The sequence below is a fragment of the Balearica regulorum genome, chromosome 2 (assembly GCF_011004875.1).
Source record: "Balearica regulorum gibbericeps isolate bBalReg1 chromosome 2, bBalReg1.pri, whole genome shotgun sequence".
NCBI lineage: Eukaryota > Metazoa > Chordata > Aves > Gruiformes > Gruidae > Balearica > Balearica regulorum.
The window spans coordinates 145,801,468-145,925,169 of NC_046185.1; the positions used below are offsets into that span (position 1 = coordinate 145,801,468).

The window sequence follows — 123,702 nt, forward strand, 5'->3', positions numbered from 1 at the left end:
GTGCATTTTTGGTTTTGGTTTGTTTTGATGCTCCCTTTGATGTTGGCATATGTATATATTTAGATATACTGCACTGTTGTACAAGAATTGTTTTAGTAAATAACACTATTTGTAAAAACTGTTAATTGTTTTTGGTATGAATGCAAAATATTAAAGTTGGAGTATTTAGTTCATTATGTTGCAAAGTCAATTTATAAATTTCATGGAAGAATAGTCAGAGAAGGACATCCTTTGCTGGAAGGACTTGGAGATGCAGTAGGCAAGGTCTGTTAGAAGTACTTGGCTCAGATTTTCTGATTTCAGGTGGTGTGGAAGTGGGTTTTTGGTTGTTCTGGGGTTTTGAGGGTTTTTTGTTTCTTTTTTGGTTTTTTTTTGTGGTTCTTTTTGTGTGATGCTTGCATATAGATTATATCATTTTTACTTTTAAAGTTTTTTCATCTGTTATTAACTTCCTTCAGCTAAAATCAAAGTAATACATTGTGCATGTTATTTCAAGTATGCTGCATGTCCTCTTTTGTTAAAAGATATAGGATGAATATTTTAAAGGGGTGGTAAAGAACAAATGAAAACAACTGTATCTGTACAGTCTAATGTATATATTTGTTTACAGATCAATGGGCAAATACCACTGGCAGCCTGACAGTTAATTTACACAGTTACTTGACAGTTAATTGCATTTCTGATGACACTGACACAGAGTAGTGTAAAACTTGGTTGTATGATCTGTGTGAAGTGAATTGAAGATCAGGCTAAAGCCCAGTTCGTGAATCTGCATTACTGCTTAAAATACTGTCACACCTGAAACTTGATAGTCTTGGCAGATTTATGCTATGTTCTTAAAACAATGGTAAACTTTACAGGTTTCTTGCTTAAACCAATGTAAGTATCTGAGATCGCCATGGGACTTGGGGAGCGAAGAGCAGCAGATGATCGGTTTGGCCTGTTCTGAGGTCTCTTCCTAAAAATGTGAGCTAAACGCCTTAGGATAAGTGGTTATGTGGCCTGTGGGCTAATTCAGTATGGTAATTTCTGTGTTTCAAGAGAATATCAAAGCTGACAGAATTAAAAGTCCTACAGATTGTGTAGAAATGAAACATGCTTCTGATTTGGAACAGGGAGGGGGAATTAATGTTGAGGTTGCTTTACTGCCCCTCTCTTTTGGACAGAAAGCGTGCTTCTGTTGAGATGCCTACAATGGAAATGCAGTTTGAGAATTTGTTCCATAGTATTTAAAGCTTATTTTAAAATCTGCTGCCATGAATCTGGGCAACAGGTAAAATAAGCATCAGTCTATGTTTAAGGGGATCAAATCGACTATCTCCACTTAAAAGTTCGATGAACTGCTTCATATGTATGTAATCTCTCTTCATAGCAGTCACTTCGTACTGCATTATGAAGCTGGGAACCGTCACGCGTTGTCTTACTGCTGTAGCTGTTTTTCAAAACCTTATGCTACTCTGTGGCCACATAAAGACTTATCCCTCACAATATTTGCCAATTTAAATGATCTGGATTATTTTAAGTCAAGGCTGTTTTCGTCGATGCTGATCATGATCTGTATTTTAAGCGAGAAATGAGAAATAAGCCACTGTGAAAGAACTTGTGGAGAAACTTCCACTCGTTAAGGCTGATTTTCACTTTTTAAAATTCACACCAGTGTCGGGAATATACACGGGCAATATGCAATGATACAGAAAATCATAGGGGGGGGGAAAAAAGGCAAGTATGTATTTCCAGTTGTAGATTGAGAGCATCTTTAGAGTACAATCTCTTGAGCTGATAAAAGGAATGAAGTGATTGTGGAACCTAATATTTTGCTTTGCATTTGCTTAACATTGCTAAGCATGAGTTTTGAGTCCTTATGCAGGTGCCTTTGATTTCTGAATCAATGCAGGTTGGTGTTTATGCCCCGTGTTCCCAAGCCTGGTGACATGCACTACCTTAGCAGTTGTACTTCGGACGCCGCTCGTGGAGGTGCTGGATCCAGCAGGAACCAGTTGTGTGGTTGGTAAAGCCCGTCACCAGTGTGACACTGCTCACTACTGGAAACTCACTGGACTGGTCAGTGTCTCTGTTTACCACTCTGGCTATACAAAGCACACGTATCAAGAAATGGAACCCTTCAATATATGCATGCCTGGGCCACTTAATTTTATATGGTATATTCTATAGCGGTTTTTTTAAGCTTGATTTACTAATAAGCAAACAAATCTGCCCTGACTGCTACTGAAATCACACTGGAATCTATTTCTAGCCAGTTGTGATGGCTCGCCCCTGTTGACTCATACATCCTTAGGTATTTGTGGATTATGCAGATGTGTTTACTTTCACAAACTATGTGTCAGACTGTCCCGATTTACTGTGCTTCACAAAGGAGTGCGAACATTTCGATCCCTTGGTTTTAATGTCTTTTTGACTTGTGAAAATTTCCCCAAATTAGTTTTTTTTGTTGTTCCTGTGGTGACGTGCTCTTGCAGCTGCTGCTGAAGAATTTTGGCAGAGTTCATTCAGGCAAACCCTGCTGCAAAAAAAACATGTGGCCTGAGGAATATAGGTAATAGGATGTTTTACGTAAAAAATATGGTGTTTTACATAAGAACAAAGGGAAGTCTCAGCTCAGCTGAGGACAGAGAAGTCATGGTTCTCTGGAACTGTGTAAGAACACAGGGTCAGTACCAACCACCTCGCTGAAACGTGCTGCTCAAACATTCACACAGGTGTTTTTCAGAGAAACCATAGGTGTTGCATGAAAGACTGTTGTTAGGGCTGTGTTTGTTCAGAGGGCTTGCTTTCCTGCTGGTGTGGTGAGGAAAAACAACTAGTGAAGAACTTTTTGCTTTAACAGAGTCCACAATCTCATTTTGTAACAAATTTCTTGCAGCTTCCTTAGAAAAGCAATTTTTGTTATCTGATTGTGTGGATAATGACACTCAAGTAGGATTCAGCATTAGTAATTTTTAAAACTCCTCCTGCTCACTTAACTATAAAGTAGATAATTTTCATTTAGTAATTTATCTTAGTAAGCTTGTTCTCTCTCAAAACAGACATGCTTTCTACTCTTAAGCACTTCTTATCTTCCGGATAATCAAGGCTTCCTGTAAATGTTGGCTGTTCCTTCCAAGGCTGCAGAGTCCCACTGATCACTTCAGAGAGCAGCTATTTGCCAAACCAGTCCCTAATTTTGCCTCTTCCAAGAACTAGGCTCCCTTGAATTTGTCTATCCATGAGGCTCAAATGGACACCAGATTTGTTGCTCAGGTTTCTTTATTCAGGACAGATAGAGGGTAGCAAGCCATTAATTGTGTATTTGTGAACAGCACTGAGCTGAGCAGCGTTCAGGGGGATCCTGTAGTTCAGCAGCAGCAGTGCAAAGAATCCAAATCTCAGCTCTTCTCTGTGTATTTCCTAATGGTTATCTCCTTCTTTCATACACTTTCTCATACTTGATCCTTATAGTAAGCATGCCCACAACTACTAATGGTTAGTAAATCATAATTAATTAATTATCTCTATATATATTTCTATATTTGGACATTTCCACTCTGCGGTTTGTCCTTCCACAATAATATAGGTGTCTTGTGGAGCCTTTAAGTTGTTTTCTAAAATGCAGACAGTGCTGCTCTTTACCTCTGATGTACTCTCTCTTTCCCTCACCGCTGGTTCAGTCACCCAACTGCTGTAACTGAGCTTTGCACTTTCCAAGCCTCTGTAATGTCGCTGTGGCCTACAGTGTATTCTTCACATAGCACCTTGCCGTTAACTTTGGATTATCATTTTCTAATTTGCTTTATTCCTTGTTCATCAGTGGTACAGTTTCACAAGGGAATTGGCCAGATTTCAACCCAGGAAAACAGCAGCTCTGTTCTTGGGGACTGAAGTTTAATTCCAAAGGGTTTAATGATACAAGCTGATAGTTGCATCCTGTTTGCTAGTTTTATTCATTACATGATTCAGAAAGGCCATTACTTTAGTATGCGTGGCATAAACTTTTATGAGTGGTTCACCATACGTTGTGTGTTGCCTTTAAGAATATGATTAGGCTTATACAGTCGCAGAGATGATTTCAGCTTTCATTCCTACTAGATCATGTACTTAACAGCTTTTGCAGTCCTGTTTGTCTCTACTGGAGACTTTCTACATTCTTTGAACTCTAGTTTGTCACTGAGGACTCCATATGATGGATGGATGGGGAGGAATGTAGGAGAAAGTTGATTCTTAATAGTGTAAGAGCAGTCTATTCCAACCCGGCATTTATCAAAGTTTGTGTTGAGATTTTTCAGGTGTTAATTTATATCTTCCAAAGTGAAAGAATGTCCTTCAAGAGCATAGGTTGTGTCTGCAACTTCCTGTAAAAAAAAGTTTCTAAATCTGTGACAAATAGGGACGTACTTTCAGAACACCATGGATTGCTTTGAAAATAAAGTATTTTCTTTATTTTACAGTGAATTAATGTGAGCACGCAAATTCCAAGTAGTTAGAAATGATAACTTTTTAAGCATTATTGAATGGCTGCAATTTTTACCACACAGGTAGATGAAGAGTCTAAGCTTTTCCAAGAGTAAGTCAGTCAGTCAGTGCTGCTGGGACTAATCCCTTTGACGTGTCCTGGCCTCATCTTTGAAAATAAACTGCCAGAAAAATATTCTGTTATGGAACAGTTCTAAAGAGAACAACGAAAATCTCATCATCAGCTCTTCCTTTCGTTCTCCTACTTTACTCAGGAGGAGGCTGCTCTAATTATTTTAATTGTACCATTTAGGTAGAGCAAATAGAATAGATTGAAGTGTTTAAAAGTAAATGCTTTCCTTTGGAAGTCATTGTTTTTAAAGTGTCGTACTGTGCTGAACACAATATTCTGATGGAAATGTCTGTCTGCCTAATTAGCCGACCCTATTAAGAAGTGGAATTTCTAATAGACCTTCTAAGAGTTTCCACTTAAGCATAATCCGGTATGTTTCTGTATTGTTATCATGGTATTTGTGTTATTAATCTGTTCCATGCTCATATTTTTCTATTATTATTTTGGGTAATTTTAATTATTTTTTTTGTAGTAGAGTTTACATAAAAGCTACTCCCAGCTAAAAGAGAAAATCACATTCATAAAATATGGAGTCAGCAATGAATCCTAGTGCAGTACATCTGTAATCATGTTGGGGTGCCCATCTTGGTCTTCAAAATACTCTATTTAACAAGCCTCTTTCACCAACCTCCCCCCCTTTTTTTCTTTTTAAAATTTATGTTAGTATTAGGTGGAAAAATTGAGTCTTTTCTGTCTCCCATTTTTATTGGCTCTTTTTCAAATAAATCAATAACTCTGTTGCACAGAAAAAGCATTGTGATCTTGACATTTTTCTCCTATTTTCTCTCTTACCTCCTACTCCTTCCTATGCTTGCATTTTTCTTTTATTTTTATCATAAGAAACCTCAACTGGTCTCAGTTCCCAGCAAGTCTTTCAGGCTGCAGCCAGTTGTGTGATGCACAGCTCTCCTCAGTATTTGGAAATAACAGTTCACTATTGAAGATTTGCTGCAAAATCCTCCTGTGTTCTGCCAGGGATCCTGTTGCCATCCTTGCAGTTTATGGTCACTTGATTTGTTTCTGGCTGTTTTCTTTACTGAGTTTGATTTTTAAAATGCTTCAGAAAACTAATAGATACTTTGCAGTTCCCCCTCCTCCAAGGTCAAAGAGAATTGTCTTGCTTAAACAGTTTGAGCATGTGCTGAATCACAGTGTGTCTTACTGGAATTTTGTATAATAATGTTAATTTAGCCTCTTATATAGGTAAGACAAGAAGCTATAATGCTGGTGCTGACTATATTCAGTTTATGATCTTGGAACTCCTCCCTCCTTTTATTCTGGAAGAAGTTTGAGTCAGAGATTTAACGAGATAAGTAGCAGCTCTGATCAGAACTACTTTGGGTTCATGTTTTTGATTAAAGGCAGGCTAAGTGCCACATATTCCCTGGATGTGTTCCAACAAATCCAGATCCAAATACCCGTGCTCACGGGGACCTCCCTACCCTGGGCTGCTGGCGTGCAAAGGGATGACACCAGAAGCATGACTCCACATCAGTATTTTGAAAGAGTGCTCCAGACTGACTGTGGTACTGCACATTGCCTTGTCCTAAACGGGGGACTGGGAAGTCTTAGATGCTAGCAAGTGGATGCCTGCAGAGTTAATTTTCTCTATCCTTACTAATAGTAAAACTGTTATTATTACAGCTGCAGTACAGTTGCACATATAGGCAGCAGTCAGGGAAAATAGTGTTGACGTCCTACATAGGCAATTTTCTTTTTTGAATGTTCCACTGCGGTATTAAGGAGTACGACCTCCTGGTTGATTGCCGCCAGGCTGGTTTTTATCACCAGCCCTACTGCATGTTCCACAACAGTAAATCCTGTAGGCTTAAGAATCTTTCTTATCAACAAAGTCTGCAAAAAATCTCTCTTTCCTGATTCCCTTCTAAGCCCTGGGATCCTACAGGACAGCTGTAGTATTGTCTACATATTCATGGACTATTTAAGCCCACCTTGTGCACTGAGTTTACCAGAACATCAAGATTGCCTGTTTTTTCTATTTCCAGTGGGGGCACAAAGCTTTAAATTGTGCGGGGGGGGGGGGCGGGGAGGACTTGGCCACTGAGGTACAATAGTCTTGGGTTAATTTATTTTCAGAATACAAATCAGTCCTGCGTTAGATCCATATCAGCAGTGCAAGCCTAAAGAGTTTGCGTTTCATTTGAGAAGTTTGGTAAGGGAGGATCTCTGGCTTCTTTGCTAGGAGGATGCTGTATTCAGGTATTGATAAAGTTGTCACTTCTAGCATATCCTTTGCATGGATTGTTACGTTTGCTTCACTGATCTTTCATTGATTGTGATTCTCTGTAGAAAACTGTAAAGGATGTTGTGCCATAAAATGGATCTTGACTTGTAGATCTGGCTTGTCATAATTACACAGAAATATTTGGGGTTTTGTCTGAATTTCTCAGCTAAACCAGACTTGTTATCCTTAGCTCACTGCAGGTATTTGGGCTAATTTATTTTTTATTTTTAATACCTGTTTGTCTCACAGAACAGAAGAGAAGGGGCAGCTGTTGAAGGTATCTGTAGTAAAACACGGAATATAGTAGTCAATCTTTTTGGGTAACGTTGTACTTACTTACAATAGCAATGACAAGCAAGAGACCACAATGAAATGGGTTTAATCTCTTTTCTTAGTACTTCACTGCCAAATACATCAAGTGTTGGCTTCACTTGAATTGGGCGTGACATACGGGGTAGAGTCTCAAGGACTTAAGAGTGGTGGAGAGAATGAAGGAAAACAGCAAATTAGCGCTTGAGGTGGATGATGCAATCAGGGGAGATGAAGAAGGAAGAAGACTTTGTGCAAATAAATGAATCTTTATTATTAAAGCTTTGTTTCTAGAAGAACATGCATGCTTCATATAGAGAGGATTCATCCATCAAAACCCTCAATTGTCTGTAAATCAAGCAGGATTTTAAGTCTGTGTAAAAAGTAACCTCTTTGTGTGATAAAAGATGTGAAGTAAGCCAGGGCTGTGAGTGACATCAGAATTATGGCATGTTCTGTAGTGTCAAGAGACTTACAGAAGTTTCCTGCTCTGGGTCCAGTAGTTAAGTACCTCACCTAGGAGAATTAGTAAAACGAGCATAAATTAAGGATATATAGGCAAGTCGTTTTGGACAGTATTCTGACTCCTATGGCACGTGATGTTCTGAGCACTTCAGTGTTCGTCTTCAATTGCTTACATTTGCACTGACTGGTTTGTAGGGAAAATCAGGTTTTATGTCTTATGAAGCACTTAGGCTTTCTTCCCCCCTATACCTACATTTGCTGTTGACCACTTGGCTCTCGGCTTTAAGAGCATAAAGGAAGCATGGGATGTATATACGGAGCATGGTTTACTATATCCTGCTTCGCTGCCTGTGTGACATTTGCTGATTTGGTTTCCTGTAAAAACTGATACATCAGCTCACTTCTGGTCATAGATAACAGGCAGGAAGAGCTGCCAGAACTCCCAAGAAGAATAGTCTGTATAAATCCTCCATGCAGCACAGAGCTGAGGTGAGTGTTTTTATTTTAGGAAGAAAAAGCAAATGGCATGTTTTGATACTGCAGACGGAAGCCATTCTCAGAAAATACAGATATTTTAAGTTGTTCATGATTTCAAATCCATTGCTCTACAGAATGCTGAGATAAGATGACAATGTCGGTGTGAAATGAAATAAGAGAGAAACGAAGTGGTCGTGTCGTTGCTGTCTTGATTGCTTGGCAGGCTGCCACAATGGGCCTGCCGGAGCGCGGTTACACACTGTACTGGCTGAAATAACAAACGGCACAGTTGCTGTTGTACCTTCAGAAGCAGCCTGTGAGGATCTCTTGTACTGAACAGAATGCTGCAGATATCTAATCTCTGGGATTCCTAGTGGAGGTAATCTAATCTGGGTTTAAACGCAGATAGCACAGCCAACTATTAGTCAATGAAAAATCTATGCTTTATCTACAGACTCTCACTGTACTTGAAATGACAAAAGTGCTTTGAAATACTAAGGAGTTTCTTTTTGAAACCTCTATGCTTGAACATCTTCTGTGGAATGGTGGAGATGATAGCAAATTATAGAAAAGACATCAGTCTTCACAAAAAGGGCATACAAAAAAAGGAAAAACCTACCCTATCACAAAACTATTCTTAACCTATCAGAGTAATCGTTTCCACTTGAATTTTTCTGATTTAACTGCCACTTAATCAGTTTTGAGACTTCAGGTTTAGGATTAAACTAACAGCAGCTACGTTTCACATTTTCAAAGTCATTTTGATGCCTCTGAAATGAGGCAACTCCCACTGAAATGAGGCATCAAAATAATCCAGCCACAACTGTGGCCGATCTCTTGCTTCTAGCCAAGGCACCAGGAAAGGTAAATAACTAATCCCAAACTCTGCCTGGTTAGGGATTATTCTGCCTTTCCTCTTGGCACTTTTTGCCTTTTACTAGATGTTCTTTCCCATGTGTGGTTTGAGGTTTTTGTTTTGTTTTGTTTTTCACTTTGACTTATGTAAGAAATGTCTTGTCCTTCTATGGAAATATCTACAAAAGTTGGGGTCCAGGTCACCTGCAAACAACCTCTATCTGTATGCAAACAGGAGATGAAGGTTTTCCTGGTAACAGGACCATTGCTGTTTGGCTGGGGAGGAGGTACAGGACTATTTTGTAGAAGAGAAAGGGAGAGTGTACCTGGCTCCTCAGCCCTACAGTGCTGTTCATGTCCACATGTGTGAAGGCTGCAACCCACTGCTGGTGCAAAAAATGGAGATAGTAGTCACAGAAAACAGTATGGTACTCTGAGGTGTTTTGTGGAGCAGGATATTTTTGGGCTAGGGCCCAGATTGGGTGCTGTTGCCCAGCGTTTTTGTCTTTTACGTTGTTTTCAGAACCAGGTTTGGATTTGGCTCCCTGCTGTTCTGAGGAAAGCTTTCATGATTGCACTTTACTGCTCACTCTGCAAACAAGTTCTATCATGAGGAACATTACAATCTCACCTAAGAGTGGTCATCATTTTACAAGCATCGACTGACCTACACAGTACATGATGTCAGCATGCCTTAAACTGGTGAAATGCGGCACGCAGTGACTGCGCCGTGTGCCACAAACACGTAGAAAACCGGTAGCTGAGGTTAAATTCCAGGAGCTCTGCACACGAGAGTGCTGTTTCCCTGGATTCAAAATCTCTTGGCATAGCTCCCGGGAATCTGGACTACTTCCCTTTCAGATTTTACAAAGTCAATATTCATAAATATTCCAAGGAAATGCCTGTTGAGTCTGTTACACAGTGGTACAAGACATTTCACTTAAATCTCAACATTTTAAAATATTTCTTTTAATGGGAAACCAGTTGGACAAGAAACATTGAAATTGGATGTTTTCCTTACATATACAACAGGTACAGCTTGGCTTTGAGGCAGCGTGAGATTTTCTGACTCCTCGTAACGCTTCCCAGTAGGAGAGAAAAAGGTGATTCAGTCTCTCTGCTCTTTCATGCCAGGGCATTTCTGCTGAAAATGCTGCCCGGGGAAGAGCTGAAGAGATGGCTTACATTAGGATGCTTCTGGCCTGAGTCAATCATTTCACTAGCGGTTCACTGAGCAGTTTTCAGATGGCAGGTTCTTTGGGGCAGCGCAGTGCTGTTCGCATGTTTAACATGTTGCTACATTTCTTCCTAACTTTGGGGCTCTTGCCAAACTTCTCAAAATTCAAGGCAAGGCTGTAGAATTTCCCAGAAATGATGATTTACAGACCTAGACTCATCCCTCATATGTCATTAAAACTTTGTAAGAGGAAGAGAGCAGTTTAAACTTCTCTCTTTATATTTCTTCCATGAAGACCTAGCACAGGAGACACTGCATCGAGAGAAGGTGGTAAGGTGTTTGTCTCTTGGAGCAGAGGAAAAAGTAAAAAGGCTCGTTACTGCAACTCCAGCAACCTCCTGAGATCCGGGTGAGGATTAAGCCCCAAGGTGCCTTGTATACCAGTCCCAGCCTCCTCTTTCAATATATGCCTTCTCACAGCAGCACTCGGCGTCATCCCAGCCCTCCTCACCCCCCGGCCGGTCTGCTCCCTCCATCAGAGCTACTCCCACACACCAGGTAGTACCAGCCTCCCTCCCTCTACCCCAGTCTCGCAGGTCATCCTCCTTCACGCATACCTCTTCAGACAACAATTTACAAAATTGTTACACCGCTTTTATTTCATTTGAATTAGGCTGGAGGGTAGAATAGCTTTGAGACTGTTTCAGCCACTTTTTGGCTCATAAATTTCACTATATTCAATACTCAATATATACACACTACTACATTTCCTCTTCTAGTAAGTCGAGTGAGGTAGTAACTGTCTCATTTTACGAGTAAGGAAATGAGGGCAGGAATAAAGTGAAACACAGGATCACTAAGTTAGGTACTTAGGTCTGGCTTTATGGAGAACTGCGTGTTCCTCAGGACTGGCGATGTTCCTGGGTGATGCTGCAGCGACAGGACATGTGCTGTGCAGATCTGAAACCCGCTGTGGGAGGCATCCGTCGCCGTACACGTGCCCAGATCTAATGCACCCTGCTGTGGTCTGATGAGTCACCCCGTCTTGTGAATGCAGCACGACAATCACTTTTCAAACAAACTTGATGAACTGCGCCTGAATGCATAAACAGTTTTGGACATTATTTGTTGATTAAACAATTATTTCAAGTAAAAACATCATTATCAATTTGGTCATTCTCAGGAGAGACCAACCTAGCGCGTTTATGAGCCAGACCCAGGGTGAGCTGTAGCTGGGCAGAGGGCTACCTCGTGGTTCTGGTGCTGGCCTAAAGGGAAGTCACCGGGAGGGACACAGTCTGTTGTGGCACAGGGACAACTGAGGCATGGAAATTTTATTCTGTTCTGTAAGAAATATTAAAAAAAAATTAATCCTGTTGCTGAAATTATAATGAAATGTAACAATGTTCTGTGAAATAAAATTTCATTTTCGCCCCTACTATACTGAAAATGCAGTAATATGTACTGACTAATTTACATAATACTTCATAATATTTCAGTTTTATTGCATTCATTTTCTGTTGAAAAAAAGATTTTTAAATTCTGCAAAAAAATGGTGAAAAAAAAAATTCCAGGCAGCACAGGCTTAAGGAGTTCATTGAATAGGACAGGAGCTTTGAACATTAAATCATAGATGTAACTGCAATTCTCAGTGCTTTAGTGAAATTAGGTATGTTTCCCTTCCAAAAATTGAACATTCTGCCCATGGACAAACCCTATACTATGGGTAACACTCATAAGCTTGAGGTTAGCACATGTTTAAACTTCTGCAACAATAATCTGAGTAATATTAGGGTTAGCATACTTTAAAAAAAAAAAAATATGCTTTTTTAAACTCATTGTTTAATTTCATAGTTCTTTGTGAAATTGCACTGAAACCTGTTTCCTTTTTTCAAATAAAACTCCTCTGTCACGTGTGCGCAGTACTTTGCTACTGTAGCCATCATGAATTAGTATTCATGATGTCATAGACTCACTGGCATAATGATCATGGATGTACACTTTTATTTATAATAAAGAATATTGCAATTTTGCTCAACTACTACCCAACAGAATAGTTCCCAAAAGAATGATTTAAAGATTTCTCAGGTATTCTCTTAATACTTCTAGGAATGCCATAATACTCCTATTCCAGTGAGACAGGATCAAATCTGTGGTTAAGGAGTGTGGCCTATGATTTCACCCAAAATTAGATTATTTGAAGTAAAGCTGAAACAAACAAAGAAACCCCCAAATAACCCTTCTTTCTGCAAACAAAGCCAACCCAGACTCTCTACCTGACAGTTACCTATTGATCCCATAACCTGCTCAGAAGAAGTTTCTTCTTAAATACTATCTCCTACTGATTTATTTCTGTCCTAAAGAATGATAGTTTTTGAAGGACCTCTGACAGCTCATGTATATTGTTATATTTTGAGTTGATAGTGACAATGGATATGAAGACTGTTGTTTTTGAATTAAACTGGAGTTTTTTGTGCTTGTACTGTGATATGGCAAATAGAAAGGACTGACAAACCAGCTCTGGACTGTTTATCCTTTTAACTTTCTCTATCATGTCTCAATTTTTGCCTTTCATTTCTAAAAAAGCCTATTTCCTTGTAAGAAAATCTCTTCATCCTTTACTAAACACTGTTTCATCTGTGAACTGCCACATTTCTGCTGTGTCTCTTTTTAGCCATGATAAATAACTAGAACTGAGTGTACAGCTCAAAGGTCATAACTGTTATCAGCATCTTATGGCATTACATTAATTTCACGGTATGCTCTGCTCAACTCCCACTGAGTTCCAAATTTTGCTGACCTTTGACTCTGCAATAATATCCACATAGTTGGATATTATCATGCATGAAGAAAACTTAGAGACAGCTGCTGTACTTGCAAAGTTATGAGGAGGATTAAAGATGTGCGTTCATTTTGTTAATTGAGAAGCAGTCTTATCAAAAGACTTACAGCACCCAGATAAATGAAAGATGGCAGTCCAGAGCTTTATAATTGTCTCTTGCGCAGATAACAGCATCGTGGGTCGCACTGCTCTGGTTGCACACAGATCTTTACCATGCAGAGCGCTGTAATTAAAAAAGTCCCACAGTTCTCACTTAGGAGTGCTTTATTATTGGGAGAGAAAACTGAATAGACTGTGAAGAGCCACCAATGCTTACTACAGTGGCATTCCCTTTCTGCCTCCTGGCTGGAGGGGATTTGTTGCATGGATTTCATCTTTGAGAACAATTCTGTTCTGGGAATGAACTAAGGTACTTTACTTCCCAAATCAGTGTGAGCCATTTTCTTCCTGTACAACAGATATCTACCACAGCTTGTAGGCAGATGACAGAGAAAAAGAGGTTAATCCCATTTGCTTTATACTAGACAGCTAAAAGGTAAAAAAGGTAATTAAAGGGTTTTTTTAAAAAAATAAAAGCACGTAGGGCTTCACAATAAAGGCTTGAGGTGTTGCCTTGAGGAAAAAAAAAAAAAAAGTTATTGCTCTACTTAGCACAAGGATGTATGTATCCTGTTCAGGACTGCAGACCCAGGCTCAAGATAGGTAAGAGTGGACATCTGAGGTGTTCATGGAAGGGTATGAGATCCAAATTGCTCCTCTCTTTCTGTCCACTGACAGCACAGGAAGGTTAGGATGATTGTACTGCTCTCTTAGGAGTTGTGTAGGTGGGCTGAACACATTTGGGTATTTAGAGGAGATTTTTTGGTGGTATTTAAATTAATTGCAAAACAATGAATCTACTTTCTTGGCAGTGCTTTAATTTTTATTTTTTTTTCCTCACTGGTGGTCAAAATTTCTTGTTGAGATAATGGTATTGTAAAACCAGTGCTGAATTGGATCCTGCTTATGCTGTTTTGTTCACTGTTCCTATCAGCTGTCTCATTTCTACACGCTTGCAGAAGTCAACAGGATGAGCTTAAGCCTTGCAAAGCAAGAGATCACATGAAAAAGTGCTGAAAATTTTCATAACCCTTCTTTCTGCTGGCTCCTGTATGGAGGAAAGGTGCCCGATTCAGCCTTAACTACATTTGGAATCAGTTCTGGTGACTGTTGGTCAGAATTCATAGGTTTGTGTTTTGGCTTTTTTAGTTCATATACAACACTATATTTTTTCCTCAGTTTGATAGTTACATTAGTTTGTCTGTCATCAAAAATTCTTAGAGAACATTCAAGATTTCTGCCCATTTTCTGTGATTTTCCTCTTACCTCATCATTCACAGAATAAGAGTCTGTATCAAGAGAGAAAGCATTTACAACTTGGTATCTCACAAGCAAGTTGTAATGTCAAGCATTTAAGAAAATACACTGAGAAGAATTTAGCTAGGGAGAAGTCATCAACATCTTCCACTGCAGAACTTTCAAACATTGATGTCCTAATGCTGGAAGGCTTCATGGAAGAAATCTTTCAATACAAAAATCTTTGGATTCTGTTTAAACTAGGTGGTTTTTCTCGGTGGGTGGATAGAAAGGGGCCCAGTTTATGGCTACATTCCTCCCTGTCCCTGAGCAGAATATCTTTACTTTCCAGGCTATTCTCTGAAATGTATATAACTTATAAAGTTTCTGGTTTTGATATAAAAAAATCATGTATGTGCTAAACTGGTGGCTTGTTTAAGGAGAAGTCCTTTCATTAAAAGAAAGTCTTGGCTGTGTTCACCAAGTAGCCCCTAACATAATATGCTAATTTTAAGAAGTGGACACCTTATAACTAAGGACCTGTATTTTATACAAACCAGTCTCCACCCCACAATCCAATATCTAGCTGTATTTCTGAAACATGACATAGTAGAATACCATGGAAAAATCAAATTAGACCTGATAAAAGGCACATGGCAGGATATATGTAGGCACACAGGGTGTTCTACAGCCATGGTTCTTCTCTCCTTGGCCACTTGAGACTCCTCCATGATGACAGAAACCTTCAAGGATTTCCTTACTTAGCCTGAGCAGCTGAAAAATTTAGGCTGTATTTACTGTGGCTTTTAACTATGCAGGCGACACTCATTTGTAGCTGTAAGCAACCAGAAACCTAAGGGCATGAACATTTCTCTTTATTTTCGTAGCGTGGGTCAAGCATAAACTGACCTTGAAGTCTTAGAAATCATGAGTGTATACATACATTCCCAATAGCCACGTATATTTATGAAGCAATTAAAGTACACGCAAGGAACAATGACATTCTTGCTTTGCAGTAAAGGCAGAATGTTGGAATATTTAATGTTTTTAAAATTTAAAGCACAGATAGAAGATTGCATTAGTTGCATTTAAAGTGAGTATTCTACATGATATTAGTGGTATCCTCAAGGGACTTTAACTAGGTATGGTTCTCTGGTGGCAGATATTAAAGCCTTGATTGTTCTCCTTCCTAAAACAATTTATTATATTTTGTTTTTAGAAATCAGAAACTTCAAAATCAATTTTTGAATAATATTTCAGAGGAATCTAATTTGCATAAAAAGGAAATATTAACTTTGCCAATTCCTGTTTGTTTCATCTGCTCAATGTCTTGTTTATATAACTTCTTAGTATAGTACAGGCATTGTGATAATAGTGAGGATACAAATGATGCACATTTTGTTCTTGAGTATGTGTTTATTATATATGACCATGCAAACATTAGAAATGTGTAGAAAACTATGGCATGCCATCTTGGATGCAAATGTGAACGAATGGGTAATAATCCGGTTGGTTTGCTTCCACACCAACAAAATAGGCATATTATGTTTCAGGTCTGGATATGATTTCATTTAGACTGAACTTTCCATCTTCCTGTTGACTATCAAAGTCAAAGGCCACTGGGACTTCAGGATTTCAAGGTATTTTGCCAGGAAGAGTCACCAGTTGCAAGTACTGGATGTGCCAGAAGCAGAGAGGGTCCGACCTGTTTCAGAGGAATTTAGGCCTTTCTGTTCCAAATGTAAATGGCAGCTGGCTTGCTACCCACAGAGAGAGATGGAAACATATGTCTATCTAGGGCACGTATCCTGTCATTAGTTATTCAGCAGATTGGACTTCTGATAACTATTTGCCTACAAATCACTATAGCCTGAGACTTTGCTGAATACTTTTGTCTCAAAAGAGAGAAAATCTTTCCCCTGGACTATGTCAGATCAGAATATATGATTCATTTGTTTGCGTGATGATTCCCAAAGAGCAAGCCAGATCCAGACATAATTGTTGAGGAGTATGCTGCAGACAAGACATGGAGGCTACATGAATAAGCTCATTGAGACCTGTGCTGCTCTAGACAGGGTGTATGTATATATTTGTATATATGTACACACACCCCCACACTCAAAATGGCTTTGAAGTGGCAGTATCTCCAGTGTGTGCAAGGGTCAATGAGAAAAAGGCAGGTTTCAGATCACGAAGGCACAGATCCCAAGAAAGGCTGGAATGTTTGTCTTGGAAGTAGCTCTTCCACATTTTGGTTGGAAGGGACCTCTGGGAGTCATCTAGTATGACCGCCTCCCCAAAGCAGGGCTAACGAAATGTAGATCAGGTTGCTCAGCTCCTTGTCCAGTTTAGTTTTGAGAATCTTCATGAATGGCCTAATACAGTTCCTTCTGTCACTTCAGAGTATAGCTCAGTCCTGGTACAGCCACTGACTGCCAAATAGGTGTAACTACTCATCTACTTCCATTTTACTGCCTATTTGTGCGACACATAGGTGCACTTAAGTTACGTGCAGCCTCCTTTGCTATTTTAATCACCTGGGTTTAATCTAAAGACTTCTGTGGCAGTTGTGCTTACACTGAGATAGAACTTCTTACAGTGCCTCCCTTCTCTCTGTGTCTTGGGCCAAAAGAATACCACAAATTCCAAAACTTTCAGTGACAGTCTTACAAATAACAGTATTCTGTTGGGGCAGCAGCATTATTCTCCATCTTCTGACTTATTCCTTCTAGCACTAGATGCTTTCCTGGGCTTCCAGGTGTTGCTAACTGCTAGTAAAATAAATACATAAACAAATAGTAAGGTGACTTAGGAAAATGTGTTTTTTTCCACCTCTAAAAACACTTTTCATACATGCTTTGAATGCCTGAATCTTTTGAAGGTGGTAGTGCTAGAATATGGAGGAATTCTTCATTTCTGAATTGTACTACGATTGTTTGAGTTAGCCATAATCTCCTCAGTGCAAGAACTTGGTTCAGCATAAAGGCCATTGCAAATAGTTAGCAAATAACAAATATCTGCCATATACTGCAGCAAGAGGTGAAGTTTCCCAGATAAGAATTCATCAATATAACGATACAGAACATCGCCGATTATGGCTGAAATACTTCCCACCTCCTGTCCCTGGGCCAGCCTGTTCCTAACCTTTATGTGGGTCCACAGATGTCCAGAGAAATTACAAAGCACTTCTTCTTCATTCCTTGCACATAGTCCACAGGAGGACCCAGCACAGCTGAAGTGCCTGGCTGGAATCCCTTCCGATGCTAACGGAAATTTAATCATTGACTTCAAATGAGCTTGGACTTCATCTCCATTGTTTCTTCTCCTGTAATAATATTGTCAAAATACTTTCTCACTCTGCCCTGTCTCCTCACATGGGTATTTCCCTGGATGTACTCTACTTTTCCACTCATAACTTCCAGCAAGGAGGCTTTTGAAGATTTTCAATACTTACCAGAGATTTCTGGGTGCATGACAGTACAGGGAGAGCTGCTGTACAACATGCTTCACACACAGTAGGGTTGATGCTTCACAAATTTGTGTATGCTGTATCATGAAGCTCAGTCAGTCTGATATGTTACAAAAGAGTCTATGTGAAAAACAGCAGTATGAATGTTGTTTTCTATCCATTTGGGATCCTTCAGACAATATATTAACCATGACCTCTAAGGAATAACATGCTGCTCCCCACAAAAAAAGCACACAGGGAAGTCTCCTGCCTGGCACAGCAAGAAGCCGTAAGAACCTCAAGGCAGGTTGTGCTCTAAAGGCACTTTTTCAGAACGATTATTTAATTCCAGGTAGGTGCTTCAGCTTGTGAAAACCCAGCTAGCAAGCAAGGTTCTGATTTTCTCACACTGGTTCATGCGCATGATTTGAATCCTGTAAACAGCAGATACAGCCACCACAGTCAGAAGAACAGGTAGACGGACAGATCGGTTGAATTTAATTTATTGGAGTTCAGAAAATGCCTCGTGAGAGTTTTTAAGCCCGTGCGTCCCCTCCGGCTCTTCCTTTCCACCCCGAGCACAGACAGGCTGCGCCTCCCGCCGCGCCCCGGCCCCGGCCGCCTCCCCGCGTTCCGCTCCCCGGCGGTTGTTGGAGCAACCTGCTCGCACTTGGGGGAGGAGTGATGGGGGGGGGGGGGGGGCAACCCAAATCCCGGTTCCCAAAAGTAGGTCTCTGCTACTTCTGCAGTCCCTGCTCTCGGGAGAAACCCGGTCGTTTGAGCGGGGGTTTTGTTTGAGCTTTGGGTTCGCCTCCGAAACAGAGGAGGGGGATGTCCTGCTCCCTCGGTGCGGGTTTGGCTCATTTTCTTCAAAAACCAACCGCTGACCCACATGCAAAGCTGACAGGGACTCAAAGTGGATAAAAATAAGAACCACCACAACAACAATAAAAAAAAAAAACCCTCAGCCAGCCCTCTTCTCAGCTATCATCACTTTATCACCTGCATGTGCCTGGAAGGAGGCTCTTCCCTCCGCTGAGGGAAAAAAAAAAATCAGCTTAGGAAAGCAAAGTTTGAACAGCGAATTCCTGTTATTTCAAAACGCCCCATGTGACAGGATATTTCCTTATCATTTCGAGCCCAGAGCTTTCCCCTGATCCACCAGCCCTTCACAAGTGCGGAGGACCTGCCCGGCGGGAAGCCCTCTCCTCACAGCGGCGGGGCGCCAGGGGCGAAGCCGCGGCGATGGCTCCCTCTCTGTTCCTGCTTCTCCTCGCACTTCTTCCCCGGGTTTTTCCGCTGCTGGGTAAGTGCCCGCAGGGACCGTGCGGGATGGGACGTGCCGGGAAAAGAGCGGGGTGACAGCGGACACCAAGCCCAGCCTGACCTGGACTTGAGCTGGGGAGGGAACACCGGCGCAGGTGGAGAAGCCCTCGGCCAGTTTAATCCTTTCGGTGCTGCCTGAGGGGAACCTCCAATGCGGCAGGGCGGCCGGCCGAGGGAGAGTAGCCTCCCCTCGGGCCCTCCCTTGGCCGGCTGCCCCAACACCCTCCTCCTCCTCGCCGGCACCCTGAGGTGCCCAGTGAGCGAAGCTGCCTGATGAGGCAGCCTTTTGGGTGCCCATGGCATTGTGGGCACCAAACAGGGCTGTCACCGGCAGCGCCTCAGTTTCCCCCACTGCGTCGGGGGTTCAGATGGATTTAATGCTGTCACTCAGCTTTCCCTCAGCTGTCCCCTCACTGCCAAGGTCTGCAGAAGGACCTGGTGTTGGGACTCTGCCTTTCCACCAGTCTCTGGTCTTCAATGGGCCTGGGGACCTGCTTTTGGCAGATGGCTTCGGGTGGGGGCAGGGGGTGTGTGTGTGTTAAGGTAGCTGAGGTATTGGCATGGAATAGAGCTGTGAAAACAGAGGAAAGCTGTGTTTCTTGGTGAAACCTGGAGCTTGCACTGTCTTGTGCTGAGAATTACTGTGACTTCCAGTGCACTGCTATCTTTCAGTGAAAGTTTTGCATCTGCCCTTCCTGAAAGTCTCGCAGCATTCTCGGCTCTCCAGTTTGAGGTCTACTGAAGCGCGACTTCATAACACTGCCATGTAACCTTTCTTGCTTTGTGTAATTAGCAGCAATCATTGTAGGCTATTTGGTAAGTGAGAGTGCGCATGGAGAAGTCCTCCTACCTGCTTCCTGCCTTATTGCTTCCCCATCTCTCACTTCTGGCTTTGATGTGCTCTCCTGGTGCTCTCTGTTACTGTTTAACACTGGTAGCACTTCACCGGCTTCATGAGTTACTTCTTGATTTACACTTGCACAATCTGTGAGAGTTTGCAAATGCTGCAGAGTGTGAAGCTACGTTGGCATACTGGAGATCTCTACCGTGGAAAAGATACGGGGCCAGCCGTATTGGCCGAAGTTGGTTCCTATGCCTGGCACGTTCCTATGCGTTTTAAAGAACCTCCTTCCAGGAGTAATTTTCAAAATATGGATTAGTCTGTTAGAAATTGATGTAATTCAAAGTACCAAGACTGTGGTACTCATGATCATGCTGTGGTGGACCTTTAAGTGTACCACCTACAGCTCATCTATAGTGAAGAATGGCACCCTGTTATGGCAGCTCTATAACAAATGCTGCTACCTACAGAACAGTGAAACACAGTTTTATATGAGTAATTCTGCTCAGCCCATTTTACAGATACAACTCATCATGTTGACAGGAGCGGTATCAAGAATTTACAGAGAAGAGTTGGCAGGGCATAGAAAACATTGCACAAATATCTGGCTTGTTTCATGTATCCTGTCATGAAAGTGTTGTGTGGGAATCCTCTTTGGTGTCCAAGTGGGCAGAACAAACACAGAGATAAAACTATAAACTAAAGCAACACAGGACCATGCTACAAGTCTGATGTATGGCCATGGATGAGACAGGAGCAACTCTGAGGGGAAGGAAATCCTGCAACTACAGTCTCTGCCACAGTTGCTCCTGTGTCCTGCTACCTCCTATTCTGTCCTCCTGTTTGGTGTCAACTTATTTTCAGTGCCTGCTTGGCATGGCGGCTCTTTAGCTGCTTACCTATGTATTATTCCCTGTCAGAACCCTGCATGTACTGGGGCTCGTGTTGTATTTACACACTGCTAATGCTTTGTAAAGATGCAGTCAGAAAAGCAGGACCAGATTTTTTTTTTTTTTTTCCCCCTCCCCCTTGGCCAGACCTCTTTGTTCAGCTTTCTAACCTTGTTTCTGAAGCCCAAACTCTGCACCCTTTCAGGCTTGGATGTAGCAATCCAGGCTTTTGATTCTGGGGTACCTTTTACACTTGTATAGCATCCTCTCTTTAATACCATAAGCTGCATAAAATAAGGAATGTTATTTTAGGCCACAAATACAATTTTAGCAGTTTGAAAGATCAGGCAGTGTTTTCCACACATGTGAAAATGTCTGACATCTCTTACCCAGAAACTTTAACTAAGATTTCAGGAAAAGGAGAGTTGCAAGCATTGCATGTATCAGTTTACAATAACATTGTGCTAAATGCTAGTAGAAAAGCAGAATAAAAAGAAGTTATCACCATCAGTGATAATTATACATTTCCTTGTATTGTCTGTGAGTAAAACAGATTGGCAAAAGGCAACAATTTCTAACTCCAGTGCTCATCAGTTTTACACTACTTCCCAGTGAGTTGGAAGCCAAAGGACAGGAGAAGGAAACTGAACCATGGATGAGATAAGTCTAGGTCAGCTCTTTCTCTGAGAGAGAGGTTATTTGTTCCCAGGTTGTTCTTCTGCAGAAAAGTATGATCACTTCCATATTAGAGCCTCAGCAGAGAACGGAATATTTTCTGTGGTTAAACTGTTTTCCCCTTAAATATTTCTCCATTATAGAATTTGTTTAATTTGGTAATCATTCACTAAAATAAATAATGTTTTAATTAGCTTCAATGCCCAGGGTCACATAAATTAGTATTTCTCTTTCCTAGCTTGTAGCCCAGTTAAAATACAGTTTTAAGACCTTGTGCATCCTGTTACATTATGCGATCCAATATCAGAGAAAACTCTTAAGTTACCATGCTAAAATGTATCTCAAGGGGATCAGAGAAGAGAAATTCTCAGTCTTTGGGCAAGACCAACTCAGAAATTCTGCACTCCATAGTACATGCAAGTGTAAGAGATGCTAAAAACTTTCTAGTGGTTACAGTTTTGAAATAAGCCTTGAATATATGAAAATGCATGCTGTGAAGCACTATTTACTTAGAGGGAGAAATAACTTTGGGAGCTATGAAGAACCTCGTAGATTTTCATAAGTTGTTAAGAGGCATACCTGATAATGGCTAATGCCACTGTGGTCAGTATTTCATTCATAATGGAGAAATATAAGAAAGGAGAAAAAAAATCACTGATTACTGCAGTTGAGTGAAAAATGAATATTCTGTTTTAGCTCTACAAGTAGCTTGTGTATAAAGCCTAAAAAAATATCTTTCAGTTAAGACTTTAAGGATTTTAGCAGACCTTATGGGAACAGAACTCCCCACTGTGGGGAAACAGAGCCTGAAGAGCTTAATGGCTCTTGTCATCTCCTCACGCCTGGGAGCCAGGATCAAGAAGTGCTGCTGGAGTGCTCAGTGTCAGGATCTGCAGTGTACCGTGTGCGTGCCCCCTTGTTTCAGTAACTCCCAGGGGTGCAGCTTGGAATAATACCATGAACGTGTTTTTTCTCTTCTGTTTAACTCATGCTTTAAAGCTACAGGAGACACTAGATCTGCATCTCTGCCGCCTTGCGCTTTTGAGTGTAGATGCTTTCACTGATGCAAAACCGTTGAAATGTCCTCACATCTGAACTAGTTGCATTCTACAGTCACTTTAGCGGGTGTATGCCACTGGAGTACTGCATCTTCTTTTGCTGAACAGATGATGAGATTTTAGTGTCCAGAGTGTCCAAGAGTAGAGTCCAGATTCATATTTCATTTAGATAGTAAGTAAGATACTTCAAACCAAATGATTCCAGTGGTTTTTTATCTTACAGATACTAGCATCTTCTTAATATATAATGAAGATCACAAGCGCTGTGTACTGGCCAAAAGTTCTAATTCAGTGACTACTGCTCCTTGCGTTCAAGAAAATGAGTCACAAAAATTCAGGTGGGTCTCAGATCACCAGCTTATGAGCATAGCATTCAAATTGTGCTTGGGAGTGCCTTCGAAGAAAGACTGGGTTCCGATCACTCTGTATCCTTGTGACAAGGCTAGTGAACTTCAGCGATGGGAATGCAGAAATGAGACTCTCTTTGCAATCCAAGGGGAAGATTTGTTTTTCAACTATGGAAACAGACAGGAAAAGAATATTATGCTGTACAAGGGATCTGGTTTATGGAGTAGGTGGAAAGTCTACGGAACCACAGACGATCTGTGTTCTCGAGGCTATGAAGGTAAAGTTCTGTAAATTAATTTCTATATTTCAAATTCATTTCTATGTGTATGTAATTAAAATATTTAGAAGTATAGGAGAAATTCCTTCATCTCATTAATGATCAGTGAGTGTGACTTCCGGTGAAATCAGCAATACTTTAGTGTGTGGTTTATGTTTTTTGAGGGGTTAATTTTGCTTTTTTGTCAAGTTGTCAGTGTTCTGAGAGATAAATAACCATACATGGTAGTGATTCATTTGGAGAGAGGGAAAAAAGTCTATGGTTATTTAGAACAGTATTACACAACAGTTAATGATAGCTTTTACTATTTACATGTGTACAGAAAGATGTAGCATATGTGTATAGTCTGTTGATTTTTTTTTTCTTTCTTTTTTTTCCTTTGGAAAGCAAATATGAATTACACTGTAAAGGATTTAATTAACTCTTTATATCTTCAGCTCCAGCGTATTGAAGATGCCTTCCTAGGTGTTTGAAGTGAGTCTCTGAGTTGGTGTAGAAGTGTTAGACAAAGAAATAGGATAATTTAAATAGTTAAATTTGAAAAAGTTATGTATGATACATACATACATATATACATATATTTATGCTAAGTATCTGGGAAAACATTTGGCTTCCCATTTAGTATTTTTTGATAAACAGAAATGGGCACGGGGGGAGGTAAGGACGCATTTTCTAGGGTTTACACAAAGGCTGATTACAGTACTAGTCCTTGGTCTAGAGCCAGAATAAAAGAACTGTAGCTGAGCAAATTATGTGAAAGGAGGCAGTGGGGAAGATGGAGTGATGGCCTGCCATTCCTTCCTCCTTTGTTTTCTAGCAGCTCTGTGATACAGTGGCCTTGGTATGTCATCTCTCTAGCAGTTCCTGTGAAGTAGTGTTCCTCTGTATGTCCTCCCATCAATGCAAGTACATGACGTGCACATACAGAAAACTGCTTTAGTTACTTTGATAATTTTTATTGACTCAGGTTTCTGGTGAAACAAAAATTATCTTTAGATGCCAATGGAAATTTTATTTGGGCATAATATATTGGAGTCACTTGGTGGTATATATCTTTCATGCTCTTCCCTGTCTAAACCAGTTGGCAACGGAGTGGGTTATTGACAGAAGAATCAGCAGTTGTTTGTGCTTAAAAAGAAATTTTCTTAACTGTGTGGATTTTATACTTTTGATTGTTATGCATGTAAAATTTAGCATGGGAATGTACTTTTCTTGGCTCAGTCAGTTCTGGTCATTATCCTTAAGCAATAAAAATTTGTCTCATTGTGGACATGAGTATCAGCTTAGACCTAGAGAGTAAAATTATCAGTGTCCCATTTCTATCACAGTTTGTATACTAAGCTGTCAAGCTCTGCTTGCTATAATGTGATCACAAAGCTGAACTGATATACCTATTACTGCTTATACATTTTTAAATTGTTGTGTCTCCTTAGATACCTACACAGTGAAAGGAAATGCCAATGGAGCACCTTGTGTATTCCCTTTTAAGTTTGATGATAAATGGTATGCTGACTGCACAGATGCTGGCAGATCGGATGGCTGGTTCTGGTGTGGAACCACTTCAAACTATGATGTTGACAAGATGTATGGATTTTGTCCATTGAAATGTAAGTTTTGTATGTTCAAGATTCAGCTGTACTGTTATTCAGCTGCCTGAAAATATTGGTGCTCTTATCATGTGCTTTACTGTACAAAATACAGTTTGAAATGTCTCCATTGCAACCTGCTATCCTTTTAGGAACTATTTAAATATGCAAATGTTGGGCTCAGTATAAAATATTGACCAACTCTCTCCAGGTGAAAACATGTTAATCATATGCTAGAATCTGTAATTACTCCATTTACTTAAATAGAATGTTTATTAGCTGTAAAGATGTTACATTAGTCTATGCAAAAGTTCATGTAGAAGTTTATGCAGTAGAACTGGAAGCTAGATTATAGCTTAAGTGAAAATTAAGACTACTTTGTAGAATGAGTTGCTTTTTAGAAGTGTGACCAGCAGGCCAAGGGAGGTGATTCTCTTCCCCCTACTCTGCTCTCGTGAGACCCCACCTGGAGTACTGCTCCCAGCTCTGGGGTCCACAGGACAAGAAAGAGATGGAGCTGTTGGAGCAAGTCCAGAGGAGGGCCATGAAGATGTTCAGAGGGCTGGAGCACCTCTCCTATGAAGGCAGGCTGAGAGGGTTGGGGCTGTTCAGCCTGGAGAAGAGAAGGCTCTGGGGAGACCTTAGAGCAGCCTTCCAGTACCTGAAGGGGCCCACAGGAAAGCTGGAGAGGGACTGGTTACAAGGGCATGGAGTGACAGGATGAGAGGTAATGGTTTTAAACTGAAAGAGGGTAGATTTAGATTAGATATTAGGAAGAAATTCTTCACTGTGAGGGTGGTGAGACACTGGAACAGGTTGCCCAGAGAAGTTGTGGATGCCCCATCCCTGGAAGTGTTCAAGGCAAGGTTGAATGGGGCTTTGGGCAACCTCGTCTAGTGGAGGGTGTCCCTGCCCATGGCAGGGGGTTGGAACTAGATGATCTTTGAGGTCCCTTCCAACTCAAACCATTCTATGATTCTATGAAACATGAAGGAGCTTACATGAACTTTTTTGTAAATCACAGTATTTCCCAGATCTGTGTGCTACGCTGTAGTTCTGTGTCTAAAATCTATGAGAAGTATTTATATTCTAAATTCCTTGGTTTGCCTATAGTTAGAGTTTCAACTGTAGTATTATGAATATACAGAACTTTATTTAGAAATGTTGATATTACTTAAAGCAAATTGGAGAAATATGCCTGTCTGTTTTTGAATTCTTTGAAATTTGAATAAAGTTTCTCTTAACTTCTATAAAATATATATGAAGAATTTTGTCTGCAAGCTGCTGCTTCTGTAACACTGAAAGATGTAGGTAGCACTTCTCCCTCCCTTTGTTATTACTGTGTTTTGCTGTAAAGCTCCAGCTGAATGCAGTCAGAGCTAAGGAGAAAAACATGTCTTTCCTCTGATGTGAAGAAAACAGCATGGCTTGATCTTAACTGGTTTGATGATGAAGTATTAGTGTCCTTATCTGATTTCCATGAATGTTGCATTCTTCATTTCAAACAAACCAAAATTACATGGTTTTCTTTTCTATGCCAGTATTATTTTTCAGATAGTAAAAACATGTTGAGAATATCAATCCCATTAATAGACCACATGCAAGACCAACTTAAGAATGCTACCTGTTTAGCATTCTTTGAGTATAGCAAATAGGAGGCATCATTAAAATTTTGTTTAATTCTTTGGCATAATTCAAGGAAATCCATTCAGATGGCTGTGATGATTGTTTTTTTTGGAAAAGCTGCTTTATGCTGATTGCCCGCATGTTTCCTTCCTGATTCTTCAGTACTGGCTATAAAATATTCAAGTTTGGGTCATATATTTTAATGAGAGACAGGCTATGGTAGCAGAAGTTTTAATCAGCCCTATGAAGAGGAATGCACTGCATGAGAGAGTGATAAGCTAATAAACTCCAACAGCACCTTTAAATACAGAATGTGTAAGTCTTTGTATTTTAAACTTTATTTAATAAGACTAAAGTGTTTGCTGTTTCTTAAACTGTCTGGGGGAGCAAAGCTGCCGATATGAAAGTATATGATGCAAACTATTACAGCTGTTCCTACTGGGGCCTGCATGGACATATAGTGAAATTATCATGATTGAACCAGTCACTTTTTTCACTGTGAGCAAAACTGTCTCAAATGTTCTCCAAAATGAAGAGGGTATAAGACTGTATTTATAACAGTTACTATACTCAGTAAAGGTGTAGAAATTTGACCAGTGGAGGTAACGTAACTGTGAGTGTGACCCTTTATTTGGTGCTTTAAAAAGAGGTGCTGATACAGTGACAACAGAATAAATCACACAGGAAGAAACTGAGAAGTGTTGCTACATCAGACAATTTTTAGTAGCCTAGGAAATACTGGTTCTTTACAGGTTACACTGTGCCTTTATGAGCTGTATGATGCACTGCAATAGAAAAGGAGGTGTTGGGGAAGAAAACAGGTTGCACAGTGTAAGACCATCAGGAGAGTGAGTCATGAGGTGTGCCTATAGCTGTATTTTAGTGGGCATAAGTCCATTGAGGTGCCCTTCCTGACAGATGAAAGAGCTAGAATTTCTGTGAAGAATTTAGAAAGTCTTAGAAGCGATGCATAAAACTTGCAGCTGACTAGGAAGGAAACAAAAAGTGCAGAGAATAAGGAAATATTTAAACAGTCTTAGCCTGGTATTTTAATTATTTGACAAATCTGCATCTTTTTATTAATTTACAAATACTGAATTTATTTCTGATGATGGGCTTTTCCCCCATGTTGGTGTTTCCAAATGTTTTGAAGGGTTTTTCCTTGTAGTTTTATGTCTAGTTCAAAATGCCCGGTGAATTGGTCAACTAAGTTGTATGGGATGATTTGTGGTGTTACTTCTAATTTATCTGGAACTCATAAACTGGCTTTGGACCTCACAAATTTATCTAGGAAAAAGAAAGAGAGGAGCACTTTAGGAAAAGATATGTAAGTGAAGATAAGCATGTGAAGGAAGTTTTATAATTTAGACTTTTTTACTATTGACAGCATTTTATCTTTAAAGACTATATTATAAATTCACATAAATTTTAATGTCTTTATTATGAGATTCCTTCCCTACTGTATGCTCAGAGAGGAAGCAATGACAGTTATTTTATAGACTAACAAGATTTATATTCAGTTTTTGTTTGCCATCATTCTATTCATGAAGTTTCTGAGGATATTGGACTGAGATTCCAACTTGCTTTGGATGGATAACTAAACAAACAAGAATGCTTTTTTTTTTTTTTTTTTTTTTTAATTGCTAGTCAAAGGTCAGATTTCAGCTTGCAATTTTGAAACCAAAATCTCTCAAGATTCTTCCATTTCCTAATTCAGGAGAAATATTGTATTTTGGTATGATACTCATGGTGACATTTCTTTAATTATAAATGCCATAACTGTCTGCATTGGTCAGGACTTTATGCCTTTCCTGTGAGTTTGAACTTGTCTGTCAAGGGCTATACCTGAAGTTCAATGCATTTTTGGTCTGCTTTTCTTTAAAGGTTGAGAACTTGCAAAGACGTGAGTGAAATCTTCTGACTTACTATATTGTACTTCTGGGATTTTGATAGTAATTGTAGTGGAAATAGATAGTTCTCACTAATTTCAGTGTATACAAAAAATGCATGTTGAATTCATCTGTGTAGGGATAAAGTTCAGCTTTTTAATTCTTTTTCAATTTAGGTACTAAGGTCAGGTGTGGTTTAACATTAATTTAGTTTAGATGCTAAAATATATCATTCCAGAAAAGTGATTCATCTTCTGGTTTCTCTGGGGATACTAAGCTTTAAACAATAGCATATAGCTTTTCCAAAATCCTGCTCTGTGAAAGCATTTGACCTCATAAAACTCAAATATCTTAAAATTTTTTTTCCAAAGTTCAGAAATTAACTTTATTTTTATGAAAGACCAAAGTTCTAGAGGAGAGCACCATGTGCAAATCAGCTGTAAATGATGAGACTGGGGGAGTGAGGTGGAAGTTTGGATGACGGCCTAATACTTGTTTATCTCTTCCTCTGTAATAATTGTACAAGATTTAGAAAACCCTTTCTATCAAGTTGGAGTCAGTTTTCTTTACTGAATTACAGATTTTACTAATTTTGCAGTCTCCATTTTATTCCAGGTTTGTGCACAGGAATTTGTGGTTTTGTAGAACATACTGTAGCAAAGAAATTTTGCCTTCTGACAGTCAAAAAATATTTTTGGATAGAAGTTGGTTTATGGATGATAATGTGATGAAAGTTCCCATTTTTTTATAAGGGTAATTTGAAAATAAGCACTTCATATTATCTATAGACTATCAGATTTAATACAGGAAAAAGTGGAACTGGTTACTGACCTGCTGACATTTAACATGTATCATCCTTTGTCTTGAGTTTTGTTTATTGTACTGCTTTCCTCTTATTTGCACACTTAAGTTTTCTGAGCTCTCTGAATTCGGAAAAGGAAAAGACCTCTTTCTCTCAAATTTTTCACAGCTTGCAACTTCAGAAACTGTGATACAGGCTGCAGGCATTTCAGTTGTTTTCCCATTGTCAGCAGACATACAGTGACCTCTGCTATATTCTGCTTTTGTCATGAAACTTTAATCTCTTTATGTGATATTTAGCTCAGTGTTGGGGCCTCCTGTAGGTTGCATTTTTGGCAGAGTAAGATCACACAGTTTTCTGTTTCTTGTTGTGAGGATTTAGTTGAGATGAGCCAGCAGAAGCTGCAGCAGTGTAAGGGGTGTGGTACCTTCTGGGGCCACTTCCAACGCTGGGGCCTGCTGGATGACATTTTCACTGGCTTGGCATTGCCTAAACGTGCCAAGCTCAGGTATGCGAGGAGATGACAGTCAAGTGGCAGAGAAGAAAGTGTGATGGTATGTCAGATACATGCATAAGACAAATCAGGAATTGCAGAAAAGTGTGAGATGGATGCTGATAACCTAGGTTTTGCATTCAGTGCTTGGATCTGATTACCTCTATCACAGTAATAAAATCCATAGCCACTTTATATAGTCCCCAGAATTAGTAAAAAAATTAGGGTTTCTTATCTCAGAAAAATGGTCGGCTTGATATACACCTTAGCTAGCATGATTCTGGACATTTTTAGTCTTTTTCTCCACAGTGACAAATGAACTCTTTTAGTGTGACTTTAGCCATTCATATCTTGAACAGCAGCTTTGTTTGTTATACCAGAGAAAATGGTGACCTCGTTTGTTTACCTCTGCACTGTTGAACACGGCTGTCATGATTTAGCTCTGACCTGGATTTACTATCACATTAGAGAGCCTCAGGACTCCTTTCAAATTAGAGGTCTATAGCAGTGTTTAGGTTTTGTGTATTTTTGCTATGCAATTCATTCTATATTTTATTTTATCTGACTTTATCTTCATGATCAGTTACAGCATTTGTTTTTCTCCCTACAGTTAATGGTATTGATTCGTTGTGGAATACAGATCCTTTAACAAAGGTCCAGTACCAGATAAACACTGAGGCAGCTCTGAAATGGCACCAGGCAAGAAAAAGCTGTCAGCAACAGAAGGCAGAGTTATTAAGCATCACAGAGTTGCATGAACAAACATACCTGACAGGTAGTGTAATATTATCCATCTTTTTTTTTTGTTGTTTTTGTGTGGGTTGTGGGGTTTGGTGTTTTTTTTTTTTTTAAGTGCATTGTTGTAACAGTGAACCTTATATTGCATGTACCATCTTGAAAACTGATGTTTGTTCAGTTCTGGTAATTAGTAGATTTAAATCGTTATCTTGTATGATTCAGCTGGAAAAATCAGACAGATAATGATTATTTTATTCTGATTAAATATTGCCAGAAACTTACAGTAACATAAAAAATATAGCAGATGTCACCTGCAAACTTGCTGAGGGTGCACTTAATCCCACTGTCTATGTCACTGATGAAGATATTTAATATTATCTGTCCCATACAGACCCTAGAGGGTCACCACTTGTTACTGATTTCCATTTGGACGTTGAATCATTGACTGTAACTCTTTGGATGCAGACATCAAGCCAATTCCTTATTCATCAAATCTATATTTCTCCAATTTAGAGGAATGATAAATGTATTTTTAATTTTCATTTATCATTTAAATTAAACTTTTGTTTAAATTAAACTTTTGTTTTCAATTTAAAGATTTGGTCAAAACATGGGTCTTTTTTTTACGGAGTGTGATGAAATTGTTGTTGAAATTAATGCTCAAGGGAGCAATCTGTCACTAACATGTAGGAGTGAGTTATTAGTAGGTGTGTTTTAATTGCAAACTAGTAGATATGGCTGCCAAATGTATGTGAAAATCAGTTTTTCATTTTACAGTTACCCTGGCAGTACTGGGATTTCCTGTCATACTCAGTTCTTGATTGTCTTAACCACAACTTGTTTATATAGAAGAAGTACTGGAACACATTAACGTATTGGTGCCAAATCAGGCTTTGGTATGACATTCTGGTCCTTTCCAGTGCTTGGCTACCCTTCCTTTTAACCTTGCTAAGCTTCACGTGCTGCCCATAATCATGGTGTCAAAGACAACTAAATATATAGAGCAAAATTACATACTGGCATGATGCCATCAGCAGAAGCAGAAATAAATAATATATACTGCACAACAATTTTCTGTGAGCTATGCGGAAATATATTTAATTCAAAAAAATCAGGAGCCATCCAGCTGGACTTCCAAGTCTTATATGAAAGGCAGAGATAGACAATTGATTAATAATGACTATAAATAATGCTACAGAATTCACCAGGACCATAGATAAGCATGATATTTCTAGGTGCTTTTCAGAACTAGAGCGAGAAGTTGGAACTGGTTTTGGAAGCCTGATTTAACATTAGCTAAAGAAGTGAAATCAGATGAGTTTGAAAAATGTACAAGATGATGTGCTTTTAAAAAGATGATGTTTGGAATGATTGCATTTTAATGCAGTTTGATAAAATGCAGAGTTTTTTTACTTTACAATATTTCATAAGTTTGAAAGTCACACTTTTTCAATTTATTGCAAGAGAAAATATGCAACAGGAAACTATTCATGTTTCATTTTTGAAAACTGATTTTTGGTTTTGTGACCTTTTGTGCAACTTTTTCAATTTAATATTTTATAATTATGAAAAAACCATTATTTGTTTCATAGTTATGATCATTGGTTTACAATGAGCATGCAGAAGTGTAATTTTGTTTTCTATTATTTTAATAAAATTCTTCACACCTAAAAATGTGAAAACTTTAAAAGCAAAGTGATCCATGTAAGATGGCAGGTTTTGCAGGTTTAGCACAGCCAGCTCTACTAAAAGGTTAAAAGTTGTTAAACGTGCACTTGGAAAAAGGAGAAGCAGACGGTTTAGTAAGAATTCAGCTCTCAAGTTCTGAGAACATGTTTGCTCTTGCTGTGTACTTCCAGTGTCTCTTTTTGTCTCTGTTACCTAGGTGTGACTGGTGGACTCAGTTCTGCTCTCTGGTTTGGGCTTAACAGTTTGAATTTCAACAGTGGATGGCAATGGGTTGGTGGTGCTCCTTTTCGATACTTAAATTGGGTTCCAGGTAAGGTTAAATATGTTGCTACTCAGTTTAAAAGGCAAACATTTGGTCATCATGTAACATATTAATTTTCTAGTACTGTGTTCTCCTGCAATTATTGAGCTTGTTTTGATGTTGAAAGATTCTGACTGTGGCTATAAACACTGTGAGTAATGACCCTTATGCTAGGGATACACACTGGGCTTAATTTATTATTCACAATGGAAATGTTAGCCTCAAAATCCAAGGAGAGTTTTAAAAGTAATCTATTTACACTTCATTTGTATATCTTCTTAATTTACTTTATTTCTATATGAATACAGAATAAATCTGATGCTATAGGTGTCCTCATTTGTGAGATTAGACTGGTCAGTGAATGTTAGGGGTTTTTTTAAATTCCTTTCCCTTCCAATTTGTTTTGGTTATTTGCTTAAAGATTGGACTTTCATTTTCATTTAGGATTAACCTACCCATGACAGTAACACATATCAAACTGAACATGTTAAATTAGTCTACTTTGAAGCAAACCAAGATACTTCACACCTGTAGTTGCAATGTTGAGCTCTGATGCCGTTATTAAAAAGCTAGTCTCCTATGCCATACATGGTGAAGAAGAGGTGCTTTTCTGGTTTACTATTCAGAGTGCCTATGTCAAGATATCTTTTTGCAGGACCCTTTTTCCCTTGCACTGGCTATTCAGGAAGCCTTTGGAGACTAATTTAATTTAGATGTCTGAAGTTATGCAGAGTAAATACTTTATCTTCACTGAGCATGTCACATGTAACTATATCTACAGTAACTATAAATGCACTGCATCGTATCATCCATTGGCTTCCTTGTTTTATGTGGACAAACTTTATAAAGAGCTCTCCAATGGAGTGAGCACAGAAGGCAAACAGATGGGCTGAACTGCAAGTTGCTGTGGAGGTATTTATAGGTCCATCATCCAAGTGCACTGATGAGGATCTGCCTGTAATGAAGAGTGGGGGAAAACGGATTGTGAGGTGGAGCCAAAGTAGCAAGGGGAGCTGTTCATGGTTGTTAAAACTGCAGACAGCTCTCAGTTGTCTTGTATGAACTATGTGGATTTTAGTGTAACCAAAATGAGCTCCATTTATCTTTATCTCCTTATATTCTTTAATTTCATTCAGAGATAATACTCTTAAGTCCATAGCACTAATATAAAATAGGTTTTGTCTCCTTCAGAAGTTTACTTTGGTCAGCCTACCTCTATCTCATCCCCATTACCCTGGATGTTGAAGAGCTGATTGTTCTTCAACTAATATAGTTTAAAAGAATTTGTGGAAGGTTCATATTTTTCCATCTCACTAGCCTTAAATAAATAACAGAAAAACATGGGAGCTAAGTTATCAATACTTAAACTAGAATTACGCTGATTAGGCTTTTGGGAGAACTACCTGCCAACAGCTGAACTATTTTTGTGCATTAAAACGATTTAAATTTGTATTTTTGAATTAAGATCTTTTTCTCCTATGGGAAGAAGATATAACATGACTGCAAATATAAGACTAACTGTAATCTAAGGTAATGAAATCATAATGATATAGGAAAATTTTCAGTGAACCGTCTTGCACACTAAAAAATATTGTTTTGCTGTGTTTATGGCTGAGTAAGCAAGCACTTGCTTGCTATGTATTATAGTGGCATGTGTTCAGAAATGAAAGAAAATCCATGTTAAGTTTAATCATGTTAGACTAGATCTCGAAAAGTTAATCCAGTTTATTGCAGAAATTTGTTCTGTACTCTAGGTGCTACTTCTCTTCTAGATGTTTCTGTTAGTGCTAATGCTAATCTTCAACTGAAAATATCCAAATATCCTGCTATTGTTGTATTGTTTAGACAAGTGGACAAAAAGCTCACATTAGCAAAATAATTACTTATAATTTTTCTGTCTTTATTATTATACTCAGAACAGAATTTGACTTAGTATACTGAATGTTTTTTTCACCTAAAGATCAGTGAAATTAATGAAATTAGACTAAACAAATTCTTTGTTTAGAAAGGGAAAAAACCCAAACAAATAAATAACTGCACTGTAATACCTTCCATCAAGACTTTGAACTTGTGAAGAGGCTGTTAAATTGTGAACTGGATAAATATCTCAACTTGTGGTTGCTGTGAAAAAATATGTCGTAAGGGAATGAAATGCCCCATTCAGTCTAAAGGACTGTGGAGAATAGCAATTGTCTACATGTTAATGTTATCTTATAATGAAAGTATGGAACAGATTAGAATGTGAGAATAATTAAGAGGGTAACCATGTTGTGCTTATACTTTGCTGAGGTTTTGTTTTTATTTTTTTTTTTTTTTTAAAGGACATCCTTCTCCAGAACCTGGAAAAATCTGTGCAGCATTAAATCCTGGCAAAGGTGCTAAGTGGGAGAATCGGGAATGCGATCAGAAACTTGGCTATATTTGTAAACGAGGAAATGCTACTTTAGAATCTTTCATTATTCCTACAGGTAGGTTTGGTAATAAATCCTCAACAAATTATTAATGGCCAGTGTTTTTTATCTGTAATACTAATAGGTGTTTGTTATTGCACATTGTAAAACCAAGCAAAGGTCTCTTGCAGGCTGTGCCTTGACCAAGATTCCCTGTAAAAGTGAACAGTGTGTACTTCCTTTTTGTTCTGGCCTCCCTACTTCCTGCACAGTAATCTTTCTTCAGTAGTTTTCAGTTCTAAATTGCAGAAATGGTGGAGTTCTCTTTTCCAAAACCAAGCAGACTTGTCAGATTTTGTTCATAAAATAAAAAGAGAAATAATGTAATGTTTAAAAAACAGATGTAATTATCCAAAGCCCCATGTACTCAGTGAAACTAATCTGTTTCTTCTTGCTGTTATTTTTACTACTTATTGCCAGTGCAAGTTTGTAGTGGACTAGAGGAATGTGTTAAACTTGTTTTGAGAGAGTTAAATAATTTTTATATATCTATTTTATAAATATGTATTTACGTATAGATATAAAAATTTATTTATATAAGAAAGTATTTAACTTATTTATGAAATTATATAAATTATGTATATACAGACACTTTTTCTGAAGAAATGTAATTCTAGCAGTTGTCTAGTGTACATGGGAAAGACAAAACAGGGATAAATTTTCATAGCTTTATTTAAACCTCTTTTCTTATTATCTCTCTGTGTATTATAAAAACCTTGTAACTTATACCTTTGTTTCATCACTCCTTTCTGTTCTTTCTGAGTTTCTTTCTCTTTCCAGGACATAATACCTCCACTGACATTATTTTGTACAGGTTTTAGAAGCAGAAAGCTAAACCATTACTTGCTTTCCAGTCCATTTATTAATAAGCATTATTGGAAAACCAGATGTTTTGGAAACTCAGTGTTTGATGTTTGGCTTAAAAAATATGGTTTTGCCACTATATAATCAGTTCAGTCAAAAACACTTAGGATAGAGACTTCTGCCTAATTTGTTTTGCTTTATTGCTAAGAGAAAAAAAACCCACAAGAATGAGCTAGTGTCTCGTTAATTAAATATTGAAATCAATATTTAATACTTTAATTAAAATAATAATTCAGTATTGAAATCAAGCATATTTATTGCCTTATCTAAGAAGGACTTCAGTGCATTTTTAATTATTTCCTAAATTAAGATGTAAAGTTTTGCTAGTGTTTGTATACAGTCAATAACCCAATAGTTTAATTTATATAGGTTGTCTTAGATTGTTCAGTTGGCTACTGCTCATCTTTTCAGGTTTCATACATCAGTTCTTAAACACTGATGACTATAAATATACTATCAATTCAATAGTAGCTGCTATTTTATTTAGATTTAAACTCAGTTTTAGGAGCCATTTCTTTCTTATGCATTAGGCTTTTCATTCTCCCCTCACCCCCTCAGTTTACCAGTAATTTGGTGGAAGAACAGAAATGAGACGAAAGTTTTCAATTGTACAGAAATTGCTGAGTAAACACGGTGACAGATTAACCAGAGATTGGCAGTGATTAATTTCATAAAATATTTTCCAAAATGTCCCATGGGGGGAAGTCATAAAAGGAATAAGCATGAGATCATGCAAGGTGTTAAGTGCCCTCAGCTTCTAATGATGTAAAGGAAAACTCATGGCAGATGATGTTTTCCTCACTAGGGCTCCTGAGTCAAGAAATAAATTAATCACAAATTTATATATATACTTAGTTGTGCACTTAACATTACACACTGAGACAATCCTTTCAAATTTTAACCCTAGAAGTTACAATTGAAAATAGCAAAGCAGTATGCGACGACTGTGGGACAGAAGAACACTTTACAACAGAAGAATATAATCATGCTTATGTCCAAAACAAAGTAGAGAAAAATCTTTACAGAATATTTATTCTTGTTGCAGATGAAGATTTTAACGAAGCCAACAGCTGTCAGGTTTTTTTTTTATAGCAGAAGTGTTTTTTCCAGCAGAGGGCCACATCATTGTATACATCTAAGTGATGTAGAATCTTAAGGCTTCAAGGCATTTGCCCTGTAATACAACAAAGTGGATTAATAGGAACCTGTTAATTTCACCTGCAAAACTTGCTTGTTTTTAAACTTAATTTTCTAAGAAAAGGCTGGCTGTCTACTTCCACCAAGTGACTGCCAAAATAAATTTCATCCCAATCCAACAAGGTGAATCTTAAAGTATGGTTTCCAAATGTTTCATAAAACATTCAATTATAGGAAATAAATGCTCTTAGTGTCACTGTTGTGACTGCTGTGTGAGCTTTCTTATCACACCATAAAGGATAGGTGAGAGAGAGAAATCTGAATACCTGAGTCACGAGACAAAATTCAGCTAGTGCTTTCACCCTTTTAGACATCCAGGTCAATCACTGTGAGATCTTCAGACTTCAGGAAGCCAAGCTTATAATAAGTTTACAAAAGTATTTGCTCTCTATTTGAGGAATAACCATTCCATGCCTACAAACTTCATTTCTGTATCTTGATCTTTACACAGTAAATTCATCAGCTTGACAATTTTTTACACATAAATGCGATTTCCATTATAACATCTTATTTGTTGTAATTTGCACTGCTGCTTTTGCCTAAGTCGCGTGAAATTCAGGGAGTAGTACTTGTTTCCATTAGGATGAAAAAATAGATTGTATGGCTTTGTGTTGTCATGTATTTTTAAAAAAAGGAGAATAGGGAGGCACAGAGTTCATTTTTGAATACTGGAAATTAAGATCTGAAGACTTTCTCTTACTCAGAAATCTCCAGCTTTGTCATTCAATAAGATTTGCATCAAACAAACTAGACTGTCAACTGCTTTTCTTGTTTTGTGGCAACAAATTCCCTGGTGTTACTGGATTTACAAGCAAAAAGAGACTCTCACGGACTCATTGGGGAATAAATACCTTTGCAACTGTCTTTGTAGCCGTGTCTGAACTGCTGATGTCTGTTCTATTCAGTGCTTGCAGTTTGCAGAAGGGTGCACCGTGTTGGAGGTGCATATATGCCTAGCTTTTTTTTTTCAAAGCAATTCTCTGACTGTTAGAGCAAAGCACTGTAAAATGCATATGCTGCCTGACTGGTCATGACTTTGGATGTCTACTTAAATATTTCTATGGAATGTACCCCTCTGTTATATATAAACACTTTGCTTCTCCTTCCCTGACATACAGAATTTCTCCAAACCTGCTGTCCTTGTTCTACTCTATATATTGGTGTTTGCTAAACCCATCTGCTGATTATAAATGAAGTGCTGCAAGAATGATAATTTGTTTCTACAATGGCAATATTCTGTTTGTTATATGTTTGAGTGGCACTCCTCCCAAAGCTGAATTGTTTGCTGAACAATGATGGGGTTGTTGGCAGTACTCTGGTGCTGTTCTGTTGAACTTTTAATAGAAAGTTTTAAGCATAAATCATTTCCTTTGACAGTATAATCTTCTCAATGAAGCTTTCAAAAAGGATTCCTAAACCCAGTATTATTTGGGTTCTTTCATGATCCTGTAAAAGCAGTTATTTTTTCTTTGCTAGTCTAGCAAATGGGGCTAATCCATAAAATGTTTAAGGTTTGAGGAAAATATACCCTTATAAATATGTTTTGTAAGCCCAGGTTCTTAACATATAAAGCTATATAACATAGAGGAGAAAGAGAAATGTTGACATGAATATAGAAAAAATGATAAAGCACAGCTATGCAAACCTTACCTTTCAGCATGTATGTATGCATATAAAAGTCAAAACTGCGTTTTATGGTAATTTTTAACTCTGCCTTTTCACAAGATGCAAGCACTTGTTTGCAACTGTAGTGTTCTTTAAAAACATCTGGAAGTTTCAACTTTTAATCATGCATGCAGATTATTATTCCTGTACATATTTTTCAGCTCTATTGTTCTTCATGAAGAAAATACATAATTAATTAATTTGTTTGTTAAAGCTTTCCTTATGTGATTTTTCAGTCTTTACTTAAGAATAGAATTCTGAAACTCTTCATGATAATTTTTCTTTTCAGAGACTAATGTACCTATTAGATGTCCTGATCAATGGATGTCATATGCTGGTCACTGTTACATAATTCACAGGGACCCCAAAATATGGAAAGATGCCTTAACATCTTGCAGGAAAGAGGATGGGGATCTGGCGAGCATCCATAATGTTGAAGAGTACAGCTTTGTTATTTCCCAGCTTGGGTACCGTGAGTATTATTTTACAATAACATATATATGTTTACACTAAGAATAAAGAGTTTTGAATATATCTTATCTAGTAATAAAAGGAGGAGCCTGTTTAAAAAAAAAAAAAAAAAAAAGTCCTGATCACAGGGTGTAAAAGGACTTAAATTTTAAATTTAAAAAAGTCTTTGAAAGAAAAATACCCACACAATAAGAACATGAACACCAAAAAAACTGTACCATCACAGAAAAGCTGTGGTCAGTGCTGTGAACTGCATCAACCTCAAATCCCTATTCCTTCGGGTCTGCTTGTACCTCCTTTTGTACAGATTAAAACAATTTTCAACCTTTTCAGAAGCTGGAAGGAGTTTTATTACTGGTTTGCAAAGACAGATGAGGGGAAGCAAAGTCCATTGGTCCATGACAGTTTGGGAAGATCTGGGTTCTATTACCAGCACTGCCATGTCCTTATTTTTCAAGCCACGCTGCTGGTGTTTCTTCTGAAAAAGGAAGCTGTCTGTCCCAGTATGTGTATTCAGATGTGCCCCAAATTAAATATGGTACTTAGGTGCTTGGTTTCTGAACGCACATTCGAGTTGGTGCAAGGCAAGTTATGCTACAGATGCTGTGTGTTCATTAGGGGAGATGCATCATCCTGATGCTGAGGCAATTTTGTGGTTGCTATTGCTTTACATGAACCTGATTTTGCATGCAGGATCAGTTACTGCTTTTTGATAGGAGGAGCATGTTCGCACCTATGTATGCTTCTTTGTAGTAACTGATCCTATGTGTGCTTTTAGTGCCAGGTAAGTGTGAGTTAGTTTATCCTTCACTGAAAGTGCAGTAAGCTGCTTTGAGCTGCAGTGTAACGGCAGTCTTGGAGTGGCAATCATAAAACAGCTGATATGCTTTAGTTTTGTATCCTAGCGAACTCCATGTCAACTCGTGCTTGTCCTCACATTCCTGAAAGAGTGATTTGTTGTTCTTTCATGAACAACATGAAACTTTTTCAGAGGAGATTATTAGGAAAGGTGGGACCTCCTGATGAGACATTAGGACATTTGAAAGAAGTTAGGTTCTGAAGGAAATTAGTTGTATTTTCACCTTACTCCTTTGAAGCAGATTATTTTGTAGCCTAATGTCTTCTCCAGAGACCTTTCCTGAACTGACTGCACTGCACTGTTTTTGTAAAATTGAGTGTTTCTGAAAGGCAAATAGTCCTGAAGGAAACCAGGCTTCTCACATATGGCACAGTCACTGCAACAGACTATTTTGAAAGCATTCTTTTCAGAGGAGTAAAATTGGAACAACTGAAGAAGCCTTTTAAGGCAGCTTATGAGAGTATCAGATTACCCTTGTTCACCACTGAGATGACAACACCATGTATTGCAGTGCCTAGAAAATCTTGTCTGCATCAGAACTCTGCTGCAATAAGTGCTGTACAGAAAGAACAAAAGTCTGTCTTTGTGCCAAACAATTCCCAGTCCCATGATAAAACAAAGGAAGAAGGGGTACAATGAGATGAGTATTGTCATAGTAGCTGAGCTTTTGTTGGCATCACCCACAAAGGAGAACTTTAGAGAGGAACATGAAGAGGAATAAAGAAGTGTGTTCTGGATGTTTATGCAGAAGTCCAGCACAAATGTGGCCCAGTGCATGCCTGAGAGAGTGGGAAACAGCTTTTTTACAAGTGGCTGGGGAAGAAAAAAATCTTGATATTTAGTCACCCAGCTTTAGAGATGCTTGCAAAACTGTGACAGCATTTCTTCTTGAGAGGAGAAAATGTTTTGTAGGAAGAGGCTCCACAGAACTGTTTAAGAATGCTGTTTAGTGTTCGTATTACTATGGTATGAGCCCACCACAGTATGACCTCTGGCCATGGATGAGGCCTCTGCTCTGCTAGGTGCTCAATAAACACAGACACAAAGATTTTAACAGATAACTAAACAAAAAAGAAATTAGAGAGCATGGATGGTGGTACCTAAGGAGGGAATGAGAGCATGATTGGCAGTGGAATTGGAACAGGTTTCAATTTTGGTAGCAGAGGAGACTTTAAAGGAGAGTACAGAGATGCAGTCTTGGGGGACTTCTGAACATGAAGAGCAGTCTGGAAGAAGAGGTCAAGGTGCCTGTTTAAAATGGAGCCTGATGTCCTGTGAATCTGAGCCCTTCTTATTGGGGGAGAGATGGTAAGGACAGTATGGATGAGCTATGAGGGCTGATCATGCTTAGGTATAGTAAGGCTGGGAGAGACAAGGGAGGGAAAGAGAAAGGAGAGAGAGTTGACTCCATTAAAGCGACAGGCTGGGAGGGTGATTTCTGCAGCAGCTTGGTTGGTCAAAATGGGAAGCCTCCATGTTCCTGTAACTAGCTGATGGGGGAAATGTCACAGGAGAGTTTTAAATTGTTGGGGTATCTAGGAAAACCTTCATCTGAAATGTGTTAATCGAAAAAAAATGATTGCCTTGGAGGCAATGACTTTTAACTGTTTTACAGGCACTTCTGCTGCTAGTGACAGCAGCAACAGAAAAGAAACAGTTCCAGTTCCATTGAGAGACCCACTCCGGCAGTTGATGTCTTTTGGGGTGGGCTCACAATCCCATTTTTAATTTCCATGGGTGATTTCATTGTCAGGTTAACTGTGGTCAGTTTGGATAGAGGATGTTAGAGGAAGACTTACAGAAGAAGGCAAGAACTATAATAACAAACTGAAGAGAGAAACCTCTGAGTGCTGTAGATGAGTTGTAGAAATTCAAGGTCATAAGCGTTACAAAGTAGTCTCCCTATCATTCGTGAAAAATACTCATAATGAGTAAGGTCTAGCAACCAAGTAGTTCATACTCCACTTGGAAGGACTGCTATCTAAGGAAAGGACTGTACATGTATTTGGTCAGTGTGATCTGACAGTGTGAGCTGTGGTCAAAAGGAAATACCTGCTGGCTTTAGCATAGGCTGGATGACAGACTATAAATAAAATAATTTAAAAAATGCCACTTGCACTGAACAAAGTCATAAAATCAGTTCTAGAGAGGAATACCCTTTGATGATGATGGAGTTTAAATTTTAATCCTCCTTATCCAAATAGTTTATTCAGAACAAAACTAGGTATGAACATTATAGCAGCAATGTGTTAGAATGGAGGATTTTAAGCACAAACCAATAAACCTTTAAGAAACAGCTGCTGCAAAGTAACATCCTTGTTCAGTCCTGCACTTTCCTTCCAGCCAAAACCCAACAGTTAACTCCATTAACAGTAAAAAGGAAGAAAGTCCAACAACTGTATGAAATGCATTTTGCTCTGAAATGTAATAAAATATAGGAACACATATAATGGGAAAACTTGCAAGTAGTCTGGTTGTCAGCTCTAAAAGACAACACTGGGTGTCATTAGAAAATACACACTTCTTTCTTCACTAGACTAAAGGTAGGAGGAAAAGGGGAGGTAGCATTTCATTCAGGTGTTTATTCACATCTTGCTAAAAGAGTTTTGAGCTGGAAAAAAAAGAATTAACCTTGTTGTGTTGCAATGTAATTCAACAAAGAGAGTATTTTGGCTGTTTTATACAAAGTTAAACACTCTTATTGTATTGCCACTACAGTGAGTGGCCTTTCCTGATGACTGGAGTGGATATATGAGGAATGGTTTGCCCTCTTTATGAAACAGGGAGCCTTAATTTCCTGTGACTGCCTTTTAAACTTCCTGAGAATAAATCACTTTCTGTTCCATGAAAATAAAAGTTCACATCATACAAAAGGACTGTTACCAACCTTGTTAATGTACGTTTTAGAGCCAGCTGATGAGCTGTGGATTGGGTTGAATGACCTCAAGGTTCAGATGTATTTTGAATGGAGCGATGGGACACCTGTCACCTACACCAAGTGGCTTCGTGGAGAACCCACTCATGCAAACAACAGGCAAGAAGACTGTGTTGTTATGAAAGGAAAGGTAAAGTCATGTAGCTATTGACGTAGTTATCTTATAATTTAATTTATCCTTTGGCTTTGTTCTATGCAAGACCATAAAACTAGAGGATGTTACTGTTTGAAGCAGCCTATTTTAGAGTCTTATAGGTGTTATACATAGGTTCCTTTTTTGAGGAAGGATCCCTATTCAAAGTTGCCAGAAAGTTGGTTTTGTTGTCTTCCCTGAGACAGCAAGGCTTTTCTTGAAGGCAGCTTCCCCCCAAGATCCATATTTTTGGATTTCAGTTTGTGCATGTAGGCTTTTTTCAAGAAACTTAATTACACTGTGAAGCACATGAACATGTAAATGCTTTTCTTCAGGAAGCTACAAAGACATTTTGGATATGTGTGGATTTTTTTCTCTTTGAAAATGGGATATACACCTACCTTTAAAATTGTACTAGCCATTTTTAATGATGTTAGAGAGAAATACTATCTTTACAAGAAAATAGAAACCTTCATTTTCTTTTCCTAGGCAAAGTTATAAATTTTGGGTCTAGGTGGATTAGGTGTTATGCTTGTATCTGCACTGCACATGAAGAGCTGTGAGAAAAGTAGTTAGCAATGACATTAATGGAAGCCTTTGCTGAGTGACTGTATATCTACAATTAAAAGGCTGCTTTGAAAAGACTGCCTTTCGGAATATGGCAATGATCGATGACCTAGGTGTACTACAGGAACTGAGATAATACTTGCTATAAAAGTCAGTCTGTGTGTGATGTTGCAAAATGGTATTTTTTCTCTTTGTGATAATTAAAAATATTGAACTTACCACCTCCTTCAGGTTTTACCTATTTTATTAGGAGGAAAAAAAATATTTACCCGTACCAAAGGCATTTTCTTATTTTGCAGAATCAAAACTTGAGGGTTGTGCTTTTGGTGAATGCACTTATAAATTGAGGAAGAGAACCAATTTTCCCAATTGGCCTGAACACTATACAGAGCTTGCCTCATAGGGCAAGCCCCCATCCAAGCCCCAATAGGCCTAGTTTTCTGATGTGCTTCACTTAGGTGCAATCATCAACAGCAACAGTGGCATGTATGTTCATGTGTCTCCATCATTCCAGTGCACAAACGCTCAAGTTCAGAAATGGAGATTGAGTGCAGCAGGAGAAGGCTGAGCCAGCTCTGCAGCAGGAAGAAGCTGTAGTGGCCATAGAGGAGTTAGCAGGTGCAGCACTAGAAGAAAAATGGACCACATCATTAGTTCCAGGAAGGAACGAGGAAGAGAATTAGAACAGCATCCTTGGGAGAGCAAAACTGCAGTAGTATCCATGGAAGAGGCAAGCCTGTGTAGGTTATAGCATATTAATCTCCCAAAACTGAGCACAACTATATGTGTTTGTGGAGGTGTTCTCTGGCCTGGCCAGAGTTCACATCTGCAGTTTCATTGCTGTATGAACTCAGCAAGGGAGAAGGAACTTCCTGTGCAGTCAGATGTGTCCGGAAGATTAGAATTTAATGTGTATTTAAGTGAAGAATGTTGCGCTGGTCAGAAGCATAGGTAAAAATATAATCTATTAAATCTGATTGTCCATTGTATTAGTGGACATGCTCTGGTGAGAAGAGTGTAAATGCATATTTATTGCATGGCAACCAGGCCATGGTGCACATGGTAATTGAACAAAGAGATTTTTAAAGGTGCCGGGATTTTTGTGCTCCATTGTCTGTGCAGTGGCTATGCCTGTGCCGGTTGAGGGTGTAGTAGGTGCTTTGTTTAACAGAATTACAGAGTCAGACAGTGGAAGGAAGCTGAATGCTCAAATGTGAGGGTCAAACAATAGAGGTTGTAAATGGTGGTTGCTTCAAGGACTTTTATGCTGGTCAAGGCTGGAGAACGTGCTCAGGAATGGGAGGTTTGCAAGGTAGCTGGCCTTGGTGCATGTGGGTGGTGAGCTGCAAGGAATATATAGTTGAGCTTTTGTCTCATCTGTCATCCTTTGCCTGTTAGCTACCTTCATCTGTTGGTGTGAACTTTGGGGTTTTATGGTATTGTACATGGAAGTATCGATTCAGCAAGTATTAGAGGAGGTTAGAGGCTGACAAGCATTTCATAATTTGGCTAGTACTCTTAAAAAAGTACTGAGATTGCTCTTGATATTCACAGTTCCTCAATGAAATCTTTTTAAATTATGTATCTTTTTTTTACAGTCTTTTGGAACATATAGGGCAGCTTAAATCCATTGGTAAAGCCTTGATTTTTATCAGAACAACTTGACTGCCTTCAAATCAGGAGTTTCGACAAAAACCAGCAAGGGGCAAAATTTGTTTTGTGGCTCTCTGAGGATCTGGATGGCATTTTCTGGCCAAGTGTTACAGTATGTTGGGGGACTTGGATTCAGGTTAAAAATCTCAATTTGTGTACAGAAGCTGAGATCCACTAGATTCTATTTTTCTGCAAACCTAAGCAAATCACTTCTTGTGATAGTTTGAATTCAAGAACTTGTTGCATTTCTCTAGGAAAGAGACAGCTACCTCAGTCTCTGTTGCAAGATTAGAGGAATGACACATCTGGTTAATTCCATAAGACCTTAGGAGAAAGGTGAGGCATGGAGAGATTGCAACTAGCCCTACCAGTATCCTCTGGTGCAGGGCAGGAACAGCATGGTCTGGAGTAAATTCATGACACTCCGCAATGCCAAGCCCTGAAAGAACTGTTCTACCCAATGTTTTCCCCCCTCCATGTGGCCATTCATTGAAACCTACTGGATAAGGAAATGGATGGAAAAATAGGAGTCATAGAATCATAGAATCGTTTAGAGTGGAAAAGACCGTTAAGATCATCAAATCCAACTGTTAACCTAACACTGCCAAGTCCACCACTAAAGAGTGTCCCTAAGCACCACGTCTACATGTCTTTTAAATACCTACAGGGATGGTGACTCGACAACTTCCCTGGGCAACCTGTTACAATGACTGATAACCCTTTCTGTGAAGAAAGTTTTCCCAATATCCAATCTAAATTACTTCCTCTCTCATTTTGATGGATTGAGATAGCGGATGTTTTAAGGTCTCCCAACTAAATATTTCTTTGTTTCTCAGAGAGTATGAACTGTTACAGTACTATTCCATACCCATTGCTTTATGTGGCTGGTCTCTCTGCTGCTCATATATGTAGCAGCAGATAATTAGCCTTCAAGGATAATGAAAAAAAGGAAGCACCAGGGAGCAATAAGGATCAGCTCCTTCCTAACAGGTGAGGAGTCACAAGCCAAGCATAATAGCCTGACTTACAGGGACAGAGCCTGTCCAGCCAGAGCCTGTCTCACTGTCCCCAGCCAGGGTGCAGGGCAGGTGGGGTAGGCAGCTGGTGGCAGACCAGAGCCCATGTCTGGGATGATGAGGTGGGTCCAAGGTCAAGCCAAGTAGCTGAGTCAGGATCAGGCCTGGAGAGAATAACCAGGGTCAGACACAATCCAGAGATTGCTGGGCAAGTACATAGTGACAGGGCAAGTCAAGGATCAAGCTAGTAAGACAGTCCAAAGGTTAGGCTCTGGATCAACAAAGCCCATAGCCAGGTACAGATGTTGCTGGAGTGAGAGACAAGTACTTCTGTTTACAGCATGGACAGGAATTGAAGGCCCAGGTCTGAGCTTGAGTGGAGCCCCAGGGCCCATGGGCAGGCAGGTGGATGGAGGCCTCAAGTGACCATGATGGGGGCCATTTAGGTCTATTGGTACCCTCAAGCCACTAACTGAAATTTAGAAATGAATTGTAACAGTAAGGCATGCAACAATGCCATCAGAAAGGACTTCTATTTATAACATACTTGTTGATTGTGTTATGATTTTTGTCTATTTTTCGTTGAATTTGGTGGTCACAGATGTGGTTTTATTTGAACTCCTTTTTCATTACATTGTTTTTACTTTTCATTTTGATTTGACTCTGTACCTTTTGGACAGTGATGCAAATTAATGTGATACAAATTTGCTATGATGTGAAGAAGCTACCATTTGTCCAGTTTAACATTTTGAAAGGGTAGCTGTTGGCATATGCTATGTTTTAGTTTTTCTACCATCATTTTTGATGGGAAGACTCTTGCTTTCTATACCAAGTAGTAAGTCGGACTGGTAAATGTTTCTTTCAAGGCTAAATTTTAAGGCCTTGATGCCTGCTATCAGACCAGGTTTTCCCTTGGGTTCAAAAGTCAGTAATTTCTGTTGTGAGAGTTATAGATTAAAAAAACACAACACATTTTAGCTATATACAGACTTTTCATATACATGGTTTTGTGTGGAAAGCTAATTTTATTGTGGGTTCTTCTCAACTCTTTCAAAATCTGTATTTGTTAAATAGTTGAATAGTACTTAGTAGGATAAGTAACTTCAGATTCCATGGAAGTGGCACTAGCCCAGTATTTCTTGGGATCAGCTATCAGCTAACTAATCGAAGCATAATTGTAAGTTGATTTTCCCTGTTTTTTGTTGAAGTTTGTCTACCTAAGTATGTATATGGTTCCATTGCTGATTATTTTGGGTTGTTCTCTCCTTGGCTGAATTCATCTCGATCCATCATTTATTTTTGTGGAACAAAACCTGCCCCTGTCTGTGACAGCTCCTTCTTTTTAAAGGAAGTGTTTGGGTTTACTTAGTGAGGAAGTAGGAGAACAGAGAGATATTTGCAAAAGGCAGCTTATAAGACATGGTAAGAAGGCCCTAGAAGAACTGTGAAGACATGGTTATGGGAAGACAGCAAAGGATCTTCCTGCAGCTAAAGAGCCAAAGATTCAGAGTAATTTTTCCTATATTCAAGAAGTCTAAAGGTTGTGAAAGTTGTGCTGATTTCTTCCAGGCTGAGAAGGCCAGTTTTGGGTAGTTATTTGAAGTGCCTACCAGCCTATTGAGACTGAGAAAGAGAAGGTAGGAGATGATGACACAGCCACCAATGGACTTGCCTGCTTGTGGTCGTCATAAGACAGGGAAGACACAAGAACCAGCTGAACATCCTAGGGTTCTTCATTGTTGTAGGCAGTAGTGTTGAGCTTTGGGCAAGTTTTTGCTGGAAATGGGGTTCGTTGAGGCTCTTGAGGACTTTGCATATTGTGGCACAAAGGATTGTGTATTATCATGATGATCATTTTACATTTTGTCAGGGCGAGGGGGGAGAAAAAAAAGAAAAGAAAAAAAAAAAGAAAGAAATTGCTGCCCACCTGCTATGATTTTACCTTTACAAAAGTGGAGTCTTTAAGGCGCAGGTGAGAGCGCTTTGCACAGGGGTTTCTCTTCCTCTCCCCATTCCTTAGTTCATCTGTTGAAACAAAATTGTGTAAAATATACTGGGAACATGGTGTAAGGTTCTTTACTTTCAGTACAGTTCCTGCTGAATGTCATTGTTTCTTCTGATAATCTGTAGTATGAGGAATAACAATGTTAATTCTAGCTTCGACAAGGAACTTTTTGCATCTTCAAAGTTTTATGTAAGTATTAACCAAGGAATGTAGTCTTCTGGGTTTTTTTCTGTTGCAACTGGATTTCTGCTTTGAGAGATGACATCTCCCTTTCCTCCTGCATGCTTATTAAATCAGTAGTCTTTGTAAAGATGGTGTATTGCTGTCACCTCCAAGGGTTTGATTGTCAGAAGGATAAATAATCAAAGATGTAAGTCAATAGTGCATCAGCCCCAGCAGAAACGAGGTTGGAATAAAGTACCGAACTTAGATGTAGGTTTTGCTTCTTTGAAAGCTAGCGAAAAAGAATTACTTAAAAGCATAAAGCACCTTTGTTGAAGACTAAATCCCACTTGACTGTGATGTTCTGTTCTTATGTTCAGGATGGATTTTGGGCAGACCATTCTTGTGAGAAGAAAATTGGCTACATCTGTAAAAGGAAACCTATGTCAGAAGCTCCTACAGAAGAGGAAACTATTGACATGGGCTGCCAGAGAGTAAGTGAAGAAAAAGCTGTCTGATCTGAACAGGCTGCTAGGAATGATCAAGAGGAGAAAATGCCACCTAGGTGACAGACAAAACAGGAAAAATGAGTTCTGTGTTTTCATCAGAACAGTTCACCTTCTCATTTCTATGGCAGATGGGATAGGTGATACAAATGAATAAATCTAGGCTCTGACTGTCATTAGGCTATTGATGGTCCCTTTCTTTTTCCAGAACTTAAACCAAAATGCAAACCTGTAGTCCCTGCAGCAGGCCATTTTTCCTTGATTGGCATTCAAGTCTTCCTAAGGAATTTTCCTGTACCAGCAGTTGCTATTCAGCTCTGTCTACAATTTTCTTCGGAATTATTCACAGCAGGAAGGGTGTGCTTGTCTACATACTATTCTCAAGGCTTTGCTGTGATCTCTGGCAGTGCTCTCTACTTTGAAGAATTTGTTATGAGTGCCTGAGCAAAATGAATCCATTGTGCTCCTTCTGAACTGCCAGTGGATCTGTTATTTATTTGGTAATGCTCACCTTCTGGATAACATAACACTCAGTAATTCTGAAAAACGTACTGTAATTTGTTATGTCATAGGGAATCTTACTGGTTTTTTTGTTTTCCATGAAAAAAATTGCCTTTTCTCCCAAGTCTGCTTTACACAGCTGCAGAGGAAGTCTTTGATGTTTATTCCCAGTATTTGTAAAAGATTACCTGGGAACCTTACAAATATTCAACTGTTGGAGAAGATGAAGGGATCCTAATGCTTATGGATGTTATTCTTGCCTAGAGAACTAAGTACATACTTGTAGAAAAACCTCTCTTATAGGTGACAAATTGAAAACCATCAGAAGAAAATTTGTGTGAATTTTCTGTGGCTGGTCATAGCAAACTCTTCCTCTGTAAGCATATTCCTGAATGAATGACATTTGAATGACAAAACATTAGAAGAGAGTGTTAATGCTAAACAATAACAAACTTGTTTGAGGTGTCATTCCCTTTGTGAAAATCCAAACTGAAATTTGCTTCTCAAGACCGTTCTCATGATTGCACAATGCCTGTGTGCTAGTTATAATCCCATACTGAGCACTAAAGGTGCAAAGCCTCTCATGCCTTTATAAGGGGAGTGCACTGATTAAAAATTCATTATATATGAAAAATTGTTTTATGAAACAAAATTTTAAAAAGCTTTAATCCTGCCTATTTCCAGTCTGTTTTTTTCAGTTCAGTTGATCCTTTGTCTAATGGTTAGCTGGCAGTGGTATGAATCAGTTTTGTTTTGTTGGGGTTTTTTTGTTTGTTTGTTTGTGTTTCAAGAAGTTTACAAAAGCTGCAACATATGTGATCACTTAATGTTTATTTTGACAGGGTTGGAAAAGATATGGTTTTTATTGTTACTTCATTGGAAATACATTTGTATCATTTTCTCAAGCAAATCAAACCTGTGGAAGGCATCAGGCCTTTTTAGCAACTGTTGAAGACAGGTATGTAAGTCTACGTGCATGAGGGGATCACATGAGGATTCAACATCTAGTATCTTCTGAATATCAAATAAAGACTTTGATATGGACAAAAATCTTGCTTGAGAGGACAGCTATCTGTAGATACAGAACTTCTCACAGTTTTTGTATGTATTCCGTTTATAGTAAAAATAGGTGATGGCTGTGACATCAATATTGATATAGATGGTTATGTCAAGGAAAAAATAGAATTATCTTTTCTATTTCCTTAATTGTAGTGGCTTGAGGATGGGTTTTACTTGAATGAGGGATGCAGAATCCAGTTTTGATTATTAAATGAAGAAATATGGCTGTGAATTCCTTTCAAAAGGTATTTCAAGTGAGCAAGAGGATATAACTTTTACCTATCTGGTCTTCTCAGAATTGAGCTACTTTTAACAAAATTAAGTAAGAAACTAAATGATGATAGAAGTGCTTGGTATCTGAAAATTCGTCACAATCAGCCAGAGTTCAGTGTGTGCTAAATCTCTGAACAGCTGATGCACATTACTGAATGTGGAATATTGGGAAAATCAAAGTTAAGATTAAGAAACAAAGCTTATTTTGCTTGCAGGTGACTCGATGCTTTACAATTTCTCTTATTTGTTTCTACATAATCTAAATAGATATATTCTAGTGTGAAAGCTCCAGCTGTCATGAATGGTAGCTCTCTGAATGTAGGTAGCACTGCAGTGGTTATAAAAATGGTTTAACATTAATGTGGTCTTCAGACTAAATGTTGTTAAGGGGAGACTTCTTTTAGGGCTCTGATTTATTAAAAGCTGGTTGTTTAAACACCGTAGTGAACTATGACAGGCTTTACCTCTACATAGGTTTGTTTCCCAAACATAGCTCTTCCTGCATGATCATTGGATCTAATTTTCAGTGTTTGACAATTTAGTATCATACCACTCTAGCCTCTACTTTTGTATATTCCTTTAATAATGCTGAGATTCCTTTTCCAGTTTTGGATTTGCTTAAAACAAGAAGTCGTTAGAATACAAGGATACTAGAAACTCTCAAAAAATACATGGCATATAAGTCATGTTGAGTTTCTTCTTTCTCACCAATTTCATGTCAGTCTGTGATTATGTCACTTTCTGGACATCCAAAGAGAAGGCAGAATACTCTGGTATTCAAGCTTACAAAATATCTATTACATAATGTCTCATTATGTGCTTTGTTCAAGTAAATCTATCCAAGCTATGTTTTCAAGAAGGTACAGTGGTAATTCTGAGAAAATAATAAGCCTTTTACAACTTTTGAAAATAAATTTAACAGTATTAATTTAATGGTTGTGTTCTTTTGAACAGATATGAACAAGCCTATCTGACAAGCCTGGTTGGGCTAAGATCAGAAAGATACTTTTGGATTGGACTTTCAGATGTAGAAGACAAAGGAACATTCAAGTGGGCTAATGGTGAATCTGTCTTATTTACACACTGGAATTCTGAAATGCCTGGTAGGTATAGCTCTATACTGTTTAATGAGTCCAGTGCCCAGAATACATTGCTCATTACTTGAATATTTTTACTTCATTCCTTAAGCCTTCCTTGATGGTATATTGACTAATTGCTCTCACATATATCTGGCTGCTCTCTCAAGCATGCAGTGCTGTTGCTAATGTCCGGCTTAGTGCTGAAATGAGTTTTTAACATGTGCTTGGGAAGAAATGGAGATGAAGATTCTGATTTGTGCCTGTTCTGGGAGGGTTTGTGTCTGTACTACTCTGAAAGAGCAAGGCATACTGTGCCCTGCTTGCAAGTCCTGCCTCATACTCGTACTACACTTTCTCACTGCATGGTCTGAGGTGTGTGAGATCACAGTATGCTTGACGAATCTCTGCTCTTAGAGAAAATGGGATTGTAGGAAAGGACAAGAGGGCCAAGGAAGATTTGTGTTTAATCTTTTTTTAGTTAATAACTTAGCTAGACTAATTGTGTTTTCCTTATTTACTAAGTTTTGTTGATGAAAACATTGCTATTTTTTTCCTGTTCTTATAAAATTACAGGGGTGGGAGCTTGTTTTATCTCTGATGTCACATCAGAAAGGGGATGGTCGTCAGCCTTCAAGATTCTGGTGTCTTGCATTTGCCTTTCAAGAGATCCTCTGATTGTCTTTAATTTCAGTTCCTAAATGCTGATTTGAATGTGTCAGGTGAAGTGGTAAGGCTACGTAGCCCATGAAACCAATATATAGCAAGTTTATTTTTGAAAATCGCAGTCAAATTAGACAAATTTGAGAAACTAGCTCTAACCACATCTTCAGTTTTAGGGGAGAATTTGTTGGATTGAAGGTTATGATATTGCTAGAGTCAGTCATTGGAGGTGATTTGATGTAAGGCACAATTCAGTATCTCCAATATGGATGAACCACAGATTTTTTTGCTTCCTCTCCCCTCCCTCCCTTCTTTTCTCTTCATGAATTAGAATCATAGAATCATAACATGACAGATGGTTTGGGTTGGAAGGGACATTAAAGATCATCTAGTCATGTCCCCGCCCCTGCCATGGACAGGGACATCTTGAACTAGATCTAGTGGCTCAAAGCCCCATCCAACCTGACCTTGAACATTTCCAATGGTAAGGCGTCCACGACTTCTCTGGGCAACTTGTTCCAGTATTTCACCACCCCCATTGTAAAAATATTTCTTCCTTATGTCTAATCTAAACCTACTCTCTCTCATTCTGTTGCCCCTTGTTCTGTCACTACAGGCCATGGTAAAAAGTCTTTGTCTTCCTTATAAAGCCGCTGTTATAAATTGCTGTGAGGTCTCCCCAAAGCCTTCTCTTCTCCAGGCTGAACAACCCTAGCTCTCTCAGCCTGTCTTCACAGGAGAGGTGCTCCAGCCCTCTGATCATTTTTGTGGCCCTCCTCTGGACCCACTCTAATACTAGAAACATTTTTGACTCTGTGCAAAGCCTTAATTTCCATGAGGATAGAATGTGAAGTTTTCTAAATTCTCATGACCCCCTAACTGTCGCTTTTGTGCATTCCTGCTTACAACCAGGAAGAAAGCCAGGCTGTGTTGCCATGAGGACTGGAATTGCAGGTGGATTATGGGATGTAATAAAATGTGAAGAAAAGGCAAAGTTCCTGTGCAAAGTGCGGGCAGAGGGAGTAACGCTTCCACCTGTTCCTACAACAACTCCTGTTCCCCGGTGTCCAGAAGGTTGGGACTCAAACAGTCGTATTAGCTTCTGTTTCAAAGTAAGTATGTTGCTTATTTCTGCATTAAGGTAGTTTCTATTTGCTGCACATACATGCAAGAAAAATTGGTATACATATGTCTCATACGTTTCATAAGCTTAATGACAGATTATATGTAGAGCTCTTGTTGCTTGCTATTGAAATGCTCATGGTTTTGTTCCTAGTTGTTTTCTTGCAGCAGCTGCTCCTATCAGTAATGCAGTTTGCCCACTTAGATTAAAGACATTCATGCTAAGGCCGTGTTTCACAGAGGTGAACACTCATAAGCCCTATATTCAAAGTTTCTGTAAGCCCCACAGAACAAGTTAATTGTAAATTAATTGATTTTGAGTAGCTGATGTTTCTTGATCTTGCCATCTATATGGTCTATTTTGTCTGAATTGCAAAATGCTCTCTTTAGCCTTTTTCAAGAGGAGAGCAAAAGAAAACATGGCTTGAATCTCAAGAGTTTTGTCGAGCTGTAGGAGGAGATCTGGCCTCTATTAATGGTAAAGAAGAACAGTATGTGATATGGCGTTCTATTGCGTGAGTATCTGTAGTGTGGTCATCCATTCATTTTAATTAGCTTTTTTGATCTTTCTGAAATATTTCATTTTAGGTGTATGTTTTTACTTCGCTGTAAGCCAGTCTGGTCTGGATTAATTATCTGCATCTGTATCAAACACATAGCAAAAAAGTAGAGATGACGAAATAGCAGGAGTTGTAAAACTAGTGTCAATCACCCCAGAAGCTAATGCTAAAATGAGATTGGCAAGATATCTAGTTGAGGCAATGTTTATCATCTGATGTAAAAATATTTACTGTGGATGTGGGGATATAAAATTACCGCAGATGCCAGTTGTTTTCACATAAGCAAGTGTACAAATAGGGTAAAACTTATGATATAAATCTGGTCAATGTGTTGATTGTCATTTTTATGAACTAAACAGAAAGCAGAAGCAATTTCAGATTCATTTTTTCCTACACAGGGAATGTAAAGAAGGTTAGTAAGTCCCTGAACTGTAAAGAGCAGGTGTAAGATTTCTGAATGAGATCAAATACTCTTAAAAAGGTAACATGAGCTGAACAGACTGGGCTCAATGAACTTTTATATGCCTGTCTAACTAGGAAGCAAGACTGAAACATGGCAGACTTGCAAAATGCTACAGCCGTACTAGAATCCCAGCTGTGTATAGTGATAACAGCTAGCAGTGGTTGCATTTTAATTAATTTCCACCCTAGTTGTTATTGTTTCTAACAGCTTTAGGGATTATTTTTAGAGAAACTTATTAACTGTTGTGAATGATAGATTATTAAAAATACTGTAATGCCCTTATTGGTGTTGGTTTTATGTTTAAACTTCTTACAAATGGGACATTTATTATTATTTTATTTTATTTTTTTTTTTTTAAGGAACAATGGCTATTACCATCAGCATTTCTGGATGGGCTTATATTACTTGAATCCTGATGATGGCTTTGTTTGGAGTGATGGATCTCCAGTGAGTGATTTAATTTTCCACAGCTGTTGTTTTGCATTCCCTATGCTTCTCAAATATGTGTGGTGTATGTGTTTCTGTGTAATTTTATGCTTAATCATAACCCTCTACTGTGTCATGCTCACTTCAGGAAAGCTTATTAGTAGTAATTTCATGGCTTGATTTTTTTGGCTAAAACATACTGATTTTTGATAAGAAAATGTGCATTAAATCAACAAGAAAATTAAATTCATTTAGACTAAAAGGATGTTCTTATAAATGCAAGGATTTTTTGATTAAAATAGCCCATCTTTAGTATTTATCTTCTTTGCTAGTTAGATCTTTATCTGAAATGGCCTACACTCCATTGAGCTGAGGGGAGTTTTTTTATGCCAATGGGACTTGACTGTTATTTAGATTAAGATATAAAACTGTAGAAACATAAGTGGTTTTGGAGATGTGAATGTATCTCCTGCAAGGTTGGTCAAAATATATTGGTGGAAGTTTACCATACAGAAAACTGAAATTGGAATTTATACAGGAAAATTAGATTAGCAGTAATATTTTTCTGAGAAAAATACCAATATTTTTGTTGTGTCTTAATAATGTCCTACTCTTTTACTATTATGGGATATTTACTTAATTTAATATCAACATGTAACATGTCTCATCATTATTATTAGATGAATTTTACAGAATTTAGGTCCTATAAAAATGTCAGTATTCTTCCAAGTGTGATTGGAAACAATTGTTATCTAAGCTGCAGTCCAGTTGCAATCTCCAAAAAAGTTTGAAATGTCAGCATTTGCACAGACAGATTCTTGTTTCCTCTTATCTAAGTTTTTAAACTGACAGTAGAAACAAAATGATGTCTCCTTCCTCTCTCCATTAATTTCTTTCTCTATAATAAAATCTTCACAAAACCTTTTCTGTCATAGGTGAGGTATGAAAACTGGGGCTTTGGAGAACCCAACAATTACCAAGGAATTGAACTTTGTGCAGAGATCAGTGGTGATTCCAGCATGCTTTGGAATGACAGGCACTGTGATTATCTATATGGATGGATTTGCCAGATAAGAAAAGGTATCGCTTACTCCTGTATATTAGTATAATAAGAAAATATTCTCAGTTGATTTTTTTCCTTAACTTTAAGAAATAAAAAATTTCAAAACCTGTTTATCGGAATGGTTCCCTGAGGAACGTGAAATATCGAAGTGGTATAAGGATTTCCATGTCTTCGATGCATTTAAAGATACAGAGCCTTCGGTTCCCTGATGGGACTTCTCACTGGTATTTCTCTGTGATTTCAGAAGGGGAAATGTGATACTTGAAAAATGGGAAATGTTACTTTGAATATTCACATTAACTTTTGACTTCATTTAGAGAAGTTCATGCCTTCTCCAATGAATCCTATTTTGGAATTTTTTTTTCTGAGTTGAGCTTGAAGTTATTAGAAAATAGTTTGCAAATCAGTTCACATACTTGAATTTTTATGTGTGAAAACTCCTTCCTTTACTTGGCTCAGGTATTGTTTTGTCATCTAATCAAAACTGTAGTTGCAAAATGGAGCCAGTTTTCAAGATACTTTATTTTGCTTTGACTGGGTTTGATATTCACATATTGGTTTCTTGCTAAATTCTATTAAGTTCTGAGTTTGGATGTTTCTTATTTTCTGAAGATATCAAGACAAAATTTATAATTTAGGGTGATCTTGAGTTCTACAAACAGTGCATCTACCTAAGTTTGTGTATGTTAGAAAGTGGTCATTTAAACATTTTACCACATTTGTGTATTGGGAAGGAGGGGAGCAAAATAAAGATGCTGCGTTAGTTTATTGACAATAAAGTACCAGCTCTGCTTTATATTGGTAAAGAATTTCTTAAGCAGAGATTTTTTTATTAGATGCCAGTATCTGTGAGATTACATTTTAGCACCAAATAAATTGTTAAACCTATAAATACAAGATCTCCTGTATTAGAAATTGTTTTCCTGAGATACTAATGATGCCATCCAGCATGCCATCTCCATGATGCCATAGCAAAAAGAAACAGGGAAATTCTTTAGCCTGAAGTCTTCTTTTCAGAAAGAGCCAGTTAATTTCTTGGGTTCTTTTCCAGTGAGATTCTAGGGAAATTTTTAAGATCCAGATAGTTCTTCTCAACCAAAGAAAGATGGAAAGAATCTCACTCTGTAGGAGCTAGGGCACCATGGAAGAAGAGAACCCAGCCTGCATTTCTGCTGCCTCTGGTTTAAGCCAGAATTCATGTTTAAGTGACCTGGGGAAAGGAAGGAGAGGGGCATACAGGACTATCTTAATAGAGTTAATGCTTTGGGACATAAGGTTTTCTGCATCCAGTGAATAACAAAAATAATTACTTAATTCAGGTAAATTTCAAGGTATTTTATAATACCTTGCACGTTAGGAAGAGCTTATATTTACAGCCTCACAGAACAAGAGTATCTGTTTAGAATTGAACAGTGTAGAAAATAAGAGATTTAGGCTATTTAGTTCCTTCTAGTTTTTAGTTTTAAATCCATTGCTAACCATAAAAGTCAATGTCAATAGAAAAAGATGCCTATCAATCACAGTAAATATTTTATCTTACAGCAGAACGTGTGGAATCATAACGAATATCTTTTTCTTACAGGGGCAAGTGTAAAGCCTGAACCAACAGAATCTCCTGCACCCAGTAAGTGTTATTGCTATTACTATTTTTGTGTATGTATGTCTAAAAGCATTTTTAAAACTTTACTAATGAGAATGTCTTGCATCTCAGGAGCAATATAGTTAGTTTACCATTTATCTTACAGAATACAAGACTACTGAGGATGGATGGATTATACATGAAGACAAACAATATTATTTCAGCACAGAGAGTGTTCCTATGGAAAAAGGTCGGGAGTTCTGCAAAAAGAACTTTGGAGACCTTGCTGTCATTGAGAGTGAAAGTGAAAGAAAGTTCCTCTGGCGATATGTAAGAAAAATCATTAATACTATGGAATAAATCATCCAAAACAAGTGAGCACGGGCACAAATCCTTTTCACCCTGGTGTTCTCCCTACAGGTTTTGAGATAGTGAAATTGCAGTAGCATTAAGATTAATGTGAAGAACAAATTCAAGTCTTTTTTTTTTTAGATTGTTTCATAGCTGAGATGAGGACAAATTTGGTTTGGTATTTTGTATAGAAATAAGCACAGTAAGCATTAAACAGATCATTATCTGCTTTTCCTATTCAATGTAGTAGTAACACCACATTATATCTATCTGCAACTAGTAATGGGCTAAGATAAACCTTAATGCTTACTTTTAATTGATCTGTGGCTTCATTTTAGCAAGAAGTATTATACTTGTGAGCTACGATTCTGTAAGGCAGGTGAGTTAACTGTAAGTAAAGTTTATCAACAGATAAACTCAAGATATCTGAAGTAGTGGATCAAACCAGATATTGGCTTACATGCAGTGCTCAGACCATTGGCTTTTCATCTTGTCAGTCTATCGGGGATGTAGTCTACCTAGCAGCCTCTTTCTGGTGCTCAAGTTTGCCCTTTTGCCACCTCCTCCTTGTGGGGAGAATATAATTATGCAGGAAGAACAACTTGAGGCATGGATTATGCCACGAGAGAGAGCTTTTAAATGGTATTTCCTAGGTGGCTGGGGTTGATTGCCTGTTTATACTGTCTTGAGGCCAACTTCTTTTAATCAGGAATGTGCTTAAAAATCATATTTGAACTACAAAAAACTTTTCCTGAACTGGCTGAAGAGTGATAGTGAGATGACACAAGGGCCTATATCAATTTGTATCCAAATTGTAAGAAGGCTTGTCCCTTGCAAGAAATTTGTTAGATGATGTCTGCTGCAGAGATTGTGCAAGAGGTGCTGATTTTGGTGACTTTCAAGTAAGACTGTGAGAAGTGTTGATATAGTGACCACACCTCTTGGCCAGTGGTGAAGTTTGGCTGTGGACTGTCAGCTGGGAGCTGTTTTAACTTACATGTTGTAGCTAGAGAATATAGCAATTCATATCCTCTGTCAGTCAGACGTATATCACTCATTATTAACATAATAGATTTCTATGATAATAAAAGGACATTTATACAATTTTAATCTTTAAATTCTAGATCTTGAAAAATGGCAAAGAGGATTCATATTTCATTGGTTTACAACTGAGTGTTGACCAACGGACAAGGTAGGCCAACTAAAACCATCAAGCTTGTATCATGCTTTAAAATAAAGAAATCTACTGAGTGGAGCAAAATTAATGAAGTGCTTGAATGAAATTGTGGCCTGTCAAAGCAAATGAGAATGTTTTTCCTCTGAATTCTGTGGGACTTTCATGCTTCCTGTTTTTTGATTATGAAGGTTGTAAAAATATATTCTGTAGTAAATATACCACAATGTGCCATTATATTTAATCCATTTATTTTTAATCCCATTTCAGTTGTTAGGCATTCTCTCCCTACTAATAATACTGTTATTCTATATTTGATTATAGAAGGAAAAAACCTTGGTTTGAATCTTGTCCTCAGCTGTAGTCTGCCTTGTCCATACTCCAATATAATATAGCTAATATAAGGAATTTTTAAAAAGTATTTCCTGATTATACTGGTGAACTTTTTTCTTCATAGACCAGCTCCTCTTCAAGTAAATGGAATTTCTCCCTGACACCACTGGAGTAGATCCATAAACTCTAAAACGTAATTTATTCTTTAACAATATAAAAGCATTCACTTTGTTTTTATAAGTTTACATCAGACCTGTTAGATTTGGAAAGTTCTGCTTTACTATTTGTTTTAAGGTTTTGTAGTCTGTGGGACCAAACAAGTTAACTCAATAGGGCATAGATTTTCAAAGGACATACCTAGTTTTGAGTCTTAATTTAAACATGGTTGTATTCTCAAGTGGTTTAATTCCATGTTAATTTAGCTCCAGATAATCCAGGAGAAATACTACTTGTTTCCTAAATGGAATTCACTCAAACTAGCAGAAAAAATACACTGCAGATAATGTATTTTCTGCATGTCAGTATGCAGGACCATATTGATTTCTACATGTGATGTTAGTTTAGGCCTGGATTCAGTTCAGTCTGGGTCTTGAAGTGCCCAGATAGGTGCCAAGTTGTTTTTGGTTTTCCTTACAGTCCACAGTGACAAACAGGACCCTCCAGAGGATAATTAGGATGTTAGGTGGGCCACATCACCTTCTGAAAATGAGGTGTCTGCCCTTCCATTGTTTTTGTAGGGACTCTAAAATGAATATGCTTTTAATTGAAGTATCTTATGTACGTACCTGAAGGGCGAACCTGGGCACCTCTGTCACTTGCAGTCCAATAGGAATATGTCACCTAATAAGTGTTTGGCTCCTGGTTTTGATTTTGTTTATTGTTTAATCCACATGGATGTACAACTTTTTTGATGTTTGTATTTTACCTTATGGTAAGGCACATTGTCACAGGAATTTCCTTGCAGGTGGTTTGTCATGCCCTTTTTCTCTGCATGGAGGAAATATCAAGCATTTTACCAGTGTTACAAATAAAATCTCTAATCACTGTAATAGGCACAGGGAATGACTTGGGGGAAATGGTGAGCATCTAGGCTCTCTCATGCTGAAATGATGTCTAGCTTTCGTGTTGGCTTGAATGATTATTTTGAGTATTGTTCTATCAGTTGCAAAAGTATAAGCATATTGCTTGAAGTTGTGTTGACTGTATTTAACACATACCATGTGTCTTTGCTCAGAGAGTAAGTTTAGTGCAATTAGCAAAGAGGCAAATTGGTCAAAAACCCTTGTACACCCTATACTATGAGCAGCTATATTAAACATATTGCAAAATTACTTTTTGTAACATGAAAACAGTTCTGTTTGTATGTTAAAGAAGTTTTTTGTTGGATTGTTTTTCTTAAGCTGGATGGATGGCACTCCAGTGAATTATTTGGCATGGGCACCACACGAACCGAACTTTGCAAATAATGATGAAAACTGTGTAGTTATGTATAAGAATTTAGGTGAGTTTTGTATGTTTCTGAACTTCATTATTTGTGTGTTTGTGTCACACTTTTTTTTCTTCCGAGAGGCGCCCCTTCCGCCTCTTTTTTTTTTTTTTTTGTTCTTTTGCAAAATATTGTAGAAGTAGACCATAGTATTATATTCAGGATTTAATAGTTTTGAGCTCTTGTGTTTACCTTAAACCTGTCATGGGGAAGCTCTGATAGAGGTCTGTGGTTGTGATTGCTATGCAACTCTTTTATATGTTTTATTAAAATTGGCCTAATGTGCCACTATAAAATTGATATTTCTAGTGCCTAGTACTACACTGCTTTTAACATTCTGTAATTACAGTGTGTATAAAGTGACATATTTATCCTAGATGCTGACATAGAATGATAATAAACTGAGACACACTGAGGATTTGATCTTCTCTTTCAACTAGAAGCCCTTTGTGTAAGAATGAATGAAACTGATTTCCATTTAACCAGCTCTGGATGTGATGTCATACAGTTTTCCATTTATCTTACATTCAGGATTTTGGAATGATATAAACTGTGGTTATCCAAATCCCTACATATGTGAAAGGCACAACAGTTCCATTAATTCAACTATTCCTCCAACAACATTTTCAACTCCAAGAGGATGTCATCCAACTTGGCTTTCCTTTCATAATAAGGTACCATAACAAATAGAACGAGTGTTGGATGTTTGGCAAAACAAGGGAATTAATAATATTGTCTCTTATTAAAGTAAAAAACTATTCTTTTTTTCAGAGAACTGGTTGACACCTCCATGCTTTTCTTTGCCCATCCACTGTTTTGCAGGAAAGGTGCTTTTCTGATGCTTCTTATGAAGTGGCAGATGAGCATATTCAGTTGCAGTTCATGAAAGTCATTCTCTAGTCATCTCTTCTAACCTTTTGATATGCATTTCCTAAAGAGTTTAGACATAATTCCTGAAGTATTGATGCTTTGATCTTGATATTTTTTAACCAAATCATAATGCTTTCTCGGTACTGAATACATTTTGTCTTCCTTAACTTTACTAACATGTTATGCTTTGTAGAGTCAAATAAATAAACAGGCAGACTAATATCAGTCATGCATAACTTACCACTGTTAGCTGACCACCTATAAAATTGGTTTTTGCTTGTTTTCTAGTGATTTCAGATCAAATCTAGTATGCGTCTTGTTGAGCAAAACACTTTCTTGAGACCTTCAATTTTATATAGAACAAGGACCAGCACAAAAAGCTCATTTTAAGCTGAATGTGGTTTTGTTTTTCCAGATAAATGCATTATTTTACTGCCTTTTCTCCATCCTGCTTTGCTTAAAGCAGCGGTTTTCAATCTGTGAGGGATATTGGAGTAAAAATAATATATAGAGAATTTGTTCATGTTTTAGTGTTACAAAATATTTGGATCTGCAGAAGATGAACGTGTCACTTGGCATGCTGCACGAACAGCTTGCATGAATTTAGGAGGAAACCTGGCCACTATCCCTAATGAACAAGTGCAAGGTACTGTGTATGGTTTTGTAGCAACTAGATGAGATGACATTTAATCTTTACAGGATGGCTGTTGTATTTGTGTGAATATGGATAGGATTTGAATAATGACTACACATCTGATTTTTGTTCCAAAATGTACAACTTTTGGAAATTTACTATGAAATCTTCACCTGAATCTACTGAATTTTAATGTTGGCTTAGATATACATACACATATATATTGTCCTGGCAGCCAAGGTAGTGCTTTTTCTGCTTACACATGATGCCATCTGGACCCAGCAAGTTCCATTCTAAATGATGTATTTTCATTAGGTGGCATTAACTCGCTGCATGGCTTTCCTATTAACTCAAGCAGAACACCTTTAGGATCAGAACTTGCTGTCTCTGGGCAGCTTGGGGCAGAGGTTTGACTGCTCATACACCTACCCACAACTCACCACAGAGTTGTACCATTCTTTTCACTAGAGAAGCTTATTTTAATGAACCTAAGAGGTGCATCCATGACTGGGGGAGATGAGCAGAGGGAAATTACCTCATGCTTGAATAAACATGGCCCACATTCAGTTTAAAAATTGGGGAAGATTTTGATAGAAGTTAATAACACTTTTTTTTTACAAATACTGTTTTATACTACAGTGATGAGAAACAGATGTGGCACAACACATACTGTTTGTGAACTCAAAAGAGCATACTGAAAAATCAACCATTGTAAAACAAGTCTGTGTTGTAGTCTGAGCAATTAAATAATTTAAATTTAGACTGCTGACATGAACTTACTACTACTTATGTTTTCCACATGTGAAAAAATGAAGAATCAAACTTTCACTTTTCAAACATAGTTAAATTCTTATCCAACGTAATTTCTGCAGTACACATTTCAGGTGGTTCATGCATAGGGCTTGAATTTGAGGTAAAAGAGAAATAAGCAATAAATCTATTAGCACAAAACTATTGGTATTGCTGGCTATGTAGGCATAAAGGCTTGAGTTTCTGTTACAGTTTCTGACAGAACAGCAATGCTAACATTTGACAAAGAAATCTACAAGTTTCATTCCTGGAAGTGTGAGTTGCATTCATTTTAAAAGACTAAAGGAAGGTGAATGGTTGAGAGAGCAGACAGAAATTCATCTATTGTTTGCAGAGAAGAGTATGCTTATAACAATGACTGTAGCAGTTGGCAAAAGCCATATGTTCGTTTTATCACAGTGTGTGTTGTATTGTGGATTAGCGGGTTGATGAATGCCAGCTGACCTAGCCTGCTCTATTTGTGAGCTAGGCACGCTAGCTAAGACAGACAAGCACCTTCCTGGGCTGTGCAAAGCTATGGTAATTGATTTGCTTGTGATGAATTGTTCTGTTGAGACTCATTTTAAGCATGTCGCTTGTGCATTCTGCTCCCTGCTAAGACAGAGTGGGCTATTGCCTGGGTGTTCCAGGGAGAGAGGAAATAATCTCACAGTTTTGTAACAGCACTACTCTGATGCCACTGGGTGGTAAACCACTCTGATGGGATTATCAAAAATGTATGTGCTCTGCACAGCTGTATATTTCTGAGTCAACTGTGGGACTAGGATTCAAAAATATCTTGAGACATTATAAAAAGCATTTCTGTCATGCTTTTGGGATTTATCCCAGTATCAGGTTAGCTACTTAGCTGAAGGATTTTGCCCAAAGCCACAGTTATATATCTGGTTCCCTGTTCATTAAACTCAAAAGTCACCTCCTTTTCATCCTGCCTGCTTGTGTTGTTAACAGTGAAGAGTTCTGTATTTCAGAAAAAAATATTTAATATCACCAATCTTAGTGAGGCCAAATATTTCAATTGTCCTTCATTAAAAGTATTTCTCTTTTTCTTTGCCTTTTTTTACTCTAGCTTTCCTCACCTTCCATATGAAAGATTTTGTTACTGATACATGGATTGGATTAAATGATATAAATCATGAACTGAGGTTCCTCTGGACAGATGGAACAGGAGTTTACTTTACAAACTGGGCCAAAGGCTTTCCATCAGGACATGTAGATTTATACTCATATGATGGCCAGGTAAATAGCAGTCACAAATTGTTCACTGAAATTTGATTTTAGATTGCATTTACGCATTTGTTGGGATTTGAGACATGTTACTGCTTGACATTACTTTCATACTTTTATATGTGTCCAATATAAATCCAACTACAGTGAATGCTATTGAGCCCTTGGGCTGTTGCTGTATTAGCTGGTGACAGGATACGTGAAGCGCTCATACAAAGACTATTTTCCTATTTCAGTTCTCTGTGTCCATGAAGGCTTCTGTGTTCACCTCGCGTTCTTTCATAGGCTTTGGTAAAGACAGCAGTGGGATTCCTGCCTCATGGCATTTGCCCCAAAAGCACACTGAATGAGCACATCCTCCTAGTCCTCTGACCATGTTAGTGCCTGAACTTAGCAGGTTTCTCAGTTGGCATGTAGCTTGCAAGGGGCACTTACAAACATTCCCCTCAAACAGCCGTGTCTTATGTACCAGCAAATTCTGTCAGTCGCATTCGTGGAAAGGAGATGCTTCTATAAAAAGACAGCCATTCAGTTTTTGTGAAGGAAAAAAAGAGAAAAGCACTTCCCCTATTTCTCTGTCATACAAACTGGTCTGATTGATAGGTCACTCTACTCTTATGTGTTTCAATAGTTCTGTTCTATGGAACTACAGCGCATTATAGTACTAGCTCTGTTTCTCTGGTATGCTATTTTTAATATAGAAATCTTATTTTTATGTATAATGTCCTTTTTTCCTGTTTTTGAAAGTAGCACCTCTGAGCTTCTTATCTCCCTATGGAGGGAGAAAATTTGGGAGAATTTGAAGTTCAAAAGAGAAACCATGTTTAAAATATTACTTCTGGGAGGAACAATAGATATTTTTCTTTTTATGAAAAGTAGCAGGATTTCTATGAAGTCTTCTGTGAAAACTTATAAAGTCCCCATTTTATAAATTTCAGATTTCTTTTTAAGTTTACTTGACCTTAGCAAAAAATAAGTTATCAAAATTAATAAAAAATACTATGCAACTGTTCAGTTTGAAATATTTAAATCTTAATGCATTTCACTCACAAATGAAGTGTTTCTCTGTGCATCTCCTTCTGAACAGCAAAACCAAATAAATAAATAGAATAAAATAAATATGGATGCATCATTGCACGAAACCATTTGTACACATGCAGCCTTTTCCATTCATCACTCTGTTTAATATGTGGTAACATAGGTTCTAGCTATTGTGTCCATGTCAGAGAAGCTGAAATGTCACCGTAAGGGTGGTATTGACAGATCAATGGCTGCCTTTGGGCAGGAGCAGTTCTAATTTTGCTGTGTGTAGTATTACAGATTGCAACAATAAATTTGAAGAGACTGATATGTCAGAAATATTGCATTGCCTATTGAGACTCCAGGTTTTTCTTCTGGGGCAAAGTGAACTAGTCTTTTCTACAATAGTTGATTTCACTTCTCTTTAAATCTTCTGTGGCTTTCCTGCTCTCTATGCTGTATGTCTGAAGATATAAGAATATCAAAATTTCTTTGGTCTGCTTATCCACCCCAATGTTGCACAAGAGAGAGCAACATTAAGAATTTTGTGAAGTGCAAGAGAAAGAGGATCTCCACATCGTGAAACTTATACTATTAAATGTTAGAAGGATATGAGGGTAAAACTACAGCATTACTTGTGTCTGAAGATGTAAAAGGGGGACAAAAGTTTTGTGTTTGCTTCTTCTAGCTGTTTGTAACTGGTTTCATATCTTTTTGCCTCGAGGCTGATTGTGTTGTCATGAGAAACAATCCTGTTAAGGAAGCAGGGAAGTGGGCTGATGAGAGTTGTGATAACAACAGAGGATATATATGCCAAATTAATGCAGGTACTTGTCTTTTTAGTTGAAACACAATAACACCTTATGTTTTTTTTCAGGGAATTGCTTGGGTGTGTGGATTTCGACATTTCACTTCCAACATGCATCCACAAATTTTTTTTTCAAGCAGGAACACAAAGGTCGTGTGTCAGAGGTCCAGTTAGAGTCACTACTCTCAGCTGACTTGCCAGTAAATGCCATGTTACTACCTTCCTGAGCTGGAATTTGTATCTGCATCTTTGTGTTTAGTATGACCCTTGACATGATATTTGTTCCATGTTTTTGTCTGTCATTTTCTGAACACATTGGCTTTAAAAATATGTTCTGGAAAATACTGACTCGTACATGTACAAGCATGAACAGTCTGGAGTGTGACTGTAACTCACCCACACTGAACTTGAGCTAATTCACCTATGAAAAAAGAAATTAAAAAGCAGTGAAAACCTGGATTTAAATATCTGATTGATTTTTAAGGACTGGTCTGTTGTGGAGTTTTCCTTTTCTCTGGCAAAAACATCCCTGGAAAACACCACAGTCTCTGCAAAGCATTTCTTTTGATGAAAAAAAAAAAAAAATTAAAGAAATTGTGACGTAAGCTAATCCTAATTCATTTCAGTAATACTATTCTGGAGGATTATACAGAATACTCCTTTAATTCTTGTCAGGGGTTGCTTTAAGCAGCTCTTTTCCTTTCTACAGCTTTGTAATTGATTTTTACTACTGATCCTGGCTTAAAAAATAATGCCTCTAACCCATGCTGATCAAAAGTCAGGGAATATAAAATAAAGAAAAAAGGCTTTTTGTTTAAATCTATTTGCAACCACAGTGAAATCATAATCCCCTTTTGAACAAGTTTGAGTCTTTTTTTTATCCTTTATTTTACAGATGCTGAGTTTCTGCCTTCTACAAGTTCATCCCCATCCAGCATTATCCGTTATGGTAACAGTAGTTATTTGTTCATCCATACGAAGATGAAATGGGAGGATGCACGAAAAAACTGCAAACGTGATCAATTTGACCTTTCCAGTGTCTTAGACCCCTACAGTCATTCGTTCCTGTGGCTAAAGATATTAAAGTATGGGGTGCCTATGTGGATTGGTCTTAACAGTAATGTGGTAAGAACATCAAACTAATTGAACATAATGTTGCTTCTCTTGTGGACAAATCAGCAACCTAAAAGTCTTGTTATCTCTCTTTACTTTAGCATATTAGTTTGTATCTTGTCCTAAATACTTTTATGTGCTGCCAGATTTACGGGTAGGAATCCATTCCTTTCCATTTCTCTGATTAAATTGTATATATTACACGTTTTTCACACTTTTTCTGTGATATTGCACTCTGTGCATTTCCAAATAAGACATTTTAGGCTAGCAATTTGAAATATATCTCTGTGTATATGGTGTATTTGAGATAAAATCCACATATCTTAAGATTTACAATGGAAAGCATTTATTCTAAATAACAATACCTAATTTTCAGAAATAGAATAAGGTGCTGTTGCTATGACTCTTTCAACATTTTTGAGGATAGTTAGCCAAATTGGTTTACCTAATTTAATTTTATTTGTCTCTCCTCTCCCAGTTCTTTGATAGTTTGATACTTTCTGGATGTTAAAATACACCTCTCTTTCTTCTTGGCACAGACACTTGTCCCACGTTCACTCTGTTTGGCTGAGCACATGAAAAAAATACAAATGAGTGAACATAACACACCACTACCTAAAAACCAGGATTCCCCTAACCCAATGAACAGGGTGGTTCACTGAATTCACCAGCTTTGGTGGGAAATGATTAAGCTTTTAAATATAGTTTAAGTTAAAATAATCTACATTTCTTGAAATTTTGGGGGAAACAGATTGTACAAAAATTAGTCATCAAGCTTTCACTCCTACAAATTATTTTAAGTGAAATTTTTATTACTCCCAAATTAACAATTTTGCTAAGTTCAAAATTAATTCACTGTCACTTACTCTGCATTTCCTTTTGCTGAAAAGCATTTGTTGTGCTGCTCTATTTCTCAATAAATGGCTGGCTGTCACAACATAAATTTGTATTTGTTATTGACTTCTTAAGAAAACCCACCTTATAGCACAAGGTGCTGCATAGACAGACATTTGACTGACAAAGGAATGATTAATGCTTAGAGTTTAATCATTCCTGTTGATTTGTTTTGTTCTTAGACCAATGGGCGTTATGAATGGATTGATAACTGGAGAATGAAGTATACCAAATGGGCTGAAGGGGAGCCAAAGCAGAAAATAGGCTGTGTCTATCTAGATGTTGCTGGAGCCTGGAAGACAGGATCCTGCAATGAAAGTTACTTCTCTGTTTGCAAAAAACCTGATGGTAAGAACTGGAATCTAACCATTGCAATTACAATGGTTATCTCCTTAGAGTACATTGTGCTGGGTGATCTGCTGACATATACTTGGATGCTGTTTTTTATTTCAAGAGCTAAATAGATGAAATCATTAAAATTTACTTGGGTTGAATGGGGCTGCTTTGAAATGAGGGCCAATACATATTAAGAAACAGCTGGTGTGACTGTGAATAGCCATCACTTTACATTAATAATGTTAGATATATTTTGCAAAGCTTAGACTTACATTGCTCTGCTATTTACTCTGATATTGAGTAAGCATGCAAGACCAAAAATCTCACAAATCAAAAGGTAATGAATGTTAGGTAGTAGTCATACAGGTACAGTGTTGAAGGGGGAAGAGCTGAACAACCGAGCCATGACGTGTCACAAGGAATGTTTACTTATAACAGCTTTCCAGGTTTTCCTTCTATAACTGAATATTAAACTTCAGGATGTCTTCTTTCATGTTTTTAACCCGAAACTCTTGTTATGATCATCTGATAATGCCTTCTGCATTCCATGATATTAGGTCATAACCTGTATGATCATGTTCATGTGGGTCTTAATTCAGCAAAGCACCCAGGTGTGAAAATATGTTTGTGAGTAAAGATTTGAGCTGAATTTAAGAATGTGTTAAAAGACTTGGATTCTTTGCTAAATTAGATTTCTTGAGACTAGAGTTGCAGTACTTTTTGTTCATAGATTTAGGACTTTTCCCCATTGTTATGTTGTAGTAAGTAACACAGATGATCAAGATTACATTTTTTTAAAGACCTCAGTGAATTTTCTGACATTTAATTGGAGTAATATATGTATAAGAAGCTTTTCTTTAAATTTTGTGCTTTCTTTTTTAAAAAATTTTTTTAAACAGTTCAAGCTCCCACTGAGCCCCCTCAGCTCCCAGGAAAGTGCCCTGAATCAGAAGGACACAAGTCTTGGATCCCTTTCCGAGGTCATTGCTACTACTTTGAATCATCATCTACAAGAAACTGGGCCCAGGCATCTTTAGAATGTCTTCGACTAGGTAAGCATCCTCCTTAATCAAAGAGCACATCTTTCTGACTTGTTTTTCCACTCTGTGGAAAGCTGAACATGTGCTATGTATTTTTGTGATTTCAAGGATGGTCCCAGTGTTGGACAACACAGTTGCATCCAATTATTGGTTTAATTTGGGAGGAGATGGAAAATAGCTGTCTACCAGTGGCACACACTGTTTTTCATGTGTGTGGGACCAGGCATTAGAGAAGCTGTGTGGCCTGGAAACTTTGTCTTTTGACCCTGCTAAGAGGTAGTCAGCCTCATCCACAGCAGTCACTAAATCTTATTTTAATGACATTTTATATCTTTTTTATTCCTGACCTAATTTGCCCCTTCATTATTGCATTAGTGTAGTTTTATGCCACTGGAATGAAAGTTACAGCTCTCTAGGCTGGATAATATATTAGTAAACTAGGCTAGTTGTGTTGTTGCATTCTTGCAACTTCCTTCTCTGGGAAAGTGATGTAAAATTCGTTATATGTCAGACTACGTCTGTAGCATTGATGTCTATAGCATTGGTGGCAGTGCAACTTAGGTGTCTAACCTCCCGTTAGAGTATGCAGAGATCTTGTTGATGATGTCAGTGGAACTGAATACGGATTCATCTTCACTAGAAGTATATATTGACATTTCGTCAGGTGACCCTCAACTCCACTGACTGGGTCGATTAGGTCTCCACTGATAATAAACCCACCAGCAAAATCCATGTCAAATACAAACACCTAGAGCTGGGTAAGAAGAATCTCATTCTTTCTGCTGGTACTCAGGTTCATTCTTGGGTTCTCATGAACTACTATGTCACCAGCTCCAGTCTGAGAAACTAGGTTTTTTGAGGGAAATTTCAAGTTTTTAAAATCATGTTCTTTAAATCTTACTATATTCTCCACATCAACATTTGCATAATGTTCGAATGAAGATACTTTATAGTATACTTTTAAATACAGAAAAGTCTCCATAATACAATACTCTTGATGTAGGTCAGTCTTTAAGACTATGACAGTTGTTACAGGGTGACCCGTTACCATACAGCCTTTTAAGTTCTTTTCTTGACATGACAGATGCTCAGTCTTTGAAAGCTGCGATGTATGTTCTTTGTTATGCATAGTCAAAAGGACCTTGACAGTTGTGCAGATAATAGCTGTTATCTGTTATCTGCAGTTCTCTGCTTTAAGTGGAATGATTATAATTTTGAATAAGCTTGTGCAAGAAATTAAATAACATTTCTTTTCTTTGGAGAACTGAGTTTCTGAAACAGACTTTCAATAAGAAGAGTAGGGCAAATAAATGAAAGAGTTTTAAGGTAAAGTTTGAGAGGAATTGAATGATGATGTTGCATGTGATAGCAGGTACCTCCACTCACTGATTCAGCTTGTCTGCAACTGTCCCACATCTTTGCTGTTGGAATCTGCAGTTACATCAGAATTGCCTTTTTCTGTTGAACTAAGATTCCTGAAAAAAGGCACTGACCATTTGTTTCAATGTGTGTGGTAAAAGACTGGCATTATGTGGAATTTAAAATTTGAATGCTATTATACTTCAGACTTCATGTCACTGACATCCTCTTCTCTTCAATGCTACCCTTAATCTTTCATGGTAATTGTTAGGGCAGGCTGAATCCAGTAGCCCAGTAGAGGCAAAGTTGCCATGGCTCTGTGCTCCCAAGTCCAGACAGTGACAAGGCTGAGAATGTGTTCCCTGTAGGCACACACACACATATACAACACATCTATACATACATTCATGGCCAGCCACACAGATCAAGCCAGACACACAGACCACTCATACGAACACAATCTGCACCAACACCCTTATTGTATTCCCCTCTCCAGTTGATCAGGATGAAGGTCTGTTTGTGGGAATATATACAGAAATACAATGTGGATCCCTGCAGCAGCTGGGCTCAGATACTCAGTTTGCCCGGTAGCTGGCCCATGGATCTCAGTGTCCTCAGTTGCTGGGACCGTGAAATACGAGCCCCCATGGCCACCAGCGTGGCTTCTGTTGCTGGTACAGACCCTGTCCCTGCCACACACTCACTGGTCCCTCCAGTAGTCAATCCCCCATAGAATGATTTTGACCCATGAAAATAGTTAGAAGTAGAGTTTAATGAGACGATAGGACTGTCTGCCCACATCAGGCACAGGGCATGACCAGACAACTCTGCTGACCAGCAAACTGTTTACACATGACTAGTCTTTTTATCCCCTTATCCATCTGTTTTCCGATGCTTGTTCCTCCCAAATCATCTAGGTCCATCCCTTTCCCTGCCTTTGGTTCCGCCCCTGAACATCTCATAATAAGTCTTCTGCAATCTTGAAATGCTCTTCTGTATCCCATCATGTGTCCCATACCCCCAGGTGGTAACTCCCCTCAGTCTGAAAGGTACTCTGACATTGACTTGTCTTGATGGGTTTCATGCCTGGACACTAGAGCTCAGGCCGTCCTGTAACAGCCCTACGAGGGGCCTGAGCGGGATCTCCCATTCTCTGAGTCTATAATTTGAGTTCTTGCCCTGCCATTATGCCTCTTTGCTCCTCTGGGCTTGTGGAGATTGGCCTTCGATGGGCTGGTGGTTCCTGTGATGGGCCTGGGAGTAGCCAGGGAAGGGGTTCCCCATCTGCCATTGTCTTTCTGTGCTCCCACGTGGATGTGCAGTGCAGCTTTTTATCACGCAACCTAACAGTAACCAAACATCTGATACCATTCAGCAAAAGAGGAACAATTAGAAAAATATAAAGACTACAGTAAAAAAAGAGGAACGTTCTGTATTCTTTTATATTCTGCTGTCCCTGCTTGCACTCTGGGTTTTGTTTTCTGTTGGACATTTTGCAATTATATCTTACCCATAGTAGAATTCTACCACAGTAGAATTTATCAGTAGCTCAGCAGTGATTCAAATGACTTTTATATTTTCATTCTCTGTAACTGTGCCTTCCTTACCTGAGAAAAAATACCTTCAAAAATTCAACAGCCAAATCAACACAGTCAAGTGTCAAACACAGCTATTGCTCCATACCTATCGACTAGGTATGCTAAAGAAGAAGATACGCTTTCTCCAGTGTTTAATGCCACTCCATACAAAGTCGTGTAGCTCATTCTGTCTGCTGTGACTTCTTGACTTTGCTACAGCGTCATACAGAATGAATCATTATGGCAGATTGCCTAGTGTTGTATGTGGATGTCTAACATGGTACTACACTAACAAGGCAACAGATGACCAAGACAATCTATCTTTCTCTGGTGGCTACAAGGAGAATGTAGGAAAATAAACATGACCTGGTTGAAGAGTTACACCAAGGACTGTGCTTCAGAAAGTCCGCAAACTCTGTGTTATACATGAGCTATACAAAGGCTCAGAAAACATTTAATCATTAATATGCAAAGTTATATGGTGTACAGACTGAAGTTGTACATACTTCTTAAGTAAAACTTTTAATTTTTGGAGTGTTTTTTGTTTTTTTTTTAAACAGTAACACATCAGCAGAAGTTTATGCTTGATACCATATTGGCCTGTTGTGTTTTGCCTAGAGTTGTTATTCAGTAATGTTGCTATTTCCTAGTGGATGAGGAAACAAACAAAATGCTAGTGCATTGTCATGGTAATAAGAAATACATCAACAACAATGCCAGAGTCCTTCATGAGATATTATCCAAAGTTAGTTTCTGTTTTGAACTTTAAACTTTGTTTGGAATTTGGCACAGATAATCAGTACAAAAATAAGACTGACATTTGACAGAATGCTTTCCACGGTGAACTTATGTCTCTAAGAGATTTTCTGTTTTTCTTTGTGTCTTCCAGGTGCCTCTTTGGTATCAGTTGAAGACTCAGCTGAAGCCAACTTTCTGGCATACACCATTGAACCACTTGAAGGGAAAACATCAACTTTTTGGACAGGAATGTACAGAAATGTGGATGGTAATTTCTTTACTTTTGACATCTTTTTGTTTGGTGAATAATTGTCACAATCTGTTTGACATGGGTGTTGAAAATGTCTGTAATACATAAAAAGTTAAATCAGAAAAGATAATATATTATCATCATAGGGGAAGCTGGTCAATTGTAATCAAGCAATAACCAGTAATATTTAACGGAAAGATCAGGCACAGAAAGTTCACCGTAAAGCAAGAAAGGTAATTCACAACAAAATAAGGCACAAAGGTGCCCACAGCAGAGTACAGACAGGACTGTTGGAGTTGAGCCAAAGTCAAATCATTCTTCTCAAATGTGGAGAGGCCCTCTGTTGATGTGCTTATCTTTGAGATACTCCAATTTTTGAGCTAGAGAATAATGTGGCTAATATCACCTCTAATCTTTGGAATCACCATCCTGGAATTACCAGTCACCCATCTTTAGTTACAGAACAGCTTCACTTTGAAGCCGGAATCATTTGTGTCTTTGGAATTGTGTATCACAAGTTTTTCTATTTTCTGCCTCACTATAAGGAAGGTAAGGTAAGAGAGAACAGGCAACAGGCTGCTTTGATTAAATCTTAAATTTGCCGATTATTGCTTTTTATTAATATAGTATTCAATTAAATAGATATTTCTGTCTTTATGATGGACCTAAAAGCTACTTAAGTCTTGTGCTGTTCAGACTAAAAACTCTAGTGTAACAATGTCAGAGGCAGGACTGCAGAATGGTTTGAGTGACCTGGGGTGGGGTTTTCCTGAGTTTTGGAGAGTTTTTTGTACAACTGTGTGCTCAACCACTTCAATGACAAAATGATTGGGGAGAAGACACATATTCAATTACATTACTTGAATCTTAACCAGGAAAATTGAAAGTTTTGAGTAGAAGAGAAAGGAATTTGAAGAGAGTAATGATTTATAAGCATAATACATAAAGAAAAGCTGAAGTTTACCTTACAATGTTGTTAATCGACACATGAAATGTTTTTTAAAGTGGTTCTAGAGCAGGTGCAAAACAATACAGTTCTTACAGTGATCATAAACACAACACCTGCTTCAGCAAGTACATGTCATTGTATTACTAGGTAGTGATTACAGTGATTTCAGCATAACTGTATAACTAAATTTCACATCTTTGGAAAAGTGATTGTATCCAGATGCCATGCCCTGACACAGAGAGTGGAAAGTATTTAAAAAAAAAAAAACAACCAAAAAAACAACCAAAATACCCAAGGCAAAATATGAAGAATCTTACAAGAAAACAAAACATAGCTTTCATGCTGAGTCTAAGAATTTGCTTGCTTGAGTACAACTTGAGTCACAAGGAGCACATTTATTCTAAATAAATAACACTATTAAAAGAAAGAAAGAAAAAAAGGAACAGGAAGGAAGAGACAGAAAGTCCCAGCATAGTTGAACAACAGTGATCACAAGATTTTTGAAGCAGATCTTTAAAAAGGAAAATTGTGCATGTAAAGTCAGTGGGAAGCAGCAGAAACTGAAAAACAAATGGAAGAAAATTGGACTTAGAAAGACTTCAGTGGGGGCTTTGAAAAGAATAATACAAAACCTCCCTACAAATTACTGACATAAAGAGCTATCTGTTGAAGATAAATTATCTTTTCACATCAGTAATTTCTATAAACTGAATAAATGACACCGCACTGTTGCAATAAATTGTGAGACATAATTCTTTAAACTTTCTTGCCTTTGCAACATCATAACTCAGATTGACCTGCCATTTTCAAAAAACTGATGTATCATTTGCATAAAAACTTAAGGGCAACATGATGTGTCAGACCAAAAATCTAAATAGTCTAATGGCCTGTCTTCAAGAGTGGCCACAAGTAGATATGTCAGGAAGGCAGTAAATGTGGAGCAAGTGTGAAGATGGAAATGAATAGTATCTTGTTTTACCATATTCAATGTTTTCTTCTATTAGGAGAATGGCTGTGGCTAGACAACACTGCAGTGAATTTTGTCAACTGGAATGTAGGAGAACCTTCCCCTCAACAAAACGAGCACTGCGTTGAAATGTATGCAAACTCTGGGTACTGGAATAATATCTATTGCTCTTCCTACAAAGGCTATGTTTGTAAAAAGCCAAAAAGTAAGTGCTACATTTACGAATTTGTTTCATGTACGGAGTATGCTTTTTGTGTGCTAGTATTAGTATATGGCCATTACACACAGTTCATTTTACCTGGGTGTTTTGAGGTTTTATAAATGCGAAGGGACGCACATTTACATGCCAACAAAAAGAAAGAATAACTCTTGTCAGAAAGTAGAAGTGCTGACCAGTGCTCAAGTCCTTTCAGAACTGTTTGAAAAAGACTGTGTTCCTATCTTAACTGTACCTAGTGTATACACTTAACAAGTTTCCCTGTTCCATATCAATAATTGTTGAGTAACCACAAAGTTAGTACTGTGCCTTGCACACACAAATTTGTCTCACCTATTTGCAAATACGTTCCTAGAGTATCCCCTCTGCTCAGCCCGGGGAATACCCTTTGCTTATTTCCCTCTGGCAGTCTCACGTGCATGTGTTGTCTGAGTACGAAGTAGTGTTTCTATGAATTGAGTATTTATGAATTATGAATTAATGAACAGTTTTGGACCATTTGTCTCTGTGTTCTCCTGTTTTGAGAAGATGGAATGAATGAAAAAGCAAGGCAAATAGCATAGCCTGAATGTGCTAAACTGAAAGAGTCATGAAATAATTGAATATGCAAATTTGACAGTAAGGACATCTAGTGCATATGTGTTCCTAAAAGTCATCATAATTTCTGCCAGCATGTACTGCAATCTTCCAGCACGTACTGCAATATCAAAATCTCTTACTAATGTTTACTGAGAAGAGTGAAATACATGTAGTAGCTGAAATATGCCCACTTCCTCTACAAGACTGGAAATGAGAGAAATTCTGCTATCCTTTCTATAAATTTGCTCTCATGCAAAATTATTCTTACTTACTCAGATGCTTGTAATAATGACTGTATCTTCTACAGGAAATACTGCAGAACTGTCAGATATAGCCATCCGTTCAGAGTCTACTTACACATCTTTTTATATTGTGACTGGCAAACAAAAAGGAACTTTATTTTCATTCTCCGTCCAGAATAGTCATAGATGTAGGTAACAGGTATTAGAATCAGTGGTGACCCTTCCTTTTCCACCATTCAACTCACCTGCTTGTGCTGGTACTGGCATTCACCTGTTTTGATACTGAGCCATTTCAAGGAGCTGAACCAGGTGAAACGTAGTTACTTTTTTTTTCAGGATTAGCTTCAGGCAGTCTAGCATCCTGAGCTGGAATGACCTGGAGTCAGCCTAATGCCAGTGTCAAGGCAAGGACTATATAGTTACTCACTCAGGAACAGGACACAATTGAGTCCTACACTGTTGTAGAAATGTAGCTTTACTTGGCACAGTTTTGCAAAGCTGTGATAATGCTTCATTTGCAGAATTAAAAAAATGTATTAAATAGCTATAGGCTAATAAATGGGGCGTTAGAAGCATGACTTTATTTAGTTGCACTTTCTATGGCTTGTTATGTTTGCTATTTTCTAAAGAGATTGCAAATGCAAAACTGTGACTGAAGTCTTCCCATAGAATACATGCTATTTTCTGTTGCATTTATTGAGATAATTTTTTACCATAGTAATCTGAAATTCTGTAGTGGGTCTATTCCATAAATAACCTAAATTTATTTTGTAAGTAAGGAGGTACTCCAAAGATCTGTTCAGCAGTTCAATAGGTGCTAGTTAATTGTGCTACAAATAGTGACTGGGTGTATTATGTTCATGGCCTCTCAGTCTCACTTTTCATGAACAGCAGATTCATATCCCTAAATATACCGCTTGTTTAACATGTAGGTAGGTCTAGCATGCGGTCATCTCATACCAAAATCCAACAGTGATGTGTATAATATGCATGATCAATGCTATACCAAACTTGATCAGTCAACAATTTTGGGCGAGGAACAATTTGAGGAACAAATTGTCTAGGTTATTATATTCCAAAAAATTTCCAGTCAAATGAAGCAATGCAGTCAGAGGATTATTTTCCAAATGTACATAATGTAAATTATTTCCTTGTTACATTTCTGAGACTGATTTTTACACTGTGCTTACGGACATAAGGTAGCATTATCTTCACAGAATCACAGAATCAAAGAATGGTTGAGGTGGGAAGGGACCAATCCCTGCTCAAACAGGGCCACCTAGACCCAGTTGCCCAGGATCATGTCTAGATGGATTTTGAATATCTCCATGGACGGAGACTCCACAACCTCCCTGGGCAGCCTGTGCCAGTGCTCCGTCACCCTCACAGTGAAAAAGTGTTTCCTGAAGTTCAGAGGGAACCTCCTGTGTTTCAGTGTGTGACCATTGCCCCTGGCACCACTGAGGGCAACTGGTAAAACAATTTAATTTCCTGGGCTCACCTTTTTCAGAATGAAAGATGATGCATTGATTCAAGACTTAGTTGTAGACTGATTTTATGTCCACATGGCAAAATATGGATTTTCATCTTCAATGATAGCCTGGTTTTCCCAGCAAGCCAGATTTTGTGGTCCAGATATTAAATTTTAAATGAGCTACAAACATTTTAGTTTGGATGTGATATGTACTAAGACACTTTGGAGTTCATGAGTGATTTTGCTTGTCTGTGTAGGTAGGCCATTAAAGTCTCTTGGCAAACCAAATTTATTACACTTGCTATGTTTATATAGAATAACAAGTACTGCAAGAATTTGTCATTATATTGAGGATTACGTTTGAGCATCTCTGTCCTGAAGATACTGTGTAGATTTTCTTGTGGTTCTACACTGATGTCAGGATCTATCTCCATGGAGCTCTTTGATGTTTCTTCTTTTCTGCTAGTGTAAATACCTATGTTTCAGACCATAATATGATAGACCATTGTGCTATGCCTTTTGATAGGTATATATAGCTTTGTATGGATTAAACCAAGGTGTTTTCAGTATTTAGTGGTATGTATTACTGTATATTTCTCTGAATATGATTTTCAGTATGTTCCATATAATATAATTATAATACAGAAATAAATAACAGAATAGTATAATAACATAATTCTTTTTCAATGTTTTAAAATTCCAGTAACTGAAATGCCACCTGCAGCTGAAATGCCACCAGCTGAAATGCCTACAAAGGGTAAGAATATTTTCTTTCCATTAGAAAAAAATTAGTCCTATCATAAACAAAACAAATAATCTGTATTATGTCTCTTACATTTTCTGATATACCTGAGTACCATATCTGTTTCCTAGGAGCATTTTATTTCCTAGTAGAATACAGTACACTCCATTCAGTGTTCAAATGCAGATTTAAAAACATAATAATTTGTGATGTAGCATGCAATGTTAGCATTTTAAAGTCGATTAATTTTATGTTGCTAGCTTTGTCTCACATTATCTTGAAACAAATGGAACGCTTTTGCTTACAATATTATGCTTTCTAAAGATATTGTTTCCAGTAATCAGATAAAGAATATATAGCATCGTCTTGATTTCTTTGTGTTTGTTTTCAGCAATGACAAAGGATGAGAAGGCTCCTACTCTGAACCACGGTAAAACGGGAGTTGTAGTTATTGTTGTCATCCTCATCCTAGTTGGAAGTGGCCTTGCAGGCTATCTCTTCTACAAAAGAAGAAAGAATCGCTTGTCAACAAATGATAGCTTTGAGAACAATTTGTATTTTAATAGTGATGCAGTTCCTGGAACTAGTGACACAAAGGATCTTGTGACCAACATAGAACGGAATGAACATGCGACACTGTAATGTAACAAAATGAAATGTAATGTAATATGTAATGTAAAATGTAATGTAATAAAATAAAATGTGCCTTGTTTTAATAAAATTATGCAATTAGAATTAAGCCAAAGCTATTTTCTCATGTGCAAATACTGTAGTAGCCAGTTTCAGTGGATGAGTAATGTTATATACAGCAGTTACTTTATTTTGTAACCATTGTATAATAAGTAAGACTTCAGATCTCACGATCTGATGGCCCACACTGATGAGTGTGGGTCTTAAGAGATAATATTAACTAATTATCAAATGGAACAATAGAAATGGATGCAATAAAAGAAGTAAAATGTAGATAGATGCACTTGAGAAGGCTCCCCAGATTTCCGGTTTCTGCAGCAGGTTTATTTCAAACCATGCTAATGCATAGATCCTCCGAGCTCTTCAGGAAACATCTCTCTCATTCTACCATCTTTCAAGTATTCCTAGGGACTTAACTGCAGGGGCAGTCTGTATTTAGGCACATCTTATTTGAACCACGTGGGGAACAAATCCTTTTATGACAGAATTTCAGTTCCCACAATTTCACACAGCACAGAGAACCAAGTGTGTAGTTCTTGTAGTTTATGTATTCCAGGATTTAACCAGCTAAAATCCAGGGGCAGGCCTCTGGAATGGAGAAGTGCGATTGGTGATGACTGCCTGTGTTCTGGGTTTGTCTGGGAGAGGTGATGAAGGCCATGGCAAAATTTCCTTCTTAACAGGACAGGAGATAAAATTTTCTTCCTGAGGAGAGGGAGGAACACTACTTATACATGTTCTGAAGGTTTGTAGGAGCACTGGATAGCTGTTACGGTGATCACATGTTGGCACTGCTCTCCTGCAGCCTCTCAGTAAGTACCATAGGTTTGTGGGGTGTGTGCTGGAAGTGAAGAACAATTTAGCTTTACCGGTGTATTAGTTACTACTGATTTTATTTTCTTTCTAAAATGGCTAGATCAGTTACCATTTAGGGAAATCTTAGATTCCCAATGTGGAGTTTATATTCCTAATTTTTGTAAATCTTGTAAAATGTAAATCATGCATGATTCGTCACTTGCTTACAAAAGTTTGCAAGGTTTGGTTTTGTGGTTTCGGATTTTGTTCTGCGAAATAAACAGTAACTAGCTTTGATTTTTTTTTTTTTAAATAGTTTTTCATTTTATAGTCTCATCTATATAAGTATCTGTAATAGGGTAAAGTTAAAAAGGAAATGATACAACCATTCCTTCCAAACTTGTGATCGAGTGATATATTGACCATATTTTCCTGAATCTGTCCAGGGATTGTCTGCTTAAAACTAAGACAAAAATGCCAGCTGAGTAATTTAGTAAAAATCTTGAATTACATACGTGTGTAGATAAGGTGGGGAAATTTGTCCAGGAACTTTTTTTCTCCTCTGGCTCTGCTCCTTTTCTCCCAGTTATTTCCTGCCTCTGTTCCTATTGCTATTTCCATTTTTAATGCACAGTTGTTTGAGCATGTCTTTTCAAGGAGTAGTGCTTCTGATGGTTCTTCATGCCACCTGATGTGGCTTATGTGTCAGAAACCTCCTGAATGACTGATTTATGATATTAAGGAGGACGTCGTTTCAATTATATGGAGAAGTGGTGCCAGCTAGAAAGGTATGTGAAAGGGACAGGGAAAGGTTGAGAGGCCCTGGCTGGAATCCTAGCCTCACTGCATTAATTTGTTGTGCAAACAACAAATAGATGCAATCTCTACCCAAAAGAAGTTCAGTCCTGTTCTGGGGCCCTGCGCAATCTTAAGGCAATGATTCTTCCAGATAACATTTCATCACATGTATGTATGCAAATGTATGATTGGAAAGAAAATAAAGACTGAGGGGATGTCATATTTCTGGTGCTTTGCCGTACTTATCAGTGCATCTCTACAGCTAAAATGTGTCAGGGGGAGAATCCAGCTACTGGACCCTGGATAGTCTTGAACTTTAGCAAGACTGTGAATGAAAAAAAAAAAACTTGACAGATTTTTCAGAAGAGGAGGAAATATCAGCTCCATGGTTTACTGTCCCTCCTATTGCAATACAATGCAATTGAAGCAAATTTCCCACTAAAAAGAGCAAACATGGTAGCAGTGGCATTTACAGCACAGGGAATCACTACAGTTCCATGCAGTAAGCTGAAGATGAGCACTGATACGTGGGTTTGTACGCAAACCCTAATAGGAATTTTTGAAGACAATGTAGAGAACAAGCTTGAACACTTTAACAAATATATAATTAATATAAGCTTAAATGGAAAGCTTTTACTTAGGGACTTGTAATTACAAAAAAAAAAAGATTTCTTGTTTTTTTCATTTTGGTGGGATTGGTTTGTTTTGTTGGTTTTTGTTGTTGAGATTTTTTGTTTGGTTTTGGGTTTCGGTGGCCTTTTTTTCCCCCTAGCTAGTACCTTTCAGTGATGGTAACTCATTTATTTAACTGTCTGAATACAGAGTCAAGCCCCAGGTTTTTAACATCATCATTACTTTGTCATGCTTGTGACAAAACTGATCATACAATCTCAAGAAAAATTGAGAGACTGGTTTCCAAACAGGTATTCTCTTTCCCCACTCTCACCTTATTTCCATCTTCCCCGAACTGAGGACTTGTGTAATGGTTTTACCAAAGATCATTTGGTGATCTGGCATTATGTCCTCTTTTCCTGCTGCTAAGCTGCAATGTTCCTGACAAGTGATTGACTACATCAAAAAAGTTTCTAAGACTGGGCTGGGGAAATTATCCATGTTGGTCTATTTGACTGAAAAAAAACCCCAATGTGCCTTCTTGGAAGTGGTTCATAATCATATTGATGCGATGTAATTTGTTACTTAATGTATTCTGATCCATCAACAATTCTTTAAACCAGTCTCTACTACTGGTTGCTATTCCCATTGGGATCAATCAGTTGCCTTAGAACCGCCCTGTTGCTCTTGTGATCTCTTATTTTGTCTCCTGATAGGTGCCACTACTTGGGGGAGGTTTCAGGCTGTGTGTTGCATAAACATACATTCACAGAGCATGGTGGGTTGACCCTGGCTGGAGGCCAGGTGCCCACCAAAGCTGCTCCATCACTCCCCTCAGCTGGACAGGGGAGAGAAAATATAGAGAGAGGCTTGTGGGTCAAGATAAGGACAGGGAGAAGTCACTCACCAATTGCCATCACGGGCAAAAAAGACTCAACCTAGAAAAAATTAATCATCTAATTTATTACCAAGCAAATCAGAGTAGGATAATGAGAAATAAACCCAAATCTTAAAACATCTCCCCTCACCCCTCCCTTCTTCCCAGGCTCAACTTCATTCCTGATTTCTCCCCCTCGTCCCCCCCCAGCGGCACAGGGGGACAGGGAATGGGGGTTGTGGTCAGTTCATCACACATTGTCTCTGTCGCTCCTTCCTCCTCAGGGGGAGGACTCCTCACACTCTGCCCCTGATCCAGCGTGGGGTCTCTCCCACATGAGACAGTCCTCCACCAACTTCTCCGATGTGAGTCCTTCCCACGGGTTACAGTTCTTCATGAACTGCTCCAGCGTGGGTCCATTCCACAGGGTGCGGATCTTCAGGACCAGACTGCTTCAGTGTGGTCCCCCACGGGGTCACAAGTCCTGCCAGCAAACCTGCTCCAGCCTGGGCTCCTATCTCCATGCAGCCACAGGGTCTGTCAGGAGCCTGCTCCAGCACGGGCTCCCAGGAGTTAAAGCCTCCTTTGGGTGCATCCACCTGCTCCAGCGTGGAGTCCTCCACGGGCTGCAGGTGGATATCTGCTCCACCATCATCCTCCATGGGCTGCAGGGGGACAGCCTGCCTCACCATGGTCTTCTCCATGGGCTGTGGGGGAATCTCTGCTCCGGCACCTGGAGCACCTCCTCCCCCTCCTTCTGCACTGACCTTGGTGTCTGCAGAGTTGTTCCTCTCACATCTTCTCACTCCTTTCTCTGGCTGCACAAATGTGGCTCCTAGGGTTTTTTTCTCCCTTCTTAACTCTGTTATCCCAGAGGCGCTACCACCGTCACTGACGGGCTCAGCCTTGGCCAGCGGTGGGTCTGTCTTGGAGCTGGCTGGCATTGGCTCTGTCAGACATGGGGGAAACTTCCAGTGAATTCTTGCAGAAGCCACCCCTGTGGTCTCCCTGCTACCAAAACCTTGCCACACAAACCCAATACACAGGGGAACTGGGATCTTACTTTTCTGAAATATTCTTGCTGTAAAAACAAGGAAAATAATCTCTTGATAAACAAGATGAAACATAAGTGATGGGTAGAAAAGCAAAGGAAATTTTTAACTGCTTACTAATAATTCATATCTATAATCTTCTGATTCTGCCAAGATTTCTTATGTTTGATCTTGGCAGTTTAGATAAATGAAAGAAAAAAAGTTGATTACGTAGCATGAAAATATAGTGTGAAAGTGCCTCATGTTGCTGTTTCAGTATGTTTTGAGCCCGTCTAGAGAAATGGAAAGGTTGTTCACTCTCTGGGGTTTTTTTAGGCTAGGATGTTTCTACCAGGGTTTAGAGCATGTCTTTTTTAAAAAAAAAAATGTTTTCAGATGGAAACTGTGATTATGCTATATGTGGGGATTCTGCATTGAAATCTTATATCAAATTATAGCAGGCTAAATTATTGCAAAATTCCTTCCAGATTTTAATACCAGTGTTTTTTTTAAAATGAATTATGTAACTTCTGTAGGGAAGCATCTGGTTGAACCTGGATGGACTCACCCACGCATTTCTGTGGGCAGCTGAGGAATGACTTGATGGCAACATTCGACAGCATGTAAAGGTTTGTCTCTCTGCATATTGCTACGTTTCTTGATACCCTTGTGCTTAGTTTTCATTTCCCCTTTCCTCCAGAAGAGCTCAGACTTCAGAGGAAAGGTGGTGAATCTGCACACTGTGAGTGTAACTTCCTGCCTGGGAGCAGAGATTGCTGAAGGAACAATGCTGACTCAACACAAAACCCAGCAGCCTTTCTTCCTTGCCACTTCTGAAATTTCAGGCTGTGCCTTGCCAAGTGGAAGATGCTGGAGTGCATCTTTGCAATTTCCTGATGTTTTTCCCCACTTTGTGGGCTGTGATGGGGTTTGCTCAGACAAACATACAAATGCCGAGGTGAAGCTGACCTTACCATGTTTTACTCTTTTTCAGCCTCTCTCAGCAGATCATCGATAACAGTCCTTCACCAAACACTGATCTTTCTTCAGAACAAACTAGTTTCTTTTTCCCTGTTCTAATCGTACTTGTTGCCTCCAAGTAGCTTTGGAGATGCTGAGATATTGTATACTTCAGAACCACAAGGCATTACATTTCACCTACATAAATAATAAATATTTTTGCCATTGACACATCTGGAGCTCCTGAACAAGGAAGCAAGGAAACTTGGAAACTGGAGATTGCAGAGTGGAGCATTCCTGTGTTGGGGAGTACCAGAATGCTTTACTCCAGCCTCAGTGCAGCCACCTTTGCATATGCATCATAATTCACCAAGTAACGGACCATCTGCTGCTTTGTTGAGGCAGCCTTCTCTTTCCCCTCATGTTCCTTAGATCTCAGCATCCTCCTCAGGCTCCCATTCTTTCCATGTTTTTGGTCTAGCTGTACCTGCTGGCCTTCAGGTCCCACTCTCTCACTGTTGTAATTATTTTTCTGCCTTAATTCCTTGTGTACCTTTTTAGACCCAGTGAGTCGTCCATTTGCATCTGAGTCAGAACAACAGAAGCAGGATCCCACATCTTCATGTAGGTGTCTAGAGTTTTCATTGCCTATAACAGCAGCAATTATCAGGGAAAGACTTGCTGCAGATACAACATTGGGGAAGCTATCCCAAACCAGCATCTCCTGAGGATACGGGAACTGCAATTTTTCAAAGACTATATGGAAAAAAGGAGGTAAACTTTCCCAGGAGTGTGTTTTCTCTTCCCTACCTTCTACGTGTTTCCAATTCTTTTACTTATCATAAAGGAGAGAGGTTTTTCAAAGTAAAAATCAGAATTTTGTCAGAATGCCTGAAAGGCATGCACTGTAGGGGCTGCAAACTTTCACAGACTAGTGGGATGAAAAATGTGGCAGTATTCCTCATCTGTTCAGTTTTCATCTCTAGCAATAAGTGAAAATCCACCATTTTCCAGTTACAGGTCATCTTCTTCCTAGAACAGTGCAGTTTCTTTTCAGAATTTCTTCAGTTGTTGTGATCGGTTTGGGTACATTGCTCCTGCATATAGTCAGGAATAGAGCAAAAGAAGAGACAGGTGACTTCTGAAGAACACAGGTCCTGTTTTCTACAGCTTTTCTCTTCTCTATGGAACTGCAGACATGGGGAAGTTCTGGTTCTCTCTGATTACAAGGTCATAGTTACTAAATTTGCATGGTATCCCAGCCCATTTTTCACACTACTGCATTGCACTCTGGCATTTTTCATCCTTTATTGATACAGACTAATCTTCCTCTTCTTTTTTACCTTTTTCCTTTATTTCTCGTAAAAAGACATTCATGACACCTTCTTAATAAAACAATGATCCTGAATTGTAAGGAATGTCTCCAAAAATCCTCACTACAATGTTACCTCTTATATCTCATATTTCCATGGAAGAGAAAACTTCTATACAGTAGAGAAACTAGCTTAGAAAGGAAAGTTTGTTCATCAATGTATTATTTCAAAATTACTCATGTGACATGATACAGTTCCTTATTTGCAACTCAGAACTTCCCTGTATCTATTGGGTCTTAAAAACCGGAAAGGTTCAGTGCAGAAGGGTTTTCTTGCAAGGCACAGGTTTGGTCTTCAGCATCAATTTGAGGTGAAGGGGAGAAGGGAGTGAAACATTTGGTCATGGCTGTCTACCTGCTCCTGATTTTTCTCTTTTCCTATGGCACATCTCTTCAAATGTCCGGTAAGTCTTTGGCCTCCTCTGAGTATGGAAGTTTGCAAGTTCTTTCTCATGCTTTCCTGATGTCTTCCTTGGTGGACAGTGAATTTAGATCTAGTCACAGCATGTAATTTGAAACAGTTTTATTCAACTCTTAAATTTGGTAGTATCTGTATAGGCATTCTTTTTCCTTAACCCAGTTTTCAAGGTGGCGTATGAGTGAAAGAAACATGTCAACAAATGCAGGCATAACCTCGGCAGCGCTGGTTCTTGAAAATCAGCCAGCTGAATGCAGGTAAAAGCTGATCGGAAATTGCTTCATCGGAACTTAGAACAGGTCAGATGTACAGGGCAGTGTCCTCTCGGCATGCACAGAACCACTGGCTGATGTGTGCTCTGAGTTTCTTAGACAGCTTATATAGACTATGGCATACTGGTCACTGCATATTAGAATCCTGTTTCCAAGCTGACGGCTTTAGGAAGGACCTTAACAGCTTCTGCCTGTTAGATTTCAGACACTTCTACTGCTGAGAGGAAAAAAAATGACGCTGTGTCTGCAGCTTTTTCCCGCAGGAAGCTCCCAGCTAGAGAACTGCAGGAGTTCAGTGCTATTGCTTGATTAGCAGCAGGGACTAGCCAATGCTGATCTAACCCACCACAGGAGAATTTCTTCTGTGCATGTTTTTGGGCGAGACCAAGCTGGTTCTAACCCATCCTTTGCTGACCTGCTCAAGAACCACTGCAGCAGGAGAGCTGTTCCAAGGGGAAATGCCATCTGGCTTGTTCAGGTCTGCACCCTTTCAGAGAAACATCACCAAGGCTGTTCGCCCACTCCCCAGCAGCTATGGGCTGTGGGGGGGTTATGAAGCCCCATTTAACTGTTCCACCTCTGGCAAGAAACCTTGGGAGGCAATAAAGTTCAATGGCACATCAGAATGAGTTGGATCATGTTGCTGTTGCTTACAGGGGGGTTAAGGGATGCAAGGTGAGCTGCAAAAATGGTCAAGATTTGGAGCAGGCTGAAGTTGTACTCCTTTTCTGAAACTGGTCTTAAGAAACAAACTCCTGTTGTGCAGTGTGTCACATTTCTATTTACAAGTGTAGCTATTAATGGCACTTAGGATACTTACTTAGCTTAACTGTACTCAGAACTGAAGTGATGATGTTGCAAGTTGAGGCTTCCCTCCCGAGAAACTCACAAGTTGAACTCTGTGAAGAAATGACTTTTTGCATAGTTGCCAAAAATTTCCAAAATAATTAAGCAAAAATGAAAAAATACCCACTTGCTTGATGAACAGAAAATCACAATGTCATTCTGGGCCAAATATAAAAATGGTTGAAGTTTGAGTATGTAAAACATTTTTAATAGCTCTAAAACAAAAAAGTCCTTTTACTTGCCAAATTAAAGCCTGTTTAATATGCTGTGTGATGGTGGAACTTTGAAGAACTCATGAAATTTAATAGAGGTCATTTTTGAATGGCATTTTGAGAACAGTGTGCTTTAAGGAAGGATGTGAAGAAGAGCAATTTCTCTTGAAAGAGCTATATTTTCAGCTTCTGTGCTGCTTGTGTCTTAAGAACATTTTGATGAATATCCCTCATACTGATGATAATCTTTCTCTATATGCTCTGTATATCCCATTTTTTTGTTGTAGAAGACTGTCAAATAGCAAGTAACTGACTTATATCTCCTACGAAATCTCTCCTCAGATGTTTGCATTCTCAATTTATTTTATAGATAATGCAATATTTTCAATCTATAATGAAGACAGCAAGCTCTGCGCCCAAGCTCAAAACTCTAGCTCAGTCATAACTACTGCTTGTGATGAGCACAACGAGTTTCAAAAGTTCAGGTGGGTCTCTGCCACGCAGCTGCTGAGCGTGGCGCTCAAGCTATGCCTGGGAGTGCTCACCAAGGATGACGATGCTGCCATCACATTGGAATCCTGTAACAGGACGAATGAGCTCCAGTGGTGGGAATGTAGAAATGAGATGCTTGCAACCCACGGCAAGGATTTATTTTTCAACTATGGCAAAGGGAAGGGGAAGAAAATCAGGTTGTCCAAATTGTCGGGCAAAGGGAGCAGGTGGAAAATCCATGGGACCACAGAGAGTGTGTGCTCCTGGCGCTATGAGGGTGAGTAGTGAAAATTAATCTATATTTCTAGGTAACTTGGCTGCCCCTATTTACAAAGCCTTCTACCACCTGCTTGTCATGTAGCAACCCTTCTTGTACAGTGACATCAGTAGTGGAGCTGACTACAAATAGGGAGTAGAAATGCAAGGCAAATAGGATTGTATACATTTCTGCATAACATGGAAAGTGCAATTCTGTCAAATGAAAGAATAAAATGGCACAGACTATGATGTAATCATAAGGGAGAATGGGAATTCTGTTTGTAGAGCAACAGCGGAAGGAAATCTATGACTGTTTCAAAATATGTCTGATGAATTTGTAGAAGTGTTGATTGTGCCATATTTAAATATTTATTATTGCTATTATTTGGTTTGACCACGTACTATCTCTAAGAAGTTAATTTCTAGATAACATAGATGTAATCCACTTTTAACAGTGTTTACCCAGTGTTTCCCAGGCACAGCCAGAAGAAAAAGTAGGAAAAAGCAAAAGGAAAAACAGTGCTTAAGTGTTTAGGAGGCAATAAGGTCTAATACACTGACAAAGGACCACTGGAGAGCAAGATCTCCTTTTCCTGCATTGTTATCCCTCTTGGGCTATGATGTAGAGTGGGCATCCCACTGGTAGGGTGGGAAGTTAAATAACAAGGGATGAAATTTTTGCTGTGCTCTACAACAGTTCCCGCTGGAATGAAGTTTGTCATAATTTTGTTCAGATAGCAGCAAATTAGACTGCGTAGAGATGGAAGCATCAATTCCCAGCTAAGTAACTTGCAAATTTAAGCTAAAACTTCCCCTAATGAAGACTAATAAAATATTCTATATATAAAAAAAATCCTAAACATCATCCAAGGACTTAAGTATGTATGCAATGGGAGAAGATGAGTCACAAGCACCTCTGACACAGTAGTCCAAGTAGTAATGAAAAGAAAAAAATTAAACAGAAATTAGTCTGAGGGCCAAATAAATGTTGTTTGAGAGTCTTAATTCTGAGTATCTTGCCATAGTCATGTCTAATTGGCACAACAGCCTTAGAAGGCTTTGTAGTAATGAAGTACTGATGCGTGGAGTGCTTGCACAACTCAGCTATGTCCATGAAGAGCTGTCTATCAGCAGACACTGTGGTGAACCTCTGATACCAACTCACTACTATTGCCCTATGTTTTTATCTGTAGATACCTATACACTGGGAGGAAATGCCTTTGGTGCACCTTGTGTGTTCCCTTTTAAGCTCAATGGTAAATGGTATGCTGAGTGCATCCCTCGGCGTGACAATCCAGGCTCTCTCTGGTGTGCAACTTCTCCAGATTTTGATAAAGACCAACTTTTTGGAAATTGTCCACTAAAAGGTAATTTATTTATAAAGATTTCAGGAAAGGCATTAAGCAAAAGTTTCATCCACTCTCATGGTCAAAATCTCCTTGGGCTGTGGAAGTAGCATTGGACAGGGAGCTGGATTCTGGCTGGCCTAGTTCACTGGTGAGCTATGCAATGATAAAAAGAGGTGTCTGCTCTTCACTCTCACTGTTTTTTCAGCTGAGATGAGGAGTAGTCCAGCTCCCAGGACTGGTAAATACATGTACAGGACTAGGTGAGAAGAAAGTCAGGTCAAATGCAAGGCAGAAAGAAGTTCAGTGGATGAGGAAGGTGAGATACAGGGAAGCAGGAGACAGTGGTGTATCATAGGATGGAGCAGAGAACAGGAGGGCTGGAGCAAATGGAAGGGTGCAGGGTATGGGCACCTTCACCTGCCTTTGGTCATCCTTATACCCACAAATCACCCAAAACAGCCTTCCAGTAACCCCAGCACAAATACCCTACCCCTTCACCCCTGCTACACATCGGATTGGAAGTGATTGTTTCTGTCACGTGGGAGGTCCGGAAGAGCATGAGGGGTCCCAAGGGAAGAAATGGCAAACTATGTGTAAAAACTTAGCAAATCATCCAGTTACATACTTTTAGTCTGCAATGAAGATTTTATTTTCTATATTATCAAGTATGATTATCTTGTCAAGTTGCTGTTATCACATTTTATAGACACCATCCACAGTGACCTTTGGAAAACAAATCCTGTGACAGGAACCCACTATCAGATAAACGCAGAGTCGCTTTTGACATGGCACCAAGCAAGAAAAAGCTGCCAGCAGCAGAATGCAGAATTATTAAGTGTCACAGACCTTCGTGAAGAAATGTATTTATTAGGTAAAGTAAAAAAACCCAACAAATAAATTAATACATATGGTTAAAATGCAGGTCAGCCCCAAGAGCTTTAACATGGATATTTCTATTTACCTTGTGAAAATAGGCCTCGGCAACATTCTTAAAAAAGCTTGTCACTTTCTCCCCCCAAAATGTATTAAAATAGTGGAAAAAAATCTAACATATATTTAAAAAAAATCTACTAAGACACTTCTTTTCCATGCTTTAAAATTTTATTTCAAGTTATACTGAATAATTTTAAAATTCAGAGGCATTGAATAACTTGACTGTTCATTTCTTTTCACCATTTAGGGCTCACCAGTGACCTAAGTGTCAGTGCGAAGCTCTGGACTGGTCTTTTCAGCGCACTTGACAGTGGCTGGCAGTGGATTGGGGGCAGTCCTTTCAGATACCTAAACTGGGCTCCAGGTAAGTGCACTTTTCTGAAATGATGACCAGCATCTGGGCCAAAAGTCTCTTATCTTCCCCAAATTCCTGTTACCTAATTCCTCTGTTTTCATTGAATTTTCACAGGTTACAGGGGATTATGGGAAAGGTAGGATATTACAGTAATAGGGATCACACCAGAGATGGATCATTATTAATTCTGCATTTCCCAGAAAAAGCAGATTGCTCATCCAAGAAAACACTTAAAACCAAATATCTACACCTCATTCGATTCTTTTTTCCCAGCAACAATTTTCTCTTCAGGCATATTATTCAAGCCAAAGAAAACCGTCATGAAAAATGATGTAAAGAGAATTTAAAGAAAAGAGAAAAACCAAAAGAGAAACATTGTATAAAAATATTTTCAATTATTCATAAGCTCAGTTACAGCTTATGACATTTATCTGATGTACTTTATCTTAATAAGTTTTCAGTATTATGATCTCAGTCACCATCTTGCATGTTGCCACAGTACATATTTTCATAACAGCTGTGGTGACTACAGGAAAATCCAAAGAGCGAGCACTCCTGTGGAACCGAATACACTTTTCACGTCCAGAGTTTAACAGTAAAGGGTGTTGAGATGTTTGCAATACTACCACCCCATAAGGAATTGTGGCTTAGACAAACTTTTACAGTGCTTTTTTCCTGTGTGCTGCAGTACTTCAACTTCTTAAGCAGTGCATGGGAGAAGAGGGGCAAGTCTCCTGCCTGAAATGTCGGCCCTCTCAGGCGGCCCACTGGTGCTCCCTCATCGCTTCTCTTGGGAATTACCACTCTAAAGAATAGTATGCCAGTGGCTTTGCGGCTGCATAAGACTTGTGCATTCGCTCCTGTGACGAGGTGAAAATTTTCAGTGTTAACAGAGGCATTCTCTGTGTTATGTGCCTCTTTCCTAAAGGAAATCCCTCTGTGGAATCTGGAAAAATATGTGGGACCTTCCAAGGTAGGAACGGCAAATGGGAAAACCATGTGTGTGATCGGAAACTGGGATATATCTGCCAAAAGAGAAACTCCTCCTTGGATTTCTCCATTATTGCCTCAGGTAAGCTGGTCAAAAAATAGGGTTATTTTTGCAGTGAGTTGAGAAATACTGGGACCATGCTGTATATGAAATGACTGTATATTGTCAAAACAAAAGGGTTACACTTGTTGACCTGAGTCAAGCACTGAGAAGACTTTAATGTTCTGGCTCATTTTAAAGATTATGTCTAGATGTAGTTCATCATTTTGAAAAGATCCCAGGGCACTAAAAGCAGCAGGATGAAGTCTTTAGTCATGTTATCCAGATTGTGAAACACTGAGGAATAACCTGTCCTCTGTAAAACACACTAACGATGTGTCCTGCAAAAAGATACGAGCCAGAGTTCATGATCCCCTTACTCTCTCTGAAACTTTTTTGCTCAATTCTGAAAGCAAAAAATCAGAATACGGGGCTGGCAACTTTTCATGATTGAATACCCTTTCCACCTGAGGTAGACTAGGTCTTATCTATGTGAAGAAAATGGTGTGCAGTTACTTCACCCGGGAATTCCCAGAATGCTACTAACTCTACAGTAACCCCCTCAACTACATAGATACTAGTATACAAGATTATTCTCTGGCTCAGGGAATGAATGGCACACCACAGCTGGCATCCTGTGCATTCTGGCTGCATCCAGACAGCTTACTGGGAACGGTTTCTGACCCATTCTAACCTCCAAATCATGCCTGGATGTTGCCTGGGGAATGCAAGTTTGCACAGGTCAAAATAATTTCCTGGGAGCATTGGACAATGTGGTTGATCACACACACCAATGCTGGGCGCACATCCTGCCCTCTTCAGTTTACTGTGTAGGTGCAGACCATGTGAACTTTCAAAGCAGTGGAAGATGGTTGGCCATACTAAATTCACATCAGGAAAGAACCACTGAACAAAGTGGCATTTCTGTGCATTTGGGATTCCTGACATGTTTGGTGCTCTCTGATATACGATTTGTGCTGTGCAGGAGCTTCAACAGGCTCCTGAGTACCTGGTGTTTCCAGAGAAAAAATATACAAAATCTCCAAAATTCACCAAGTCCCTGTGTAGGAAAAGAGTCCCTATTCTGTAAAACATGGCTGTACCCAGAGCCTCACTGAAGGGGATTTAACACAGAGTTGTGCCCTGCGAGTTTGCATGCCAAATTACTGAGTATTTACTTAATCCTGTAAAAGACTTTTTCAGTAGCTCCCAGCACAAATGGGATGGAAAAATCTGTTTTATCTTCTTTGTGATCCTCAGACTTTTGCCTCTCTGTTCTGCCAGCATGTGCTCCAATATTTCAAATTCATGTCAGTACAGGTCATTTTGATTAAAAGAAAGCACTGAACAGGACTGCTCATTAATTGTTTGAAATAATTTTTTAGATGACTTAAAGCCTTTTAAGTGCCCCAGGGAATGGGCGGCCTATGCAGGTCATTGCTATAGAATTTACAGAACACCCAAAATATGGAAAGAAGCCCAGTCTTCCTGTAGAAAAGAAGATGGAGAGCTGGCGAGTATTCATAATATTGAGGAATACAGCTTTACAGTGTCTCAGCTTGGATACAGTGAGTATTCCTCCAGGTTACTTTTTTGTCTGAAATTATATTGTTGCTATTATTCATTTAATCATTGTAACCATGATCTTTAATGTTTTTTAAAAAGTCCTTCTTCAGTCAAAAGCGAGTGTGAGATGTGATTGTTCTATTTTAAACATACCCATACCTACAATTACCTTTGTGTTCCCAGAGCCAGATGATGAACTGTGGATTGGTCTAAATGACTTCAGGGTTGAAATGTATTTTGAATGGAGTGATGGGACGCCTGTGACTTATACCAAGTGGCATCACGGGGAGCCAACCCCCACACGGAATAAGGCGGACTGCATCGTTATGAAGGGAGAGGTAAAAATCCCTCTTCTGCTTTCATGGTTTCTTCTGTCCTTTGTGCCCCAAAAAAGGAAAACCTCTGTGACAAAAAAAATGAAAAAAAGAAAAAAAGAACAGGGGGTTTAAAAGTTTTTAGGAACTTGTTTTCATTCAGAATATCTTAGTTTGGAGGGAGACTGGGGGTCCAATCTAGGAAGGTGTATGGTAGAGCACCAGAAGCAGAGACTTGGTCTGCTCTGCAACAGTTACAATAAATCTCCTGGCTGAAATTGGTTGGAATAACTCATCCTCCACCTTCAACGTGGCTGATCATAGCTGCGTAGTACAATTCTTGGAGCAAGGACTTTCTTATGTTTCTCCCAAACCACCTAAAAAATAGGTTTATTAGAGCTACTTTGGAGGCTCGTATTTCTAGAGGCACAAAAAATTAGGTGTAAGAAATTCTGTCGTGTTTTATACTCAGCATAGATTTTACTCCTCTTTGCGGTTTCTTCTTACCATGGTCAGGACGGATCCTGGGCTGATACTGCTTGTGAAACGAAACTTGGTTACCTCTGTAAAAGGAAACTTTTGGCAGAAGAATCAGGGGAAGCTGAAGTTACTTACCCAGGCTGCCAGAAAGTAAGTGTAAAACAAAAGCAGTAAAAGGTGCATTTTACTTTCACTCCCATGACGGTGAGTATCAAAGAAGTAAATTATTTTGACTGTCCTTGGCGGAGCCCTAGACAACTATTAATTTCATATGTATTGATACTTCTCAGACTAATGAGGAAATTTTTTCATTATTTAAAAAAAAATTTAGATCATCTTCCTTTTTTTTTCCACTCCCTTACATGCACACTTCACTCAGCTCTCTCCCAGTGCAGAACTGGTCACTTCACTGGTAAGGGCTGCTCTCCGCATGACAGTATTGGGTTGCATGCAGCCTTCTGGTTCAATCAGTCCACCACAGGAGGCAGGAGTATTGGAGCTATTTTGCAGATTGTTTGTAGCCTCTTGCAACAGCTACACTTACACAAAGAGAAAGCAGCGCAGGCTTTACGCAAGGAGCTGCAAAGTGTGAGTGTGCTTGCCGGCTCGAAGGCATAACCACAGCTCACTGCTCGCAAAGACCTGTGTGACCTTTATCAAGGGGCAAGACACACAGTTGTGGTTACAAAAGCTATGTTTGCTTTTCCTCTTCGTTTCTTCTCATGGCTTCTGAGATTAATTTTGACTTGGGGTGTGGCATTAACGTGGCTTTTGGAAGCATACTGTGCTGTGCAATCTGACAGCCCCTCCGCGCATCTCTGCTGTTGACACTGACAGGGCTGGATGAAGCATGGCTTTTACTGTTACTCCGTGGGGCAGTTACCAGCAACATTTTCAGAAGCAAAACGAATCTGTGAAGAAAACAAAGGCTACCTGGCTACTGTGAGAGACAGGTATGGAAACATAATTCTTGTCCTTTCATATGTGCAACTAGGATGGAAGGGCCAAACAAAAATCTCTTCCTACTTTGCAGTTTACACAGAATCACACAATCACAGAACGGTGGGGGTTGGAAAGGAAGTCTAGAGATCACGTAGTCCAAACCCCCTGCTAGAGCAGGATCACCTAGAGCAGGTTGCACAGGATTGCATCCAGGTGGGTTTTGAATATCTCAAGAGAAGGAGACTCCACAACCTCTCTGGGCAGCTTGTCCCAGTGCTTGGTCACCCTCAAAGCAAAGAAGATTTTCCTCATATTGAGATGGAACTTCCTGTGTTTCAGTTTGTGCCTGTTGCCCCTTGTCCTGTCACTGGGCACCATTGAGAAGAGTCTGATCCCTTCTCTAGACATCCACCCTTTAGATATTTATAAGCATTGATGAGATCCCCTCCCAGTCTTCTCTCCTCCAGGCTAAACAGCCCCAGCTCTCTCAGCCTTTCGTCATACGAGAGATGCTCCAGTCCCCTCATTGTCCTCATAGCCCTCCGCTGGACTCTCTCCAGTAGTTCCCTGTCTTTCTTGAACTGTGAAGCCCAGAACTGGACACAATATTCCAGATGTGGCAGAGTAGAGGGGGAGGATAACCTCCCTTGACCTGCTAGCCACACTCTTCTTAATGCACCCCAGGATGCCATTGGCCTTCTTGGCCACGAGAGCACATTGCTGGCTCATGGATAAGTTGTTGTCCACCAGTTATTCATAGTGTCTCATGCAGCACCACTCCTGTGCTGGAAAATTCATGGTAGAACTGAAGAAGTATTACAAAATACATCGGGGCTTATATTCATCAATACAAACATTTAAGCCATTGCTACTATACACCTACACTATTGCTGACCCCAGGAATTAAAAAATTGAGTCAATGCCCCAACAATTCTGAATTACTAGATTGTTTTAAAACTTATTGAACTAAAAATAAACAGATAAATGTGAAACTCTTTATTTCTTCCGGATTTGAGCTTTCCAGCCTTTTCTTCGCAACAGGCAGATCTGGAAATATACTCTTTTTAGAATAAAAGTAGATTTTTTTCCTCTGAATAACAAGATTTAAAGATCTAGACCTTATCATAAAGCTCAGTAAGACACTGTATCACTTATTTATACAGCATGAATAACACAAATGCATTAACATAAGTATTGCTTGGCTTGTGTTTTTCATTGTGCAGTACAAAAGGAGAATAGAATCACTGTAAGATCTAAACATGATTAACATTACCAAAATATAAAATAAAAATTAATTTATAAACCAATTAGAACTATAAAAGTAAGATCATTACCCTTGCTTCAATCCATACTTATCTCTTCCCACATATTAACAAATCACCTTAACTTTACCAGATTTGCTACAATGAACTGCTTGAAAAAATGAACAAATTACGACAAAGTGTGATACTTCAGTTTGGTACTTATTCTTCACAGATATGAACAAGCTTTTTTAACTTCTGTAATTGGATTCAATCCAGCAAAGTATTTCTGGATTGGTCTCTCGGACGTGGAGGAGCAGGGGACGTTCAGGTGGGCCACTGGGGATGCGGTCACCTTCACTCACTGGAACGCAGGAATGCCCGGTACGTGCCACAGGAGCCACCAAATTTCTGCTCTGGGGACCCAAGAAGCAATGGTTTGGAAGCTAAAAAGTGGTTTAGAAACTCTTCGGGCATAAAGTGGCAGAAATGACAGTGCAACTTTCTGTTTGTGCTAAAGGGATTAAATCAGGGATCATGGTAACTCCTGCCAGTAGACACCTGGGATTGCATGTGTCTGTTGGTATCATTCACTCTTTGCTTTTCAATGGTTTCGATAAGTGATTCATAGTATAATGTAAAAGGCATTTGATAAAATGTCTTTTTATGATTTAATTGAAATGCACATGAGCTATTGGCATCCAAACACAGCGGGGACAGGTTACTTGTAAGTAAGTAGCAAATGTTTGAGACAATGCAGCTATTTATCAATAAGGTTTAAAAATTTTATGTTTCATGAAGGAAGGGAGCCAGGCTGCATGGCCATGATAACAGGAACTTCAGCTGGATTATGGGATATTTTGAACTGTGAAGAAACAAACATGTTTCTGTGCAAGCAGCTGGTGGAGGGAGTGACCCCCCCGCCTCCTCCAACTATGCCCCCTCTCCCATCGTGCCTAGACGGATGGCAATCCATTCCTCAGAGCAGCTTCTGCTTCAAAGTAGGTGTTTAATTTCTGAATGCAAACGCTCGTCATTTCAAACGACAATATCCCTCGAGTATGCATGGAAGGTGGGTTTCACCCTGCCTACCTGACAGGTAGTCTGTGGTAACATGTCTGCGGCCATCCCCACGTGGTGTGGTTGGGAAGTTCTGGAAAGTGCTGTATGTAGGTTGACCTGAAGTTTGGAGTCACAGGGACTCTGAGATGATAGGAAAAGCAAAGTTGCAATAATCAAATTTGATAGATGACCACAGGCTTATGGTTGCACAATTAAATAATATGTAATAAAACTAAAGGCCAGGAGACCAGAAGGAAGATAGAAGCCCAGAATTCTGTTTCTAAATTTCTGTAATATCCAGCACAGTATTTAATTGTCCACTTTTTATAGATTTTTCAGGGAGAAAGGGAGAAAATGCAAACATGGTTTGGTGCAAGAGATTTTTGCAGAGCCATTGGAGGAGATCTGGCATGTATACACAGTGAAGAAGAACAAAACCTAATAGCTGGCTTGTAAGTATTTGCACAGTCCATCATTTAAATACAGGAAAGAAAAAAATATTTTAAAAATGACCTTTCTGAAAGACATAAAGGATTTCTGGTGATCAATTTCTATGTCGCAAAGACAGTGTGCATCTTTGCAAAGTGGCAGGAGGAAATGGGTAAGAAGAGGTGAGCAAAAGGGTTTCTTGACAGGCCTGTGGAAAGGTGGTGCTATGTGTTGAAGTAGCTTGAACATGCACAGAAATGAAAGAAGGATCATCAAAACTGGTTTCAATTGAGTTTAGTTCAAAGAGGTAAAACTGATTTTTTTAGCTCATGTGTAGTTGATCAGTAGATTAAATACTCTTGATTAAAGGAACAGTTTTTGCTGTTTTCCTTCCTTAGTTAAGGGGAAAAATTGGAAGAATAAGGAAAGCCTGACCTATTGATGTGCTTGTATAAATGCTTAAATCAAGCTTATGAGCAGGCTAGTACAGGCAGGTCTGAATTTGGATGCCTAAGCTACTTGGTAGAACAAGACCTTAAAATATATTTTCATTTAGCTCAGTATTTGTGGACTCATGACATCTGTGATCTTTCCCATGAAGCTCTCTGTTTCACTGCTTCCTGCCTCATGCAGTGCCAGGGTGTTTTTCCCCACAAGAAAACTGAATGATTACTTTATATGACTGTCTCAGATGATACGTTGAGCATCAAAATGCTGCAAATAATGTAATGATATATATTCTCCTTCTCTGTTTCACACTGTGTCTGATTGTCTATATTTGTAATAATTCAGAAAGAGAGATTATCTTCACTTATCTTACTGGATGGGTTTAAGTGCCTTGGACTCCGACAGTGGATTTATATGGAGTGATGGCTCACCAGTGAGTAAATAATTTCTTGTTCCAGCTTTTTGTCTAGTTTGCCATTTATATCTTGGCAGACAGCTCTTACAACTCCTCCTATACAAGCTACAACTCTAGGAATTATTTTTTATCTTTTGATAGTTCATAGTTCCAGATAACAGTATGACATTTAGATTAATGAAATAACACCAAAGGTGATGGCATATTGCTTATGATCTAAGCAAATCCATATATTCCCATTTGTCATTTACTGTTGGAAATAATTTTGTATGTTTATACTAGCTAGACTTCTTTGCCCTCATTGTCTTAAGCAGACTGAGGTCTGGAAGGCCCAAGTCCATATGGCAACACTTATTGATTGTCTCAGGTTGAAACATCAGAGCAGGATAACCAACCCAGGGGTCAGAGGAGGGTACTTAGGTACTTCTTCCTACAACTTGACAGAAGAACTTAATCTCTCCTGATACCAAAGAGGGCAAGAACTTTTTGGCTTACTAACATGGCTTATACATACAGAGATGTATCATTATGCTATGCAAGGTTCATGTCCTCCTTACAAGGTCTGGCACTGAAGCACATGACAGACCATGAACTCAAATGAAGTATATTCTTCTTTAACTGGATAATATGACAATTGTTTCACTTTGGAAGGAAAATAGTAACAAAGCTGTGTTTCCACTATAGGTAAATTTTGAAAAATGGGCACATGGAGAACCAAACAATTATGACGGAAATGAAAAATGTGGTGTGTTTAATGGCTACAATAATATGAACTGGAATGATTTATATTGTGAACATATGCAGGACTATGTTTGCCAAATAAAAAAAGGTAAGATGACTTTCTTCCTTGAGCAACTTTTAGAGACAGATAAGAACATCCTTTCTAGGTCAGATCATGCTATCTGTATGTATTAGAGCCAGCTGGGCCATCAAGAACAATGAAACACTTAATATATTTTAATTTAAATAAAAGCATTTGAAAACTATGAATTCATCCATGAGATACACATGTAAGTTTGGGATGTATATGCAGGAATATGTATGTTGAGGAAGTGAAATCCAGCAGCCTAAAGTTGAGCATAGTTTCTGTAAGCTTAACTTGTGATTGGATCTAACAAGGTAATTTGCTGAGTGTAACACCTTTTTTTTCAGATATTCTGAGACATTCTGTGACAAAAATAAGCATACTGAATAACCCTTAAGATTAATTTTACTACTTGGAATTAAAATGCTAACAACTGTATAAATATATTTAATTGAGACATGTCTGAGAAACATAATATACTCAGATATTGATTTACATTACAGGAGCATCACTGAAACCAGAGCCTACTTCCACATTCAGTAAGTCTTGTACTTCCAATAATAGAAATAAATTAATATATAATGATGTTAATTTCTATTACAGACACTCTGCTTAATGTTTTATCTTGCAGATTATGAATATATTGTTAGTGAAGATGACTGGATAATATATAATCACAAGGAATATTACTTCAGCAAGGAACCAATGCCTATGGAAAAAGCCAGGGACTTTTGCAAGAAGAATGGTGGTGATCTTGCTGTCATTGAAAGTGAAACTGAAAAAAAATTTCTTTGGAAATATGTAAGAAACACGTTTAACTTCAAATATGCACCATTCTGTCCTGCACTGAGGCACCTTTTTCAGCTATGAAATACTAGAAAGTGATCCCCATCATAAAAAAATCACCTTTCGTGGGCTTATCTATTTAGGAACTTTATCATAATAATTCTTTTGACAAATTGCTACATGTAGACAAATCCTCAGCTTCTTTTCAAGAACACTCTCAGAGAGCATCTTTCAAAACCCTTGCTCTGTTTAGCTGAAAGGTACAGTTATTGAGTATGCTTTGTTTTCCAACTCATTCTCTTCACAGAATTCAGAAAAGTTTTTCCCCTATTTTTGTCAAAACAGATTTCAGATTTTCAGTAAAAGGTTTAAGCCAGAATATTCTCTAATAAGAAATGAATAATCTGATGATAGTATACTCTTTTGGAAATAGTTTCATACTATTAAAACCAAATATGATACCATCCTTTCCTCCACATGACTAAGTACTAAAACCTACCATTTACTTGTCAACTTCTGGCAAATTCTCACCATACTTTCCTAAAACTTTTAAAAATATTGCTTTATTTTATAGTCTGCTTAAGAAGTGGTTCTTATCTTCTTAAATAGCTTCTTGCTCCATTTCTTTTTCATCTCGTTCTGCTTTTTTTTTTTTTTGGTTTAAATTTGAATACTGGTAGTTGGATAAAAATTTTGCATTTTGCAGTTCGGCACATAATCCTAGCAACTCCCCGCACATTGCATACTATGCAATAGTACAACCGAAACTAAAGCGATTTTTGAGAGCTTCCTTATTTTATTTGCAATGTTTTCTTACAGCTCATTAAAATTCTTATTTTTTGTGTTTTAGATTTTCTATAAAGATTGGGGAAATAACTTTTATATTGGCTTAAGTGTGAGTCTTGACAAGACATTCCGGTGAGTAAAAACAAATTAAGTTTATCAGACTCATAATGTGAATGTTTGGCATGGCTGTCTGTAAGAGACTGTTGAAGTTCAATGACTGACAAAACCTGTCTGCGGACATGTTTTGACATAAATTTTAAAAATATGATTCTGCTCCTCTGGAGAGCACTTCTCCCATAATTTCAGTATCTATTTCTCCTTCTTTTGGTTCTATGCTTTGCTTTTGTATTGTGAGGCTGTGATGTTCACTCATAGTCAGTGCAGTGTCACCCCCTTTTCCTTGTTAGATGAAAGATAACATTAGTTGGAGGTCTCTAGGATATTGCAGAAGGTACTGGCAGACATTACTGAATATTCAAATGATCAAAGACAAAGAACCCTCAAAACCTGCAGTGAGGCATCATGGTGGTTTTTAGAGGTGAAATACCAATGCTGGAGAGCCCTTGTCTGGGAGTGATTTCCAGATGGTTGCACTGTCAGAGCTGAGGGCAGGACAGCTTCAGGCTACACAGAGTCACTACTCTTGTACAAATGTCTTTGGAAACAAATTGCCCTGGGAATGTCCTAAAGCTCCCCTGGAGCCTTAGATGAGTTACAGACACATTTGTGCTGTGGCACTATTCTCCTCTGGTCCCAACATCTCTATCCCAACCCCTTCTTTTTCTACTGCCTCCTCCTGGGATTTGAAGCTTGGTCAGATGAGTCTCAGCCTCTTCTTTTCAGCCTTTCTCCTGTCATCTTGGCCAAAAGCCACAGAGGCTGGATAGTCTCATCTAGTGGAGCTCCTGCTTTCTACATCACATCTGCTGCTCTTTGTCCAATTCTCCCTTGCTCCCTCATTATTTTAATCCTCCTCCCTGTTGGATGATGGTGCCACTATTTGTCTTTATATTATTCCTCCCAGTTTATTATGTACTGGTTTTTTCCTATTTGGCTCAGAAAGATTTGCAAGTGGGAGTAGCTAGGCATCCTCTTGAATTACTTATCTGGGGTTTACTCGCAAAAACACACATACAGCTACTAAAATAGGCTCAGGTTTCTGTTTCTGTGCTCCAGCAAAAGCCGGGTCCAGTGCTACACTGGCAGGTTTCCTGCAAGCTATCAATGCTCAGAGGCCAAGAAAAGCTGGGACCGCCAGTTGAGATGATTAGTTCAGAACTGGTCCAGGTCTACAGAGTAGGCAGTTGGTATAAAGGTATTTTTTAGTAATTCCAAGTGGAAGGTCTTCGTTTTCTTTTACCAGAGAACAACGTGTGTGTAAGCTAGGATATAGGAAACTTAAAATACAAGCTCTAATACGTCCTTTCCAAAGAAATATTAACTAATTCCACTAAGAACTGTTATTCCTCCAAATGACTTCTTTCAGATGGATGGATGGAACTCCAGTGAACTATGTTGCCTGGGCTCCAAATGAACCTAATTTTGCAAATAATGATGAAAACTGCGTGGTCATGTATACCCAAACAGGTGGGTGCTGTAACAACAAACAACATTCATTCTGTATGGTGTGGCACAGGCTTGGAAGGGCTGCCTGTGCAAGGGTGGGTAAGTTATAACACTGAGCAGGCTGATATTTGGTAGTTTAAAAAGCATGGGAAAATAAATCACGTTGTCTTCTTTCATTTATGCACTGTTAAAAAATTCAACTCTATACAGCTAACACATTGGATTACATCTGCAATTTGATTCCTAGCTTTATCAGAAAATGTCAATGTGAACAAATCAGTTAAGCATCAGACTGTCTGCAGACAGAGTCAGTATTGTTTTTCCTCTAACCTCTGTCTATTTTATGACTACGTCTCGAGGACATCAGCTGTCCGTTATCATTGTGCAGTTCGTGAAAATCTAGGGCTTGGGCATGGTTTTGATTATTACTGAACAATGCTATACACTATTTTAATTACAATAAATACAAATATTCTTTCATACAGAGAGTTGGAAGTAACTGCTTACACTAGCCAATCAGTCTTCTTTGGAGCAGTTAATCTCCTCTACTTTTAAACATTTCTAGTCTCAAAATCTATAGCAGAGGTAATCTTCCTAGGCTCTCTTAGAGGTCAATGGAAAGAAATGAACACTTTTGGGGTGTAAATAGTATGTCCTGTTTTGGAAATCTTCATTAAGATGAGATGAATTATGTCCTTAACTTCACTGAATTATAATGACAATATCTCCATTAAACATAAGGTGTGATTGGCTCTGCTGTAGATAGTGACCTTGTAACTTTCTGCAGCTAATGAAATGAATGCCTTTTTTTTATTCATACCTGATCTGTAAAATGGGGATGGTGATGTTAATGTTATATTCTTACATCACACTCCCATATGGAGAAAAGATACCCAGAGGACTATAAGACTGTAAGAAGCTCAGGTAGTAAGGTGACAAGGACCAAGTACCTTAGATACACAGAGCGATCCTAGAGATCTTACAGATCTTAGAAAGCTGAATTAAGCATTTGAACTAAAACTTCCCTTTGGCAATGCTATGGTTTTGCAATATTGAAATATTTCTGTTCTCAGACAAAATATTCATATTCTGAATTTTGATGGAAACCTGAATATTTCTAAGGAACACACAAAAAATTACTCATTATTTCTGGGAGAGAGAAATACAAATACTGTAATCAGTTCTACTTCCTATGATAGATTTGCTTTAGGAAAGGAGAATTTTTATCCCAGTCTTAGTTGCATTTAGTTTTTCTTTTATTTCAATTTGCTTTCAGGTACATGGAATGATCTCAACTGTGGCAGCATTGAGTTATTCATCTGTGAAAGGCTTAACACTACTGTTCGTCCAACCGTTGCTCCCACTTCACCACCACCAAAGGGTGGGTGTCCAGAAGACTGGCTCCTCTTCGATAACAAGGTGCAGTATGAAATGTCAGTATATTGTATTTTAAAAAGAGCAGAATAAAACCCATATTTGATTAATTTTTTTCAGTGGTAGCAGGGTTTTCAGGTGTCACAAAATACGTACTGAATTTGTATATTTAAAGACTCTAAAAATATGATTCCTGAAATAGAAATGATAATCTCTATTGGAATCGCAAGAAGAAAGCTTCATTTTATAGTTTTGCTAATATTTTCTGTTGCCAAAGATGGCTGAGCAACTTTCTTTATGTGGAGCTGTTGTATGTTCCTTCTTCCATGTGTATGCTAAAATATTGGGGTTTATGCTAGTTTTCTAGTATAGATCTTCTATTTCATAAAGACCTGAAGACAAGCTAGAAAGGACTGTTAAATCAGCTAATCTCCCTTTTTGCTTAAAATATCCAGTTTTTTTGGTGCGTTACAAACAGATATACTTTCGCTGGAAATGAAAATGCCATCTAGTTACCGATTTGGCACATTTCTCTTTTTCAGTGTTTCAAAGTATTTGGCCTTGATGAAAATGATACGTTGACATGGCATGCTGCACGGAACAATTGTATTGATTTTGGAGGAAACCTGGCTACTATATCAAAAAAGGAAACTCAAGGTATAAAGTACTAATGTTTTGATACTGGATGGGACATCAAGTAATTCCTGATAAACAGATAAAACCAGATGTTATAGCTTCTTCAATATATGCTGTTATTTATGCCCAATTAATAGCAAGTTTTGTTGAATGAGAAATTGCACCTTTTGAAAAAAGGCTTGAAAGATTTTAGTGTCTTGATTAACTTTTAAAATCACAGCTTTGGGTCAAATATAGGATGTACAAAGGAATTCATACTGATCAAATATTAAGATTTTGTATTAGGGGCTTGTCATGTAAAAAAATGCCCATGCTTTGATTTTAAGTGTACATGTAAAAATTGAACACAAAGAGAATAATATCCAAAACAAATCCCTGTGCACTGAGCTGCTGAGCCAAAAGCCGTGGGTGTCAGTAGAGGATGTACCCTCAGGCCACAGGATGCTGGAGACCCAACTTTCTCCTGTTCCCCTTGCTCTGCTGGAACTCAGCCTGCCGGTCTTGCTGCTCAGCACGTTGCAGGTTTTTTAGTGAGGCCTTATGTTTGCTCAGGAAATGCAGTGCCTCAGCTCCTGAGGGCTGCACATGGACCATGTCCTCGTTCACTCCACCAGTGCTTGTGGTTTGTGCTTTTTCTATAGCAGAGCAAGGACAGTCAAAGGACAGTCTTTTAGAGGAAAGTCAGTCTAGGCAGGAGCTCAGGGAAACGGCATCTGGCCTCCCAAAAAGCTGAGGTCTCAGTATGAATATACTTGGTTAATAAGTAGTTTTATTTGTGTTATGCCTGTTTAGAATTAAATCTGGTTAACAGAGAAGCTACCAAAGAAGAAAATGGAGTGCATGGTCTGTAGGCTCATTTTCTATATGCCAAGGTGTAGAGTACTGATTTTAACTTCTGTAATAGCATTAAAACATTTTCCCTTCTTCCTCAGATGATAAAAAATGCAGAAGAGTGTACACATAAATCCCTTTAAAAATGTTGAAAATAATTTCATGTATAAAAATTTGCCCATCTTTGAGTTTGTTGATACTTTTCCAGACTTCAACATCAGATGACTATCTATTATTTTCATTTGTATCATAAAATTACCACCTTATTAAAAAAGAGAAAACCAAGATTCATCGTCCAGGTTCCAGGCACTCTAGAGTCTACACTACTAGGGAAACGTGCATTTAGTTTCCCTCCTTGTACAATTTTTCTTTTTTTTCCTTCAGCTTTCCTCATGTCCCTCTTAAAAAATGCTGCAGCTGATGCTTGGATTGGACTGAATGACATAAATCAGGAGCACACATATTTATGGACAGATGGAAGCCCAGTTTACTATACAAATTGGGCGAAAGGTTCCCGAAGTTATTATAGTAAGGTAAACATTAATCTCTGGTTATCACTCAAACATTATAACTTTGGTAGATGAATAAAATGTATGTAGCTACAACTTTATTTTCTGTAAAGTTTCCTTTATGAAGATTTTTAGTGATCTTGTTGCTTTTGAAAGCAGGATAATCAAATGGGAGATCGACTTTCACACACTTTTTTCAACTTCTGTGTTTTGTCATGAATTTTTTGTTATGAATCCAGATAGATGTTTGGAAACATTATGCCAAACTCAGACAAGTAAGCATTTCCCTCACTTTACCATGACTGATCAGGATACTCAAATAAACCATAGCTTAGCAGTAACTGCATAATTTTGGGATACAGTGAATGCTATTTAGACTTGATGAAAATAATCACATAACTATGTATATTTACATTTCTTGGCACTGAGGTTAAGATAAATGTGTTGAACAAAATCCTCAACAAGATCCTCCTGGATCTTCCTTTCTCAGTTTTATCTTCTTCCTCTATACCCTCTATAAAATCTTCTTTCTGAAAGATGTCTTCTGCATGCTTTGAAACTTCCAGCACTGCTATAACATCTTGTGTTTAATTGCAAGACAAAACTGAGTGTTATTCAATAATTGTAAAATGGCTAATATAGAATACTGTACTTGATAGTGCTACGTCTGTACTCCTGTGCTAGCTTTACCAAGTTTACAGAATTGCTTTGAGTCCAGCTAAAATTGGAAAAAGTTATTTGAGGTCTGACCTCTGCTGCCATCCAGGCTACAGCTGGATTTTGGAATCTCCGGGACTTCCCCATCTCACACACATGTACACTTTCTGTAGAAGGCTATGCCCATTTCCCTGCGCAAGTTGCTCCACATACACCTTCCTTCACTTGCAGCCAAGATCTGGGCTAATGCCCCTGAGGGGGTTTGGAGGTAGCATGATGTTAGGCTGATATAAGGTTGGGAAAGCTACTGCCTCCCCCTGCAGAAAGCCAAGCAGCATCTTCTTATGCTGGGGGAGGAAAAAGAGGAAGGTAAAAAGCCCAAATTGCAGTGGAAAGGGTTGGGGATATGTCCCCCACAAAAGGTTGTTTCTGATCACTACCTCTACGTTACTGAACCGTGGTGACAGCTTTGTTTCCTAGTGCCGGATCAGGGCAGGAAGAGGATTTCAGCTCTCCAGGCAAGCTTCAGTGCTGAGGAGAGTTTCTTCATAACCTCCAGAAAAACAGCAATAGAGCTGACATACCCTGTGGGCCAGACCTAGCCCATGGATGTTTACCTGCACACACACAGGTACCCGTGCGTGCACAGAGATTATATATACATGGATAGTCCCAGACACTTCCTCCTGCCTCTGTGCTGTGCGTTGCAATTCCCTCCATCAAAGTACGAACTTCTCTAGGGCTGAATTGTAAATGCTTATTGTCATATTATTGCTCCTGGCCATTGCTTGTATGCGTTCATATATATGACCTTCACATCATTCATCTGTGTGTGCCTGCGTGCGCTAGGTGGGTCTGTATATCCAGCAGGACTAGAAGCTTTTCCTGTCCATCCACATCTTTTTCTTGTTAATCTCATTTCCCCTGTAGGATGACTGTGTCTTTATGTTGAAGAACCCTATTGAACAGGCAGGGAAATGGAAAGATGAAGAATGTAAAACAAGCAAAAGCTACATATGCCAGAAAAATTCTGGTGAGTTTTCTTTCACCACTCTAGTACAGCTGATTTATTGTGGTTATGTCAAACTGATGTTAAAAGTGACTTTCCCGTATTCAATCCTATTTTAACTGAAATTACTCTGACAGTATCACATGTACTATGGACCATTTTAACAAAATGAATATACATTTTATTTTTTGGAGAAAAACTCTTAACCTTTCCTATTTTAAGGACTAGACCAGTAAATAAAAAAAAAATCTCTGAGTTGTCACGTATTTTACTATTTCTGGAGATCAGGTGGGAGAGAGAGAGAGGAGTACTTTGTCTTTGTATGGGTAAATTCTTTAAAACTGAAATTCTACTGTTACACTTAAAAGCACTGCAACTTCTTTAGTTGGGAAAATTGCCCTGCTTGATTTCCTTTACAGTCTTACTCAGGCAAATTCATCGTCAGCAGTTATATCGCTCTGCTTGCTCCTGATGTCAGAAATACAAGTGCTAATATATAACGGAAAGAATGTGGGGGTTGTACCCTGAAATGCCCTACAGTATGCTTTGGGAAGGTCTAGAGCTTGCAGGGCACATTCCTGGAGGTGATACAGTTATTTATACTGAAAGGTCATTCTAACAAGTATTAGAAAATTTTGTCACAGAACATGAAAATGAGGCTTTCATCACAGCAGTGATGTGTTGGGACACATCTTAATTTGTTATTCCAACCTCTCTTAAATGCTTGACTACTCTAGTACACTAGATCTTCTCTCAGTGTTATACGTCTAGCCAATGTAAAGCATTTGACGTTTTGTTTGCTTGTTACAGACCCCAAACTGCAAAACTTCCAACCCTTAGTTCCGATGTTTGGCTTTAACAATTACGGTGATGAACGCTATGCAGTCATCAACTACAATATGAGCTGGGAAGAAGCACAGCAGAACTGCAGAGACCAATCTGCAGAACTTGCCAGCGTTTTGGATCCTTATGTTGAATCTTACCTGTGGTTACAAATATTAAAGCATGGGGAGCCTGTATGGATCGGTCTTAACAGCAACACGGTGAGTCCATCAAATGCTTGTGCCAACCATACTGCTACCCTGGATCAGCATAGATCAGCCATCCTTGCTCTGAGGTTGACAGGATCCACTGCTGTGGGCGTTGTTTGCTGCCATGTGCTATCGGTCAGATCCGTGAATGTGTGGCAGGCATCAAAGTCATGCTGAGGTACCTAACTTCCCACCACTTCAGGGGTTTTACATATCTAAATGTTTGGCCATAATGTAAGTTATAACTGCTGCAGCCTGCTTTTCAAGGGCCACCAAGGATGTAGCTGGAGTAGACTAAAAGTGGCTGTGAAGTTTCCACTTCCTACACCATGGTCTACCACATGCTGATATGGGGGAGCATTGCTGTTTCTGAAGACACACTGTGGAGCACAGCGTGGAAACTTGGGTTAAAAACAGTTCTTCCTTCATGAGGTTATTTTAAGCCTTGTTTTAGTTTACAGACTAGCACTACAAGAGCTTGTGCTGGGCAATAGGGGAAACAGCAATGTGCAGCATAGAGGCAGGAGCAGGCTCTGGCAATGGGGACACCTTAGGCTGATTTTTGGAGCTGAAGTCAGTGCCTTGTGAAAAACTGCCATCAGACTCAGTCAGCGAAGAGTAGAAAGGTCTGACAGGGGAAGCATCTGTTAGAGACATGTGAAAAGAACATGAAAAAAGATGATGCAGCTGGATATTTGTGGAAGCAGAGTTGTGAGGAAATCAAGAGAGCAGAGGTAGAGCTGGAGCTTGGTGGGACATGGGACTGGGAGAGGTCGCAGGTGTTGAGGTGACAGGAACTATAGCCACACTTCAGCGAGAGCAGACACTGGGAAACCAAGATTAGACAGGAATCTGGGATGAAACATGGCCAAGGACTTCAATGGAAAATGAACAGGAAAGGAACTGGCACAAAGAACTGGATGGGAGCCTGCCTCCAAAGATCACAGGAAGAAGGGGCTAGGCTGCACAGGACGGCGTGACAGGAGCCATGGCTGTGACTAATGTTGGTCATCCTCTGCAAATAGTGGTGAAATCCACTGAAAAAATACATGCTCAGCTTGTTTCTAGCAGCTGGTCCTTACAAGAGCTAGAAGCCTACCACGAGCCCTGTTAGCATGGGTGGCAGAGGTCTATGGTGTGAGCCCCATGAAAAACATTATCAGTATTGTATTCCTCTCTCCAGTGGAGCTTCTGCTTTTTCTGTTTGTTTTCTAAATATATAGAGAAGCCTGTGTCAGAGGAATGCTAACAATAGTTTCTCTGCAATCTTTGTTTGATCTGCGTGTATATGTGGACTGCTTTGATACAATCTTCAACTGTATATTCACATTTCTTAACACAAGGCCCTTTGCCCTTCTGCTGCATGAGGCGGATGGTGTGAATTGAATAATGTAGGTAGTGTATTGAACGATCACCTTCAGGACCACTGCCCTTACTGCTACGGAGAGTGGAAGACTGGGCCAGACTGTTATGTATTCATGATAGAGGATGAACTAATTTTGTGTGAGAAACTGTGATTCTGATGTTTTGTAACTTTTAAATACCTGCAAGGGCGATCTTAATGCTCTTTCAATTTTATTGTATGTGACACAATCTTTATTGTCATTTGCTTTTAGACTCGTGGCCATTACATGTGGTCAGATAGAAGGAGGAGCAGGTATCATAACTGGGCCAGTGGAGAACCAAATAAGAACACAGCCTGTGTCTATCTAGATTTGGATGGTTTTTGGAAGACAGCATCTTGCAATGAAACATTTTCATCTCTCTGTAAACAATCCGATGGTAAGTTGTGAATGGAAGAAATGCAATTAGGGAGATTGGAATTTAAATTCATTGCTTTATTTGAATTTAGCTTTTCCACATATGCAAAGATTGTGATAGAACATGTATGCCTTGTGATAAGCTATTGCTTTTGTTAAGGAAGAACTCCCAGATCCAGTCTGTCTTGAGTGATTTCCAGACATTTCATTTCACAGGCCAGTCAACATATGCACATTATAAAGACAAATGCAACATTTCATGCCACAAGCAATAGATCTTTTCTGCATCTTTGTTAGTAAGGAGCTGCAGAACCAATCAACTTTAGCCTAACTATGAATATGTTAATGATATATTTTTACATTTAAAAGTATCTTTTCTAATATTGGGAGATAAGAAACTTCTGTCATTGTAACAGCCAAATCGATTAATTTATATTTGTTAAAGTATAAAATCCTGGGAAGCTTCTACTGAGATTCTTCAAAGCTCAAATATTACATCTCATTTTCAAATGTATTTTAAATTATATATGAAATTTATGGTCTCTGCACCATATTTCACAGCAAATTTTGTATTCATTTAAGCTCTGCTTTGGCTGTAATCAGGCAATGCAATAGGCTACTTTAACATAGTTTAGGATGTGTGTAGAAGGACAGGCACAGACAGCCTCTCTGACCAGCCTTGCTACAAACTGGCTGGACACAGGCTACTGGTTTGTGGTGGTGGTGTTGAGATCCTTTATGTATACTCATTCATACCTCATTCTGTTTCACAAGTTTTAAGTAAAAATTGCCTCGCTGAAGACAATTGCAGTATGACTGGTGTAAGCCTGCTTTAGCAGAATGGAGAAACAGCTCCAGCAGTATAGTTTATTACTAGTCTACCATGATTCGTTCAATCTTTTCTCATTAACTAAGCCTATGGGATGATATTCCTTTTTCTGGAATCACTGTCAAATTGGTAGGGCTGATGTGTGGTGCAGGAGTACATGTTTCCCTTGGCTTTTAAGACCCCACTGAAGCCTGTGTGTCTCCTTAATAGAGTTAATCCCTAGTGAACCACCACAGCTTCCTGGAAAGTGTCCTGAACCGAAGCGCGGTAGATCTTGGATTCCCTTCCGTGGTCATTGCTACTACGTTCATACCACTTCTGAGGAAAGCTGGCCTGATGCTTCCATGACGTGTATTCAAATGGGTAAATGCTTTTCTTTATTAGTATAGTTTATAGGTTGTTTGTGTGTTTGGTTTTTTAGTCCAGAACAAAGAGATAATACATAGATGTGTATGTATATCAATTATAAGCTACAGCTAATTTAAATTTATTTTCAAGCTTTTCTTCTATATGAAAAAGCTGATCATGAAACATGTCATGATTGCTTACTGAGATGATTAATTTCTAATGGACAATCTTGCTGAAATTATATGTAATATTTAATTGATATTTTTAGGTGCTTCTCTGGTTTCCATAGAAGATTCAGCTGAAATGGACTTTCTCTTACTTTATTTGTCTCCACTTGCAAGTGACTTCAGAAAGTTTTGGATAGGATTGTTCAAAAATATTGATGGTAAGTATTTCACAATGCATACTGCAATGAAAATAAATACTAAATAAACAGAATACTAAATAAGACTAACATACTAAATACTAAAAAATCAAAGAGAAATCAGCTGTTAAATGTTTTGTAGCTTTTTTGCTAAAATACTTAAAACATAAACCACCAAGAGGTCTACACTTTTTGTATCTTTACTGTAATTACAGTATATTTCAGTCTGTAAAAGGTTCTAGCTTAGCACTACAGTAGTTAAGATGTTTCCTGCCACTTTTTTTTAACTCAAATTGCTTGACATTTAACCAGTGTTAGTCTTTTAAGAAAAATACTATCTTGTAATTGAAAGTTGAAGCTTATTTCTAAACAACACAGGGAATAGCAGCTCATACAAGCTGCCTAGCAACATTTCTTGATCTAAATTTCAGGGTTTTTTCATAAATTTTTTGGTGGAACTTTTCATTTTCATCCAAAAATATTTCAGATTTTTTTTTTAACTGCAAATTTGATCTGGTTTTCTATATCATTGTAATTCTGAAGCCTGTTTTTCGTGGCAGAGTTTGAAGGTACAGCTTCAGCGAGAGTGTAGACTGCGCTGCAATGAGTGGCCTTGGCCATGGCTGCCCAAGTTCCTGTCTCTCACCACCAGCAAAGGCAGGCACCTTGTTGCACCATGGGCCAGATTCATCTGTTCTGGCTGAAAACTAGCAGTACAAAAGCAGCGATGTGTTCCTAACCTGGCACACTACACTGCCACATTGCTACATGCAGTGCAAGCAGAGGCAAGAGGAAAACGCAGCTGCAGACTGGGGATGGAGGAGGTGGCACTGAGGCATTTGTGAGTTATATCAGGATGTGCTGCCACGAAAGGATAAGATAACTGATTAATCCAGCTCTAATAAAGCAGCTATTCACTGATGTTGGATACACACATAAAGAAAATCTCCTGAGCGATCTGGATCCTTGAATTGCAGAGTGTGGTTCACACAGGTGCTCTGCTTTTCTTAAGGCTCCCAGGCACAGGTGAGTCCTGGGCACAGGCTTCAGCTGAAAGTCCTTGGGCAGCCTGGGCACATCTTCCTTACATCACTGACAGCCACGGCCCTGAAGGCTAATGGAGTTAACTTTGTCTGTGAGCATTTACATTTGGTACATTCCCATCTGAATATCTCTGGCTGTTACAAGAGTGAGAAATGAGCCCTCTGCTAATTTAATCAACTAATCATTTCCATATCTGATGTCATTGTGCCTGGTAGACTACAAATGATCCCCCACTTCATTCTCTCACTAGGTAATATTTTTAATTTTAGGGGAATGGATATGGACAGATAGAAGTGAGGTAGAATTTGTCAACTGGGAGAAAGGAGAGCCTACAGTAATATTTGATGAACACTGTGTTGACATGGATGTCTCAAGTGGAACCTGGAGGAACTATTACTGCTCCGTTGACCAGAATTTTATTTGCAAAATCCCAAAAAGTAAGTTCTGAATTTCTGTGCACTGGGTTATTTTAGAACTAGTGGTTAATATACATCAAGATCAGCTGCTTATGCACTGGGTTTGCTTTATGCATTGTTGCTGCTGCATGTGCATCTGCATCAAAGCCAAGAGTAACATTATTTATCATAGTCCTTAAGAGAAGTTGGAGAAGAATCTGAGTCACCGTTTTCTCCTTGCAGTTTAAAAGCATTGATTTCTTGGCATTTGCTGTACCCTGGGATAGGAGAGAACATATCACCTGGTAAAAGTGCAGAGAAAATTCATAGTCATTATGGTTAGAGTGCAAGGGGCAGTAGATGATGAATAGACTAGTGCTGAGAAGAAAGGCAGCCACTCTCCTGATAGCTAGGCTGAGGGCAGCAGTGCAAAGTCACTGAGCTCCTGCAGAAGGAAGGTAGGTGCTGCCACTGGGGTCAGTGCCAGTGAAATGTGCTAGGATCTGCTGGACGGCCAAGCAGAAAGCATCAAGTGAGGGTGGGCAGTGGGGCCCAATAATTTCTCTGCTGACACAGGCATGGGGAGACATGCCAATACAATCAAACAGCACAGTATATTTCATTTTTAATGGTTACTTGTGGTCCTGTGGTTTTTTGGATGTCAACCCATGCAAAATCAGAATGTCACAGGCTGGGGTGAGTCCCTCTTGCATGCACAGAAGTGTTCCATAAAGCATGAAGGATGTAAATCTGCACACGTGCAGCTAGCATGAGTCACCGTACACATACAGATTCAACTGTGTTTGCACACGTCAGCTGGGAGACAGTTTGAAACAGGTGAGATTTGCCATTGGCAAAGAGATCCCCTGCACAAATACAACAGATGCATTGTGGAACCCATTGAGTCTCCTGCTTGTAGATCTCCACAGGTTGGCAATGGACTCATCTGTAAGCTTTGTAGGGCCCAGCCAGCCAGTCCTGCAAGCGATTATCTGAATCATACTCTGTAATCAATGGGGGGAGGAAAAGGAAGTTGCCTAAAAATACAGTCTAAATGCTTTTAAGTACAAATGTACTTTTCACTTTGGCAAGTGTAAAAAATTGACTTCTTCCATGTGAAGTGTCAAGCCTTACAGTTTGGAAGCATAAAAACTTTGAATATCTGTCTCTCCTACCAAAAAAAAAAAGCGTTCAAAGCAATTAATAGTGAGACAATAGAGGGGTTTTTTGTTTGGGTTTGGTTTGGTTTTTTTCCCCCCAAATATTTTTAACAAGAATATTTCATGGATTCAACCTGAATTGTCAGGGAAAATGTTTTGATATATTTTTCATCTCCATGTACTGTGTTCAGGTCTGGGGCCCCCAGTAAAAGAAAGACATGGGCCTGTTGGAGCGAGTCCAGAGAAGGGCCACGAAGATGATCAGAGGACTGGAGCACCTCTCCTATGACGACAGGCTGAGAGGGTTGGGGCTGTTCAGCCTGGAGAAGAGAAGGTTCTGGGGAGACCTTAGAGCAGCCTTCCAGTACCTAAAGCGGCCTACAGGAAAAATAAGGAGGGACACTTTATCAGGGAGTGTAGCAATAGGACGAGGGGTAACAGTTTTAAACTGTAAGAGGGTAGATTTAGGTTAGATATTAGGAAGAAATTCTTTACTGTGAGGGTGGTGAGGCACTGGAACAGGTTGCCCAGAGAAGTTGTGGATGCCCCATCCCTGGAAGTGTTCAAGGCCAGGTTGGATGGGGCTTTGGGCAGCCTGGTCTAGTGGAGGGTGTCCCTGCCTGCAGCAGGGGGGTTGGAACTAGATGATCTTTGAGGTCCCTTCCAACCCAAACCATTCTATGATTATTTAAAATTTCATAGGAACACAAAGTAAAAATTATGTATGCAGTATTTATTTAATCTTTGAATGGCTGCTTGCAAATTGTGTATAATATATGTATTTTTTCTAATTTTAAAGTTATTGAAGCTGAGCCAACCCATGACTCACATGTCAGTAAAGGTAGGTTGGTTTCTTACGAGCACATTAAACAGAAATTTCAATAAATTTATAGGCATTTATTATTTACAAGTAAAATTGCCTCCAGAAAATTGTCATTTAAATATGTATTTAATGGTCACTGATGATTTTTTTTTTTTTTTAAGAAATCTGTTTAAAAGGAGAGCTCTTCTCTCAAACTGGATATCTTATTAGTTATTTTTTTTTACTGTATGAATGGTATACTGTGGTATAATATAATGGTCCTTTTGAAAGAAATACAGAAGAGATTGAGCCCAACTTTGCATTGTTCATCCAGAACACGCATCAATTTTAACTGCTGTTATGGTTGTTCAGTGCTTTTACAGTTCACCCACTTGGTTTACTTAGGGAGATGTTTGTTGTATGCAATAGCAGTCTCTTGCACTAATTGTTCTGTTTTGTTTTTCACAGCATCAAGAAATGAAGCTGCTGCTTCATCCACAAATAGTTTAGGTGGGATGATTGTTATACTGATCTTCCTTTTGCTAACAGGAATTGGCCTTACATTCTATTTCTTCTATAAGAAAAGACGTGATCGGCAAACAATTACAGCCAGTTTTGACAGTGCCATTTACCGTGGCAATGCTGACCCAGGAACTCATGAATCAAATTGTCTTGTAACCAATATCGAACAAAATGAGCAGGCAACGGTTTAATAATCAGGGCAATCTTGGGCCTGATTTTGAAAGGAATTAAAGTGCTGGAATACAAGAATTCTTAAGGCAAAGCGATTTTCTCCTATGGAAATTTTAGTTCATTTTGCATGGGATGCTCCTTGCTCTCTGTACTAGCAGAAACAAGCAAATCTTGCAAGGCGGATCCAGAGATCTGCTCACAAACAGTAGTACCTGGGAGGGCTGTTGAACATACACATAGACCTGGAGCTACACCATGTAAGTGAACACTCAGGCAGTTCCAGTCTCTTCATGGGCCCAGCATCACCTTCAGGCACAAGAAGAACCGTGATCACCGCAGGCAACTGTGAGAATCAGCGACTTAGCACGGTCCAAAAAGTACATTCAGATCTGTAGGTATCCTGAAAACGTCACCCCAATCTCCAGCACAGACTGACAGAGTTGCACAGGTTGGACAGGGCCTCCAAGCAGTACCAGCTCCCTGCCTCAGCCAGGCAGCCTGCTCCAGTGCCGCGAGTCCACCTCTTCCTTTTGCTACTGAGGTACCCACGGAAACGCTTCACATTGCCTGTAATATCTGAATTAACGCATTTTCCTCTTCTGTATATGACTGATAGAAAGGAAAGTGTAAATTGTTTTTCTTCTGCTATAACTCTGAACTTAATAAGAGGTTTGAATGTATTGTGAATAGAAATATTTTATCATTTAAATAATAGAATAAGGATCTCAAATGATTCTGCAAAAGGGAGGGAATAGGCAAGATGAATTATACTTAATTCATACCTGAAAAAAATGACATAAAATTTATTCTTGAAATCTCTAATACCAGTGATGATTTCATACTTTTTTTAGGCCATTTTTTGAAAGCCCAATGAAACTTACCATTAGAAAGTCTTTTCTAATTTCTAACCATATTGCCCCTGACCAAATCTGTTTTAATCCTTTGAGTATCATTCCAGACTTCCCTTGTGACTGAGGTGATAGCATTGCATGTCATACTGGTATATTCTCTGTTCTAGTGGTATATTCTCTGGGTTCAGAAACCCTAAAAATATACAATAGGTTCACATATAGGTTTTTTGTTTTACTTTTCCAGTGTATTTTATGCCAAATGTAAACAACCAAATGACCCTAAGCTCTTAGCCTAGAGAATGTCCTTATTTAATTTGATATTTTTTGATATTTTAATCTTTTTTGCAGATTTTAATTGTGTTTAAATTAAAATATTTTGCGTGTGTATGAAATACATGTAAATAAGTTTTTATTCTACTTTGGTTCATTAAATGGGCATTAAAAAGCTAGTCCCAAGTAAAAGTTTGTGTGTCTTCTTAAATAGAACAATTTATCAGAAAAGTAAGAATAACAGGAGGGATGGCATTCTTAAATTTCTATGCACAAATAAGCATCTACTTTTCCTAATCTAGCATGTTCTCAAATGCCAGTAGCGATTTGTCTTTACCATCCTGTGAAAGTGTGTCTCATTGCTTCTTTATCCCTGACATTTGAACGTACCCTAATAAATGTCTAATGAAAGTGCTGTAATTTAAGACTACTTATGTGCTCTACGGCTCTAGCAGTTTCTGAGACAAGTTCTTATCTATTTGATAGCTCTTGTCATGTCTCCTCTCCCTATTGTCGGACAATAACACTAGTTCTTCCCTTTGTACTTCACTGTCTATGTCTTCTAGATCTCTAATCCTTTTTGCTGTTCCCTTCTAGACCCTGCTCTATGGTATGTAGGGCCTTCCAGCAGTGGATAAGCTATTTCAAGTGAGATCCTGACGACACTGAGCAGATCAAAAAGATTAATCCGTCATTGTAACACTTGCCACAAAGGACCCTTCTGTCTGAGTTCATCTGAACTGGTTCTATAGGATCTATAGGTTTGTATGGCAAAATGGTTACCGGAAAACAATAAGCCAAAGGCAGGAAAGGTGCCTGATGAGAAGTCAGTTTACGAAAGTTTGCAAGAACTGGTAAGTTTTAGACTAGTAATCCTGCTGCATCTGTGGAACTGAACCAAGAGTTTGCTGGGACACTACAAGGCTACTAGTGCACGCAAGCATCAGCAGAAGATTGTATAACTTGGAGCACATCCAAGGCAGCAGTGGCTGCTGTCTGATAATGAAGAGTACGACCCTCTAATGAGAAGCCCCTGGATGCCCGTATGGCTCTCTGCAACTCAGTATGCAGCTGGGATTGGTTTCCAAATATTGCTCCAACCAGGTAGCTGTGAGAGCCTGTCTGTGAGTGAACCCTGTGAGTGAAGAAGTGACTGTGTTGTGTGAATAGTTGTTTGCTATTTATCATAATAGCTTGATTCTACTAGTAATAACAGCATAGTGAAAAAAAAAAAAACCAACAACAAAACCAAACCCAGCTTGTTCTAAGAAATACTGGTTAAGATCTGCATTTCCCCCTAATTTGATCTCCTATCAGTGAAAAGGGAATTTACAAGAAACTTCGGTTTGTACATCTTGGTATGATGCTTTTTCTTCTCAAAGTTTTTGTTTCAGGTTTTTTTTTTTTTAAATTTTATTTCAAATTCCTCTCTTGCAGTTAGATTTCTGAAGGAAAGCTGTGGCTGCCACTGTATTTTGTACCAAATCCTAGCTAACAGACTTGCTCCAAGAATGATCCTCAGGTGAGGCAGATCTAGTACCTACTTTAAAGACAGTACATACATGGAGGTATGAAATAGGTGCTGAGCTGCCCATATTTGCCACATCAAGGTGCTTGGACACATACTTTAAACAGATGTGGGGGAAATTTAGTGCCAAAGCAAGCTTTTTACTAGGCCTAAGAACCTTTGGAGTTAGGCTGCTATAAACAGAGGCTTGTGGGGACCACAATTTGTCAATATGTCCAGCTTCCACTCAGTTTCTGGATTGGGGCTTAGGTGCAACACAATAGCATTTATAAAATACCTCTCCACCTAGACAATAGCTGGAGACCTACTTTTTCAGTTGCTTGCCCTTTCTTTCTCTGTATTAGGGTAGTATTTTAGAGAGAATGTCCTGCCTTTTCTCATAATTTCACTGTGTTACACTGTAAATTGAAACTATAACATGGCTGAAAAAGTAATGGATTCTCAACCTGAACTTGCTAATATGCAAGAAGTAGTAACTGCCTTTAGGGAAGGAAAGGCCGTGGAAGAATTCACCATTGTAACTTTCTGTAATGTCAGACGCTGACACAGCCATGGCAGACAGATGTACGAAGAAGAACGGAATATCCTCCTCCTCTAAAAGAATACCAATTTACAGAGGAACTATTTCCTACCATTGGTACTTGGAACAGAAAAGAAAACATTAGCTGAAGTTCCTTGGCTAAAGCAGAAATCTACAAAGAAGTTTATGAACTGGAAGTGTTTCATTTTGTCATTTACGTTTCTGAAACTAGGAGACTAAAAAAGGAAGTGAAGAGTAATTTGGAACAAAATGTAAGAAAGATCTATAAATACAAACAGAATAGATAGATAGATAGATAGATAGATAGATAGATAGATAGATGTGAAATGAACTAGGGCCTTCAGGCCAAATTCCAACGGGCAAGAGCCAGATTTTCTGGGGTCAATAGGAAAGGTTTTAACTGCTCCATAAGCATAAAGTTGTCCCAATGTCACCATATCTGGCCACAGGAACAGTTAGGGTTCATTCCGCTGTGTCCTTATCTGACATATCCAGATTTCTCCCTTCTACGACATTCTGCAGACCACAACTTTTAATTCCCTATCTGTTAAATAATGATATCTAAAGCATTTTAAGGATATGGTTAGCGGTTCTGGTTTGTCTGAGGAAATATTTGCTCTCATTTCAGGAGAATGCACACAGTACAACCATTATACTGTCTTTTTATCCAGACTCTGATGAAATTCCTCTCACCTGCTTTTAGAACTAGTTGACAGAATTCTCTTTTATAGTCAATAGTTAGGAATATACATGTAGGACTTTCAGTTGTTCTGTGGTCCACCAGAAGAGGCTAATGATGGGGCAGAGGTTCTGGGGACAGGAGGAAATAATATTCAGAAATGGGAGGAATAGGGGCTCGTGTAGTGAGAAACATAGACTGAGGTTGGTAAGAGGATGGTACAAAAATACAGTGTGAGGTATCCAAACAAAAGGAGATCAAAGGGAAGGGCTAAAGTGGAAATGAAGGAGTTTGTATTAGGCCAGAAGTGCTGACCATCCTTGGCAGATCCAGGCGAGGCTGGGCCGGTCAGCAATGGCTCAGCAAAGCAGAGGTCTGGGAAATGCAGATGCTGCTGGGAGACGTGCAGGGGCTTCAAGGGATGGTTGGTTCCTGCAGGAGGACAGGAATCTTGGTTATGGAGAAGCAAAGGGGGACTAAGCATGCTTTGCATGGGAGAGAGTCAAGAGAAAGAGCCAGCTGAAGTGAACTGCTGCCTCAGGAACCCAGCTGCACCATTCAGACCGAGAAAGAAGGTGTGTGTGTGGACAGGGAGGGGATGGAGGGTGTAAGATATTTGTATGTTTGTCCCTATTTGCCTGGGTACTTTGTGTTCTTCAGAAAGGTCACAACTGGGTGATGGAAAGGAAGGGGGTTCTCCTAGAGAGGTACAGAGGAACTGTATGGGCTGTTTTGCAACCCAGGAAGCCACTGAGAGGAAGATTACAGGCAAGCACTTTCTCTACAAAGATACTGTGGAAAGTGGAGACATTTGTTTTTAAGCAACCTGTTAGAGAACCAAACCCCCTCTGGTGTCCTGGGACTTAGTCAATTTGAAGAAAAGGTGCTGATAATTCTGGCTGCTGGATCTGGCCAGCTTGGAGTCTACTCTCGGGGAGGTGGCGGGAAGCAAGAGAAACAGGAAGAAGAAAAGGTATATTGTGTGTACGATGCCTGTGATCAGTGGGGGGAGTGAGGGGGCCAAACCAGCTGTCAAGAGGCAGGTGGAATAGTAATGGGGCTTGATTATACATCTCCCATCCACTCAAAGATTTCTCCCTCATCCCATGTTGCAAGAAAATAATTGTTTATTGTCGGGCAGTGGGAACAGCAGCCTTTTCTCCTGGTGATAGTACTTTTAATTTCAGAACTACCACATGGGATGATGATGGTTGTTAGGCTGCTGTCTGAAAGTGGACTTCTGTTAAAGGCACAGTTTGCTGTGTATTCTGACTTAATAAAGCATTTGAAAACAAGTAAAATTTAGGATCTGTTCAGAGTTAAATCTGTTTACAACAAATTTTTAACAGAAAATGAGAAAGTAGAAATGTGCAATCTCCACACATTGCAGAGATAACAAATGTCTGGGAAAGAAGAGACCGTTTCGCTTCTTGACTGATTATTTGTCAAAACGGCTACATTTAAAGCACATAACAGTGAAGCTGTTCATTTTTAGTTGGATTCAAAATGAAAGAGAATTGATCATGCCACTAAAAACTGGCTACATGAAATTATACTTAACTTTACTGAAGATGTGAAATTTAATGATATAAAGACTTAGCACAGTGACACAAAATAGGGAAGGGATTTTAAACAAATGAGGAAGCTAGAAATAAGATAAAAAGGAAGGAAATCCTTAAATTTTGCTTGAAAGTTATTTGCATTCAGCTAAAGAGTCACAAGAGACAAGCACATTCTATGAATTGTCTTCCTTGAACTATTTTCCATTGCTTCTTGTGCACTTTTATAATTTGACTGAAATTGCACTGAATACTAGAATCATTTCAGTTCCAGGAGTTTAATATTTTATCATAACTCACCCCAAACATTCATAAGGTGGTTTTGTTTTTTTTTTTTTCTCAAATGATGTTTGATAGCTCAAACAATTAAAGTGTCATTCAGAGTGAATTTTGTAAACAGTTTCTGCCTGTTCTCACACTTAATGTGTCAACATAGATAAATTTTTCTATGGAAATGACATTCTTGGTTGTGGAAATAATCAAAATTCAGCTGGAAAAGGTCCTGAGAAACCTTTGAAACACTATATAGCTTTGAGGCCCTGCTTTGAGCAAGCGGTTCAACCAAATGACCTCCAGAGGTCTAGTCCAGTGTAAACTATTCTATAATTCTGTGTCAGTAGTGGTATACAGGGTTATGCATTTAGGATGGTGTACAGGATTATGCACTTTTGATGAGCTAAAGCCTGTACTGCTGGAAAAAGTAAAGAAAGCGAGCATAAAATTTGGCAGTCACAGGGAAGAGGTATGGCCAACACTGTAAGAAGCAGCACCGTCTCCTGGCTGCATGACTGGTGGCTGTATGTGCAGTGCTAGCACCAACGTCAGGCTTAAGCTTTCCACTAACATGACATCAAAGCACAGATGCCACAAGCACCCTCCATCAAGGTAATTTTTGTGGTGTCTAACCAGGTGCTACCAGCTCAAGAACTGTGGTTTATCCTCTCCACTGTCCTCATCCCTGTCCAGAAGTGGACCAATCTCACTCACTGTCCCTGTCAGCCTTGCACAGTGCAGTGGCAGGGACTGTACCAAAGGGAACAAGAAGAAGACATGCTCCAGGACTACTCAGTCACAGCCATCATGTCCTCATGGCCCACCATGCCAGGCCAAATTAGAAAAGACAAGGGGATAGGCTCTCCCTCCCAGCTGCAGGTGACCACAAAATAGGTTCTTGGATCCAAGAAAACCAGTGAGGTTGTTTAGTTCTCCTTGGTTGGCATTTGATAGATGGCTCAAGACCTGGACCATACCTACTCAGGTAGAGAGGCCAACAAACATGCTGGCTGGGAGAGAGGTCAATAGCCCACTCCAAATAATGTTAGAGAAGGGATGATAATGTATCCCTGGCTGCTCAGGACATTGTTGGGAATGACAAGTCTCAGCAACAAATTCAGCCCTGTGCCTTGCCCTTTGAGGATGGTGGCTTCTGCCCTGGGTTTCTGAGCCTAGCTTGGCTGATGGGGTGGTTTTGGCTAATCAGAAACCTTACCATTTACCTTTGGGGCTAATTAAAATGCCCAAAGAAAAGGGAAGTGATCAGTTATGACCAAAAATGACATATTTCTAACTCCTGCCTGAATATTATTTCTAAGTGTTTCTTGGTACCTGCCAATATCCTCTAAAGCCCATATTAAGTCAGTATTTGCGAAATTGGGAGATAATTGCTGTTTAGAAATCAAATTAGTTTTAATGTAGCATATTTTTATACAGTTGAAACTCAGGTATAGAGTCCTATTTATTATCAAAACCCAGCAGTTCTATCCGTTATTTTTTTATACACACTTGGAAAAATTCCATTATCCTGAATAGATTTCTAAACTTTATCTAAGTCTGCTTGAAATGGTCTACAGACTGGCATCTGTAGAGTGTCCTGAAGTGACAAAGAACAGAAGAAAGGGCTGAAACACACTGAAAGCGTGTTTATGATCCGTCTTCTACAAGATATTTTCTCTAGCTGTGGCGACATG

General features: G+C 38.8%; 2 protein-coding genes across 6 annotated transcripts; both read left to right on the forward strand.

The window, feature by feature from the left end:
• The first annotated feature begins 18,876 nt into the window (after nt 1-18,876).
• Nucleotides 18,877-80,508, forward strand: MRC1 (mannose receptor C-type 1). Of its 3 annotated transcripts, none has more exons than XM_075746294.1 (30): nt 18,877-19,038; nt 22,746-23,147; nt 24,581-24,754; nt 30,154-30,318; nt 32,167-32,280; nt 34,593-34,739; nt 38,737-38,919; nt 42,685-42,842; nt 48,629-48,742; nt 50,098-50,213; nt 51,542-51,690; nt 53,239-53,438; nt 53,839-53,963; nt 54,831-54,918; nt 55,833-55,977; nt 57,543-57,584; nt 57,706-57,869; nt 59,015-59,082; nt 60,798-60,898; nt 61,415-61,557; nt 62,285-62,399; nt 64,264-64,433; nt 66,166-66,268; nt 67,145-67,374; nt 68,439-68,604; nt 69,492-69,644; nt 73,458-73,574; nt 75,510-75,677; nt 78,688-78,741; nt 79,118-80,508. In XM_075746294.1, exons 1-30 carry the CDS (start codon nt 18,978-18,980, stop codon nt 79,366-79,368), a joined length of 4,386 nt encoding a protein of 1,461 aa, XP_075602409.1. In that variant the 5' UTR covers nt 18,877-18,977; the 3' UTR covers nt 79,369-80,508. The 3 variants fall into 3 exon arrangements, with proteins under 3 accessions (XP_075602409.1, XP_075602410.1, XP_075602411.1); XM_075746296.1 differs by having other exon boundaries at nt 18,900-19,038; nt 22,746-22,860; nt 79,118-79,471; XM_075746295.1 differs by lacking the exon at nt 22,746-23,147 and having other exon boundaries at nt 18,878-19,038; nt 79,118-79,471.
• Nucleotides 80,509-86,086: 5,578 nt separating this feature from the next.
• On the forward strand, nt 86,087-117,620 carry LOC104640706 (macrophage mannose receptor 1). 3 transcript variants are annotated; one of them, XR_012834166.1, is made up of 30 exons: nt 86,087-86,265; nt 87,980-88,378; nt 89,553-89,726; nt 90,415-90,579; nt 90,889-91,005; nt 91,925-92,068; nt 93,412-93,594; nt 93,776-93,930; nt 94,423-94,536; nt 95,224-95,339; nt 96,805-96,953; nt 97,371-97,570; nt 97,962-98,083; nt 98,853-98,940; nt 99,607-99,751; nt 100,231-100,266; nt 100,359-100,528; nt 101,364-101,431; nt 102,786-102,886; nt 104,142-104,284; nt 104,782-104,896; nt 106,091-106,239; nt 107,803-107,905; nt 108,692-108,924; nt 110,529-110,694; nt 111,712-111,864; nt 112,118-112,234; nt 113,508-113,694; nt 115,612-115,653; nt 116,083-117,620. XR_012834166.1 is itself a non-coding variant. In XM_010309149.2 (30 exons), exons 1-30 carry the CDS (start codon nt 86,205-86,207, stop codon nt 116,325-116,327), a joined length of 4,341 nt encoding a protein of 1,446 aa, XP_010307451.2. In that variant the 5' UTR covers nt 86,087-86,204; the 3' UTR covers nt 116,328-117,620. The 3 variants fall into 3 exon arrangements, 2 of the variants coding, with proteins under 2 accessions (XP_010307451.2, XP_075602412.1); XM_010309149.2 differs by having other exon boundaries at nt 113,527-113,694; XM_075746297.1 differs by lacking the exons at nt 113,508-113,694; nt 115,612-115,653; nt 116,083-117,620 and adding an exon at nt 112,774-112,877.
• The last annotated feature ends 6,082 nt before the right edge of the window (nt 117,621-123,702 follow it).

Bases quoted from the DNA above. Each gene is read 5' to 3' on its own strand.
- MRC1 (XM_075746294.1), top strand. From the start codon at position 18,978: ATGGCTCCCTCTCTGTTCCTGCTTCTCCTCGCACTTCTTCCCCGGGTT. The intron at 50,214-51,541 runs GTATGTAAGTCT...TCTTTTGAACAG, and splicing joins TTAGCAACTGTTGAAGACAG to ATATGAACAAGCCTATCTGA. The intron at 57,585-57,705 runs GTAAGTGTTATT...TTTATCTTACAG, and splicing joins AACAGAATCTCCTGCACCCA to AATACAAGACTACTGAGGAT.
- LOC104640706 (XM_010309149.2), top strand. From the start codon at position 86,205: ATGGCTGTCTACCTGCTCCTGATTTTTCTCTTTTCCTATGGCACATCT. The intron at 101,432-102,785 runs GTGAGTAAAAAC...GACTTCTTTCAG, and splicing joins AGTCTTGACAAGACATTCCG to ATGGATGGATGGAACTCCAG. The intron at 107,906-108,691 runs GTGAGTTTTCTT...TGCTTGTTACAG, and splicing joins CATATGCCAGAAAAATTCTG to ACCCCAAACTGCAAAACTTC.